At 38.0% G+C, this 144,179-nt stretch overlaps 4 protein-coding genes, 1 non-coding gene and 1 pseudogene across 5 annotated transcripts; 2 read left to right on the top strand and 4 right to left on the bottom strand.

Moving 5' to 3' along the window:
* Window positions 1-12,134: 12,134 nt before the first annotated feature.
* On the bottom strand, window positions 12,135-13,985 carry LOC126614303 (2-oxoglutarate-dependent dioxygenase 19-like). The gene is made up of 2 exons (XM_050281889.1): window positions 13,625-13,985; window positions 12,135-13,330 (listed from the first exon to the last, which is right to left on the bottom strand). The coding sequence occupies exons 1-2, from the start codon at window positions 13,871-13,873 to the stop codon at window positions 12,518-12,520; spliced, it is 1,062 nt and encodes a 353-aa protein (XP_050137846.1). The 5' UTR covers window positions 13,874-13,985; the 3' UTR covers window positions 12,135-12,517.
* Window positions 13,986-51,352: 37,367 nt separating this feature from the next.
* LOC126616578 (2-oxoglutarate-dependent dioxygenase 19-like) lies at window positions 51,353-53,087 on the bottom strand. Its single transcript, XM_050284649.1, has 2 exons — window positions 52,724-53,087; window positions 51,353-52,429 (listed from the first exon to the last, which is right to left on the bottom strand). Exons 1-2 carry the CDS (start codon window positions 52,970-52,972, stop codon window positions 51,617-51,619), a joined length of 1,062 nt encoding a protein of 353 aa, XP_050140606.1. The 5' UTR covers window positions 52,973-53,087; the 3' UTR covers window positions 51,353-51,616.
* Window positions 53,088-65,082: 11,995 nt separating this feature from the next.
* LOC126614771 (2-oxoglutarate-dependent dioxygenase 19-like) lies at window positions 65,083-66,394 on the bottom strand. Its single transcript, XM_050282430.1, has one exon. The coding sequence runs from the start codon at window positions 65,871-65,873 to the stop codon at window positions 65,310-65,312; it is 564 nt and encodes a 187-aa protein (XP_050138387.1). The 5' UTR covers window positions 65,874-66,394; the 3' UTR covers window positions 65,083-65,309.
* A 4,630-nt stretch (window positions 66,395-71,024) lies between these two features.
* Window positions 71,025-127,364, top strand: LOC126617009 (2-oxoglutarate-dependent dioxygenase 19-like; annotated as a pseudogene).
* Window positions 127,365-131,744: 4,380 nt separating this feature from the next.
* Window positions 131,745-132,399, top strand: LOC126615783 (54S ribosomal protein L37, mitochondrial-like). The gene has a single exon (XM_050283680.1). The coding sequence runs from the start codon at window positions 131,806-131,808 to the stop codon at window positions 132,205-132,207; it is 402 nt and encodes a 133-aa protein (XP_050139637.1). The 5' UTR covers window positions 131,745-131,805; the 3' UTR covers window positions 132,208-132,399.
* A 2,088-nt stretch (window positions 132,400-134,487) lies between these two features.
* Window positions 134,488-134,602, bottom strand: LOC126617537 (U6atac minor spliceosomal RNA). The gene has a single exon (XR_007621410.1). It is a non-coding gene; the product is annotated as a U6atac minor spliceosomal RNA (small nuclear RNA).
* Window positions 134,603-144,179: the final 9,577 nt, after the last annotated feature.

Raw genomic sequence — 144,179 nt, 5'->3', positions numbered from 1 at the left:
CTTTAGGGTCCAATTTATCTTAGTGACGAGGTTGTACATGAACAAAACAAATGCAACCAAAGACTTTAAGGTGTGAAAGGTCAAATTTTCTTCCTTTCATGACGTCTATGGGAGATTTAAAATCCAAGACTCAGCTAGGTAGTCTATTGATGATGTAGGCAGCTACCATGATTTATTGGGACCAAAATCTCTTTGGTACATTCATTTGTAGCATTAATGCTCTAGTTTTTTCAAGTAGGTCACGATTTTTCCTTTAAGCTATACCATTTTGTTGAGGTGTGCCAACACAACTTGCTTGATACATGATGCCATGATTGCTCAAATATTGTGTCATGATATGGACATGTATTCGGTGCCATTGTCAGACCTTAAGGTTTGAATTTGAGAGGAGAAATGGTTATTAACAAGATTATAAAAATCCTTACACACTTCCATTACTCCATTCTTAGACTTTAAAAGGTACAATCATGTGGCTCTAGAGAAATCAACAACAAAGATTACAAAATACTTATAACCATTAAAAGATTCACCAATTGGTCCCTATACATCTGAATGAACAAGTTCAAAAATCTTGCTAGCCCTAGATAAAGACAAGTTAAGAGGTAATCTAGTGGCCTTAGACAAGTAGCAAGTTTCACATGAAATTAAATCCTTCCTTAAGTTTGGGAACAAAGTTAGACAAAATAGGTTGAAAAGGATGAGCTAAACGTTCATGCCACAATTGGTTATCTTGGATTGAGTTGGACTTGCCTTGAAACCCTCTGGGGTTGCTCTTTGATATGTTATAGAGGCCATCTAGATAAAACCCTTCACCAATTGTCTTCTTGGTGAAGCAATCTTGAAAAACGACATTGTGAGGAGAGAAGATGGCTATACAATTCAAGGTATTAGTGATTTTTCCCACATATAGGAGTTAGAATAGAAAGGAATGAACATATAAAGCCACTGACTCAATTTTATCTGACATTAAGTTGATTTTTCCCTTTCTTAAAACCTTGGCACCCTTACCATTTGCAACTAAAACTTGATAAGGTTTTGATAATTTTTCAAACTTATGAAACTTAGAAACATGGTTGGTTATATGATCTGTGCCACCCGATCAACAACCCAAAAATCATGCAACATATTTACATTAAGAGCAGTTTTTAAAGCATTCATGATACCTTGCATGTCTTGATGGGGTATGTGTTTAGTGTCTGCTAGAAAACCAGCAAACTTGCCTAGCAAAGCTGTGGAGTTTCCATCTTCAATACTGACTATTTGGTCACTTCCAGCCCCTCATTTCTTGCTTTGAAGATACGATGCAAACTCATTTATGAGTGCAACTGGATTTGCGGTGAAATTCTTGAATGTATCAGACCCATTGAAGGTGGAGACTGATGCATGGTTGGCTCTGTGTGCAACATGGTTCAACCTCTATGAAACCTTATTGTCCTTCATGAAATCAAGCTTTAATTTTGGATGCAAAATCCAGCATCTCTCCTTAACATGCCCAATATAGTTGCAGTGTTGGCACTTCAAGTTTGGATGCTTCCCTTTGTACTTCCTCTCATTGGTTAGATAGGCCCTTGCTTAAGATACATTGGCCTTTGTACCAAAGGTTATGACCTTCCTCCTTACTTCTTCACTTTGGATTGTTGCACATATATTGGTGAAGGAAGGAAGTTCAGTGTTCATGAGGATATGGCTTCGTAGGTCTTCGTATTCTGAGTCGAGACTAGACAAGAGTTGGAATATCTTGTCTTATTCAACCTTCTTTAGTAGCACATACACATCAGTTGTATAATGGTGATATACTTCCATCTCATTCCACATGCTCTTCATGCTACCTAGAAGTTGTACAAAGGGTTTTCCTTTTTGTTGTAGGTTGGAGATGTTCTTTTTTAATTGGAAAACATGTGCAACGTTGTTCTGACTGCCATACATTTCCTTGACAGTCTCCCATAGCTAGAGTGATGACTCAGAGTAACTGAATATTTTAGCTAGTTTACGTTCCATGGAATTTAGGAGCCACGAGATAACCAGCTGATCCTTACTAAGCCATGCTTCATAGGTTGGTGAGGAAGCATTAGGAACTTCGATGCTTCCATTTATGAACCCTAACTTTGACCTTCCACCACGAGCAAGAGATACTGCTCTCGACCAAGCCAAGTAATTAAACTCATTCAACAAGATTGAGCTTAATCTTTGATTGGGTTGACATCCACCTCAGACATATTCAATGAGGAAAGAACTTGTGAACTTTCAACCTCAGACCCAAAAGGATTATCTTTAGCCATTTTGAAGGTTGAAGAATGATCAAATAGTAGTAAAGCAGAAGTAGGTTGTTTTCCCTGCTCCGAGACCATATTGATTTTCAAAGAGTTTGTATTGTATTTCATTCATCTATGCATTACAATTGTACAAAAATATATAAGGAGACTAACCCTTCTTGATTTACGCCACAACAGATGGCTTAGGGAAGATAAAAAAACAGCTCCTTGAATTAAGGAGTTGACAACCAAGATGAGACTCCTATACAAAGTATTACTAATCACAAGAAAAGTGTAGCCAGCTATTAACCACTTAGGGAACAACAATACCCAGAAGAAACTTACTTGAGTAGTTGACCAACCCTCATTGCCCAATTTTACAGTGAAGTCTTAATATTCATGGGATCCTAATAAACCACTAGTCTTCCAATACTTATGATGATTTTAAGAAGCTTGGAATTGCATTGAAATGGCTATTACACACACTACATTGAAAGGATATTCGTAAGGTTTTTGCTAACACTTGGAATATGATTGATTCACTTACTTTGTACTTGTGAAAGATCTTAGTTATTATATACTCTTGATTGAGATTCTTTGAGGGTTATGTAGGGCGAAGCTTAGGTTTTCCATGCTATTAGTTTTTCATGTCTTTCTTTCTTTTTCTCGAGGACTAGCTAAATGTAAATTTTGGGGTATTTGATGAGCGCAAATTGTACTACTTATTTTATCCCAAAAGTTATATTTTCTTGTGAGCAAGTAACAACCCTTTAAAGATGAAGACCACGTCTGAAAACAACAAGAACCCAATCAACAAGCCCTCATTCCCTGGAAGATTTGGGAAGCCTTGATGAAGATCAATGCCTCTGTTGGTAAGCTACAGAAAACTCAAATGTAAGCTCTAGCGTGGCCCAAGACAATAAAAAACACTTGTTAAAGCTTGCGCTAAACCTCGATTATCAGATGGTTCAAACGTTCTAGGATTTTAAGGGGATCCAAAACGAATGAGACCAATCGATCAAATGATTAGTTATTGGCTCTACTGAGTGACTTCTGATTGACATGTGCTGGATAACACTATAGGTTCATCTGGTTCCGGAAGTCTAACTGACAAAACTAGTAATGGTCTGAAAAGTCGGCCTAGGCTGGAGTGTAGAAACATTATGGTGATCCAAGTCGATTTTCAACCTTGGTCGAGGACTTTGCCTAGGCACATAGGCCACCGCTGGAGAAGGATTGTCGTCAACTATCACCCATTGTCACCCATTTGTTTTAGGCACATAAGCGTTTACCATATTTACTGTTGTCGTGGAAAATGGGTCGGTGTCGACTAACATTTGTGCCTTCTCTGGAAATTTGAATTTGCCGCTATATATCCAGTCCTGGATAGCATCCCGAATATCATGCATTTTGTTGGTTGCATGTTTGTTGGAATCGTGGAATTTCTTGACCACATCATCCTAGGTTTGCACCAAGTTCGACGATAGGTTAATATACCACAAAATATGATCAAAGTCAATGCACAATTGAATAGTCTCAATTGAATAGGACCACCCAAGTCTGGGCAGTGGTGGAGAAGAACAGCAACCATGGCGGAGGAGCCTCCTTGTTCCAACGAAGAAGACGATGCAGAGCAACCTTTTGTCTCTGTTTGTAATCAATCTCCAATGAGGTTGCTCCACCTAGCGCACTCATTAATAAGAAATTCATGAAATAGGACGTGGCTTCGATGCTGAGAAAAGAAAGATAATATCAGGAGGTGTGGTGCCTTCAGATGTAAGACCTTTTAACTTCTTTTGCAATTGGTGGCCAATGAGGTTGCCCCACCTGGCCCATAAATTAAAATAATAAACCAAATTTCTAATATAAGTATAACTTTTTTAGAGTGATACTATGCGTACCTCTTTGTTTTATCTTTTTACTCATCATATATTTACACTCACCATTAAAAATATAAAAATAACATTCTACTATGATAGAGCACCAACACTCACCATCTTTTATAGAATAGTCAAATTCTTTCAATTAAATTCACTTTACCAAAATCAAGTCATTAAAAAAATTTAAAAAAACCTTCACGTGATACCCTGATATTGTGTAAAAGAATAAAGTTTGGGGGTAAAAGTCTAAAGGTGTGTGTGAAATTAAAGACTTTTGGACACCCCGGACACCTATGTTTTATATTGTCTTGTAAAATCTCTATAAAAGAGATGTCTATGTATGTTTGTAATCAATTTCATTCCAGCAATAAGAAAAGAAAGTGTTTTTGTTATCCAAAGAAACTTGCTACTAATAGTAAGGAGAAACTTGCAGCAAGCTTCTAGAAAAATAGTCTGAAAGTTTTTCTTACTATTAGCAGCAAGTTTCTTCTGGATACAAAAACATTTTCTTTTCTTATTGAAGGAATCTGATCGATTACGAACGTACGTAAGAGGTTCTTAAAAATAAAAATAAAAAAAAAAACCTTTTTCGTGCATATTTTTTGTTGTTGTTTGTAGCTACTTCTCAATTCAATAATGAGATTTAATCTTAATTTCCTTCTTACTTTTGAGAAATCTAAGCATAACAATAGTTCTTTTCATTATCTCTGTAATGCAAAGAACAACTACTCATGAGCATAATAATAGTTCTTTTCATTATCTCTGTAATGTAAAGAACAACTACTCTACACGAGAAATGAAAATTTAGTATTTCTAGCTTGTTTAGCACAAAGATTATGAATGAAAAGTTGTAGTTTGCTATTTATTTGTTCAATGATATTTTCGTCTTTTTATTTTTTGAAGGTTTTATATTGGGACCACCCTAAGTTAAAATTTTGGATCCGTCACTGGTTGGGTCTCCTGTTTCTTCATTCCTAGCAATGCCACTAAAAGGTAACGACCCATAAGGAGAATCCTGGCCGACCCTATTTCGACTCGTATGGCCTCAAGTTGTTGTGTCTGGAGTGTCCTATCATTTCAAGGGACACTTTCTTTCTCGGTTGTGCAACACTCGCCACCTGTTTTTCGACAATGTTGTTCATCCTAGACTGGTGAAATTTGGTGAAATAAAGCAGTCAACAAACGATTCGTTTCTTCATGACACCTCTGTATCCATTCATGGTACTGATTCATTTTGTCCTGCGTGAGCTTGCGTTGGCCAAAATCACTCTCTAAAGTGTAGTGTAAATGTATAGTGGGTTCGACGAGTCTATGTCGAAGAAAAGTTATGAAGGGCATGTATACTGCTTCATCGCCTTCTTCATCTTCCTTTTCGATCATGCCCTCCTGAGGTTCAAAATCAGCAGGTCTTTTTTGTCCGTTCTATAAACATCACCAATAACTTTTGGTTGTAGTGTCTGGTGTGACGGCAAATAGAATGATCATGTGCCAATTCTCACCAATAAGCACAATTGCTTGGTTTGCAGACGTCTGATTTATAGATGACTGATTTGCATATGATTTCACCATAGCTGTTTTCTTCTTGACAGAGCAAGTTTCGATGGTCATGAACTTCATAGTTATCCTAGCACTGATTCCATCCGTCATGCCAAATTATTGACCATAAAATTTCAATGCCTACGTGGTGCGCATGTCTAAGTAATTACGAGCTAACTACGTCCTTCTTGTGAATGCAGGTGTGCCAATTCACAACCGAGCTTGATCAGGAAAGTAGAATAGATGTGGTCGTGGTGTCGAATGCGCTGCTAACTTCTGTACTCGAGCGATTACAGTCGAGGAAGAAATACATCTCGGCTTTGGGTTGTAGAACCTAAAGACAAGGTTACTAGATCAATGCAAAGTTCAATAATTCGTACGGTTTTCACTATGCCAAAAAAGGGGTAACTTGGTAACACCTCACTTCACCGAGAAGCTAATGAGATTACCCCCTTGGGCAAATTTTTGTCTGCCAAGACTTGGATAGATAACCAACCAACCAAAAGCAGAGTAGTTTACTTGTTCGAATTGAAGATGCTCTTAAGTTGCTTTGTTCTACGGGTATAGTGCGGTTCACTTATCCGAACTGATGGTGTCACGGATTTGTCAACACGGTGCTTTTCACTTATTTGAAGTAAAGATGTGTTGATGGGAGGATTATGATAGTTAGCATTTTTCTCAAAGGGTGTGAGAAGGGTTCTATGGTATAGTGCGGTTCACTTATCCGAACTGATGGTGTCACGGATTTGTCAACACTGTGCTTTTCACTTATTTGAAGTAAAGATGTGTTGATGGGAGGATTATGATAGTTAGCATTTTTCTCAAAAGGTGTGAGAAGGGTTTTGCATAGAACGGTGGTTTTGATGTAGATCATTTGAGTCGTTAGTAGAGTTGAAGGGGCTTTCTATGTTGCATAGCCTCCTCTATTTATAGGCAACACTTCCATAATAAACAAGCCTGCCAAAGCAGAGTCCTAATGAGACTGTGTTCATCGCCATGCAGTCTTGGCCTCTTTGATTCTCACCAGGACTCTAAACCTAATCCCATTATGAGATTCATTTATCTTTATATTATCACAGTCATTATGATCCCTAGGATAATTCATATTTATCCAAGGATCAGAGTCTTGGCCTCTTTGATTCTCACCAAGACTCTAAACCTAATCCCATTATGAGATTCATTTATCTTTATATGATCACATAGTCATTATGATCCTTGGGATAATTCATATTTATCCAAGGATCATTCTGATCCTTGGCAAGTGTAGGACTAGATTGTCCATCCTAATACTTTATCCTTTCACAGTCCTACTCTCATGAGGACTAGGTCGAACAGATCATTTTCTTGGGATAAAAGGAATAACTCATTCTAAAGTATTTATCCTTTCAAACATATAGGTCTCTAATCTCTATATATGTATGCACACAAATAGTTATTTGGCATATAGTGATAGACTTATAGACAGGTTTATATGCATGTCTGCAGACAAATATATAATTTTAGTATCATACTCGTCATAGGATTTTAGTATCATACTACTTAATTCTCGTGGACTCGTCATTTTAATATATTTTTTCTCTGGATAGGGATGAGATTGTTGGCCACCCCGCACCAAATTAATTAGTGATTCTTAAAGTTTAATTCGCACCAAATTTAATTTGCAAATTTGGTTTAAAACATTTTGTCTCTCTATCATTACTCTTAATTTACTCTTGCATAATTTTTATAAAGTGGGCTGGACATTAAACAAAAGGTAACTAGAAGGTACTTTTATATATATATATATATATATACATTTTTTTTTCCTTCACGCCTTCGACATGCACGTTGATTTTAATGCAACGGATTATGACCATGCGAAAGTTGATGACATACGTTCCAGTTTCTCAGTGTTTTAAAAGTGACTAACCGTGGCTTACTGCCAATTGTCCTCTTTTTAAAAAAAAAAAATATTATTGTGTGGTGGAATATTAATTTTTTCAACAGGTATCAAAATGCATACAAAGGATCAAGGGTGGTTTTGTTTTAAGGAAAACTAATGAAAATGGCTTGAAAACTTTGAGTTTTAATGATAAGGACAAAATAAAGGGTAAAGTGAATAGTACCAGGATTGACTTTTTAGTGTAAAAATGTGGTTTTTCGTTAAAGTGAATAGTACCAGGTGCTTTTCGTTAAAGTTCCCTTTGTTTTATGTATTACTCCAATGTGCATCGTTTATGCATGAAGATTGAATAAAGGATGTGAAGAAGAATATATAAATTGAATTTGAAATTATGAGGAGATCTGGGAAGATCAAGCTTTGGAAATACAGTTTTACCAATATCAACATTCAAATCAATCAGTCGGCTGTGGGTATGCATCTCTACTGGGTTGGTCTAGCGGAAAGCAAGTAAAGATTTAGAACTTGGTCTAGTGGAAAGGGAGTAAAGATCTGAAACTCTCAATTTGAGTTCGAACTCCTATAAATTCATTTCTATTTTGACATATCATTTGACCTAAGAGTTAAAAGTACGCTATCATGCTCTTCATGTAGTACTGAGACTGCATGAAGATAAAAATTACTCTTTCATTAATGTGTGGTGGAAAACCTCCAATTTTTCCTAAAAAAAAGTGTAACATTTTCTTTTATTAAGATGCATATCTAATCATTCACAAAATTAAAAAATTAAAATTAAAAAAAAAAAACCTAATTAGGTGACCAATGCAAGTAACTAATTAATGATGACCTTTTTATCTATGTTCAATTCCATATTAATTCAAGCTAAGTTGGTCAATAACCTTAGAATCAGCAATGCAGTTCAACAAACACAGTGGCCAGTTGAAATTTTTGTTGAAAGCCTGAACTTATTTGGGAAACTTGGAAATATAGCCATTTTAGAGATTACCTATTGAAATATAACCTACATTTTCATTTATTATATAATTAACCAAAATTGAAGATAAAAAGACTTATTGCCCTTAGTTTAAAACCTTCCCTACATCTAGAATCGTGGTGTTTCTTTTCTAAATCTTCATCCCCATTGTTTTGTTTTTCTTGAACAAAATTTCCTCCACAAACCGCACCAAACTAGTCTTGAATAAAATATAAACAGTCCAAACAAGACAAATATAGATAAAGTCGAAAATGTAATCTCATCAGTTGTCTGCATTAAACACGTTTGCAGCAACTTGTCCTTTGAGGCCACCAGTCCCCCTAGCAGCAATGAAACCAACCTTCTTCCTAGGAGAAGCGTTATGCCATACTCTTGTAGCCTATCATATATGTGGTGATTACCTCCTCCGTGAGGATGCTAGACTGGCTCGTCCATGATCAATTTTTTCAAAAAATGGGTGGTCTGCTGGGAGCCATTTCGGAAAGCTGAGCATGCGATGCTATCAACGCATCCTACAATCTTCACCTTCTCCGCCTTGAATCTCTTGACATAAGTGCGGAGTGACTCATTTGGGTCCTTCTTCATGTTAAAGAGGTGGTCAAACTTCTTCTTGTTCGAGCGGTAAGACGAATATTCCTTAATGAAAACTAAGGAAAGTTCGTTGAAGTTCCAGATTGAACGTGGCGGCAGGGTGTGGAACAAGTCTTACGCCTCGCCCTGGAGCGTCGTGGAAAAGATCTTGCACATAAGAGCGTCATTGTTAGCATAGAGGGTCATGGCACTTCAATAGTGCATCAAGTGTCTATCTAGATCTTCATCTCCTTTGAACAAGGTAAAATGTGGCAGGCTGAACTTCCACGATGGCTCCGTCTACTCGATCTAATCAACAAAGGGTGACCTTCTTAGGTTTGCCACGTCTCTTCGAAGGGCATCGTCAGTAGTGACAATGCGCTGGAAGCCACGTAGCTGTTCTGCTACAAGCCTTTCTACTTACTTCTGGATTTGTGCCTAATAAGGTAGTGGAGCCTCCAGCTGCCCCTGGTGTTGACCTGCTGGTCTATGTTGCTCTTCGGCATGTCCTGCTCGTCTGTGTAGCAATTGCGGTGCACGTGGTTCATCTTGTGCTTCTCCCCGTCGTTCTTGGCGGGGGCTGCCAATGGAACTTGAGGTGGACTGCTCTCGTGCTCTTCTCTGGGCGTCATGCAACTGCCTACTCTGTTGCCTTGTTGGAGGATCTCCTTGTGAGCCTAGGTTCGTGTGGACACTTCGCCTAGAATGTCCTGAGTGCTCGTCGGAGTACGAACCCAACCTTAAATGCATATTGACTCGTGAGCCGAGTTGGGAATGAACACTTCTTTATGCATTTAGGCAGGAGAAGACATTTCCCCAAGGGCCCAAACGAAAGTGCACACTACCTGAACGCACGGTTCATGGCGGGCTGAGCAACTCTTTGCTGGGATGTTGCTGGAATGAGTCACGTTCTTCTGCCCTTGTCCTACTTCAGGACACCTCGTCTGGGGCGCGCTGGGTCTCGATGCGCTTGAGGAGTTAGTTCACCAAGATGGTTTACTGCGCGAGGGCGTTCATCAAATTGGCAACATGCTAGGGTAGGTGGTGCTCGCCATTTAGATTAGGAGAGTTTAGATGATGGGCGTCTCCATGTGTGGTGGAAGTATAGTGGACTGCATGTACAAAGTTTGAGCCCAAAGTGTCTTGCAGAAAAGTAGGGTGTAGGTAATCCTAAATCGATCACGGGACCTGTGATCGGAATCTGGATCACTAGAATTTTTGGGATTATTTTAGGCTTCACAATATATATGGATTTTCATTATAGATTTCAATGGATTTGTGTAGATTTTGATTATGGATTTCATAAGATTTCTAAGCATCATCAAACCAATACAAACATGACCAAATCAACATAAATTGAATTTCTTGGAGATATTTCATAAATAAGTTAATTATCATCATATCCAACAGAAGCCCCATGGTCTTTATATCAAAAAACCCAAAAACCCTCTTGCGCTTTTTATCAAACACTTGGAGGACCCAATTCACCACAACTAAACAAACCCCGCTGCTCTTTTTTCAAATATCCACCACCCACCAACCCAATTCACCTCTTCATCCAATTCCCAGAACCCAAGTCATAAAAATCAAATCTATGGACGACAAGAGTGCCGTGAGATTCTGTTACGATCCGCTAGGGTTTTGGAAAGGAGTGAAAGAGGAAAGAAGGGAGTGATAAAATGTGAATAAGCTGGATTGAAAATCCTAAGGGTTGAGGTGGTATTCTTTTTTCTCTTGGTTATGTATATTTGTGCTTACAAATACAACAAAATCCACAACTTAAAGAAATACTACCAAATCCTTGATTTTTTTTTAATACATCTAGATTTATAATCACTTTAAAAATCCCTATCAAAATCTAAATTGACTACCCATAGAGTTGGATGTATTTTTAAAATCCTCTCAAATCCTAATTTGACTATACTATGATTTTAAAATCTTTTAAAATCTTGATTGAGTACACTCTAATTTTAAAGTCTATTAAAATCTTGTGAAATCTTATCAATTCCTAATTTGACTACACCCCCCTCCCTTAGAATCAGCAATGCAGTTCAACGAACACAGTGGTCAGTTGAAATTTTTGTTGAAAGCCTAAACTTATTTGGGAAACTTGGAAATATAGCCATTTTAGAGATCACCTATTGAAATATAACCTACATTTTTCATTTAATATAAAACTAACCAAAATTGAAATTAAAAAGACTTATTGCCCTTTGTTTAAGGGAACTTTAACGAAAAGCACCCGGTACTGTTCACTTTAACGAAAAACCACATTTTTACACTAAAAAGTCAATCATGGTACTATTCACTTATTTTGTCCTTATCATTAAAACTCAAAGTTTTCAAGCCATTTTCATTAGTTTTTCTTTTGTTTAAAAAGGGGAAAAACTGGTAGTAAACCATGATTATCCACCCCTTTTGGGGGGTCGGGAAGACTCACAGAGACATTTCAGCCTCCCCTTGACCACACGTTTGGCTTCCACACTAGCAGCGGGTTTCGAATCCGAGGCCTCTAGTTTTTAGTTTTAAAGAAGCCTCATAATCCGCCATTTACCACTGGGTTTCGAACCCACGATTCCAAAAGTCCTCGCAAGTCTTGAGAGCGCCACAGACACCACCCATATTTTATGCAAGTCAAAATATCAACCATATTTTATGCAAAAATGCTATTCTCATCATCTAGTTGTATCATCACTTTTACCACCTCTCTAATAGAGATAAGACTCACATGAGTTAGCAGACCCACCTCTATTAGAGATATGATACAGGTGATGATACAACAAGATGGTAAGTGTAGCATTACCCGTATGATCTTTCTTCCATGACATGATGGCTTTTGACTTAAAATATAGCCATAAATCAACGTGTATGTTGTCCAGTCCACCTTTTATGAAAATTATGTATGGCTATATTTTACGCTCTCAAGACTTGCAAGGACTTCTGGAATCGTGGGATTCCTGCGGGTACACGAGGAGGGCAGGAAATTAAGCAAGAAAGCATAGTCAAAACTTATCAGCCCACCAACATCGGAATGTTTTTTGTTTTATTTTTACTCAAAAACCAACATGGGAATATATATGAGACTATTTAAACTAACAAAACAAATTTGGCAAGCACGTGGTTACGTCCTTCAACACTATAAAACAAAGCAAAACTGGCAAGCAAATGGTTTCAATCGAAGCCAGCTGCCAGTCTGCGATGTTTAATATTATTGAACTACAAGGCTGTTTGGTGCTAACAACACATCAAGCCAACACCGATATGACATGATCATTGAAACAAAAGAAGAGAAATTTAGACTAAAACAGTTCGAAGAAAAAGAAATCAAAAGGAAGCTGCAGCTCTTTCAATATGGTTGAGATCGTTTGAAGTCTGACCAAGCCACGGGACTCTGTATAAAGCTCAGTTACGCTAGTATGTGATCGAAGGTGGATTTCATGTAGTTCTTGCCGCTCTGTTGAAGCTGGATATATTCCTTATAATTCATTCCAACATATTTCGGAGCTTGGCCTTCTTTTTCCAATAACTCCGGTGCCGGTGCGATAAGTGTATCAATTGATGGTCCATGTGGTATGGCAATAGATATCCTCGTAGCTTTGTTGTTCACAGTTGCCCGATGCATCACACTCTTGTATTTTCCATTAGTAAGAATTTGCATTTGGTCAGCGAGGTTGACAAAGAAACCGTTGGCAGCGCCACTGACGGTGAGCCACTTGCCGTTATGTTCAACTTGGAGGCCATTCATCTCATTCTGGATGAGGAGGGTGACAAGGCCATGATCAGTGTGATGTGGTATACCAATTGCATGTTCTGGCTGAGGGCAAGGCGGATAGTAGTTGGCGGCGAGCATTTGTAGGCCGCGATCCATGTTCATCGCATCATGAATGTAATTGGGCTCCAGTCCCAAACTTTCGGAGATTGCGCATGTTATCTCCAATGCTACTTCTCTTGTTCTCTTGCTGAACTCCATTGAAACCTCACTGAAGCAAGCCGGTTTGTAGAGGGAGTAGAACTCGGGATGTACTCTCACCTTGAAGAAGTCCCTCCAGAGAAGGACTTTGTCTAATGCAAGATTGTAGCTGGTTCCGTACTTGAACATCTCCAGCACATCATTTCCGGATTTGAACTCCTCCTTCTCTTCGTCTGGGAGGCTGAAAAATCCATGGCACGCATCAATCATCCCCTTCATTAGACTCTCTGGGACTCCATGGTTAATTGCCTGTAATGAATACATCGTGACCAAGATTAATTAGCTTGCTTTTTTTTCAAGTAATGCTACACTTACTACATTTTTCATACCACATTTGTCCCACCTCTCTAATAAAGACGCAAGTGGGTCTCATCTCTATTAGAGAGACGATACAAATGATTTATCGAAAATGTGACAAAAGTATCATTTTTGTTGTTTTCTTTATCAAATTGCTACAAGTAACTCTAAAACACTAGCAACCGTCACTCAAATATTTCTCCTAAAAAATAACTGAAGTAGTTAGTACTTAGTTAAACTACTTACAATGAAGAAGCCCCATTCTTTGCAAATTTTGACGAGGTCATGGATTATTTTGGACCGTTGATCAGGAGATCCCGAGGTGAGAAGAGACATATCAACTATGGGGATTGCAAATTCGGGATCGTTTGGATCTGCTTCATCATTGGGGTTTATGTTGAAGGCATAAGCAGAAGGAACAGAGCAGAGAGCGGGTGATTCCGCAAGCGATTTGATGCTCTTTACATCCATGGTTTGAGTAGCAACTGGAGCCATATCTTCAAATTTCAAAGACTGAGAGAATATTATGTATATCAGAAGAGGCGAGTAAAAAGAATTATAAGTAAGTCGATCGAGATGAAACTTTTGTGATGATAAATGAAGGAAATGGTTCCATTTTATAGAGCTAGCTAGACACTGAGAAGCTGGGACGTATGTCATCAACTTTCTCGTGTTCATAATCCGTATTATAAATCAACGTGTTCGTTGTCCAGCCCACCTTTTACGAAAGTTATGTATGGTTATATAAGTAAGGAATGAGGATTTTCTCCGGATTCTGTTTGTGAGGATCTTCATATTTTATCTGTTTATCGTACATTTGTTTAAGCCCAAAATAATAGTTTGGGCCGAGTATAGAATCATTCTCGGCCCGGAAGGCCTTGCGACAAGGGTGCTATGGATCGTTCAGTACGTGGGCCTCCAAACCTAGGTTGGCTAGGTCATGACGTAAGACAAGTCGAGTCCTGGTGCAATAAGGAATCTCGGCAGGATTAATAACCCGAAAGCGAATCCGGTTCAATAAGGGACTAGGTTCACAGTCATAATGAAAGCAGGATTGGTCGAGTCAGTGTTTGATCAGGAGAAGAAGTCCTAGTCCGAATAGGGTTTTAACTCGACCTTGGGGGATCCGTTGCTATAAATAGAAGAGGCTGTGCATCATTCAAAGGGCTCCAATTCAATACACAATTGCCCTGCGCAATTCTCTCAACAACTTTGAGATTTTTATTTTCTCTTTTCGTTGACACATTTTTTGTTGGCATCAACAGCACTGTGAAAACAACCGGTGATATCTTAAGTCGGCATAGATAGCTCTGTCATCGTAGAATCAGCCGGTCTCGCAGTATCTTCCATTGGCATCAACAGCACTACGGCGAGGACGATTGGTTATCTATCCAAGTCTCGGTCGAGAAGGATTTCCGGATCCTTATTGATTGAGGTCATCTTCTTAGCCTTCTCAGCGAAGTGAGGTGTTACAGTTTATCGAGCTCGGCGCATTGCACGCCGAGTTATTTTATGATTGGATACTCCCAAATGGGATTTAGAGTTCAGCATTCAGACGGCCGAACCACGTTCACTATTAAGACTTATATTCGCTTTGAGTATTTGTGCCCTTATACTTTGGTGTTGATTCGGCGAGAGTTTACTCTGACGAATAACATCACTGTGACCGAATCCGACGACGGCGATTCGTGAACTTCGTAAGAATAGTAACCTTGTCTTCAGGTTCGAGAGCCCAAGAGGCCGAGACACGTTCCTTTCTCGGCCGCAGTAGCAAGACGCAGAAGTCAGCCGCGCGCCCAACTCAACATCAACAAATTTACTCCTCGGCCGAGCTCGACCGATGAGTTGGCACGCCCCGCATTCACCAAAGGACGTAGTTAGCTTATAGATTACTCGGCCTGCGCGCCACGTAGGCTTGGTAGTTTTTAGGGTCAACATTTTGGCACGCCCAGTGGGACCTAGTGCTAAACTACGAAGTTCATGCCAATTGAAACATGATCGGTAAAAAAGAAAACAGCTATGGGAAAGTCGACAACCGATTTACCAACTCAGAACATAGGACACAATGTGCCACAAGCGCAGAATCCCATCAGCGCCGTAACACCTGAGTCTACGAGCGCAACTCGTCGAGAAAGGGAAGTTAATCTCGGCGGTCAGTTTTGCAATCTCGAAATCCCTAACAGGAACACCTACGTCCTCAATGAAGGGATAATAGAGGATTGTGATGATGATAGTGGCGAAGGATCTGATCCACCAACAAGGTCGGTTTCTTCAGAAACGGCTTGACGAGCAATCTCGGACGGTTGAACAGACGCTTAGTCGAGGAATCGATAAACTTCGTGACGTGTTACGCAATACCAATGAAGCACAAACCAAATTACTCAAAATACTGGTTAGTAAGGTCAGCGACGGTAGAACTTTCGATCTTGCCCAGCATTTGCCACTGAGGAACAATCTATTACCAAGTGCACCGGCCGAGCCAATCCCTGCTCGGCTCAAACCAATTAACTTGGAAAGAGGAGGAGGATCGAATAGTAGGTCAGATGGATCCGACCAGAGAGTGGAAGCAACACCCGTCGATATGACCGAGGTCCAACGGATGATCGATTCGGCCATGAAGAAAAGGCCGAAGTTCCCTAAGTTTATACACCCATATCCAGCTTATGTGGAACAGTTCGAATACCCTAAAGGTTTTAAAATCCCGGATTTTAGCCTTTTTGCCGAAGAATCATCCTTATCATCGTTAGAACATGTAGCTCGTTTCACCGTGCAATGCAGAGACATCAATAGTGACTTTCACAAGCTACGACTTTTCAATTTTTCGCTGACCGGTTCAGCGTTCGCTTGGTATATTAACCTCCCACCGAATTCCGTCCAGAGTTGGGAAGAGTTGGTCGAGAAATTTCATGAGCAGTTTTATCGGCCGGGAATGGAAATGTTAGTATCCTCGCTAGCAAGGATGGCTCAGGCATCTAACGAATCACCAATGGATTATCTTACCAGATTTAAATCAGCCAGGAATTGGTGCCGAGTACCTCTCCCCGAAGTCGAATTCGTCAGGCTTGCTCTGAACGGTCTTGACGTCGAATACAAAAAGAAATTCTTGGGGGCAAACTTTCGGGATATGTACGAATTAGCCCAACATGTCGAGCAATATGATTATTTGCTCCGCAAATAAAAGATTTCAAAAAATCCATCTCGGGGGACGATTTACAAGAATCCTACTGTCAATTATGCATCAACCGAGGATGAATGCGTTAGTGTGGATGCAGCTGAGATAGTGATAGATAAGCCATACGTTTGCAAGGCACTGACTCAAGTTGACTCTAAGGAAGTCAAAATCTGCTCGGCCACTGAAGGAACATTGAAACCGTCAAAAGTTTATACTTTTGATATTACAAAAGCCGATGCAATTTTTGATCAACTGTTATCAGCGAGGATCATCAAACTTCAGCCTGGGCACAACATTCCCAAGGCCGAAGAGCTTAAAGGAAAGATATATTGCAAATACCACAATTCAAGCAAACATACGACAAACAATTGCGTCGTGTTTCGAGACAACGTCCAAAGCTGGATTGATAATGGCAAACTGAAATTTCCAGAGAAGAAGATGAGCGTTGATACTGACTCGTTCCCCACGGCAACAGTAAATATGGTCGATGCGTGCCTACCTAAGGACAAAGGGAAAGGGAAGGCCAAAGTTGTTGCGACGCAACGCTTTCGAAATCAAAATTCTCGACCACGTTTCATGGCCGATTTTCGTTCAAACGAACCACCTACAGCTTTAACGGGACCCGCTATTGTCAAGCCTATGATGGATTACAGCACCAATGAAGACAGTGGGACTGCGATTTTATGCAGTAAATGTAGAGCAAAGGTCAACAGTGAGCCAGAGGAAAAGCCCTCTTCGCTTATAACGGAACGACCTACGGCCGCAACCCAGCAAAAGGTAGTCAACGTAGGCCAACATCAAGGGGTTTTTTATAGGCTCGATCCTAAAGTAAGGATGGAAGAGACACCCTCAGTCAGGCGGCGCCTTGATTTTGATGCTTCATTTTATGACGAGGACTACTATATACGTAACTCTAGCAGCTCGGAATCATTTCGGAGCCAAAAAACTTTCAAACCTCCCGAACCTAGAGATCAACGTTGGTATACATATCACTCTTCGAAAGGCGTCTACACCGCACTGTCCAAATCTCAGAAACACCGGCACCAAAGGATAGATTGCATGGCCCGCCAATGGGCAACCCAAGAAACTTCGGTCCCTAAATGGCGGGCGAAGGACACAATTGTCACTGACGATGAACGACCACCTCCAGCTATTATGACAGAGTTGGTTCAAAGGAAACGGCTGGTCAATCGAGATATCGAAACCACGTTCGAAGAGGCTGATAAATGGATCAAACTGCTTCTTCGGCTTGGGGAGATGAAGGCACGCCTCGAGCATTTCAGGCAAGAAGCTGAAAGCAAATTAGCCTCGCCGGCCATCCAAGAGCCTTTGATCAAAATTCGACGGAATTTGCATCCACCATTCCTCAGGGAGGCCTTGGAATATATGCGAGAGTTTCATAAGAAACATTCGGCCAACGATCTGTATGGTTTGCCGAAAGCATGTCAAGACACAATTGATCTGGTCCAAACTTGCCCTAATGCCGAGCGAATCATTCAGAAGACCTCAGACCCAGGATTGAAAACGAGGTTCCAGCACATACGAGAAGCTCGTGTTCTTGGATTTGAAGTCGACCCATATACTGATATCGATGCCGCTAACCTTCCTTTCTCAATAAAGGACCTTCAGTATTTACGATATCACTTCGAAGTATTTTCGGCTGTGTCTTTTTTTGGCCTTACGACTGATGAAATAGCACGTGTTGCACGATTGGATGCCTATCTCGACACCAGAGACGCCCGGATGCATTACCAGGAGCAAGTTCAGGTCCTGGCCCGAAGCACACTTTCAATCTCAACCTCACCTGAGGCAATTACGCAGAACCAACAGGCTGCCGAAGAGACGCCGCAGGATCAAACCATTGAAGAAGGAACAGAAGAGTCTCTTCGTCCAACTCTGACGGCAGCGGAGGTCGCAGTCGCCGACCAAACAAGAGATGCAGTGAGCAAAGAAGATCCTAACCTGATGGGCCCGTTAGTTCTGGATAACATGGAAATCAGTTTGGTTCATGTTTTGCCCACTGATTTTCAGTCAAGCACAGCTCAACCGAGTTTCCTTGATGGTGACGTAATTGCTGAGGAAGCCGGTCACATTGATTTTGTAACTATTGCTGATGACGACTCTACAATAAAAGATGACAATATCAAAGCATCTTTGGTCGAATTGTTTCCTCGCTCATCATCGGCCAAACTTCATCATTTAAAGCCATTGTATGTCACGGATCATATCGAAGGGTATCTAGTCTCCAAAGTTTTTGTCGACTGCGGAGCAACGGTCAATATCATGCCTGTAAACATCATGAAGGCGTTACGTCGCTCCAATGACGAACTCATTCTCTCTGGGATCACAATGAGCAGTTTCGTCGGAGACAAATCCCAAACCAAAGGGGTGCTTCCTTTAGCGGTAAATATTGTCGGCCGTAATCACATGACTGCCTTTTTTATCGTTGACTCCAAAACCGAGTATAATGCTCTGCTCGATCGAGACTGGATTCATCAAACTAGCTGTATTCCTTCATCATTATATCAAATGCTAGTTTTCTGGGACGGCAAATCGGTCATCGTTCACCTGGTCGATAGTCAACCCTTCGAAACTCACATGATCCAAGCACGGTATTACGATGACCACGTCGGCTATATCACCCTACAGGGTTTCAATGACGAAGGACGACCGACTCGAATTTCTGTTCAAAAAGCCATCGAGGTTGGTGCCGAAACTATCCATAAGGATTCGGCGAGACTCGGTTTAGCTAATTTCATCCCCGAAGCTGATGTTTGACACCAATCGGGAAAAACGTAGGGCCGCGGTTTCATCTACTATGGAACGACTGTTGGCCCATTGGTATACTATATCTAAACAACCAAATTCGGGCATTAACCTCGTCGAGTTCCTTGCCGAAGGAGATAATGGTCCTGTCTTATCTCTTGACAAAATTCAAGCCGCCCCGGCCGAGCTAGAAGATAATCGGCCCCAAGTCAAAGATCCCTTGGAAGAAGTTAATGTTGGGATGGCCGATGACCCATGACCTTTATTTATTAGTGCTTTACTTCCCCAACCTCTGAAGAACGAACTTCGTGCCGTGCTTGAGGAGTTTAAAGATTGTTTTGCTTGGAGCTATCATGAAATGCCTGGTTTAGATCGTACTCTCATCGAGCATGAGTTGCGTATTAAACCTGGATGTAAACCTTTCCATCAACCACCTCGATGCTTCTCGACCGAAGTTCAACTCGGTATCAAAGATGAACTAGTTCGCCTTTTGAAAGCCAGGTTCATTCGGACAGCTCGATATGTGGAATGGTTGGCCAATATCGTTCATGTTGTAAAGAAAAATGGTGCATTGCGCATTTGCATCGATTTCAGAAATCTGAATCTGGCAACTCCTAAAGACGAGTATACAATGCCGATTTCGGATCTGTTAATCGATGTCGCGGTAAATCATGCGATCTTGTCCTTTATGGATGGACACGCCGGGTACAACCAAATTTTCATTGCCGAACCTGATGTGCACAAAACTGCTTTTCGCTGCCCGGGGGCACTCGGCACTTATGAATGGGTTGTCATGCCATTCGGCCTCAAAAACGCCGGCGCCACATACCAACGGGCAATGAACACTATATTTCATGATTTAATTGGAACCATCGTCGAAGACTATATTGACGATGTTGTAATTAAGTCCAAACAACAGCGAACTCATTTGGATGATCTCCGACAGGCTTTCCTTCGTATGCGTCAACACAATCTCAAGATGAATCTTGCCAAATGTGCATTCGGTGTGTCGGCCGGTAATTTTCTCGGTTTCTTCGTGCATCACCGTGGAATTGAAGTGGACGAGAATAAAGCACATGCAATTATCAGTGCTCCACCCCCGACGACGAAGAAACAATTGCAGTCCTTACTCGGCAAGATAAATTTTCTCCACCGATTTATAGCTAACTCGGCAGGTAAAATGAAAGCGTTCTCGACGCTTTTGAAACTTAAGGACTCAGATAAGTTTGCGTGGACCGACGAGCATCAGGCAGTGTTTACACAAATCAAAGTCTCCCTCATGACACCACATGTCCTTGTTCCACCCCGGCGCGGTAAACCTCTCAAACTATATATCTCGGTGGTTAAAGAGTCCATCGGCTGCCTCCTCACCCAAGATAACGATGCCGGGCGAGAGCAGGCTATTTTTTACCTCAGTCGAAATCTTAATCAACCAGAAATCAATTATTACGCCGTTGAGAAGCTTTGTCTCGCCGTGTTCTTCGCTGCCTCCAAGCTTCGGCATTACATGCTTCCGTCGGTCACACAAGTCATTGCCCAGACCGACGTTATCCGATACATGCTTACCCGGCCAATCGTAAAAGGCAGAATTGGGAAGTGGACTATGGCATTGTCCGAGTTTAACTTGCAATACGTGCCCCAGAAAGCTGTCAAAGGCCAGGCATTGGCCGACTTCCTTACTCAACACCCTTCCCCCTACGGTTTTGGGGACCCCGATGTCGAAATCGGCATGGTTGAAACACGCGACAACTACTGGACGATGTATTTTGACGGTTCAAGTACTTCATCCTCGGCCGGCGTTGGCATTGTCATTCAATCTCTTAACCACGATCGTTGGTATTTTTCGTTTAAGTTGGATTTCGACTGCACCAATAATCAGGCTGAATACAAAGCCCTTATCATCGGCCTTGGCCTCCTTCATGACTTGCGGGCCACCCGTGCCCTCGTCCTCGGTGACTCTGAACTTGTGATTAACTAACTTAATGGGTCTTTCCGCTGCATGAGTTGTACCCTGGCACCCTACCACATGGTTGCCAGCTATTTGGCCAAATCTTTCGACGGTATTACTTTCGAGCATATTTCCCGGATCCATAATACCGACGTGGACGAGTTGGCTCAAATCGCCTCCAGTGCACAACTCCTGGGGGGCAAGCTAGGTCGAGAAATACCGGTGTTACGACAGCTGTACCCAGCCTTGGTTAACCAGCAAATCCTTCGACGCGACAACGTGATACGCACCAGAGTCATGTCCTTACCTTCGTTGCTAGATCGACAAGACTCTATAGAGGTTTATGCTGTCGAGGCAATACCAGATGATTGGAGAAAGCCCATTATGCAGTACCTTGACAATCCCAATGGCAAACATAGTCGCAAGACACGAGTTCACGCCACGAACTATGTCATGTATCAAAACGAGTTATACCGAAAAGGCGAGGACGGACTGCTACTGCTATGCCTCAGCCCCCAAGAGGGTACTCAGGCGATCACAGAAGTCCATGAAGGGGTTTGCGTAACTCATCAATCCGGACGGAAAATGCGATGGCTACTTCGACGACATAGCTATTTTTGGCCAAGAATACTAAAGTTTTGTATCGAGTTTACACGAGGATGCATACAGTGTCAGATACACGGGCCTATACAAAGGGTCCCAACCGAATCGTTGCATTCGTTCATTAAACCATGGCCGTTTAGAGGTTGGGCCATGGACGTGATCGGCAAAATCACGCCATCGTCCGGGGCTGCCAAGCACGCATGGATAATAGTAGCAACTGATTACTTTACTAAGTGGGTCGAAGCGAAATCATATGCTGAGCTAACATTTAAAGAAGTTTGCGACTTTGTGGAGGAACACATTGTGACCAGATTCGGCGTACCAGAAACAATCATAACCGACAATGGCATAATTTTTACAGCCGAAAGGTTTAGAGAGTATACGGTAACTTTGAAAATTTGGCTTGAACAGTCTACACCATATTACCCATAAGCAAACGGGCAGGCCGATGCAAGTAATAAAGTGTTGATCGGCATTCTCGAGAAAATAATAAAGGAAAGGCCTGGTATGTGGCATTTAAAGTTGAATGAGGCTTTGTGGGCGTATCGAACATCACCCCGATCGGTGACAGGGACGACCCCGTATGCACTAACCTACGGACACGATGCAATGTTACCAGTCGAGTTAAGCATAAATTCGTTGCGGTTAATTGAACAAAGTAGTTTGTTTAGCGCCGAATATAATCAGTCCATGAGACAAGAGTTAGAAGATTTGGAAGAAGCGCGACTTGATGCTTATAACTTGCTGGTGGCATAAAAACGAATTGCCGAGCGAGCCTATAATCAAAAGGTACGATAGAAAACATTCGGCGAGGGAGAATTGGTTTGGCAAACGGTGTTGCCCGTAGGACTAAAAGACCCTAAGTTCGGTAAGTGGTCGCCAAATTGGGAAGGGCCGTTTGTTGTACATAAGGTATACGGTAAAGGAGCATATCATCTTAGAGATCGGACCGGTCTAGTTCATAAATTACCAATCAATGGGTAGTTTCTGAAGAAGTACTATCCGGTCACTTGGGAAATGCGGGAGTAAAACATTCATTTCATTAAAGTCGATAAAGTACAAAGTGAGCTGGTCGACCGGTTTACATAAAAGTCAAAATAAATTCAAGGCGAAGAAGGTAGAAGAGTGCCAAGCAGAGCCTTCAGCTCTAACCACCGCACCTCGCCCATGATGACCTCGGCCTGCCGGTTCTTCTTCTCCAGCTTCAACTGCTCGACCCGTTTTGTGTTCGCCGCATACTCGGTCAAGCAAGCTTTACCGCCCGACTCAAAGTCCTTAGCAAGCTCGGAGGCAATGGCCGACCTGCGTTTCACCAATTCGGCCATTTGACGGTCGAGGTCGGCCAAGGCCTCTCATTTTGCCTTTACAACATTGATTTTTGGACGGAGAGTATCTTGGACGGCCGTGGCAGCTTGTAGGTCTTGTTCGGCCTTCAAAGCGTTCTGGAAGGTATTAAAGGTCTCCCGAACCCGTTCCAAGGCAGACGACGCCTGAACGATAGCCTTGCCGCTCAGGTGACCATCGGCTCCGAGGTCATTTAGACATGCACCGAGCAAATCAAGATCGTTGCGCTCGAGTACTTACGACGTCGAAAGCGACAAGACCTCTTGCAACCGAGTTAGAACAGTTGAATCAGCAGCGTCAGTCGCGACGGCCGAAGGACCAGCCCCTCCAGTTGTGCTGGACAGGAGGGCTTTGAATTCGACTTCCCATGAAGCCTGCACACAAAAATAAAGTTGAGCTCAAAGAAATCCTAAAAAGATCGCAAGAAGGTTTTGTTTCTTTTAACCTGTCGAGAGGAGACTTCAGCCATGTCTTCAGGATGGTTGCTCGAACCTAAAGAGCTTAATGGCCGAGCCCAGTGTCTTAGGCTGCTTCTCAGTTCACGCGGCCGATGGAGGTTATCTACATTCGATAGCCACTGAGGCGGCCAAGAAATATAGATAACACCCTTCGGCGCATAGAATTTTCGATGAAAAGAGTGTGCAGGCACCTGACTTTTAGTATTTTCCTGGTTTAGAGTTTTTACGGCAGAAAACTAACCAAGACAAGGCGGAATGAGGTACTTACAAAGGCCGAAGTAACCTCCTGCGGAGGAATATTGAGATCCTGGTCTTGCAGATGAACGGGCGTCTCCGCCGACGCTTCTGGCTCCCCGACAGGTCATTTACCGCGGTCAGCCATAGACGGGCCGACTCGGACAGCAGCTTCGGGCACGGAGTGGAAGTCCTGGTCTTGCAGGTGAATGGGTGTTTTCACCGTCGCTGTTGGCTCTCCGGCCGGTGGTTTGCTATGGTCGGCCGTCGTAAGGCCGACTTGGACAGCCGCCTCGGACACGGGAGGAGGTTGATGATGGGAACCAGGGCGACTCACCAGAGGCACTTCGTCGCTCCCCTCATTCTCCTCCAGAATGACGACCGAGGGTTTTGCAGAAGAAGTTTTCTCGGTCGGGGAGACTACATTTTCTAAGACAGGTACAGCCTCGACCAAGGGAACAACAACTGGTTTCCCAACCTTAGAAACAGGCCGCGCTTGGACTGCTTCCTCGGCCGGAATTAGCTGATTCTCGACCAAGGCTTAGGCAACGGGGGGAGAAGGGGAAACATTGGGAGTCGTCGCTCCCATGGTTTGACTGGAGATAATGTGAATCTCCCATTCTCCTTTCCTCGCCAGCCTTTTGACCAGTTTGGCGGGCCGAGGAGGTTCGACGGTCGGTTCAGCTTCTCGACGAGGCCGTTTACTCAGCAAAGTCTGCGCGGCAACCTTTGTCTTTTTAGAGACGACTGATTTTTTCTTGGCCACAGCTGCAACGACTGCCTCTACCTTTTTCAACGGTTGACTACCTGAGAACGTAAAAGTAAATCAGCAAAACCGATCAATAGTTCAAAATTGAAAGGAAAAAAGGGAGAAATAAACAGTTACCTTGGGCTTGGGAGACAGAAGCCTTCTTAGGTCGATGACCGAAAAGCTTGTCCAAAACGGTTTCGACCGGAACACCAAAGAACTCCTGGGTATACTTTTCCCACCACTCGCCAAAAGTATCGGTGCTAAGTGTTTCTGGGATGGCCGGTCGGAGGCGGAAACTTTGGCATTACTCTTGAAACTCCCTCTTGGTGATATTGCATTCCTTCTCCGAGGAACCAGGCTCGCATCCACGGCTTAGGACGGTTCGTGAGGAGAGAAGGGGGACCAGGCAGCCTTGGAGGTAGCCAAGCTGTCGAGCCAGGAAGTTAGGATGGTACACTTCCCAGCCTGCTCGTTTCCCATCACAGCCGAGAGGAAGGTCGCGAGTGAGCACAAATGACCCCCAGGACTGACGAAGGCCGGCATCTTCGTCCGCTCCCCACATTGATGTAGGTAGCTTGATTGAGGAAGGATATTCTCGACGACGACATATCAAGAACTCGTCGTTGGAAAGGTCATCAAGGGCGAAAAAGTATCTAAATACCTCTTCGACTTGGTGAGGGGTGTTGGTCGGGAGGTCAGCTGAGGCCCAAGCGCTTCCGTTGGCAAGAAATCGTCGATTGCCGGCCGAAGGAAGGCGAAGTAAACTTACAGCCAGAGTTGAAAGACCCAGAGGGGACCATTCTAGTATGGGTCGATCTTGTGAAAGGTCGTCTCAGCCAGACAGCGGAAGAGATGGGCAAGAATGTTGGAGCTAAGTGACAGGGCGTGACCACTAGCCAGGGCTTCAGCCACCGGCATGTTCTCGACCAAGCATTTGTTAGATTTAGTACAACAAATGTACTTGTTGTACCAATAGAAGAGGAAAGCCTCATGTTCCCCTTCTTGCAGAGCCTCTTCTCCTCGGCCGGCAAAATGGAGATAGAGGGTGTTGTAGTTGAAGAAGTTCTTGTGGAGTTTTTAAACCTCTTCTTTTGAGGGGGTTTGACCCTCACTGCTCAACGTCTCAAAGGCCCGTCTGTCGAAAAGCGTCTTCAGGTCAAGGTTCAACGGGTACCCAGAAAGGGGCAGCATCGATGGGGATTCCAGATGTTGAAGTTCCCAAAATGGCGGTGATATCAAGAATGGTGGGGCCAACGGGACCAAGAAGGAGGACCATGGTGTTGGTGGCCGAACACCAGAAGCATAGGACGGCTAGGAGAAGCTCCTTGTCGAGAACGACATCCATAGACGAGAGGAGAATGGCGTCGTAAATACCAAGGGCTTTCCATTGCTCGCCGAAGAGCTTTTCCATTCATACAACCCAGGCTGCCCAGGTTGTAGTGGTCGAAGGCCAAGAGCCTTGAAGCCTTGCCGTATCCCATCTCGACCATTCAAACCCTTGGAGCAAGGGTGATAGGCAATGCTCCTGGAAAAGTCCAGTAATGGTTGATGGTACTGCCGCTTTAAAAAGAGGACCCAAGATTTGGTGAGAAGCGCTTATGTCACTTTCAAACCGTATGGTCTTGATTGAGCTTCGATCAAGAATTTTCTGACACTGATCACATTCCCTGGAAAGCTTAGAGATGAAGGAGGCCATTGTAGGAGGGTTAAAAAGTACGATGTGAAAAGGGGTTTTTCTGGGTTGGGAGACTTGAAGATGAAGACCTGGGAAAAAAGAAATGCACTAGAGAGCAATGGCAAGAAATTCAGAAAATTTGAACGCGTAAAAGTACAAATGAGAGGATTTCAGTATTTATAGGACGATGGAGGGAAGGGCAATCGTTCGAAATTCGAAATGAAGGGTAGAATCGATCGAGAAATTCGCTAATCATTATGAACATTCAGAAAATCCAGTTGAGAAGACCGAGGGTTTTGTGTTTCGGGGGACGCACGATTGCGTGTAGCGGCGAGATTTATGGTGAAAAACGGTTTGGCGTCTGCACGATGCTGAATGGTTCGCAAATCGAGGCGGCATGGTGGTATTCAGCAACAAGACCATGATGATATGACGGTTCAGGGAGCTGCACGCTCCAAACGTCATTATTAGGGATTAGCCTTATAGAAAAATGCCACGTAAAATGGTGGTTAGCAGAATCAAGATCGTGTAATCGTGTTCAATAAATGCACCTCGGAATGAGAGCATTTGAGTTTTGAGTTTTAATTTCTCTTCTTCAAGGCCAGAGCTCGACCAGAGGGTTCAGGCCGAAGGCCTTAGAAGTGAGGGGGCAATGTTTAGGCCCAAAATAATAGTTTGGGCCGAGTATAGAATCATTCTCGGCCTGGAAGGCCTTGCGACAAGGGTGCTATGGATCGTTCAGTACGTGGGCCTCCAAACCTAGGTCGGCTAAGTTATGATGTAAGACAAGTTGAGTCCTGGTGCAATAAGGAGTCTCGGCAGGATTAATAACCCGAAAGCGAATCCGGTTCAATAAGGGACTAGGTTCACAGTCATAATGAAAGTAGGATTGGTCGAGTCAGTGTTTGATCAGGAGAAGAAGTCCTAGTCCGAATAGGGTTTTAACTCGACCTTGGGGGATCCGTTGCTATAAATAGAAGAGGCTGTGCAACATTCAAAAGGCTCCAATTCAATACACAACTGCCCTGCGCAAATTCTCTCAACAACTTTGAGATTTTTATTTTCTCTTTTCGCTGACACATCTTCCGTTGGCATCAACAGCACTGTGAAAGCAACCGGTGATATCTTAAGTCGGCATAGATAGCTCTGTCATCGTAGAATCAGCCGGTCTCGCAGTATCTTCCGTTGGCATCAACAGCACTGCGGCGAGGACGGTTGGTTATCTATCCAAGTCTCGGTCGAGAAGGATTTCCGGATCCTTATTGATTGAGGTCATCTTCTTAGCCTTCTCGGTGAAGTGAGGTGTTACAGTTTATCGAGCTCGGCGCATTGCACGCCGAGTTATTTTATGATTGGATACTCCCAAGTGGGATTTAGAGTTCAGCATTCAGACGGCCGAACCACGTTCACTATTAAGACTTATATTCGCTTTGAGTATTTGTGCGCTTATACTTTGGTGTCGATTCGGCGAGAGTTTACTCTGACGAATAACATCACTGTGACCGAATCCGACGACGGCGATTCGTGAACTTCGTAAGAATAGTAACCTTGTCTTCAGGTTCGAGAGCCCAAGAGGCCGAGACGCGTTCCTTTCTCGACCGCAGTCGCAAGACGCAGAAGTCAGCCGCCCGCCCAACGCAACATCAACAAATTTACTCCTCGGCCGAGCTCGGCCGACGAGTTGGCACGCCCCGCATTCACCAAAGGACGTAGTTAGCTTATAGATTACTCGGCCTGCGCGCCACGTAGGCTTGGTAGTTTTTAGGATCAACAACATCATACGACCAATTTTTGTTAGACATTATTTGTGTTTAATTTTAAATAAAATAATTTATGACGGTATGTTGATAAATTATCGGATAAGATTTGATTCTTAGGATCATGACAAAAATGATGCACATGGGGTCCAAATCCAGAAGTAAGCTTTAGGAATCACTAATTAATTTGGTGTCAGTGGCCAACCTTCTCATACGTATCGAGATAAAAAATAAATAAAAATAACATTGAAATGACCAGTCTACAAGAATAAAGTAGTATTTTTGTTTTGTTTTTTTTTTTTTTTTTTTTGAGAAATTAGCTATCTAATTATTCTACAATATATTTAAGTACTAAACTAATCAATTTCTAATGAAGTTTCTGAGATGAAATGATGAGTCTATAAGAGTTATATAATAGGTTTATAAGAGTATCCAATCAATTTGATAATCAAAGATCAGTTCTTCCTTTTCAACAATGTTTTTTTTTTAATTTTAAAAATGAGGAAAACTGATGGTAAGTCACGGTTATCCATCTCTTTTGAGAGTCAAGAAAACTCACATAGGCATTTCAACATCTTTTTGGCCATAAGTCTGGCTTCCACACCAACAGCGGATTTCGAACCTGAAACCTCCAATTTTTAGTTTTAAAAAAGTCTCGTAATCCTTCATTTACTACTGAATTTTGAACCCACAATTCCAGAAGTTCTCGCAAATATTGAGAGTGCCATCCGCACCACCCATATTTTTTGCAAGTCAAAATATCAACCATATTTTATGCAAAAATGCTATTCTCATCATCTACTTGTATTATCACTTGTATCATCTCTCTAATAGAGATGAGACTCACATGCGTTGGCAAATCCACCTCTATTAGAGATATGATATAAGTGATAGTACATCATAATAGTAAGTGTAGCATTACCGTATGGTCTTTCTTCCATCACATGATGGCTATATTTTGCGCTCTCCAGCGAGGACTTCTGGAATCGTGGGATTCCTGCGGGTACACGAGGATGGCAGGAAATTAAGCAAGAAAGCATAGTCAAAACTTATCAGCCCACCAACATTGGAATGTTTTTTGTTTTATTTTTACTCGAAAACCAACATTGGAATATATGAGACTATTTAAACTAACAAAGCGAATTTGAAAAGCACATGGTTACGTCCTTCAACACCATAAAACAAAGCAAAACTGGCAAGCAAACCGTTACGTCCTTCAACGCTACAAATATAAGGTAGCGCTATCCACACATACATTCATATTTTTTATACATTTTTCTTAATTTTTGACCGTTGAATTGAATAAGTTAAAAAAAATTAATGACAAAAAATTAGTAAGGATGTGTAAAAAGTGAAAAATAATGTATGAATATAGCACTTCCTAAATATAATAACAGACAAAAATTCATCCCACTTACCAAATCCGAGCTACTTTGGGAGTGTTTTTTTTTTTTTTTTTTTTTTTTTTTTTTTTTTTAAGTAGTGCTATTCACCCACACATTTTATCTCTCACAAACCCTTGCTAATTTTTTGCGATTGACCTTCTTCAATTCATTTAATCCGACAGTAAGAAATTAAGAGGGATGTGTAAGAAATAGAAATATGTGCTTGGATAGCACTCTCCAAAAAATATCTTTCTAGAAATTTGTACCCAAAAAATAATTGTTTCCAAAAATTATAAGAGAAATGCTAAAGAGACTCCAAAAAGTGGGACTCTCTATAGACTCTCTGTCATCTCCAGTGTTCTAAAAATCATGGTCCGAAATGTCGATAATATCGGCGATATATCGCCGATATTATCGGTTTTTAAGAGAACCGATTTTTTTTTCAATATCCAAATGGTTTTCGGGATAATATCGCGATATTATCGAAATTATCGACAATATCGGACCATGACCGCTCGGAGAAGAACGCCGGAGCTGTAGAAGCTCCGGCCGACTGTAAAACAGGACCCTAGACTCCGATCTAGGTATGAAAATGAAAAAGAAGACGAGATGAACGTTTTTATATATGAAGTTTGCCGTGAAACCATCAGAGGTGTTCGGAAAATGAGTCGACACGCACGGCCTCGCCGGAGTTCGCCGAGTTGCAGAGATGAGAATGAGAGGGAGAAAGACGATGCTGATGATGATGGGTATGCGTGTGTGTATGTGGGTCTTGGACCCTCGGCGCAGAGAGAAAGGAGAGAGACGACGGCGGCGGCGACGAGGGAGAAGCAGAAGCCGATCTGCCGATGTGGGTCTCTGTGCGTGTGTGTGGGAGTGGGAGAAGGATCGAGAGACCTTGGGTCTCTGTGCGTGTGTGTGTGTGGGGGGGGAGAATGATCGAGAGACGTACGTGCGTGGGACTTGGGAGATCTATGTTTGTTGTTGTGGCCCGTGGGAGAACAGAGAAGGGGGAGAAGGGACTCAGAGAAGAGAAGAGAGAAGGTTCGAGAGTCTGAGAGACCGTATGCGTGTGAGAGGTGAGTGTGCGTGGGTTGTGTGCGTGTGTGGTGTCATGTCGGTGTGTGTGTGTGTGGTGTCGTGTGAGGTGACTGTGGACCTGTGTACAGACATATAAATATAATACATTCGTAACCTGTAAGGCTGTAACACCAATAATATTCTTACTTTTTGGGTCATCTCATCTGAGATGCCTGACTGATTTCACAATATGTCCATAACTTTTTGCAGTTTCAGACCATGGACATCAAATAATACTGCTTTTATAATGAAACCGTGTCCGTGTGCCACTGTGAGTCCGTGATATTCTTTCACATGCAGAACAGTGTGCCATTGTCTATTAATTTATATTCTTTCACCTTATCAGAGGTGGAGTATCACTATCAGAGGCATTCAGCATTTTCGTTTCTTCTTCTTCCCTTACCATTTTCAAAGCCATTCCAGATCCATTCCAAAGCTTGAACACAAACGGTTCCATATTTAAGGTAAGTTTACAAACTTAAATTTATATTATTGTAATTTATACAACAGCAAATAAATTTGTGTGGTCTCGTATGTTAATTTTTTTAAGTAATTAATACTTGCAAGTTAATTTTTGTAAGTAATTAAGTAATGTTAACAATTACATGTTAATTTTTTTAAGTAATTAAGTAATGTTGTATAATTATTCCCTAGGATAATTTTAATATGTTTAATGTTATTTATTATTTTATTTCCCTTACCATTTTCAAAACCATTTCAGATCCATTCCAAAGCTTGAACACAAACGGTTCCATATTTAAGGTAAGTTTACAAACTTAAATTTATATTATTGTAATTTATACAACAACAAATAAATTTGTGTGGACTCGTATGTTAATTTTTTTAAGTAATTAATACTTGCATGTTAATTTTTGTAAGTAATTAAGTAATGTTAACAATTACATGTTAATTTTTTTAGGTAATTAAGTAATGTTGTATAATTATTCCCTAGGATAATTTTAATATGTTTAATGTTATTTATTATTTTATTAATATGAGGTTTTATTATCAAATTGGATTATTATTCATTAATATTAGGTTTTATTATCAAATTGGATTATTCTTCATTAAATTGGATTATTCATTAAATTGGATTATTATCAAATTGGATTATTATTCATCACCATGTTTTATATTAGGATTATTTTTTTATCAAATTGGATTATTATTCATTAATATTAGGGTTTTTTTAATTATCAAATTGGATTATTATTCATTAAAATTGGGTTTTATTATCAAATTGGATTATTCTTCATTAAATTGGATTATTCATTAAATTGGATTATTATCAAATTGGATTATTATTCATCACCATGTTTTATATTAGGATTATTTTTTTATCAAATTGGATTATTATTCATTAATATTAGGTTTTTTTTAATTATCAAATTGGATTATTATTCATTAAAATTGGGTTTTATTATCAAATTGGATTATTCTTCATTAAATTGGATTATTCATTAAATTGGATTATTATCAAATTGGATTATTATTCATCACCATGTTTTATATTAGGTTTTTTTTTAATTATCAAATTGGATTATTATTCATTAAAATTGGGTTTTATTATCAAATTGGATTATTCTTCATTAAATTGGATTATTCATTAAATTGGATTATTATCAAATTGGATTATTCATTAAATTGGATTATTATCAAATTGGATTATTATTCATTAATATTAGGTTTTATTATTCCATATTATTTGTATAATTACTTAAATTTTTACAATCATTTTCTTTACTTCGTATTTAATTCTTCTGTAGAATAACTTTATTATTTAGGTTCTCTTATTTTATCAAAAAATAATTGTCTAATTTTCATGAAAAATAAATATAGGTACGTTTAAGATGTCCAGTGGAGTTACTAAACGTGATCCAGCTTGGGAACATGGAGACCCAATAGACGGAAACAAACATGGCACAATTTGCAAATATTGTGGTCGGGTAATGAAGAGTAGCGGAGTGACACGACTTAAGTACCATCTTAGTGGATTAGATCCAGCAAAAAATGTCCAATGATGCGATAATGTCCACCCAGAAGTGAAGGCATTCATCAGCACATTATTAAAAAATAAAAAACTGCAGAAGGAAAAGATAACACATGGAATGGAAAATATTCGAGCTGGGCTACGAGGAGAAGTCATTGGCCAAGCGGTTGACAGTGATGATGATGACGATGAGGACGAATGTGATGATGACATGGGACCTGAAGAACGACGCAGTTTGAAACAAGCATTACGTGCCTCCAAACAGTCAGCATGGGAAAGAGAACACCTTCATAAAATTCCTAATAGAGCACAAGGTTCCGGGACAAGTGGTGGTGCACAAATGAGACGGGGAGGCAGTCTTAGAGAATCACAACCAACACCACCAATAGCCCCAAGTTTATATAAGTCATCCAAAGCACGTCAAAAGAGTGTTTGGAGTTATTTCACTGGAGGTAATGTGAAGGAGGGAATGGGGCGTCTAATTAGCAAGTTCTTTATCTATGAAAATGTCCCTGCTGAGAAAGCATCATCACATCATTTCAAAAATATGGTAGTGGGATGTCAACAGGCTGGTGTTGGAGTACAACCTCCCACTCCCTATGAGATAAGAAACAAATATTTGGATATGGAGTATAAAGACATTGGCGAGTATGTTAACAAGTTGAGGTCAAAGTGGGAAACTAATGGTTACACAATCATGTGTGACGGATGGACCGGCCCGACCAGATTGTCTATCATAAACTTCATGGTATACTCCAAGGGAAAGACAATTTTTTTTAAGTCTGTTGATGCTTCAGACCATATAAAGAACTACAAGTATATTTACAAATTATTGAGGGATGTAATCATGGAGGTGGGATAGCATAATGTTGTCCAAGTCGTGACCGACAACGGTTCTGCATTTGTCAAAGCTGAAAAAAAGTTAATGAAGCATCATTATGTGTTTTGGACATCATGTGCAGCACATTGTATTGATCTCATGTTTGAGGCAATGGCGAAGAGAGAGAATGTTGCTACTGTGGTCAAAAGAGCTAGAACGATCACAAATTATATTTACAATCACGGTTGGTTGTTGGCAAAGATTCGTGAATTTTGCAAAGGAGAAATTATTCGTCGAGCTACCACTCGATTCGCCACCAACTATATTGCATTAGACAGCCTACTTAAGAAGAAAGCAGGGTTGAAGCAACTATTCACTAGTGACGATTGGGCCAACCACAATTTCAGCCGCTCAAATGCAGGTCGTATGGTGGAAAGTATAGTGCTTGATCATGCTTTTTGGACTCAATCAGAACATGTGTGCCAAGTGTTTGAACCTCTTTACAAGGTTTTACGGATTGTTGACACAGAAGTATATCCTACTATGGAGGCAATATATGAGTTGATGCGTGTAGTGAAGGATGAATTGGAAAGAAAACATGGTGCAAGGTGGGTCATAAAGATAATGGAAGACCAATGGTATAAAACATTATACCACGATTTGCATGCAACAGGTATAAATTATGTCATAATTTGCAATTCATTTCTTTAGTTGCATAAGTATTATTTCTCTTATTAGAGTATGTGTTTCTTTGAACAACATATTATTTGAATCCTCGATACCAATACAGACCCGGTGTTGGAGATGATGGTACCCTTATACGTGCTGTACATAATGTATACTCTAAATTAGACCATGCATCACCAGTAGTTGGCCAATTTGGAAATGAGGTACACAATTACTTAAATTATAATAATTACTTTGTTGGATTAAACTAACACAATTTATTGAATTCAGCTAACATGGTTTAAAGATGCAAGAAGAACTTTTGGAGAACCAACATCAATTGTTGCTCGAACAATAATGTCTCCTAGTGAGTGTAAACATATTTCACTATAAGTTTATAATAGAATTTGTTGGAGTTATTAGGCTTATCAACATTGTTTTTCATTGTAGCTGAATGGTGGATCATGTATGGGACCGATGCACCAACTGTGAGAAAGTTAGCAATCAAAGTATTATCACAAACAGCTTCCTCATCTGCGTGTGAAAGAAATTGGAGCACATTTGCACTCATACACACAAAGCAAAGAAATAGGTTGGCTCATAGTAGGTTGGAAAAATTAGTGTATTGCTACTACAACATGAAGCTTCAAATTCGAGATAAGGAAGCAGAAATAGATCATGTCGACCGTGGTGACCCACTAGATGTGTTTGATATTGTTGGTGAAGATGATGATACAGACGGTAACCAACTTTATCAATGGATTAGACCTCTTCATTTAGATGATGATGAAGGCAACCCAGCTTCCAGAGTTGCTGAAGAAGCACGTAATGAAGGGATAAATGTAGAAAGAGTATTAGAGGAGGAGGTGGGATCTAGCAGCGCTGACTCTTTGGAAGAACTTTTGCGCCCAAGACCAAGAAACACTGGAATTCCACCTTCTTCCAATCCTACACAACCACAACATCGTGCTGATACTAATGATAGCTCTAGTACAAGATCAGGAGACTCACCTACCACTGGAGGTGGGAATGATGAAGGATACAGTGGAGCTGAAGGTAGTGGAGCTGGAGGTAGTGGTGGTGGATATGGAAACTATTATGGACCACCACCTCCCGGATATATGACCCCCTTCACTGGTGAGGCAAACTTCACGCATGCAACACAGGATGATGACCATGGCAGTAGACGGGCAGGACCAGGAATTGGTGCCATAGGGAAGGACTATACTCGTAGAGAAAGAGGCAAGGGGATTTTGTCAAGTCAAGAAGATGACTCGTTATCTAGAACTTCGGACTCTGTTGGAGTGGGAAGTAGTAACTATGGTTATACTCATAACCAACCATTTCCCTATCCTTCATATCCCATTCCTGTTGGGATGGAATCGAGCGACTCATGGAAACAATTCCAGACTCAATCTTCAAATGATTTTGCTTATGGACAATCTCAACCAATCTCGGATCCATATGGGTGGCATGTTAACAATTACATGCAAAACTATTTTGGGGATTTATCATTTGATAACTACTCTTCACAATACACTCACTCTACACATAGAGATGATGAAGATAGTGAAAATTTTGAACCTCATAGGAACTCTATGTGGTACTAAAGTGTAAAATATTGTACTAATTCATTATATATAAATGATTATGGTGTGTTTAGACTTCTTTCATTAATTACTACATATTTTCTACACTCACAATGTTTGTCAGCTCGCTATATAATCAACTTGATAATGTTAAATCCATCATGCAATGCATTTCCTTCCAATTTTTTGTGATAAACTAATAGATAATTGACTAAATAAACATCCTGCAAAGTTTCAATAAAAATTTCCAAGTTTTTCTTACAATTTCCGTGGTTTCCATGTAATTTTTATCGATATCGATATTTTCCCGATATTTCCATCGATATTTCGGTGTTTTCGGACTACCGATATTTCCGATATTACCGATATTTAATACCTTGCTAAAAATCGACCTAAGCACTCGACGGAGACCGACTGCCGCCAATTCACCAAAATCTTTCAACAAGCCGGCTAGACTATTAGGCGGCGCCTAGACGGCCCCCTAAGAGGGCTAGGCGGCCTCAGCGACCCCCGGGCGGTTCTGTAACTCAAGAAAAAATATCGTTGCAAAGGTAGTCATCATGTTGCTGCTCCTTTTCCCTTCTCTACATGCGTAGAAGAGGAGTCGGCCTAAAACATTTGACAAGAGAGGAAGAGACAAAGGGAGAGACGGAGCTCTGTAAAATCTGCAATTGCAGAGAAGAAGAAGTGCGACAGCGCAGAGTTTATGTTGGCTAGGGCTAGAGTTAGAGATTTTAAAGTTGGCTGGTATTTCTTTTAAAATTAGGGAATAAATTTTTATTTATTTATTTAATGTGAAAACAAGCTCAATCCTTTTTAATGAAAAGTAAGGCCCAACAATGATTAAAACATATTAGGCTAAGAAAAAATGTTACAAAACCAAAAGAAATATTCCTCAACTTATGCACATAAGTCATATTTTAGTATTATTATTATTATTATTATTATTATTATTATTATTATTATTATTATTATTATTATTATACATATATGTAATCAATTTACTTAAAATAATCTATATGTTATTTTATTTTGTAATCTATGTATCTCAGTACAATTATGTATTTTTTTTAAGTATAAATAGTCACTTATTTATACGATTTTACGTAAATCCTCCTAGGCCCCCTCTAGCGCTAGGCTCTAGGCCGCCGCCCGACTAGCGCCTAGCATCTTTTAGAACCTTGGCCACCTCATATTTTTGGTACAATGTTTAATAATGTTGGCACAAGAAGAAACGTTAAACTGTTAGGTGGCAGTGAGTCCATGAAAAGACTCACTTTGAAAGAATCTCTTTAGCATTTTTCAATTTAAGAAATGTTAAGGAGGCTCTGTCAAAAGGTGGAGTCTCTAGGGACTCTTTGTTACCGCATGTTTTCGGCACAATGTTTTATAATGTTGGCACAAGAACAAATGTTAAATTATGAGATGGGAGTGAGTCCATGGATAGTCTCACTTTGAGAGAGTCCCATTAACATTTCTCAAATTAAAATTAAAATTAAAATATGGAATCTACAAAGTATTTTATTCATCATTTACAAAAAGGGAATTTAATGAAAACTCCTTTCAATTTTATTTTTAATTAAAAGGGAATTTTTGGTGGAAAATGTCCATAATGGATCAAGCATTTTTTTATTTACTCTTATGCCATTATTTTATTTATTATTGTGGGTCCCATAGTGATGTTTATATTTTTGCCTGATGCTAGACTTATTGTACGTAACTTTGCACAGTGCTATTGTGACATATTCCCCACTTATTGCATTATTATTTTGCTCTTTCAACTTTTGCTTATCTACTTTCAACTCTTCTAGGCTTCCATCATGTTGTCTTTGTTGTGTAGTTCTTCTTCTATTATATTGTTTTAGTATCGTTTGTCTCCTTTTTCTAGCTCTGCTTCTTTTTCATTATCTTCTTTTATCTTGTAATAGATATCTAATCATTCACAAAATTTAAAAAAAAAAAAAAAAAAGAACCTAATTAGGTGACGAATGCAAGTAATTAATTAATCATGACCACTTTTTTTTATCTATAAGTTGCTCGTTTTGTATAGTCAATTCAATAAGCTTAGAATCAGCAATGCAGTTCAACAAACAGTGGCCAGTTGAAATTTTTGTTGAAAGCCTGAACTTATTTCCCACATGTATCTTGACACGTGGGGTATTGCTCTCAAGACTTTCAAGAACTTCTAGAATAGCTAGCTAAATAGATTAACAAATCAACTCATTAAGTCTTAATAGGAAACAATTAAGATACATTTAGTTTGATTTCACCGTAATAAGGTATTATGCCGTCATCTCCATTACTAATCTCACCATCATATTATGATTAGGGAACTGTTATTAACATTCCAAAAATCTCATTATACACTCCTCACAAGTGTATTTTTCTTTCTTATTATAGAAAATTTGAAATGTGAAATGAAATTTTTGAAGTGCTAATAACAATCCTTTAGATTAAATCAAACGGTCTAAATATTTTTCTGTTAACAACCTAATGGTTCTCTAGGTGTCTCTCATTTGTTTATAGATCTATTGCATATTTTTGCCGTGGGATGCTTGAACAAGAGTAATGTTACACTTATCACTTATTTGTATCATTTATTTAATAAAGATATGGCTTGCCAGCGTATATAGATCATACCTTTATTAGAAAGATGACACAAATAAATAAGAGTAACATTTTTGGACAACCAATGACAAAAGGAAATGAACGCAACCTTTTTGTCGTTTAGGGAAGATACTTCTACAATATTAAGATGTTTTGTTGTACATATATATATTTGGAAAATAAGACGGTTTATATGTGCAACTTAATCTAAGGGGTGGGCTTGGAAAACCGAAAAGAAAAAAACGAAAAGACCGAACACTAAACTGAAACTAAAGAAGACCAAACCAATTAAAAATCAAATTGAAACTAGAAAACCAAACCGAATCAAACTAAAATTTATTGGTTCAGTTTCAATTTTGATGGTACAAAAATTGAACTGAATTGAACTAAATAATATATAAATTCTCAGAAAAAAAATATAAATTAATATTTTTTTATTTATTTATATGGAGCGTTCATTTTTTAAACTCAATATCAATCATTAGCTGCCACTCAGTACTATGATCTGGTGATATTCATCTTCACTTGAAAGTGAGAGGTCTTAGGAGCGAATCTCGTAGATGACGAATTCGATACTAAATTAGGCTGCTCATTGTGTGGTTTTGCCGAACTACCCCTCCCCTTAGTGTAAAAATATCGAAGTACTCAAAAAAGAAAATCAATCATTAGCTTAATTTCAACGCAAAACTATGTCAATCCAACTTAAAAGTCAAATATATTGAAAACCTCGTCCCCTAAAACCAAGCCTATTTTCCCTCTTATTTCTCTTTTTTTTTAAGCTTTAATTAAAAGAGTTTGGGCTAAGTTTATTTTAATAAAAAAAAATCATCCTATAACTTTATTTAATGTAAAGGGCTTGAGATTTAATAAAAAGGGTAAAGTACAATATACTCTCTCAGGTTTGAGGTCTATTACAACCTCATACAACATCTTTAAAACATTTCACTTTCATACCTCACATCACTATTCTAAAAAACGCCATAGGCGGCCTCCTAGGCACTAGGCGCCTTGGAACCGAGGAGATTTTGTGCAAAACGGCTGGAAAAATCAAGGTGGCTCTAGGCGGCCCTAAGCGGGCTAGGCGGGCCTAGGCAGCTGGGTGGCTTTTTTTTTTCTTTTTTTTTTTGAAATTTGTTTAAAGTCTAAGTTCTAATTATACCTTGAAATTTTGTTAATTTTATAGAATAGGTGTGTTGTGTACCAACTTAAATTCCGGGATGCTAAAGATAAGTATCTTACATTACTAAATTTCCTTATTTTCCACCTATTTTCCATTTTATGTTATTTTAAATTGTGAACTTGTTGTACATGTGTCATCCTACAATACTCCTCACTATGGTTATATGGCATATATGCTTAATGTGTTTTTAAATTTTGGACTTGTTGGATACTCTTTTTGCATTTTATCATTCTTTTATTATCTTATCCATGGATTTCATACAAGTATAATTTTTTGTAAGTGTCAATATATACTTATTTACAAGATATACAAGAAATTTACCTAAATCCGCCTAGGCGGCCTAGGCGCTAGACGCTAGCCCACCACCCGACTAGCGCCTAGTGTTTTTTAGAACCTTGCCTCACATACTATTTTGTTTCACAATAATACCTCCGTTACATTTTCCATCTATTGGTCTGTTAAATGTTGACGTAACTGCCACATTTGTGCTGATGTAGTTGCCACGTGGCAAAAAAAATTTATACATTAAAAATATTATAATATTAAATCTATTTAAAAAAATAAAATAAAATAATTAGAAAAACCTGAACCCATATCCCCTTCCTTCCCTCTCACATCTCTGCAACTCCCATTTACAAAATCCATTGTTCAGCTTGCGGTTCATCCCCATTGAAGCACTTCCATACCTAATTCTACCCACCAACCAACCCATTTACAAAATCCCCACTCCGAAACCCTAATAACCTAACCCCCAAACTCGTAGAGAGTCCTGCCCAGGCTGTCGAAAAAGTCAAAGTCGACGGAGAAGCTCTGAAGGTGGGCAGCAATGGCGGTGAAACCGGAGGAAGCGATGGACTTGGGGATCGAGGAGAAGGGGTTGGGTGGTTGGCCCTCCGAGGAGTCGTCGGACTCAAGGTAGGAGGTTGGGGGAGGCAAGGCAGGAGAGGTCAATGTTGGAAAAGTCGAAGAGGAAGAGGTCGTCGAAGTTAGGATGGACGGACGGGAAGGAAGAGATGGGTATGGGGGTGGGGGTAGGATGGGGGGTTGCGGGGAAGGATTTCTGGCAGAGAGGGGGAGGAAAGGAGAGAGAGAGAAAGAAAAAGGTTGAGGTGGGACCCAAGCTGAGGGGTGCTCAGGTAGAGGGGATGGAAGGGTGGAAAAGATGGATGGAAGGGTGGAGGAGATGGATGGACGGGAAGGAAGAGATGGGTAAGGGGGTGAGGGTGGGATGTGAGGTTGTGGGAAAGGATTTCTGGGAGAGAGAGGGAGGGAGGGAGAGATCAAGAGGTCAAGGTAGGACCCACGCTGAGGGGTGCTCGGGTGGAGGGGATGGATGGAGAGGTGGAGGGGTTGGACGGACGAGAAGGAAGAGATGGGTAAAGGGGTGAGGGTGGGATGTGGGGTTGCGAGGAAGGATTTCTGGGTTTGGGTTTTTCTGATTTTTTTTTTAATAGGGTTAATATTATAATATTTTTAATGTATAAAAAAAAAATTTGCCACGTGGCAACAATGTCAGCATTTAACAGACAAATGGATGGAAAATCTAACGGATGTATTATTTTGAAATAAAATAGTACGTGAGGCATGTAAGTGAAATATTTTAAAGATGTTGTATGGGGTTGTAATAGACCTCAAACCTGAGAGGGTATTATGTAATTTACCCTAATAAAAATGACATAATACAATATAATAAGGAAAAAAAATTTTAATTCTCATAACTAGAATACAGGCGCATGTGGAAAAGCAAAACTTTATTTTCCAGCCTTGCCCCTAACAGAAGCTCATCCCATCAGTTAACCCACTATCTCATTAAACACAAACGTGATGAGGCTTCTAGTGCTCCACCATCCCAACAAAACTTTGCCTCTGTTTAAAGGAAACTCTTCTTTTCTTTGCATGGGCCCTAACCAAGGTTATGACAAAATTTATTGCGTAAATTACACTTTACCACCTCATGTTTGAGGTCTATTACAACCTCATACAATATCTTCAAAACATTTCACTTTTATACCTAAAGTACTATTTTATTTCAACATAATACATTAGTTACATTTTCCATCCATTGATCCGTTAAAAGCTGACGTGGATGCTACATTTGTGCCACTTGGCTGCCAAATTTGTGCATGGCAAAAAAAATAATTTTTTAATCCAAAAAAAACAAAAAAACAAAACCTGAATCCCCAAAACCCCAGCCCCACCGCCCTAACCCCCCTACCCATCTTCTCCCTCCCGAGCCTCCTAACTTCATTTCTTTCTTTCTTCATCACCACCACCCATCTCATACAACCACCATGTCAATCCTATCCTCCCACCGGAGCAACCACCTCTATCTCTTTCATCCTCACAACCAAACATTCATCGCCGACGACTTCAATAATAGGGCCTAGTGTGACTGGTCGAATGACTCGAACTCGGTGAGAAGACCATCACCAGATTCGAAGTTTTTGGGTTGTTCGGCGCATATGGGTCGTTGACTGGTTGTCGAGGTCCAGATCTAGGGATCGCTTGGGGTGAGGTGGGGTGGGGGGGGTTGCGAGGGAGGTTGGTGTGGGGTGAGATGGGGGGGTTTGGGTTGTGGGGAAGGGGAAGGGGTCGGGAAAGATGATAAGTAACGGATAGAAGGGAAGGGTGGGTAGTGTTGCAAATGAGAGAAGGGAGAAAGGGGGTGGGGGTAAAGAGGAGAAAAGGCTCGATGAAGGTGGGGGTGGGGTGGGGCTTGCGGGGGAGGTAAAGGTAGGGTGGGGTGGGTTTTTGGATGGGATGGGAGGTGAAGAGAGTGAAGGAGAGGGAGGTGGTCTGGGGGAACGGGTTTCTGGGTTTTCAGATTTTTTTTTTATTAAAAAAAAAAATTTGACACGTGGCATAAATGTGGCAATCACGTCAGCTCTTAACGGATCAATTGATGGAAAATGGAACAGATGTATTATATTGAAATAAAATAGTACTTGAGGTATGAAAGTGAAATGTTTTGAAGATATTGTATGAGGTTGCAATAGACCTCAAACCTGAGGTGGTAAGGTGTAATTTACCCAAATTTATTTATGTATTTTATATTCATATATGGGGATTCCATATTTAATTTATTATGTATACGTGTGAACATGAATGTCAACATATACTCTCTATGTCCATTCATGGCAGACACAAGGTTGTGCAGAATCCCAAAAAGGGCCATGAATACAAAAAAAACAAAAAAACAAAAACATATTTATCAAAATATTCTATGTTTTCTGAAACAAAAATAGCAACCATAATTTTGCATGAGAGAGAGGAGAGAGGAGAGAGGAGAGAGGACTGAAAACTTCAAGCAATTCTCCCTGATATTATTCATGAAGTTGAATTTCATGTTGATATATATAGCCAAATCGAAAGTAATTCATCTATAGATTCTACTATTAAATAGCAACATAAAAGACTACCATTTTGTAGAGAACGACGGGCAAACGATATTCAAGAATCAAGATTGGGTTATTTTGTCAAAACTCTCTTTATTTTGTTCATTTTCAAAAATAGTGCTGGTTAGTTTGTAGTAGTTTTTGAAATAGTGTGTGTCATTTTGCTGTTGTCTCAGAAATAATGTTTATTTTTTCCTACCAGAAATAGTATGCGTTATTTTTATTCAGTTTAAAAAATAGTGTGGGATATTTTGTTGTAGTTCCATAAATGGTATGAATTATTTTCGTTCAGTTTCAAAAATAGTGTGAGCTATTTTGTTGTATTTTTAGAAATTGTGTGGATTATTTTGGTTCATTTTCTGAAATAGCTGAGTTATGTTGCTGTATTTCTAGAAATAGTTTTGATTATTTTGATTCTATTTCATAAATAGTGTAAGTTATTTTACTGTAGTTTCAGAAACAATGTTTATTTCGTGTTGTTCCAGAAATAATGTGGAGTATTTTGGTTCTGTTTTAGAAATAGTGTGGATTATTTTGGTTTTGTTTCAGAAATAGTGTGGGTTATTTTGTTGTTGTTCCAAAACTAGTGTGTATTTTTTTCCTTTTCAAAAATAGTGTGAGTTATTTTAGTTCAGCTTCAGAAATAGTATTTGTTATTTTGTTGTAATTCTAAAATAGTGTGAATTATAAAGTCTTTAGATTCTCTCCGATGAGAGTTTTCTCAACAATTTCAAATTAGTCACAATTATTTATTTATTTAGTTTTAAAAATATATACATTTGAATAGCATTTTTGACAAATATATTCGGTCATATCATGACTATAATTAGGCCTGACAAATAGGTCGTGTCTGTCGTGTTCGTATCGTTTTCGTGTAACACCTATTATCTTAACGGGTCATGTCGTGTCACACGCGTTATCTTAACGGATCCTTAATAGGTCGGGTCACTTTACCCAACGGGTAAAGTGACCCGACCCGTTATGACCCATTATGACCTGTTAAGAAAAATATTTTTTTTTCTTAAATTTGCACATACCACACATTGCCACATCCATACACTACTAGTCTATTACAAAATATTAAATGTGCAAGGATATGCAAAATAATAGAGTTTTTGTTTTCAAGGTTGTGAAGCCTTTCTCAAAAGTTTAAACCTTGCCAATGGAACTCAAAGCTTGCATGTTATTCCTTTTACAAAATCCTCAATTTTCATCAATCATCATGACATAAGATTTTGTGGTATCTACTAGTGTAAATATTTTAAATTGAAGATCAAATTCATTCATTGTATTCATATAAGGTCAATGAGTGTAGCTGTAAAAAATCATCAAAATCGGAGTTAAAATAACCGTTAAATTGTGATTTTTAGTTGATAACCGTCGAAAATTTTTGTCCCGTTACTTGATCTCTGAATGTTTTTTTTTTTTTCGATTTTTGGCGTATGCGATCTTGAAGCATATACAAACAAGTTTGACGGTTGGATCGTTGAAATTAGTTTTGTAGAATGTGTATCCCATCAAAATGATAGATTCAGTAACACTTAGAGTTTATTTATATTTTCATTAAGTATAACATAAGATTTTGTGGTATCCATTAGTGTAAATATTTTAAGTTGAAGATCGAATTCATTCATTGTATTCATATAGGGTCAAGTAGTGTAAATGTAAAAATTCATCAAAATCGGAGTTAAAATAACCGTTAAATCATGATTTTTAGTTGATAACCGTCGAAAAGTTTTATCACGTTACTTGATCTCTGAATGTTTGTTTTTTGCAATTTTTGGCGTATGCGATCTCGACATATATACAATCATGTTTGACGGTTTGATCGTTGAAACTAGTTTCGTAGAATGTGTATCCCATCAAAACAATAGATTCACTAATAATTAAAAGTTTATTCATACTTTTGTTAAGTATAACATAAAATTTTGTGGTATCCACTAGTGTGAATATTTTAAATTGAAGATCGAGTTCATTCATTGTATTCATATAGGGTCAAGGAGTGTAGCTATAAAAAAATCATCAAAATCGGAGTTAAAATAACCGTTAAATCGTGATTTTTCGTTGATAACCGTCGAAAAGTTTTGTCCCATTACTTGATCTCTGAATGTTTGTTTTCTGCAATTTTTGGTGTATGCGATCTCGAAGTATATACAAACATGTTTGATGGTTGAATCGTTGAAACTAGTTTTGTAGAATATGTATCCCATCAAAACAATACATTCACTAACACTTTAAGAGTTTATTCATACTTTCATTAAGTATAACATAAGATTTTGTGGTATCCACTAGTGTAAATATTTTAAATTGAAGATCGAGTTCATTCATTGTATTCGTATAGGGTCAAGGAGTGTAGCTGTAAACAATCATCAAAATCGGAATTAAAATAATCGTTAAATCATGATTTTTAGTTGATAACCGTCGAAAAGTTTTATCCTGTTACTTGATCTCTAAATGTTTATTTTTTACAATTTTTAGCGTATGTGATCTTGAAGCATACACAAACAAGTTTGACGGTTGGATCGTTGAAATTAGTTTCGTAGAATGCGTGTCCCATCAAAACGATAGATTCACTAACACTTAGAATTTATTTATACTTTCATTAAATATAACATAAGATTTTGTGGTATCCACATCCACTAGTGCCAATATTTTAAATTAAAGATCGAATTTATTCATTATATTCATATAGGGTCAAGTAGTGTAGCCGTAAAAAATCATCAAAATCAGAGTTAAAATAACCATTAAATCGTGATTTTTAGTTGATAACCGTCGAAAAGTTTTATCCTGTTGCTTGATCTCTGAATGTTTGTTTTTTGCAATTTTTGGCATATGCGATCTCGAAGTATATACAATCATGTTTGACGGTTAGATCATTGAAACTAGTTTCGTAGAATGCGTATCCCATCAAAACAATAGATTCACTAACACTTAAGAGTTTATTCATACTTTCATTAAGTATAATATAAGATTTTGTGGTATCCACTAGTGTGAATATTTTGAATTGAAGATCGAGTTCATTCATTGTATTCATATAGGGTCAATGAGTGTAGCTGTAAAAAAATCATCAAAATCGGAGTTAAAATAACCGTTAAATCGTGATTTTTCGTTGATAACCGTCGAAAAGTTTTGTTCCATTACTTGATATCTGAATGTTTGTTTTTTGCTGATGCGATCTCAAAGCATATACAAACAAGGTTGACGGTTGGATCGTTCAAATTAGTTTCGTAGAATTCGTATCTCATCAAGTTTAATGGTATATATATATATATATATATATATATATATCTATATATTCATTAAGTAGACTTAAATTTATTTATTTTGTACGTATAACACTTAAGAAATTGAATGGTATGTATATTTAAGCCGATCTAATGGTCACCAATTTTTAATATTTAATTTAATATATATATAATTATTATATTTATTAGGGGTATAAAATTGTTAAATTAATATATATATATATATAATTATTATAGTATTTTTTTAGGGTTATAAAATTATAAAATTAATATTTTACTTATCGTGTATCATGTTATCCACGTGTATACCCGAACCAACCTGTTATCTTAAAATGTGCTTATTGGGTTACCCGATAAGACTCGATTTGTTATTATGTTGATTCAAATGCCTATTAATTTCGTGTCTTATCGTGTCAAATTATCGGATCGTGTCAGAAATTACTAGGACTAACTATAATGATTGAGAGAGACATGTGTGAGTAATGTGGGTCAGAAAATCAACTCTTGTCCTTTTTTATTATTAATGGAGGAATGTAGCAGAGGTAAGAGGAGGGAGGGGCTTTTATTGATTGCAGCCCAGGAAGCAGCCGGGATGCTCGGGGAAAAAAAATAAAAATAAAAAATAAAAGAAAGAGGGAGGACGGCATATGTTCATTTGCTGTTAGACAATCTCCAACCCTGAGCTAAAAGTCAAATTACCTTCCAAATTACCCCCCCAAACACTCTCCAACCCATGCTAAAATTTTAGGCTAAATGTCAAATGCTATTTCTGGGCCAAATACCCCCCAGCTTTCCCCCCGGGCTAAATGCGAAATGTTTATCGGAATTTAAATTTTTTTAGATTAAAATGTTCATAAAATTAATTTACAATAATCTACATATTTATTTTTTTAATAAAAATTGATTTAAGAAAAAAATTTAGGCTAATTTCATTCTTTAATAATTCCGTGCTAAAATTTTAGGGTAGAAGGGTTGGAGCAGAAAAGATGTTTATGGGTTAAAAGCTAAATTTTCCGGGCTAAAAAATTTGGCTTTTAGCCCAAGGGTTGGAGATGGTCTTAGGGGTAAAATAGAAAACATATTACTTGAGTCATTTTAATTAGACTGATTTAATGTTGAGCGTTGTCCTAACTATTAAATAAAATTATTAAAATTTTTTTAATTAACATTCAAAATTTTAAAATCTTTTTCATTAAATTTTTTTTTCCTGCCGTCTCATCCTTCTCTCCCATATTCTCTCTTTCTCCTTTTTGGTATTCCCTGGCGCCTTCCTTATCTCCCACATTATTTCTCTTTGCCTCTTCCTTCTCTCCCGCCTTCCTTCTCTCCCAGCTTCTTTCTCCTTGCCTCTTCCTTCTTTCCCCTCTTCTTTCTATTTCTTTATCTTTATCTGTAACTCCGTCTCTTAAATGCAAAGGATTTATCCATCTGTTTGATATATTTCTTGTTGATTATGTCTTCCTCGATGTCTGGGGCCCAGGCCAGCGTAGGCCCAGTGCAAGTAGGGCGATCGCTCAGGGCCCAAAAAAATAAGGGGCACCAAAATTATTAGGGTGATATATTTATATATGTTTTTAGAAGAGTATAAATCTATAAAATTTGGTTCAAAAACACATAAATTTAACTAGAAATGGTGGTTTGTCATTTGAAAATAATGAGGAGGTCTTGGGTTCAAAACACTATGTGTGCTTATTTACCTTTCATTTTTTACAAATTTGTTTTTATAAGAGTATAAATTTATAAAATTTGGTTAAAGGATCAAAAAGTTTAATTAGAAACAATGATTTTTGTTGTTTAAAATTAACAAGAGGTCCTAAGTTCGAAATGCTATGTGCCATGTTTATTTTTTTCAATTTTTTCAATTTTTGTTTTGGTTGTTAATATGTTTTTAGTTACTATCTAGTAGCTATGTGGATTGTTATTTTTAAATTTTTGTTTTAATTCAAGTCTAATCTTCAACAAAGAATAATACGTAAACCAAATTTGCAAATTATATGACGTGTCGTCAAAATGTTTAATTTAGTGCCCATTCATTAATAATACATATCAATTAAAGATTCGAAAACATCATTATTTTTAGTCTCATATTGACAAGGTTAGTAAATAAGAAAAAAAAAATCTCACGATTTATTCAAAAACACATTCAAAGTTCAGATGAAAAACAAAACTCATTATCTATCTACTTGTAAGCCCGAAGTTTTTTTGTTTCCCTCTCTCAATACAAAATAAATTAGTCTTTCTGTGTTTCTAAATTATTGAGTTTGAAGTGTTTTTCTAAGTATAATTTTTTCGATGTCTTATGTGTGAAAATAAATAATTTTCTTACATGAAGTTATGACACTTTTTTTTTACGTTGCCCCAAGCATCAAAAACCTCTGGACCGGCCCTGTCTAGGGCTGCTTATGGTGATTGTGAATTCCAAAAGTTGCACTTGATTTGATATTTCTTTCTCTTTCTTCTGTCTTATTTTAATGGGTTATATATTAAAACTGATGTGCTGCTATTCTGCTCATGAACCTTGTTTTCTTTTTCACTCGATGACAGACCACTTGATTTGAATCCGTTATCTTTCTTTTTCACTCGAAACTGGCTGCTAGTCTAAGATTGTTTGATATGATTGAACTACGTACAAAGCTGTTTGGCGTTAATAACACATCAAGCCAACACCGAATATGACATGATCACTGAAACAAAAGAAGAGAAATTTGGACAAAAAACAGTTCGAAGAAAAAGAAGCCAAAAGGAAGCTGCAGCTCTTTCAATGTGGTTGAGATCGCTTGAACTGTGACCAAGCCATTGGACTGTGTATAAAGCTTAGTGACGCTAGTATGTGATCAAAGGTGGATTTCATTTAGTTCTTGCAGCTTTGTTGAAGCTGGACATACTCCTTATAGTTCATTCCAATGTATTTTGAAGCTTGGCCTTCTTTTTCTAGCAACTCTGGCGCCGGTACAATAATTTTATCAACAAATCGTCCATGTGGTATGGCTTAGGAGTGAATAACCGTAGCTTGTCACTAGTTGTCCTATTTTTTAAGAAAATAAAAATTATTGTGTGGTGGAATATTAATTTTTTCAACAGGTATCAAAATGCATATAAAGGATCAAAGGTGGTTTAGTTTTGTATAATACTCCAATGTGCATCGTTCATGCATGAAGATTGAATAAAGGATGTGAAGAAGAATATATAAATTGAATTTGAAATTTTGAGGAGATCTGGGAAGATCAAGCTTTGGAAATACAGTTTTACCAATATCAACCTTCAAATCAATCAGCCGGCTGTGGGTATGCATCTCTACTGGGTTGGTCTAGTGGAAAGTGAGTCAATATTTGGAACTTGGTCTAGTGGAAAGCGAGTAAAGATCTGAAACTCTTAATTTGAGTTCGAACTCCTATAAATTCATTTCTATTTTGGCATATCAATTGATCTAGGAGCTAAAAGTACGCTATCACGCTCTTCATGTAGTACTGAGATTGCATGAGGATAAAAATTACTCTTATATTAATGTGTGGTGGAAAACCTCATATTTTTCCTATACAAAGTGTAACATTTTCTTTTATTAAGATGCATACCTAATCATTCGCAAAACTAAAAAATAATAATAATAATAATTAAAAAAAAAACCTAATTAGGTGACCAATGCAAGTAACTAATTGATGATGACCTTTTTATCTATGTTCAATTCCATATTAATTCAAGCTAAGTTGGTCAATAACCTTAGAATCAGCAATGCAGTTCAACAAACACAACGGTCAAATCAACTCATTGGACATTAACGGAAACAATTAATACTCATTTAGTTTGATTTCACCATAATAAGATATTACACCATCATCTCCCCTATCAATCTTACCACCCTATTATGATAAAATCAAACCAAAAGAGTCCAAATGTTTATTTGTTAACAATCTAATAAGTTGATTTGTCACCCGATAGTTTGGGTCCCTCTCATATGGTTATGGATTTATTGCATATTTTCTTTGCCGTGGGATGCTTGGAAAGCAAAGGAAGTGTAGTCAAACCGAACAGCCCACCAATTTTTTTTCCTTTTTTATTTTATTTTTTCTAAAAATGAGATAACTAGTGGCAAACCACAGTTATCCATCACTTCCGAGCCCAGAGAGGCTATAGGGAATTTCACCCTGCCCGTGACCATAGTCAAACAGATTCACCAACTCGAAACAACGAACCTGGAACCTCCCACTTTTTTTTTATTAGGAAGCCATAGTTTGTGCCCTTACCATTGACCACTTGCTGTGGTTCACCAACATTTGAATTACGAGACAATCACTGACATAAGGAAATGAAAGCAATCGGGCAAGCACATTGTCACTTTTAATTGTACGCTCTTTTCTTTTAACTAGATTTTATTCTATGATTTTAAGTCCTCGACTTATATAATAATATACAAGGCAAGCACATGGTTAATTTTACAACAATTAATGTAAAACTAATGGAATTGATCATCTAATTAACAAAATGTACGTACGACATATCTAACCTCTAACGGAACTTGGTTACGGAGAAGCTGTACCAGAATCCGGTGATGGCCAAAAGCTAGTATCGATAAGTTTAATCGGAAAACTATACAGTCCCGTTAAACTCTTTTCTCGTTTAGTGAAAGATAACTTAGGAAAGTGTATAAATTCCACTCTACATTATTAAGATGTTTTGTTGTACGTGTATATATATTTGGAATATCTGTGTAACTTAATCTATATCTTAGGAGTGGGCTTGGAAAACCGAAAACCGAAAATAATTATTGAACACTGTACTGAAACTGGAAAGACCAAATCAATTGAAAACCAAATCGAAATTAGAAAACCAAACCAAAAACTATTGGTTCAATTTCGATTTTGATGGTTCTGAATTGAACCAAATATATAAATTAATATTTTATTTGTTTATTTGTTTATTTATTTATTTATATTAGGTATGAGAACTTTAATGAAAAGCTCCTGTTACTGTTTATTTTAACAAAAAATCAAATTTTACACTAAAAAATCAATTCTTGTACTATTTATTTTATCATTTATTTTGTCCTTATCGTTAAAACTCAAAGTTTTCAAACCATTTTCATTAGTTTTCCTTATTTTTTATGCTCAATTTCAAATCAATCATTGGCTTAAAACACCAAATATATTGAAAGGCCCATCCCCTGAAAACCGAAGCCTATTTTCAATCGAAACTGGCTGCTAGTCTGCGATGTTTGATATAAATGTTAAGGAAAACTATCGAAAAATCTATAAAAACTTTTGTTTGAACCAAAAATGACAAATAAAGGTGTAGTAAATAATACTAGGAAAACGTAAAAATGTGATTTTTTATTAAAAATAAACAGTATCAGAAGTATTTCGCTAAAACTCCTTAAATATTATTGAACTACAAGGCTGTTTGGTGCTAATAACACATCAAGCCAACTCCTATATGACATGATCATTGAAACAAAAGAAGAGAAATTTAGACTAAAAACAGTTCGAAGAAAAAGAAATCAAAAGGCAGCTGCAGATCTTTCAATATGGTTGAGATCGTTTGAAGTGTGACCAAGCCATGGGACTCTGTATAAAGCTCAGTTACGCTAGTATGTGATCAAAGGTGGATTTCATGTAGTTCTTGCCGCTCTGTTGAAGCTGGATATACTCCTTATAATTCATTCCAATGTATTTCGGAGCTTGGCCTTCTTTTTCCAGTAACTCCGGTGCCGGTGCGATAAGTGTATCAACAGATGGTCCATGTGGTATGGCAATAGATATCCTCGTCGCTTTGCTGTTCACAGTTGCCCGATGCATCACACTTTTGTATTTGCCATTAGTAAGAATTTGCATTTGGTCAGCGAGGTTGACAAAGAAACCGTTGGCAGGGCCATTGACGGTGAGCCACTTGCCATTATGTTCAACTTGGAGGCCATTCATCTCATTCTGGATGAGGAGGGTGACAAGGCCATGATCAGTGTGATGTGGTATACCAATTGCATGTTCTGGCTGAGGGCAAGGCGGATAGTAGTTGGCGGCGAGCATTTGTAGGCCGCGATCCATGTTCATCGCATCATGGATGTAATTGGGCTCCAGTCCCAAACTTTCGGAGATTGCGCGTGTTATCTCCAATGCTACTTCTCTTGTTCTCTTGCTGAACTCCATTGAAACCTCACTGAAGCAAGCCGGTTTGTAGAGGGAGTAGAACTCGGGATGTACTCTCACCTTGAAGAAGTCCCTCCAGAGAAGAAATTTGTCTAATGCAAGATTGTAGCTGGTTCCGTACTTGAACATCTCCAGCACATCATTTCCGGATTTGAACTCCTCCTTCTCTTCGTCTGGGAGGCTGAAAAATCCATGGCACGCGTCAATCATCCCCTTCATTAGACTCTCTGGGACTCCATGGTTAATTGCCTGCAATGAATAGATCGTGATCATGATTAATTAGCTTGCTTTTTTTTTTCGAGTAACGCTACACTTATTACATTTTTCATATCATATTTATCTCACCTCTCTAATAGAAACGTATGTGGGACTCATATTTATTAGAGAGGATACAAATGTTTTATTGAAAATGTGACAAAAGTATCATTTTTGTTGTTTTCTTTATCAAATTGCTACAAGTAACTCTAAAACACTAGCAACCGTCACTTAAATATTTCTCCTGAAAAATAACTGAAGTAGTTAGTACATAGTTAAACTACTTACAATGAAAAAGCCCCATTCTTGGCAAATTTTGACGAGGTTGTGGATTATTTTGGACCGTTGATCAGGAGATCCCGAGGTGAGAAGAGACATATCAACTATGGGGATTGCAAATTCGGGATCGTTTGGATCTGCTTCATCGTTGGGGTTTATGTTGAAGGCATAAGAAGAAGGAACAGAGCTGAGAGCGGGTGATTCCGCAAGCGATTTGATGCTCTTTGCATCCATGGTTTGAGTAGCAACTGAAGCCATATCTTCAAATTTCAAGGACTCAGAGAATATTATGTATACCAGAAGAGGATGAGTAAAAAGAATTATAAGTGTCGATAGAGATGAAACTTTTGTGATGATAAATGAAGGAAATAGTTCCTTTTATAGAGCTAGCTAGAAACTGAGAAGCTGGGACGTATGTCATCAACTTTCTCGTGCTCATAATCCTTATTATAAATCAACGTGCATGTTGTCAAGCCCACCTTTTATGAATGTTATCAATGGCTATATTTTGTGGTGAGAAGTAAGGGATGAGGATTTTCTCCGGATTCTGTTTGTGAGGATCCTCACATTTTATTTGTTTATTGTACATCATGTGATCAGTTTTTATCAGACATTATTTGTGTTTAATTTTAAATAAAAAAATTCAAAAAAAATTCTAACTGCGTAATAAACAATTATCCAATAATATTTAATTCTTAAAACCATCACAAAAAGTATGCATATGGGGTCCAAATCCAGAAGTAAGCGTTAGGAATCACTAATTAATTTGGTGTCGGTGGCCAACTATCTCATACTCATCGAGATGAAAAAATAACATTGAAATGACCAGTCCACAAGAATTAAGCAGTATTTTTGTTTTTTTTTTAATGAGAAATTAACTATCTAATTAAGGAATTGTTATTAACACTTCAAAAATCTCATTTGGCATTCTAAACTTTCTATAATTAGAAAGAAAAATATATTTATGAGGAATGTAAAATAAGATTTTTGAAGTGCTAATAACAATTCTCATCTAATTATTCTACAATATATTTAAGTACTAAACTAATCAATTTCAAAATGAAGTTTCTGAGATGAAATGATGAGTCTATAAGAGTTATACAATAGGTCAATAAAAGTATCCAATCAGTTTGATAATCAAGGACCAGTTCTTCTTTTTCAACAATGTTTTTTTATTTAAAAAAACGAAGTTTTAACGAAAAACCCGCGGTACTGTTTATTTTAATAAAAAATCATATTTTTACACTAAAAAGTTAAACCTGGTACTATTCACTTTACCCTTAATTTTGTCCTTATCGTTAAAACTCAAAGTTTTCAAGCTATTTTCATTAGTTTTTCTTTAAAAAAAGGGGAAAAGCGATGGCAAACCACGATTATCCATCATTTTCGGGGGTTGGGAAGACTCACAAAGGTATTTCAATCTTCCTTTGGCCACAAATATGGCTTCCACACCAGCAACGGGTTTTAAACCCAAGACCTCCAGTTTTTAGTTTTAAAGAAACCTCGTAATCCGTCATTTACCACTAGGTTTCGAACCCACGATTACAGAAGTCCTCACAAGTCTTGTAAGCGCCACCGACACCACCCATATTTTATGCAGTCAAAATATCAACCATGTTTTATGCAAAAATGCTATTCTTATCATCTAATTATATCATCACTTGTACTATCTCTCTAATAAAGATGAGACTCACATGCGTTGACAGACCCATCTCTATTAGATATATGATACAAGTGATGGTACAACATAATGGTAAGTGTAGCATTACCAGTATGGTCTTTCCTCCATGACATGATAGCTTTTAATTTTAAAATATGTTGTCCAATCCACCTTTTTTGAAAATTATGTAGGATAGAGATCCCAGCCGGATCTCCCCCCATCAAGTTCTAAGGATTTGGCAATCCGGATCCTTAAAATTTGATTCAACGATTATAATTATTATCATTTTTATAAGGATCTCCTTATTTGTAGCCGTTAGATCAAATTTCAAGGGTCCAGATTTCCGGATCCTTAAGATTTGATGGGGGTGAAATCTGGCTGAGATCTCTATGTATGGCTATATTTTGCGCTCTCAAGACTTGCAAAGACTTCTGGAATCGTGGGATTCCTGCTTGTACACGACGAGGGCCGGAAATTAAGCAAGAAAGCATGGTCAAAACTTATCAGCCCACCAACATTGGAATGTTTTTTGTTTTATTTTTACTCGAAAACCAACATGGGAATATATATGAGACTATTTAAACTAACAAAGCAAATTTGGCAAGCACATGGTTACGTCCTTCAACACTATAAAACAAAGCAAATCAGGCAAGCAAATGTTTTCAATCGAAACCAGCTGCTAGTCTGCGATGTTTAATATTATTGAACTACAAGACTGTTTGGTGCTAATAACACATCAAGCCAACACCGATATGACATGATCATTGAAACAAAAGAAGAGAAATTTAGACTAAAAACAGTTCGAAGAAAAAGAAATAAAAAGGAAGCTGCAGCTCTTTCAATATGGTTGAGATCGTTTGAAGTGTGACCAAGCCATGGGACTCTGTATAAATAGGTGAGTGGATAGCACTCTCCAAAAAATATATTTCTAGAAATTTGTACCCAAAAAATAATTCTTGAAATTATAAGAGAAGTGGTAAAGAGACTCCAAAAAATAGGACTCTCTATAGATACTCTGCCATCTTTAGTATTCTAAAAATTGACCTAAGCGCTCGACGGCGGCCGTGAATTCACCAAAATTGTTTAACAAGTCGGCTAGACTATTAGGCGGCGCCAAGACGGCCTCCTGGGATGGCTAGGTGGCCTCGGCGACCCCCGGGCGGTTCCGTAACTCAAGAAAAATATATCACTGCAAAGGTAGTCATCATGTTGCTGCGCCTTTTCCCTCCTCTACGTGCGTAGAAGAGGAGTGGGCATAAAACATTTGACAAGAGAGGAAGAGAGAGAGGGAAAGAGGGAGCTCTGTAAAATCTGCAATTGCATAGAAGAAGAAGTGCGATAGTGCAGAGTTTATGTTGGCTAGGGTTAGAGTTAGAGATTTTAAAGTTGGCTGATAGTTCTTTTAAAATTAGGGAATAAATTTGTATTTATTTATTTAATGTGAAAACAAGGCTCAATCCTTTTTTAATGAAAAGTAAGGCCCAACAATGATTAAAACATATTAGGCTAAGAAAAAGGAAAGGGATCCTGGATTCCTTCCTCCTAATTCACCAAGTTTGGGAATTTGGGCCATTGAAATTTGATCTAATGGCTAAAATTATTGTAACTTTTAAAGTGGGCCATTGTTTAGCCGTTGGATTAAATTTTAATAGCTCGGATCTCTGGACTTGGTGGATTTGGAGGAAGTGATCCGGAGAGGATCCCTTTCCATGAAAAAATGTTACAAAACCAAAAAAAATATTCCTCAACTTTTGCATATAAGTCATATTTTATTATTATTACTATATATATACATATATGTAATAAATTTATATAAAACAATCTATATGTTATTTTATTTTGTAATCTATGTATTTCAGTACAATTATATATATTTTTAAGTATAAATTGGCATTTGTTTATATGATTTTACGTAAATCCTCCTAGGCCCCGTCAAGTGGTAGTCTCTAGGCCGCCGCCCGACTAGCGTCTAGCGTCTTTTAGAACCTTGGTCACCTCATGTTTTTGGTACGATGTTTAATAATGTTGGCACGAGAAGAAACGTTAAATTGTGAGGTGGCAGTGAGTCCATGAAAAGTCTCACTTTGAGAGAGTCTCTTTAGCATTTCTCAATTTGATAAATGCTAAAGAGGCTCTCTCAAAAGGTGGAGTCTCTAGGGACTCTTTACCACCTTATATTTTTGACACAATATTTTATAATGTTGACACGATAATAAATGTTAAATTTTGAGGTGGTAGTGAGTCCATGGATAGTTTGACTCTGAAAGAGTCCCATTAGCATTTCTCAAATTAAAAATAAAATTAAAATGGAATCTACAAAGTATTTTATTCAACGTTTACAAAAAGGGGATTTAATGAAGGGAACTTTAACGAAAAGCTCCCGGTACTGTTCACTTTAACAAAAAACCACATTTTTACACTAAAAAGTCAATTCTGGTACTATTCACTTTACCCTTTATTTTGTCCTTATCATTAAAACTCAGTTTTCAAGTCATTTTCGTTAGTTTTCCTTTTAATGAAAGCTCTTTTCAGTTTTATTTTTAATTAAAAGGGAATTTTTGGTGGAAGATGTCCATAATGGATCAAACATTTTTTTATTTACTCTTATATCATTATTCCATTTATTATGGTTGGTCCCACATTGATGTTTATATTTTTGTCTGATGCTTGACTTATTGTACGTAACTTTGCACAGTGCTATTGTGACATATTCCCCACTTGTTGCATTATTACTTTGCTCTTTCAACTTTTGCTTATCTGCTTTCAACTCTTCTAGGCTTCCATCATGTTGTCTTTGTTGTGTAGTTCTTCTTCTGTTAACTTGTTCCAGTATTGATCATCTCCTTCTTCTAGCTCTGCTTCTTTTTCATAATCTTCTTTTATCTTGTAATAGATATCTAATCATTCACAAAATTAAAAAAAAAAACCTAATTAAGTGACGAATGCAAGTAAATAATTAATCATGACCCTTTATTTTATTTTATTTTTATCTATGATCAGTTCCATATTAATTGAAGCTAAGTTGCTCGTTTTGTATGGTCAATAATAGGCCTGGCAAACGGGTCATGTCTGTCATGTTCGTGTCGTTTTTGTGTAACACCTATTCTCTTAACGGGTCGTGTTGTGTCACACCCGTTATCTTAACGGGTCGTGTCGTGTCACACCCTTTATCTTAATGGGTCCTAGTAAAGTGACCCAATCTGTTATGACCTGTTAAGAAAAATATATATTTTTTTCCTTAAATTTGCACATACCACACATTGCCACATAAATATTACTTCAAAACATTAAACACATTTGTCGTTTAAGTATTACATTTACACTCGAAAATAAGAGCCTAATAAACAAACATTCATATTCTACTAGTCTATTACAAAATATTAAATGTGCAAGGATATGAAAAATGAAAGAGTTTTTGTTTTCAAGGTTGTGAAGCCTTTCTCAAAAGTTTAAACCTTGTCAATGGAACTCAAAGCTTGCATGTTATTCCTTTTACAAAATCCTCAATTTTCATCAATCATAATTACGTAAGATTTTGTGGTATCCAATAGTGTAAATTGACACACCCCGACCCGGAATATCCACTAGGACTCCGAATCAAGCTGCGCTAGCCGACACCTGGAAGGTGACGAAGCCATAAAGTGTGAAGATGTGGAAAAATATGAATAAATTTAAACCTAAGAGTGCCTAAATACTAGAGTGCGCTGGTGAGCAGGAAGGAACCCACTTTACACGTGACGTTAGAGCATAAGTAAGTAGAGTAGAGTGGATTAAGAATCGTACCCTCGAAAGAATCTCCAATACTAAGAATCGCCACGAATCTTCGACGATAAAAAAGCTCAACTAATAAAACTTGGAGGGTGAAAACAAAACAAGGGTGAGTTGCCCTAGAAATGAAATTTTAATAGAAACCATCTACATCATTATAACCCCTCGCTGCAACACCTGTATAGTTTCCAGAAAATCATACCACGTATCAATGTGAAATCAAAAGTATATCAACAGTAAATCATAAATATACCACAACACAGCATCTCATCAGCAATATCAATAATCATACGATTAATAACTCATACTAGCACGCAAGTCGAAGTCAATACGGTGACCTGTACGACTGCACCCATATCTCATCAATCAATGCTAACTCATAAGTCGGAGTCACCTATAGTGACCTATACTACCTATCCATATCTCAACACATATGCTAGCTCATAAGTCGGGAGTCACCTCTAGTGACCTGTACTACTTATCCATATCTCATCACATATGCTAGCTCATAAGTCGGGAGTCACCTCTAGTGACATGTACGACTTATCCATATCTCGTCACATATGCTAGCTCATAAGTCGGGAGTCACCTCTAATGACCTGTACGACTTATCCATATCTCATAAGTATACCTGCACAAGAGTCGGAACCACCTAAGGTGGTCTGTACGATAAGATTGGGTATAAATAAATACGCTCAAGTGCTACGATCACATGAAAACTGTGCGAATAATCGCGGGTCACCTACGAGTCAGAACCACCTATAGTGGTCTGTACGACAGGCAAGTGCACCTACCTTGGATCCAAGGTGAGCGTAAGGTGTGGGATGTGAACATCACGTGAAGGTGCCCTAGCCACGGGCAGGAGCACTAACACCGGGGTGTAGGTTTATGAGCTCTAAATGCATCTCATGTGACATATACAACTCATAGGCAACTTGTACGACAATGTCGGAATTGCCTAAAACATAATGTGATCATGCCATAACTCAATCATTTCAACTAATACCATAACTCACTTGAACTTACATGTGGGTTCCGTGTTCATCTTTGCACTTCAAAGCATTCATAATAATTTTGTGCAGGTAGTATACACATGGATATGCCATAATGCAATCTAAAACTCAACCATATCATAGTATTTTTCCAATATATATACATATATATAATGTGGCGTAAAATGCACAATCTATAACGCCCTACTCCCGAATTATTTATTTTTGGAAATAATTATCGGGGATAAGTCCAACTAAACATTAGTTTAATTAACTATCATTACTTACGTTTCCTTATTTCAGTTTCTTGATTCCTTCCACATTGATTTATGACCAACATCCAATCACTAAAAACATAAGGTTAAACCTCATATTTTCACCACTTTCCTTCACATTGCTCAATTCCCAAACAAGGTTTTTGTTTCAAATATTCTATGGCTGCATCTAACGTCTAGTTAGACTGCTTATGTACCCCAAATATGGATCAAGCCATTCGTAATTCACAATAGTATTTCAAAGCATTCACATTAATCATAAGCAATAATCGATTTATAAACATTTATCGAATTGTCAATTAGATATATAATACACGATAGAATGGAAAAGACCCACACACCTGAGGTCCATGCCACGACTCCCTAGCACAGACGTTGAGACATCACGAACCATCGTCGCCTGCCATAAAGTCCAAAAGTGGACGGAAGATGGTCAATTTTGTCACGAAGCCAGCGGGTGCCTAAAGCTTCCTGGTGTCGATTTGTCGTCTACGGTGATCCAACGGGGTCAAGGTTAGTTAGGTTTTGCTCCTGGGATGATGGGCTACAAAAACCAAGTGGTGGCATCGACCATTGCTTTGCCAATTCGCCAGAAAATTGAAAAGGGTGGCCAGAGCATTGTTCATTTTCGTTGACTTTCGTGGCCTCAAACCGCCACATACCGTGGTTAATCAAGGTGGTTCTTGGGTGGGTTTTGTAGAGGGGAATGAGAGCTTCAAGATGGCGGTGGTGGCGTCGAAAAATTCCATCGTAGTTGGCCTTGGAAGTTGGGTGGTCGCGGTGGTCAATGAGTGTTGCTGTAAAAAATCATCAAAATCAGAGTTAAAATAACTATTAAATCGTGATTTTTCGTTGATAACCGTCGAAAAGTTTTGTCTCGTTACTTGATCTTTGAATGTTTTTTTTTTAATTTTTGGCGTATACAATCTCGAAGCATATACAAACATGTTTGACGATTGGATCGTTGAAACTAGTTTCGTAGAATGCGTATCCCATCAAAACAATATATTCACTAACACTTAGACTTTATTTATACTTTCATTAAGTATAACATAAGATTTTGTGGTATCCACTAGTGTAAATATTTTAAATTGAAGATCGAATTTATTCATTGTATTCATATAGGGTCAAGGAGTGTAACTGTAAAAAAATCATCAAAATCGGAGTTAAATAACCGTTAAATCATGATTTTTCGTTGATAACCATTGAAAAGTTTTGTCTTGTACTTGATCTCTGAATGTTTGTTTTTTTACAATTTTTGGCGTATGCGATCTCGAAGTATATACAAATATGTTTGATGGTCAGATCGTTGAAACTACATCAAAACAATAGATTCACTAACACTTAAGAGTTTATTCATACTTTCATTAAGTATAACATAAGATTTTGTGGTATCCACTAGTGTAAATATTTTAAATTGAAGATCGAGTTCACTCATTGTATTCATATAGGGTCAAGGAGTGTAGTTGTAAAAAATCATTTAAATCGGAGTTAAAATAACCGTTAAATCGTGATTTTTCGTTGATAACCGTCGAAAAGTTTTGTCTCGTTATTTGATCTGTGAATGTTTGTTTTTTAAAATTTTTGGTGTATACAATCTCGAAGCTTATACAGACATGTTTGATGGTTGAATCGTTGAAACTAGTTTCGTAGAATGCGTATCCCATCAAAATAATAGATTCACTAACACTTAAGAGTTTATTCATACTTTCATTAAGTATAACATAAGATTTTGTGGTATCCACTAGTGTAAATATTTTAAATTGAAGATCGAGTTCATTCATTGTTTTCATATAGAGTCAAGGAGTGTAGTTGTAAAAAATCATCAAAATCGGAGTTAAAATAACCATTAAATCTTGATTTTTCGTTGATAACCGTAAAAAAGTTTTGTCCCATTACTTGATTTCTAAATGTTTGTTTTTTACAATTTTTGGTATATGCGATCTCAAAGTATATACAAATATGTTTGACGGTTGGATCGTTGAAACTAGTTTCGTAGAATGGGTATCCCATCAAAACAATAGATTCACTAACACTTAAGAATTTATTCATACTTCCATTAAGTATAACAAAAGATTTTGTGGTATCCACGTGTGTAAATATTTTAAATTGAAGACCGAGTTCATTCATGGTATTCATATAGGATCAAGGAGTGTAGCTGTAAAAAATCATCAAAATCGGAGTTAAAATAATCGTTAAATTGTGATTTTTCGTTGATAATCGTTGAAAAGTTTTGTCCTGTTACTTGAAGCATATACAAACAAGTTTGATGGTTAGATTATTGAAATTAGTTTCGTAGGATGCGTATTCTATCAAAATGATATATTCACTAATACTTAAGAGTTTATTCATACTTTCATTAAATATAATATAAGATTTTGTGGTATCCATTAGGTGTAAATATTTTAAATTGAAGATCGAGTTCATTTATTGTTTTCATATAGGGTCAAGGAGTGTAGTTGTAAAAAATCATCAAAATCAGAGTTAAAATAACCGTTAAATCGTGATTTTTCGTTGATAACCATCGAAAAGTTTTGTCCCGTTACTTTATCTCTAAATATTTGTTTTTTTTCAATTTTTGGCGTATGCGATCTCAAGTATATACAAACATGTTTGACAGTTGGATCGTTGAAACTAGTTTTGTAGAATGCGTATCCTATCAAAACAATAGATTCACTAAAACTTAAGAGTTTATTTGTACTCTCATTAAGTATAATATAAGATTTTGTGGTATCCACTAGTGTAAATATTTTAAATTGAAGATCGAGTTCATTCATTGTATTCATATAGGGTCAAGGAGTGTAGTTATAAAAAATCATCAAAATCGGAGTTAAAATAACCATTAAATCGTGATTTTTCATTAACAACCGTCGAAAGGTTTTGTCTTGTTATTTGATCTTTGAAAGCTTTTTTTTTCGCTGATGCGATCTCAAAGCATATACAAACAAGTTTGATGGTTGGATCGTTGAAATTAGTTTCGTAGAATTCGTATCCTATCAAGTTCATTGCTATATATATTTATTAAGTAAATTTAAATTTATTTATTTTGTACATATAACACTTAAGAAATTGAATGGTATTGATATTTAAGCCAATCCAATGGTCACCAATTTTTAATATTTAATTTAATATATATATATATATATATATATATTATAGTTTTTAGGGGTATAAAATTGTTAAATTAATATATATAAGTATTTTTTTAGGGTTATAAAATTATTAACTCAATATTTTGCTTATCGTGTTTTGTGTTACCCACGTGTATACCCGAACCCATCCGTTATCTTAACAGGTGTTTATTAGGTTATCCGATAACGACCCGATTCGTTATCGTGTCGATTCGAACACCTGTTAATTTCATGTCGTGTCGCATCGGATTATCAAATCGTATCAGGAATTATCAGGCCTAGTCAATAACCTTAGAATCAGCAATGCAGTTCAACAAACACAGTGGCCAGTTGGAAATTTTTGTTGAAAGCCTGAACTTATTTCCCACATGTATCTTGACACGTGGGGTGTTGCTCTCAAGACTTTTAAGAACTTCTAGAATAGCTAGCTAAATAGTTTGACAAATCAACTCATTGAGTGTTAATAGGAAACAATTGAGATTCATTTAATTTGATTTCACCGTAATAAGGTATTATGCCATCATCCCCACTACTAATCTAACCACCATATTATGATTAGAGAACTGTTATTAGCACTCCAAAAATCTCATTTTACATTCCTCATTAGTGTATTTTTCTTTCTAATTATAGAAAGTTTGACGTGCAAAATGAAATTTTTGAAGTGCTAATTACAATTCCCTATGATTAAATCAAATTAACAGTCTAAATATTTTTTCGTTGACAACCTAATGGTTTTCAAGGTCTCTCTCATGTGTTTCTAGATCTATTGATTTTTTGTTGTGGAATGCTTGAACAAGAGTAATGTTATACTTATCACCTATTTGTAACATCTATTTAATAAAAATAAGGCCCACCGTCATATATGGGTCATATCTCTATTAGAAAAATGACACAAATAATGGTATAAATAAATGATAAGAGTACCATTTTTGGACAACCAATGACAAAAGGAAATGAACACAACTTTTTGTCGTTTAGGGAAAGATTACTCTACGTTATTAAGATGTTTTGTTGTACATATATATATTTGAAAAATAAGTCTGTTTATGTGTAACTTAATCTATATCATCTAAGGGGTGGGCTTGGAAAACCGGAAAAAAAAAAAGGAACTTTAACGAAAAGCACCCGGTACTGTTCACTTTAACGAAAAACCACATTTGTACACTAAAAAGTCAATCCTGGTACTATTCACTTTACCTTTTATTTTGTCCCTATCATTAAAACTCAAAGTTTTCAAGCCCTTTTCATTAGTTTTCCTAAAAAAAAAAGACCGAACACTAAACTGAAACTAAAAAAGAAAAATCAATTAAAAACCAAATTGAAACTAGAAAACCAAACCGAACCAAACTAAAAGTTACTGGTTGAGTTTCAATTTTGGTGATACAAAAACTGAACTGAATCGAACTAAATAATATATAAATTCTCAAAAAAAAATAATATATATATATAAATTAATATTTAATTTATTTATTTATGTGGAGCGTTCATTTTTCAAACTCAATATCAATCATTAGCTGCCACTTAGTACTACGGTCTAGTAATATTCCTCTTAAATGGCGAATTCAATAACAAATTAAGTTGCCTATTATGCAGTTTTGCTGAAATCTCTATTTTTTAATGTAAAAATATCAATATACAAAAAAAAAATCAATCATTAGCTTAATTTCAACGGAAAACTATGTGTATCCAACATAAAACTCCAAATATATTGAAAACCTCGTCCCCCAAAACCAAGCCTGTTTTGCCTCTTATTTCTCTTTTTTTTTCTCCTGCCGTCTCATCCTTCCCTCCCATATTCTTTATCTTTCTTTTTTTCTTCCCTGCCGGCTTCCTTCTCTCCCACCTGTAAACTAAAAAGGATTACGATATCTTGGACGCAAGATATTTGAATTTGTGTTTCCTAGTTGGTTTGGGATTTGGTTTTAGTATAGAATTTGGTTTTCTATATTCTAAGGACTTTATGTAAACCTAGGACATCTATTAGTATAAATAGATGGACGTGAGATAGAGTTTTGTATATGAGAGTTTTTGAAAGGCATAAGTTTGTATACTTGATAATACTTTGTGTTTGTGAGTACTCTCGTATTTGTTGGTAATCAATAAAGCTTCTGTTGTTAGAGAAGTATTCCTATATTGGAGGAAATATAAAATCGTTATGTTTTGTTTATTGTTTGATTGGTTTTTGGTTTAGTTTACAACACCACCTTCTTTTTCTTTGCCTCTTCCTTCTCTCCCCTCTTCTTTCTATTTCTTTTATCTTTCTCGGTAACTCCGTCTCTTAAATGCAAGGGATTTATCCATCTGTTTGATATATTTCTTGTTGATTATGTCTTCCTCGGTGTCTGGGGCTGCTTATGGTGATTGTGGATTCCAAAAGTTGCACTTGATTGATATTTCTTTCTCTCTCTTCTGTCTTATTTTAATGGGTTATATATTAAAACTGATGTGCTGCTATTCTGCTCATGAACCTTGTTTTCTTTTTCACTTGATGACGGACCACTTGATTTGAATCCGTTATCTTTCTTTTTCACTCGAAACTGGCTTCTAGTCTAAGATTGTTTGATATTATTGAACTACGTAGAAAGCTGTTTGGCGCTAATAACACATCAAGCCAACACGGAATATGACATGATCACTGAAACAAAAGAAGAGAAATTTTGACTAAAAATAGTTCGAAGAAAAAGAAGCCAAAAGGAAGCTGCAGCTCTTTCAATGCGGTTGAGATCGCTTGAACTGTGACCAAGCCATGGGACTGTATATAAAACTTAGTTACGCTAGTATGTGATCAAAGGTGGATTTCATATAGTTCTTGCCGCTTTGTTGACGCTGGATATACTCCTTATAGTTCATTCCAATGTATTTCGGAGCTTGGCCTTCTTTTTCCAGCAACTCCGGCGCCGGTACATTAATTGTATCAACAGATCGTCCATGTGGTATGGCAATAGATATCCTCGAAGCTTTGTTGTTGAAAGTTGCCCGATGCACCACACTCTTGTATTTGCCATTAGTAAGAATTTGCATTTGGTCAGCGAGGTTGACAAAGAATCCGTTGGCAGGGCCATTGACGGTGAGCCACTTGCCGTTGTGTTCAACTTGGAGGCCATTCATCTCATTCTGGATGACGAGAGTGACAAGGCCATGATCAGTGTGATGTGGTATACCAATTGCATGTTCTGGCTGAGAGCAACGCGGATAGTAGTTGGCGGCGAGCTTTTGTAGGCCGCGATCCATGTTCATCGCATCATGTCTGTAGTTGGGCTCCAATCCCAAACTTTCGGAGATTGCACGTGTTATCTCCGATGCTACTTCTCTTGTTCTCTTGCTGAACTCCATTGAAACCTCACTGAAGCAAGCCGGTTTGTAGGGGAGAGTAGAACTTGGGATGTAGTACTGGTTTGGTACTGCGGTGATTTTATAAAAAGTGGGTATAAAAAAAGCTGAGCTTAAAAAGGTGTTTGGTAAACACTTAAAAACAGCTTATTTTCACATTTTTGGATGAAAAAAAAGCTAAAAAGGTGAAACAGCAAAAATAAGTTTATTCTCACAGCACAGCAAAAACAGTTTCTTTTCAAAGCATAACAATACCAAACCAGCCCATACTCTCCCCTTGAAGAAATCCCTCGGAGAAGGACTTTGTCTAATGCAAGATTGTAGTTGGTTCCATACTTGAACATTTCCAACACATTATTTCCGGATTTGAACTCCAACTTCTCTTCGTCTAGCTGAAAAATCCATGGCATGCGTGGTCATCGCCTTCATTAGACTCTATGGGATTCCATGGTTAATTGCCTGCAATGAATGCATCGTGATCATGATTAATTAGCTTGACTTTTTTCTAGTGATGCTATACTTACCATATTTTTCATACTGCATTTGTCCCACCTCTCTAATAGAGGCACATGTGAGTCCAACCTCGATTAGAGAGACATGATACAATGTGGTATAGAAAATGTGACAAGAGTATCATTGTTGTTTTTTTCGTTATCAAATTGCTACAAGCAACTCTAAAATACCTGCAACCGTTACTTAAATATTTCTCGTAAAAAATAACTGAAATAGTTAATAGTTAGTAAAACTACTTACAATGAAGAAGCCCCATTCTTAGCAAATTTTGACCAAGTCGTGAATTATTTTGGACCGCTGATCAGGAGATGAGGTGAGAAGAGACATATCAACTATGGGGATTAGGGGTGGGTTCAAAAAACCGAAAACCAAACAGAACCGAAATCGAAAAAGCCGAACAGAACGAAAAAACTGAACCGAACCGAATTCTTTTGATTCGGTTTCAATTTTAGTGGTCTAGAAATCGAACCGAACAGAATTAATTAAATTAATATTTTTTATTTCATTTAATTAATTATCTGCTTTGGATATATATATATATATATATATATGTGTGTGTGTGTGTGTGTGTGTGTGTGTTTGTGTATGTTGGAATTTGTAATGGATAATTATTATATTAATAAAATAACTAAAGTTGGTTGACAAAAGTTGTATAGCACATGGTGCTTGCTTTCTAAGCACATAAATCTCGGACTAAGGGTGGGTTCAAAAAACTGAAAACCAAACAGAACCGAAATCGAAAAAGCTGAACAGAACGAAAAAATTCAACAGAACCAAATTCTTTTGGTTTGGTTTCGGTTTCAATGGTCTAGAAACCGAACCGAACCGAATTAATTAAATTAATATTTTTTAATTTAATTTAATTAATTATTTGTTTTGGATATATATATATATATATATATATATATATATATATATATATACAGGCCCTTTAACAAGAGGGATCCCCATTTTTCAAAAAAAATGGGGACACCCTCTTGACCATTAGATTTGGCTTTAATGAAATTATGTGGTTGAGATTAAATCACAAGCCACAAAATCTCAACCACAAAATTTCAGTAAAGCCAAATCTAACGGTCAAGAGGGTGTCCCCATTTTTTTTTGAAAAATGGGGATCCCTCTTGTTAAAGGATTCTTATATATATATGTGTGTGTGTGTGTGTGTGTGTGTGTGTTTGTGTGTGTTGGAATTTGTAATGGATAATTATTATATTATTAAAATAACTAAAGTTGGCTGACAAAAGTTGTATAGAACATGGGTGCTTGCTTTCTAAGCACATAAATCTTTCTCTCTCTCTCTCTCTCTCTCTCTTATTCTCTGAATCTCTATTGCCTTAGATTAGTACCCATTTTTTAGATCTAACAAATAGCCATCTCGAGCTCAGAGCCAAATAGCTTTCTTCCACATTTCCATCAATCCTCTCTATCAAAACAACCCATGCCTCAATTTCTCTTCTCTTTGCACAAATCTCATCGCTGCAATCAAAATCACAAAGTCTCCAAGGGTGCATAAGTCTGCAAACAAAATTGCAAACCTCATCGGAAGATTAGTCCCAAAAACAAACCCCTAAAGTAAAAATCTCTCCTAGAAATATCAAAGAACTAACACATGCATGCGTTTTCTCTGTGAGAGCTCTCAGATCCACAACAAGAAAGACGCACCGACACCCAATAATGTCAGATCCATGGCTAATCGTCCCAGTTTGTAATCATTCGATGAAGAAGAACCTTTCTTTTGTTTTTGCATCTTCAGTGCTCAATCGTTGCGATGTTGTTGCAGATTTGCTCCAGATTTAAAAAATAAAAAATAATCATGGCAAAAGCCGAACTGAAAAAAACCAAAATTGAAAAAAACTGAAACAAAATTGGTCCGGTTTCGATTTTGGCAAAAAAAATGAACCGTTTCAAACCGAACTCAGCCTTAATGGGGATTGCAAATTCGGATCTTTTTGTTTTTTTTGAGAATTGGAAATATTTCATTGCCAGGCTACAGCCAGGAGAACAAAGAAAGCCACTTAGGGCAAGCAACAAGGAAACATAATTGGAAATAAGGGAAGTAGGAAAGGCATTGAAACAGACAATGCCAACCCCTTACAACCACCAAAGAACTAACTAGGGGCGGCAAATGAGACCGTTCTTGTTTAGAATTCTCACGAACGAAGATATGGGCCGATCGATCCAGACCAAGTTGCAGTGCGACACTACATAATTTGTCGCTTCATTTGCCAATCTTGGGACCTAAGACCAAACAAATGCATGGAAGGACTCCCCCAACTGCTGAATCTTGCACAGAGAAGGGAAAACCTCCCAGCAAATGTTCTCGATACACCCGTTCAACCACGAGATTACATCCTTCGAATCCAATTCCACAACCACCTTTGTGAACTTGTGTTGTTGGGCTAGAAGGCACCCTTCCAACACGCCGAAAGCTTCCACCGCTGCACAACTTCTCACCCTGATTGCCCTTCTCCGAACAACCAGACATTTAGAATTAGAATCCTGCACCACCACTCCAATATACCCTAGATTACCATTAGCCTTCCAACTTGCATCCACGTTTATCTTTACAGTGTCACCAGGTGGAGGGGACCACGTATTATCAGGAGCATGATCAGTAATAAACCCACGATTTCCACCAGGTATTATTTGGATGGTTTAGATATGCTTCATCATTGGGGTTTATGTTGAACGTATAAGCAGAGTGGGTGATTTTGCAGGCAATTTGAGCTAAGAGCAGGTGATTCCGCGAGCGATTTGATGCTCGTTACATTTATGGTTTGAGCAACAACTGGAGCTATATCTTCAAATTTCAAAGACAGAGAGAATATAATGTATATCAGAAGAGGATAAGTAAGAAGAATTATATGTAAGTCGATCGAGAGGAAATTTTGTGATGCTAAATGAAGGAAATGGTTCCTTTTTATAGAGCTAGCTAGACACTCAATAGCGAAGCCAAGAATTATTAATGGGTGGACTAAGCTAAAATTATTACTACGAAATCAAATGATTAATTTGTTTTTTGTTACTTACATAAAGTTGTATATTAAGAGCAAGTCTACCCCTAAAAAAATGCGCCAACACTCAACTCATTTAATCCACTCAGTGAACAGTGATAGACCCAATGAACATTAATTGGCTAAAAGCATCTCCACCCCTATAAAATGTGCTGGTACAAATGATCTACACCCCTACAAAATGCGCTGGCACCTAGCCATTTAAAATATTATTAGTTTTTTTATAAAATAATAAATTAAAAAATGTAGTTTTAATTTCGGATAGGATTTTTAACAAATTTTTTCACGCCACGTGTCATGATCCAAAAATACTATTTTGTTGGTAGATGTCCGATAAGATTTTCAACCAATCTTGTCACGCCATGTGTCATTGTCCAGAACATCATCCTTTCTTTTTTTTTTGTCCATATAAACCCTACATCCATTTTCATTCACACACCAAACTCAATCCTTCTTTTTAGCTCCAAATCATTCGTCATCATTTTTAAATCTTAAGTTCTTACAATGTCTTCGTCAAGGAGATTGTATGAGCAACAGAAAAAAGTGTTGGCACAACAAAAAAGATTGTTCAATCTCGAGGAAGGTGGAGGCTTTCGCAATGGAAGAGGATGAGGATGATGAACATAGAAGGCTTCAAGCCTCACATTCCCGTCGTGTCATAGATGCTGAGGGTCAGATAGCCAAACTCAAATGTGCTGCAAACTTTGATAGAAAAAGAGAAAGACGAGGTAAAGATCTTTTGGAAGATTATTGTATTCCCAACAGTGTATTCCCTGATCATACTTTTAGACATCGTTTTAGAATGCAATGAAGTTTGTTCAACAAAATCATGAGTGCTATTTGCAACCATGATCCATACTTTGTGCAAAAAGATGATGATTTTCATGTTCTAGGTCATCTTCCTGAGCAAAAAATTACACCTGCCTTGCAAATGCTTGCATATGGAGCATTTGCAGATCAAGTGGATGAGATTGGGAGGATGGGAAAAACAACTATTCTGGAGTCCCTAATGCAGTTTTGCTCTGCAATTGAAGCCCTTTACACAAATGAGTACCTCCAGAAACCCATGCCAAGGGACATGCGAAGGCTTCTGTGGAAGGGTGAGATGCAAGGCTTCCTTGGCATGATTGGAAGCATCGACTGCATGCACTGGACTTGGAAAAACTATCCAAGTGGGTGACAAGGAGCTTATGACGACATAAAAGGAGCCAAAATTATCATTTTGGAAGTAATGGCTTCATTTGATACATGGATTTGGCATGCTTTTTTTGGTGTTCTAGGAGCTCAGAATTACCTAAATATCTTTGCCTAATCTCCAGTGTTTAACGAACTATTGCAAGGAAAAGCGCCGAGATGCACATATTGGGTTAATGGCCATAAATACGATGAAGCATACTACCTTACAGACGACATTTACCTAAGGTGGACATCGTTTGTCAAAACAGTGCCACATCCACAAAGTGAAAAAGAAAAACACTTCGCAAAATGTCAAGAGGGGTGTATAAAGGATGTGGAGCATTGTTTGGGTATCCTGCAAGCTCGTTGGGTGATTGTCAGGACTGCTGCTAGAATGTTTGATGTCGAGGCTTTTTGATCCATCATGATGACATGTATTATACTCCACAACATGACTGTGGAAGATGAGTATGATTATGATACTGTTGATGAATACGAGCCGGACATGATGAACAACTCAAGAACACGTATCTTCTATGCTCATGACCAGACCGAAGATCCCGTGCAACACGAGCCGTTGGAACAGGATGGACGTTACAATCAATTGATCGTTGAGCGGTACACTTCAGTGCAAGAGCCATACTGGCACATAAGCTGCCAGAGTGACTTGATTGAGCACCAGTGGGATTGCAACAAGGTGAAGATAATTAAAATGAGCTTGTGGTTGAAGAACAAAGTGTGTTTTTTTAAGTCTATGTAATTTTATTTAGTGTGTTTTTTTTTAAAGTTTATTTGGTGAGGTTATGTAATTTTATTTGGTGTTTTATTTTAAGTTTATTTGGTGAGTTTATGTAATCTTATTTGATGTGTTTAAATAAAGTACAAAAAACTAAATTTGAAATTACATAAAGTATTAAAAATAAATAAGAAATTACACAAAGTACTAATAATAAATAAGAAATTACATAAGGTACTACCAATAAATAAGAAATTACATAAAGTACTAAAAATAAATAAGAAATTATACAAAGTACTAAAAATAAATATGAAATTACACAAAGAACTAAAAATAAAATTGAAATTACACAAAGTACTAAAAATAAATAAGAAATTACATAAAGTACTACAAATAAATAAGAAATTAAATAAAGCACTAAAAATAAATAAGGAATTATACAAAGTCTGAGGAGCTAGGAAGGAAAAAACATGATATGGGATACTCTTGCTTTAAACCTTGATGATATGAGATACTCTTGCTCTAGTGTGGCTTGTTTGCAGAGGTATTATCAGGGGGAAAAGAAGTTGAGTATTTCGAGAGACTCTGCTGAGAGTGCCCTCTCGGATGTGAAGAAAAGTTGAGCATTTTTTTTGTTTGCAGGTGTGCCTAGCTGTGAAGGATGAAGGTCGACATATATAGGAATTATCCTAACAGAGAGTAGTAACGATGTTTCTTTACCCTTCTCGGTTATAGCAATGTAGTGGGAGTTGTAAGATTCACGTGTTTTAACTTTGTCAAAGCACTTTGGAATAGTGGTCTGTGGTATCTGGAAAGCGGATGTTGCGTGTGAAGATTGCAGACAAGCTTTATCCAAAGAAATCTGGCTTTCGAAGTCTTGAGAGAGGTGCCTCTTCACTTTTCGAACAAGCAATCATGTCGGGGATTTGGCTCTTGAGATTCGGAGAACGGCGCCTCTTCAATTTTTGAGAAAGCAATCCTGTTAGGAGTCTGGCTTTCAAGATTCAGAGAGTGGTGCTTCTTCGATTTTTAAGAAAGCAATCCTGTTGGGAGTTTGGCTCTCGAGATTTGGAGAGCGATGCTTCTTCGATTTTTGAATAAGTAATCCTGTTGGGAGTATGACTCTTGAGATTCGGAGAGCGATGCCTCTTCGATTTTTTAGAAAGCAATCATGTTGGGAGTCTGCTCTCGAGATTCGAATAGCGGTGCTTCTTCGATTTTTAAGAAAGCAATCCTATTGGGAGTCTGACTCTCGAGATTCGAATAGCGGTGCCTTTTTTATTTTTGAGAAAGTAGTCCTGGTGAGAGTCTGGCTCTCGAGATTCGGAGAGCGGTGCCTCTTCGATTTTTGAGTAAGTAATCATGTTGGAAGTATGGTTCTCGAAATTTGGAGAGCGATGCCTCTTCGATTTTTGAGCAAGCAATCATGTTGGGAGTGTTTTCTCGATGTGAGTAAAGCTTTGGCATTTTTGCCAACCTGCCTTGCCACAGAGCATATAGTTTGACACATATAGGGACTTTTCAGTTATCAAGCAGTGGTGTTGTTCTTTTACCCTTATGGGTAATGGTAGGGTAGCTGGACCTTCAAAATTTATGTGTCTAAACTTTGTCAGAGATCTTTGGCAAAGTTATCTATGGTACCTGAGGAGCTGATGTTGCGTGTGGAGATTGTCGACATATTTTACTTAGGAAAATCCGCTTCTCGAAATCCCGAGAGTGGTGCCTCTTCGATTTTTGAACAAACGGTCTTGCTACCCTTTCTTTTATAGGGGCACCAATTGTGTGCAAGAAGTACATTCAGATAATTATTGCTTGTAGGAATTTTCCCTCTTATTTTTGTACTTCAGAGATTTATTAGACCTCATTTCTCCTTCATCATTTCTGAAAATGTCTGGCCCATTCGACTGTCTTTTTTACTTGAACTTTGGTGAAGATGCAGCTATGTCTCCTTAAGACAACATACGGCGCCCATCCTTCTTATCCCTTACTGGTCCTCTTACTGTTGGGGACTCTGTGATGAAGAATGATATGACTGCTGCGGTGGTGGCCAGGAACCTTCTCAATCCCAAAGATAATAGATTACTTTCCAAACGGTATGATGAGTTGGTTGTTAAGGATTCTTTGGCTCTCAGTGTTCAGTGTGCAGGTTCTGTGTCTAATATGGCCCAACCTCTATTTGCTTGAACCCGTCAAGTTGAGTCATTGGCAGCTAAAGTAATAAGTCACAAATAGGAGATCAAAGGGCTCAAGCATGAGAATAAACAATTGCACATGCTCGCACATGATTATGCTACAAACATGATGAAGAAGCTTGACCAGCTGCAGGAATCTGATGGTTAGATTTTACTTGATCATCAGAGGTTTGTGGGTTTGTTCCAAAGGTATTTATTGAAGCTCTAAATGATCAACCTTCGGTGCCTCCTCCTTCTGGGGTTCTACCTAGTACTGAGGCTTTGAATGATCACCCTCAAGTGCCTCCTCTTCTTGGGGTTCTGCCGACTACTGAGACTTTTCCTGAGCAACCTTTGTGAAGACTTCCTCTTGTTTGTTTATTTTGATTCATGTATATGTATATATTTGTAACTTATCGGAGATATCAATAAATAAGTTTTGCTTCATTTCAACGTATTTTGTTAAATACACCAAGGCCTCCTTCACTAAGTTCTTTGATTTTTTTTTTCTTTTGTTGAAGCTTGTATGTTGAAGCTTTGTGAGTGAAGCATGTAGGTTGAGGTAATGCTCCCTTAATTTCCCGAGTAAGGAAAACTTCTTGGTTGGAGACTTGAAAATCTAAGTCATTGAGTGGTTGTGAGACTTCCGAGTATCAAGGTGCAGTAACATATGGTAGGAGTCCCCCAAGCATATGGTAAGAGTTGACGAATGAGGTGTCTTGCTGGTAGCCAAGTTTCCAAAGTAACAAAACTTCACCATTTTCCTTTCTAAGTGGTAGTCCAAAACTCCTCCTTCATATATATTTGTTATGAAAGTTGTTAGGCCCAAAGATGAGGAGGCCTAGGCAATTTTTTTTTTTTTGAATTTTTGAATTTTTGAATTTTTGAATTTTTGAATTTTTGAATTTCTAAATATATATATATATATATATATATATATATATATATATATATATATATTTAAGCTTTATAGGTGAAGCTTTGTAGGTGAAGCTTTGAGGTTAAAGCTTTATTGGGTACCATGAATTGATTTTGCTTCACACTATCTTGATCAAGAGTGTGTGAAGCTTTTGTAGGTGAAGCTTTTGTGTTGAAGCTTTGTAGGTGAAGCTTTTGTAGGTGAAGCTTTTGTTGGTGAAGCTTTTGGGTTGAAGCTTTGTAGGTGAAGCTTTTGTTTTGAAGCTTTGTAGATGAAGCTTTGGTGTTGAAGCTTTGTAAGTGAAGCTTTTGAGTTAAAGCTTTTGTAGGTGAAGCTTTGGAGTTGAAGCTTTGTAGGTGAAGCTTTTGAGTTGAAGCTTTTGAGTTAAAGCTTTTGTAGGTGAAGCTTTGGAGTTGAAGCTTTGTAGGTGTAGGTGAAGCTTTGGAGTTGAAGCTTTTGTAGGTGAAGCTTTAGAGTTGAAGCTTTGTAGGTGAAGCTTTTGTATGGAAGCTTTGTAGGTGAAGCTTTTGTGTTGAAGCTTTGTAGGTGAAGCTTTGGAGTCGAAGCTTTTGTAGGTGAAGCTTTGGAGTTGAAGCTTTCTAGGTGAAGCTTTTGTGTTGAAGCTTTTTAGGTGAAGCTTTGGTGTTGAAGCTTTGTAGGTGAAGCTTTGGTGTTGAAACTTTTGTTGGCACCATAAATTGGTTTTACTTCACACTGTCTTGATCAAGAGTGTATGAAGCTTTTGAGAATTGTAGTTGCCCTCTATTGATGAAGCTTTTGTTGGCATCATAAATTGGTTTTGCTTCACACTGTTTTGATCAAGAGTGTGTGAAGCTTTTGAGAATTGTGGTTGAACTCCTTTGATGAAGCTTTTTTTGGCACCATAAATTGGTTTTGCTTCATACTGTCTTGATCAAGAGTGTGTAAAGCTTTTGAGAATTGTAGTTGCCCTCCATTAATGAAGCTCTTGTTGGCACCATAAATTTGTTTTGCTTCACACTGTCTTGAACAAGAGTGTGTGAAGCTTTTGATAATTGTGATTACCTTCCATTGATGAAGCTCTTGTTGGCACCATAAATTGGTTTTGTTTCACACTATCTTGATTAAGAGTATGTGAAGCTTTTGAGAATTGTGGTTGAACTTCTTTGATGAAGCTCTTATTAGCACCATAAATTGGTTTTGCTTCACACTATCTTGATCAAGAGAGTGTGAAGCTTTTGAGAATTGTAGTTGTCCTCCATTGATGAAGCTCTTTTGAGAATTGTAGTTGTCCTCCTTTGATGAAGCTTTTGATTTCCACCATAAATTAGTTTTGCTTCACACTGTCTTGATCAAGAGTGTGTGAAGCTTTTGAGAATTGTAGTTGTCCTCCATTGATGAAGCTTTTAATTTTCACCATAAATTAGTTTTGCTTCACATTGTCTTGATCAAGAGTGTGTGAAGCTTTTGAGAATTGTGATTGCCTTCCATTGATGAAGCTCTTGTTGGCACCATAAATTGGTTTTGCTTCACACTGTCTTGATCAAGAGTGTGTGAAGCTTTTGAGAATTGTGGTTGGACTCCTTTGATGAAGCTCTTATTGGCACCATAAATTGCTTTTGCTTCACACTGTCTTGATCAAGAATGTGTGAAGCTTTTGAGAATTGTAGTTGTCTTCCATTGATTAAGCTTTTCATTTCCACCATAAATTGGTTTTGCTTCACACTATCTTGATTAAGAGTGTGTAAAGCTTTTGAGAATTGTAGTGTTTGCATTGTTACAGAGGAGCAATGTCTGAAACAGATGCAAGAGGGCTGAATAGCTTGATCTTCGTATATCATGCACTGAAGTTGTTGTTGGCTTGCAATAAGACTTTGTTGGTGACTATAACTTTTTTTGGGCATAAGTTCTCCCCTAGTTGAGTTGTAAAGCTTGAGGGTTTTTGATTATTTATGAATGCTAGGAGTTCACATGTACATGTTGTACCACTCATCTTCTAGTTGATGGAATGAATGGTGAGTTTCTTTCATCACCTGGTTAGTGGTACGAATATGAGTTCCTTCATCACATTTCATCACCTGGTTGGTGGCATGAAGATCAATTCCTTCTTCACCTAGTTGGTGATAAGAGTGGCAAGTTGCCAAATAATATTATAGTACGGGTTTTACATTTCATCACTTGGTTGGTGGCACGAAGGTAAGTTCCTTCATCACCTAGTTGGTGAGAATAAGGGCAAGGTGCCGAGGCACATTGTAGCAAGTGTCGAATGACATAAAGTATGTTCAACCCTTTCGAAGCACAGTTGGCTTATGTATGAATGTGTTAGAATGTATGATTGAACGAATATACTGTGAAGCTGTTTGTTTATTTGTATAGTCTTGTTGACATATACTTAGACTTTGTTTTATGTTGGAACCATTCATGTTGAAGCTTTGAACCCGAGTGTTTCATTGCTAGGAATGTAAGAGGATTAGGACTGAGTTGTCTAAATCACCTCTTTATTGAATTCATGCCAAACGGTCTTCGTTACATAGGATGCCGAACGGCTGAAGCTTAACACTTGTATAATGTGAGTTTACTTGTAATAGTACTTCAAGTGATCAGCGTTCTATAGATGGCTAAGGGTTTTGCCTTTAGAGCTTCTAAGCTTGTAGGAGCCAGAGCGATTGATGCTAACAACTTCAAACGGTCTATCCTAGTTTGGACTAAGTGTTCCTTCACTCGGGACTCTATCGCAGAGTAATATTTTCTTCAATACCTAGTCTCCCACTTTGAAAGAACGAGGTTTGACCCTTGAGTCATAGTAGTTGGAGATGCGCTGCTTGTAGGCGACTTTCCTCAAGTGAACCTGAATGTCTTTTAAAGTTACCGGTTCCTTCATGTCGAAGATTGTTTGGATCTTCTCGAGATTAGCTTTAATGCCTCATTGGCTAATTATGAAGCCCAAGAATTTGTCAGAGCCTACGCCGAAGGCACATTTGTTGGAGTTTAACCTCATTCGATACCTCTTCAGAATGTTGAAAGTTTCAGATAGGTTGGTGATGTGTTGGTTAACATGTTTGCTCTTGACTAGCGTATCATCAATGTAAACTTCCATGCTCTTCCCAATCTGTTCAGCGAATATTGAATTGACTAGTCTCTGATAAGTCGCCCCTGCATTCTTTAGGTCGAAGGGCATGACTTTATAGCATTATAGTCCCCTGTCAGTAGTGAAGGCTGTGTGTTCTTGGTCCGGAGGGTTGATAAGGATTTGGTTGTATCCTGAGTAAGCATCCATGAAGCTCAGGAGTTCACACCCTGCTGTAGAGTCTATAAGTCTGTTAATGAGAGGAAGAGGAAAGTTATCATTCGGACATCCTTTGTTTAGGTCGGTGTAGTCGACACACATTCTCCACAAGACCTTTTGGAACAGGAGACTTTCTTTGTTCTGATTTTTCTTAACAATAACCACATTTACTACCCATGTTAGGTAATGGACTTCGAAGATGAAGTCTATGCCTTTGAGTTTTTCATCTTCTGCCTTCATTTCCTCGTACCGTTCAGCATCATAAGATCTTTGCTTCTGTCTCACTGGCTTGGTCTTGGGGTCAATATTTAAACGATGACAGATGATATCAGGAGAGATGCCTGGCATGTCCTCGTATGACCAGGCAAATACCTCAGTGTTCTCTTGTAAAAAAGAAATCAATGCCAACCGAATGGGTGGTGACAAGGTGGTGCCAATCTTCACCATGCGATTCGGATAATCTTTTAAGCTAAAGACCTTTTCCAACTTTTCAGTGGGTTGTGCTTGCTGGGTGAAAGAGTCGTCTCCAGGATCGTCAAGTTGACTGTTGCCACCGTGAAGATCCAAGTTGGCTTCGTTTAGGCTGGTCTTTATGACTTGGTCATGTATAGAAAAGGTTTCCTTGGGCACAGACAGGTGATGTTGCTTGACTGAAGTGTTGTAACATGACCGTACACTAAGTTGAGATCTTCTGATGTAACCATTGCCATAGGATGTTGGAAATTTCATCAACACCATATGTGTGGATACCATAGCCTTGAGATCATTGATGCATGTGCGTCCAAAGATGATCATTGTATGCCTGTGCATCAACAACTTATGGAATATATCACATTCACCTGGCGTTGGTTACAGTTACCTCTTTGAGGGTGAAGGAGGAATTGATCAATTTTTTCTTCACGTGCCAAAGCTTCAATATGATCACAAAGGGTGATACACTTCTTGCCGTCATGGCCGTTATGCTCGTGGTAGCAGCAAAACGTGCCCGTGTTTTTCGTGGGCTTGTAATCTGAGGGCCTCAGTTTTGGCTTCGGTATCAGATGTGCTATGCTGTGGTAAATGGCCATGCATGTGGTGTTCAAATGTGTGTATGCCTCATACTTCGGGGTAGGGCTTGTCTTAACACATGCTTGACCCACTGTGTTGACTGTCTGGGGTCGGGGATAATTGTGGCGATACCCTTGGTTATCGCGGTAGTGTCCCTTAATCTTTTTACTAAAATGAGACTGGTGAGGATGAAAATCTTTCCTTTTGCCCTGAGATTGATATGTCTGTTGACTTGGCAAAGTATTAAGTAAGGCAGGGGGAGGCACTGCTGCCGTTTGGAAGGTTGATGTCTTCTCATTTGGGTGGGTCTGGCTTCCACTCCCCACTTGCTAATAAGGGGTGGCCGTGGGGGGTTTTCCTTGATATGTCATTGCCTCGGTGAAGGCATGGTTGTAAGCATATGCCATTACCTCAGAGTAAGTCTTCCAAGTGTTGGCATTGATCATGTACTTGAAGAAACAATCACATAGGCCTACCATGAAGGCCTTGAGGGCGGTCTTGTCATCTGCCTCAGCACAGCGAGAATACTCATGGCTGAAGCGACCGACATACTCTCGTAGTGACTCGTCCAGCTTCTGGCGAATAGTGTACAAGTCATCTGCAGAATGCAAACGATCGATCTGGAAGATGTGTTGAGAGACAAATAGTTTCCTCAGTTCCTCAAATGAGTCTACTGTCTTAGGTGGAAGACGGCAATACTAGTTTAGAGCTTTGCTAGAGAGGATGGAGGGGAAGAGAAGACATCGTTCTTCGTCGGTGTGCATCTGGTATGCCATGGTGGACTCAAAGAGGTTAAGGTGTTTAATCGGGTCCTCCTTTCCAGTATAGAGTTGCAAGCCAAGCTTCTGCTTTGTCTTTGCTTGGATGGGGTGTCGAGGATCCTCTTTGTAAGAGGGCCAGGCCTAGGTTGGTTCCAATAAGGTATCTCAGCTTGTCATTCAGCCTTCAACTTGTTTACTTCCTTAAGGAGCTGTAGGACAAGAGGATCCTGAGTGGAGTCATGTACCACCGAAGCTTTCTTTCGTAAATTTCCATCTCCTCTTGGAAGTAGGAAGGTTTGATCAAGAGCATGGATTTTTCCCTGGACTCGCCGTACTGACTTTCAAGGTATGTCTGTTTGAACATCTCTGAGTCCCCTATACCTTCTTGTTTCTCTAGGACTTGTTGCCCCTTCCCCAAATTAGTAGCCGGCTTGGGACATGGGAGGGGACTGAGTCTTTTAAAGACCTTTGGGTCATTGATCTTTGAGCTTACATGGATGAGATTGTCTCGACGTTGCTTTATGAAGTCTCGACAGTCATGAAAGACTGCTTTCGATCATTCCACTCCTTCTATAAGGAGATGCCTTCCTCCACTCCTCTTGTTTCAGGTCGAAACAGCTGGGTTAAGAGAAGTATCATGTTGGTCGCCATTTTGATGAGTAACTCGCTCTTCAACAAGAATACCCATGTCGATGGCAAATGACCTTCTGTGTTGGGGGGCACCCAGTTGATGGTTGACTTCCACATGGGTGATGAGCTCGTGTGTTTTAGTATATCTAGCCTTGTGGAGCATCTCGAATACCTTCTCATACTACTCTTGGATGATCTCATTCTCCATCGCTATCTTGTTGTTCTGAGCCTCCAACTCATCGACTTTAGCCTGAAGAACAAACTTCTTTTGTTCTTTCTTTCGTTGCTTCGCACCAAGTGCGAGGAGGGTGTCATTCTGTGTGTTGTGGCTTCCTTTGCTCCCCATGTTGGAGAGGGATACCTGGTCAAAAGAGAGTGTACGAATGGTGGAAACCAGCTTGACAAAGCTAAAGAAAGTGGGATTAAGTGTCGTTCCCATATATGGCGCCAAATGTTAATGCACAATATCAGTGAGGACTTTGGTACAATAGAAAGTGTTAAGTTTGTGACCTTCACTAGATTGCTCCGGTCACTAGTATGGATGTAAATGGATAGAGACAGGGAAGCAAACATAAGATGTATGTGGTTCACCCAGATTGGCTACGTCTACAGAGTAGATGAGTTCTTATTAATTGTGAAGGGTTTACACAAGTACATAGGTTCAAGCTCTCATTTTGTGAGTACTAGTGAATGATTTAGTACACATTACATTAGGAAATATTGTGGGAGAATGATCTCCTTTCATAGAAGAGAGTGTCTAGTTTTGTTTTGACATTGACAACTGTCGTGTTATGATTGGCTTCTGATGTTGACACGTGTCGCGCTATGATTGGCTTCTGATGTCAACACGTGTCGCACTGTGATTGGCCTCCTGGTTGAAGGGAAACTCTTCTAGGTCCTTGACAGAATAACATTGACCGGTGCTCGCTAGTTTCGGGATTGGTCAAGTATGGTACAAACAAATTCTAAACCTCTTCATTAGACAAACAGTTGGACCTAACACTATTGAACAATAATAACACAATTATATATGATAAATTGTACCTAACAAAATTTGAGTACGAATTTTTAAAAATGAATTGTTATTAGTACTCCATAAATCTTATTTCACACTTCAAACTTTCTATAATTAGAAAGAAAAATACACTTGTGGATAATGTATAATGAGATGTTTGAAGTTCTAATAACAGTTTCATTTTTAAAATTCAAACAATAATCAAATAAACAAGATCAGGAATTAAGAATATAGTGGTAAAATAAGAAAATCAGTAGACTTTCACGTGTGCTGACTTCAGAGGCTACTGTGCCTTTGAAACAACCGAAAGACATGCTAGGAAACGTGTAAGTAGTTGTTGAAATGAATAAAACAATAAAATAATGAAAACTAATAATTACTAACTCTGAGAAAATCTAAAACCGTATGGTTTTGAATAGAATAAAATATTAAAATATTAAAAGTTGATTATTATCTCTAGAATCTAGGAATCGCATGGCTTTTGATTTGATTAAAATAATGTTAATAATTATATTTTATTCTTTAACAGACTTATGTGTGTACGTGATTTATAACAATTAAAAATTAAAAAAATAACCCAAACAATTAGTATTTTTAAGTTTAAAGAACTAAAACTCTCTCTATGCTAGAGCCCACCTTAACCTTGTTCGTAGCTCCACCATTGCACTTATTTCGGGCTGAAGAGGTTATAAGGAATTTTATCCTACTCATGGTCACAATCAAGAAGAATCACTAGTTCGAAGTATCAAACACGGGATCTCCTACAATTTTTTTTTTATTTGAAAGCCTCAATCCGTACCTTTACCACTTGCCACTTATTGTAGTTTGACCACACAATAATTGACGATATATTAAATAATCTCACTCCTTATAAGCAGACTCAAATTCTCTTTTTTATCCAATGAATATATATACTGTCAACATGTGTTATTGATTTTTTCTTCAAAAACAAAAGAACAAAAAACACTAATATTAAGTTTGATCGTCGTTTATAGGTGCATGTAATCCACATGTGTTTTGTTATTAATTGAGTCATGTATTTTTATTCTTTTATTTTTTTTGTTTGAGAAAGTTTAATGGTACGAAGAAAATTTTATTGATAGCGAAAAAATAAGTTACACTTAGTCATGGAGGACATAAACTTTACTCCTAAAAAAACAGAGACAACAAAAAAGAATACACAAAAAAGAATGAAGGACATAAACCTTGCCCTTCTAGAAACAAAAACAAGAATGATACAAAAGAAAAAAGGGGGGACATCAAACCTAAATCTTCTAAAACCAAACCTGAAGGTTTGAACCTGCAAAACAAGTCGAACAACACCATAAAGTAAGAAAAAAAAAGTGAGACAAACCTGAATTCCAAGATGCACATTAATTTGAGAAGTGGTAGCCAGGCAAGCCAACATAGTCTAAAAACAAAGCAGCATGAGCCCGCGACGGGGGAGAATCATGCAATGTTAAAGATGGAGAAGACAATCCCATGTTAGCTAAATTGTCTGCAACAAGATTTCCTTCGCGATATATGTGGGATGCGTAGAAAGTCATTTTTCAAATGCGATCCAAACAAATAGACCATTGTGTACGAAGTGGCCAATAAGGGTCAAAATCAGACGATTAAAGAGCAGAAACAGCACTATAAATATCAATTTTTAACCAGAGACAATGTCAACCCTGATGATATGCAAACTCTACACCAATAATAATTGCTAATAATTATGCAAAAAAAATAAAATAAAAAGGAGTTGCAATGACCAATCCATTGACAGAAACCTCCAAGAAAATGACCATGGGAATTCCTGAAAACTCCTCCACAAGCAGTAGAATCGGGATTTCCTTTAGACAAATCATTTGTATTAAGCTTTATCCAAGGAAACTAAGGAGGAGACCAAAGGACATGAAAAAGAGTAGGTGCCTCGTGAGGGATAGGTTAGATCACCAAGGAAGAAATGATCTGATTGTCAAACCTTGAGAGTAACCAGGAATAAACTTCCCACCATGAATAATCACAGAATTAATAGACATGCAAAGATGATGAAAATAGATTGGACGATCCTAAAAAATACACGTATTTTGAGCTTGAAATAGTAGAAAGACTCGCAAAAATCAATAGATTGTGTAACTGTTTGGAAAAGGGCTTATGCACATAGACGTCTTAAAAATCAGCCACATAATCTGAAAGAGGCAAAGAGGTACCAAATTGGCATGCTACCACCTCTAAAGTTGCCTAGATATTTGACAACCAAAGAATAGATGAGTTGTAGATCCTTTACAATTACGACATAAATAACAAATGGATGCCAAAGAAAATACCACGTTGTTGTAGTGCGCCCTTGGTAAGAAGTTTATCATGAAAAAGCCTCCAAGCCAAAATAGATAGTCGTGGCGGAATAAAATGTCGCCAAATAACATTAACCGAAGTACAATCACTATTTTTCCTTCGAATAAGGTGATAAGCAAAAGAAAAAGAAAACTTCCCAATAGGTGAGGGCTCCTTGATGTGAGAAATAAGTTAACACACAAATTAAACCCTCTTTTTATCAATTGTAGCAAAGTATGTAAGTAGGGATCGTTATAGACCGGGGATTAGGAGGGATTGCTAAACACTTGAAAACTGACTTAGAAATGTAAAAACAAAGTTTAAAACACTAGATTAGACTCAAAGAATGCAAAACTCACGTTTAAAATACTAAAACAAACCAAAAATTCAAAACAGCAACCAAAAGACTCAAAACTGCCTTAAAAACACTTTCTGGGCAGTTTTGAACACAAAGCACCAAATTAGACGAATTTGGGTTTTAACTTGTACCAAAACACTTAAAAACATAAACCAACACACTTTCTAACTAATCTAGGACTTCAAAATAAATGGGGAATTGATTTGGACGAAAATGAACAAAATGGACAGATTGCAAGGAAAACAAATTGTAATAGAAACAGATTGTAACACAAATTTATGAATATTCAATGGATGATGGAATGGCTAAGGGGTTCTTCTCCACACATGAAATATATGCAACCTAAATCAATTTTCAGTTATCAATTTAATAAGTTATGAATCTCGACACTCCAAGTTAATTAGGTCCGCTTAAATTAACCCTCAGATTTCCCTAGAATCATTGAATTGGATGAATATGCATCGCAAACAAATTATTCCCAACAAGTTCTTTATATGAACATCATGATAAAGACACAAGTTAGAATCATTACGTTCTTTGGAAATCATAAGCATCGACAAGGCATTCGTAACTATGAAAAGCATGATACTCTTGCCAGGAATCTACTTAACACGATCGTGACTAGCGACCTTCACTACTTACGAATATAAATTCATAACGATTAGGTGAAACAAACTTATATCCTAGCATCAAATTCAAGCATGCAAATTAAGCGTGCACTCTCAACCAACATACAAGAATAAGTTCTAAATCAAACGGTTAAGCAAATTGTATTCACGACTTATACAACGATAATTGAAAGTAATCAACTTATTTCACATATATAATCATGGTTTTGAATCCACGCTTAGCCAAAACAAAATTAGCCAATCATACTTAAAGCAAAACAAAGATTACATGAATTAGACATTAAAATCCAAAGAAAGAAAACACCTAGAATGCTCCAACTTGGCAGCAAGTGCATCCAAGATTCCTCCTTTCCCTTGCTTGTGGCAGATTGGTTTGTGGACATGTTTTGGGTAGTTCTATGGTGTAGAATGGATGGGGAGTGGTATGGAAAGGTTTATGGTAAGTGTGGAGGAGTGTTTGGTGGTGGAAGGGTGGTGGAGAACTTCGGCAAAGAGGGTGGAAGAAGATGGAGTGGCTGTGATATTTTCTGGGCACTAGAATGGTGTTTTTGGGGTGTTTTGCTGCCTAGGGTGAGTATGGACGAATTTCTGTGATGAATGGTGAATATGAGAGTGTGAACCCTTTGCCAAGGGTTGTAAACATGAATATATAGGCCCAAAAAAACCCTAGAGACTCAGATTAGGCAGTGGGGAAATGCACATCAAGGAGGGTGAATTTGTGGTGTGCAATGGTCCAAGGATGAAAATGGAGCAATGATGCAAAGTATGGAGGGTAAAATGGAGTGGTATTTCAGCTAGGGAGCATGAATGATTGTGTTCATTGCATGGAAATGAAAAGGGGAGGTGAAATGTTTCAGAAATTAGTTAAAGGTGCAGCAACATATGTTGCACAAGGCATTGGATCCCAAATGTGGATGATGGAGCATCAATTGGTGCATGAAATGGTTGTGAAATCTGATGGGTGAAGGGAACAAGAGGTATGCAGCAATTGAGTGTGATAATTGAGTGTATTGAGGCATGAAATCAGAAATATTTTAGGGGACAAGGATGATTAAGCATGCATGGGAATCCAAAGGGAATGCAATGTGGATTGCACAGCAAGGATGTGTGTCCTTTTGTGGCTGAATTGATGGTCCTTTGTACACTAATTCTTCACATTCTTAGCCTCTTTAAGTCTTCAATTTCGTCCAAACCTTGGTTCCAAATATGTGACATGCATTCCAAGCTCCATTTTGCTCCAAAATGCTCCAAAATGCATCTTCTTGCCTACTTTGTCCTTAAAATCTGAAAACACACGAAAATGACTTTAAACACTAAAATAACTAAAGAAACACGACATAAATGCATAAGAACAAGCCAACTAAGTCGCATAAATATGCTCCTATCAAATTCCCCCACACTTAGCTTTTGCTAGTCCTCGAGCAAAACAAAATAACTAAACAAAACCAAACCAACAAAATGAACAAAATCCAACCTAAGCCTTCCAATGTTTGCCTCAGGGATTTCCAATGCACATGTCATGTTAAAAATTGTCATCCCCACAGATTTTAGTTGTCTTCACACTTAAGCACATACTTAATCATAGTCACCACTTACTAGTTCACAATTAATCAATTAAAACAATGTTTTTGATGTAGTAACATGCCTTAGAGAATTTACTCAAGTCCTTACAAAGTATCCACTCAATTTTCACTCAGATTTTCTAACTACACATATTATACTAGTCATATGTGAGACGATTGATGTAAACATGAAAACGAACGCTCACATATATGTATTACAAAGAAAGCGATTTCTGGAGCATGTTTAGATATGATCTCATGAATGGAATGCTACTACTTAGATGCGAGAACCAATGACACCATATGCTCATATCAATTTCAAACTCCACATATTGAAACGCATGACACTCAAGATGAAGTTAAGGGTTGTAACGGGGCTTGGGGTGATGGCTAACAGATGAAGGATAAGGATAACAATCGTTCTTAAAGCAATAGCAAGCAAAGTAATGAAATTGAAACTTAGAATTCACTTAGATTGAAGAAATCAGCTTTTAGACACGAAGGGAAAATTCAAGCAATATTTAGGGCCGAATTTTATGTTTTGGACCATTTCTTCAACAAGCAGCACTTTAAAACTTTTTTTTTTTCACATATTTTTCAACTCCTTTTTTTTTTTTTTTTTTTCTCAACTCTTCTTTTCTTTTCAACAAGCATAATAACTCACACTTCCCCCACACTTGTTTAATGCCATATATTAATCAAAAGAATTCAATTTGAATCATGCTTTACTATGCTTCAAGAACAAGGGTATGGATGATCCTAAACTAGGCTAGGTGAGGATAATGTGGTTAACAAAGAATGTAGGCTATCAAGGCTCAATGAGGTTAACTTAAACATATAACAATATGGAATACATGGCAGGTTGGCTTTGGTGGTGGTAACTACACAACTTCATCTTGAATATGTGTTATGCAAATCAATAGCATGCTTTGAATGAAATGGGCATGAGTTCTAGCATTTGGAACTAAGTGATGAAACGCCTTCTAAGTAATAACCAAGCAAAGAATAATGAGATCATGCAACGACTTTAGAAAAACAATAATGCACAGATTTTAACTCTCCAAATAAACATTTAGGCTCAAGTCTCACAAGGTTGTAGCGTTAGTTTGAGTTCTTTCCTTCAAGCATGTTACAAAAACTAATTTTTTTCTTTTATGATTACATGTGATTTCATAAGATATAACCACAACCACGCATAAATAAAGAGTAAATCAAACTTTCATCCATGTTTATAACTCTCTTTAACAGTCATGCAATTACAAACCGAATCCTCATCATTGTGTTGGAAGGTACCCTAAGACACAAATAAGCACACAAAAACAACTCTTTTTGGGATTTTCAAAACAATTTTTCAAATTTTTATGAATTTTCGGATTTTTATGTCAAAACACACTGAAACACTCCAAAACAGCATAAAAATACTTAAAACAACAAGGAACAACACTAGAAGTAATGGGTGATAAATTTCTACGAATTTCATGCAAAACAATGGTTACCCCCCCACACTTAAATCAAACATTGTCCTCAATGTTTCAAGCATCTACTCACACAAAAACAAGCAAATAAACAAACAACGACTAACATAACAAATATAGCAAAGTAAACAAAAAAAAAATTAGACAGAGTAGAGGTTAAGAACGCAAATCTGGTTTTTGAGATAGATGATCTTGGTGACTTTCCACAGCTTTGATCTTGAACTGGTTTGGAATTCTGGGCAAGGAATATGAGAGTTCCCTGAATTGATGGTGCAGTCGGCATTCTTCTCTTTTTGTTCCCTCTGCACGGCGGGCAGGCACGAGGTAGAGGTGTTGGTCTGTTTCTTTCTTCAATCTTTCCAAGTGCCCACCTCTTGCTTTCTTTCTCCTTGTCCCTAACTGATGATGAATTGGCAAATTGTCTCCACATGCTTCGAGGTATCATTTTCACTTCCCTTATTTGTTCCCCAGGCAGATGAAGAGACGAAGAGGAAACATAAGATGTTGAAGATGAGTACTCGAGAGCAAAACTAGGTAAGCAATCAGGAAGGGGTTCCAGACCGGAAGAGTGATACCAAGGGCTGGCTGATTGCTCTCTTTCTCCTTGTCCTAAAACAAAGACAAGGAGAAGGACAAGGAGAAAGCATGATATGAGATACTCTTGCTTTCAACCTTCATGATATGAAATATTTTTGCTTTGAATGGGTTCTTCACAGGAGTATCCCAAGGAATGAGGAATACAGAGTGACTCGAGAGGGTTTGTTGGAAAGCTATTTCAGAAAGGATGAAAGGTTAAGTGAGGCTGAAAGTTGGGTGAGGCTGCTTCACTTTGAAGTTCAACATTTATAGAATTTTTCTAATGGCTGGGAATGCATTGTTCCATTACTCGTGTCGGCAAGTCTGGGATAATTTAACAGCAGTCTTCACGTGCATTCCGCTTCTCCAGAAATTTTCGACAGATTACGCGTGATTTACGCAACGCGGATGTGCAACTTGACAGATGCTGACATGTCTCGATAAAGCAGAGGCCTCTTTAATATCCGGAATTTGTGCTTCGAGTTCTAAGCTTCGTTGAGGGCAGAGATTGCATGTGACAAGTGCTGACTAGGCTGAGAGAGACAGATGGTTGGAATCGGCGCTTCGATAGACTGCCCGTGATTTTCGCAAAGCTGAGTTTGCGTGTGACGGGTGCTGACGAAGCTGAGAAAGCTGACACTCTTCGATATCTGGAATCGGTGGTTTGTGAGCAGGCCCAACTTTTGAGAACTCTGGCGCCTCTTCGATTTTTGAATGGCTTCTTCGATTTCTGAGCTCACCTCTTCGATCTCTGAAATCCCATCGCGTGCTGTTTTTTATAGAGGTATGCAGGACGTTCAAAGCACACTTGAATTTCTGCCTGTAAAAACTCCCGTTTTGCACTTCTACGATCTTGACTTGTCCGATCTCCTCTTTCTTTAACACCTCTGAAAAATGTCTGGCCCTTTCGACCGTCGTTTTGACTTGAACCTTGGTGAAGGAGCAGCCCCTCCTTCTCCAGACAACATATGGCGCCCATCCTTCATATCCCCTACTGGTCCTCTTACCGTTGGGGATTCGGTGATGAAAAATGACATGACCGCTGCGGTGGTGGCCCGGAACCTTGTCACCCCCAGAGATAACAGACTGCTCGTTAGACGGTCTGATGAATTGGCGGTTAAGGAGTCTCTGGCTCTTAGCGTGCAGTGTGCGGGTTCTGTGTCCAACATGGCCCAACGCCTATTTGCTCGAACCCGTCACGTTGAATCGTTGGCGGCTGAAATACAGAGTCTCAAAGAGGAGATTAAAGGACTCAAGCATGAAAATAAACAATTGCACAAGCTTGCACACAAATATGCCACAAACATGAAGAGGAAAATTGACCAGCTGCAGGAAACTGATGGTCAGATTTTACTTGATCACCGGAGGTTTGTGGGTTTGTTCCAACAGCATCTGCCTTCGTCTTCTGGGGCGGCACCGCGTAGTGAAGCTCCAACTGATCAACCTCCGATACCTCCTCTTTCCGTGGCCCCACCGATTGCTGAGATTCCGCCGACTACTGAGACTCCGCCGACTACTGCGACCTCTCCCAAGCAGCCTTTGTGAAGGCTCCCTCTTGTATTATGCTATGTTTCTTTATTTCCCATTTTGCTGTTCATTTCCACGAAGTTTAATGTTAAAATCCTTTGCATATTTGTTAATGTTTCAAAATAGAAAATCATAACCAAAAATAATTAAACAAGTAATAAAATTGACAATCAAGCAGAATAAATGGGTTGCCTCCCTTAAAGCGCTTGCTTTAACGTCTTCCAGCCGGACGATGAACACCTTGATCAACCTTCATGGGAACCCACGGCATAGTGGGTTGTCTCCTCCACATCTTGTTCTACAAAGCTCTCGTACATTGCATCCTTGAACGGAAATGGATAGTGATGTTTGTTGATGGGTGCGTTGTGTTGCCTAAGGTTCACGTTCCTGTGCCCACCGTCGGGGATCTGCTTGGGTATCTGCACCAAAGAAGGGAACCACCTATCAACTTTAATGGGAATTGGATTTGGATTAGGTGGCTTACCTATGTGATGTGATGAAGTGGCAGCAATGTGAACATTCTTCCCCATCGTGCTTTCGGCCAATTTGAGCACTGTGAGGGCAGTGGCCGTATGGTCCTTGTACTCCACTCCAATTCCCTCATCTTGCATGGTTGTTGATGCATCCTTTGTGCTTGGTGCTGAACGGTCCAGTCCTATCTTTTCAATTTTATCAATGGCACAACAAGAATGAACAACATTAGGAGTCTCAATGGATTCAGAAATTTTAAAACTAATCATGTCACCACCAAATGCCATAGTGACTAATCCTTTGGCCACATCAATCTTCGTTTGAGCCGTTTTCATGAATGGCCTTCCAAGGAGGATGGGCAATGAAGGGGCATGGTCCGATTCATCCATTTCGAGGACATAGAAATTCGCCGGGAAGATTAAATGATCAACCTGCACTAAAACGTCTTCCAAAACTCCATTTGGATAAGCGTTAGATCTATCGGCCAATTGTATGATTACACCATCATTTTTCAATGCTCCTAAGTTCATAGATGCATAAATGGAATATGGCATAACATTTATAGAAGCACTTAAATCAAGCATGGCAGATTTGAAACGGGTATTACCAATGACACACGGAATTGTAAAACTCCCCGGATCTTTGCATTTGGGGGGTAGTTTATGTTGCAAGATGGCGGAGACATTCTCACTTACATGTACCACCTCTTTCTCCCGGACACGTTTCTTTGTTGTACAAAGCTTCTTTAAACACTTGGCATACTTCGGGATTTGCTTTATGGCATCAAGGAGGGGAATGTTGACATGCACCTTTCTAAATGTCTCTAGAACATCTTTTTCCTCCTCTTCGTTATTTGATTGCAAAAATCTGCTAGGAAAAGGGACATTCAAAGGAAAAACATTAGTCGGAATTGAATTTAACACATTCTTACCCTTATTGGACAGATTTGAAGGTTTAGGGGCCATGGACACTTGCGGCATAGGTGTGTCCATCTTTGCCGTGGGTGGGCTTGATTCCTCCTCTTCCATTTGCAACATTTCATCCTCTTTGGGACCTGTTTTTGATGAAGAACCTACCCCAACCTCCTTACCACTTCTTAGGGTGATTGCTTTGGCTGATTCAAACCCTCCCTTTGGATTTGGAATGGTAGAACTAGGGAGCCTTCCTTGGTCTCTAATCTGCCCAACAACCTCGGCAATCTGTCTCATTTGTTTCTCTAGTTGGTCCACCCTTTTGTTTTGATTTTCCTGCCCATTAGTCAAAGTGGTTAGTAATTTAACAAGTGTATCATTATCCAAAGCACTACTTGAAGTATTTGGGGCAGATTGTGGTTGGAATTGAGGGGGTGCGTATGGTTTGGTGTAGAAGCCCGGGGGTTGTTGCCTAAAGCCTCCTTGTGGTTGGGCTTGTTGTGGCTCTCTCCATTTGAAGTTTGGATGGTCTCTCCACCCCGGATTATACGTGTTGGAGTATGGATCATGTCTTGGCTGATTTTGGCTTTGAAACCCAATGACATTAGCACTCTCCCATCCACCATTCTCGATGAGTTGATGACACTTTTCGGAAACATGTCATTGGATAGAACATACGCCACACACCATGAGTCCTTGAATCTTCATTCCCTCGGCCATCTGTGAAACAATAGTAGTAAGATTAGCTAACTGAGATTGAATATTGGATGCGGAACTTACCTCATGAACTTGTTGCCGTGGGGGTCCTCTTTGGCCTACACCCTCGTATTGTTGAGCGTTCAACGCTCAATTAGCAATCAAGATTTTTGCAGCCACGGGTGTTTTGTCCACCAATGCTCCACCCGCCGAAGCATCGAGCATTTGACGTTCTAGTGGTAGGAGCCCTTCGTAGAAGTATTGCAAAAACAACTCTTCCTTCATCTGATGCTGTGGACAAGAAGCAACAAGTGATTTAAATCGTTCATAATATGTAGGAAAAGACTCACCTTCATCTTGTTGAATTCCACTTATTTTTTTACGAAGAAGAATGATGCGAGAAGTTGGGAAAAACTTCTCCAGAAACGCCCTCTTCATACTCTCCCAAGATGTAACTGTACCGGGAGCCAACTCGTATAACCAATCCTTGGCTTTGTCCATTAAAGAGAATGGAAAAGCCTTCATCTTTAAAATACTTCCGTCAACGGTAACCGGAGTCATACTTGAGCACACCACTTCAAATTCTTTCAAATGTTTGTTCGGATCCTCCATGGACAGCCCATGGAACTTTGGAATGTGGTGGAGCAAACTTGACTTTAACTCGAACTCTTTGGTTTTACCTTGAGCAGCCGTGGGATATTGGATACACAATGGTGCGGCATTATCCAAACCCGAGGCGGCAAGCTCCTTGAGAGTACGGTTGTCCATGGCTATGCCTTGCGCTTCTCCACCCACTTGTGTCGTGGGATCCTCCTTCTGCTGTTGGTTCCTCCTTCTTCTCAAAGTTCTCTCGAAGTCGTCGTCAAAGTCCAAAATATGCTCACGAACAGGTCGAGAACTTCGAGTCATGCACTAGTACCTAAGAACAAGGAAAACAAAACAAACCAGCAACTTAAACAGAAACTTAAACAAAATACAATAATTCGAAAGAAAAAAATCCAAGAGATTAGCAAAGTTGCTAATCCTCGGCAACGGCGCCAAAATTTGATGTGAGAAATAAGTTAACACACAAATTAAACCCTCTTTTTATCAATTGTAGCAAAGTATGTAAATAGGGATCGTTATAGACCGGAGATTAGGAGGGATTGCTAAACACTTGAAAACTGACTTAGAAATGTAAAAACAAAGTTTAAAACACTAGATTAGACTCAAAGAATGCAAAACTCACGTTTAAAATACTAAAACAAACCAAAAATTCAAAACAGCAACCAAAAGACTCAAAACTGCCTTAAAAACACTTTCTGGGCAGTTTTGAACACAAAGCACCAAATTAGACGAATTTGGGTTTTAACTTGTACCAAAACACTTAAAAACATAAACCAACACACTTTCTAACTAATCTAGGACTTCAAAATAAATGGGGAGTTGATTTGGACGAAAATGAACAAAATGGACAGATTGCAAGGAAAACAAATTGTAATAGAAACAGATTGTAACACAAATTTATGAATATTCAATGGATGATGGAATGGCTAAGGGGTTCTTCTCCACACATGAAATATATGCAACCTAAATCAATTTTCAGTTATCAATTTAATAAGTTATGAATCTCGACACTCCAAGTTAATTAGGTCCGCTTAAATTAACCCTCAGATTTCCCTAGAATCATTGAATTGGATGAATATGCATCGCAAACAAATTATTCCCAACAAGTTCTTTATATGAACAGCATGATAAAGACACAAGTTAGAATCATTACGTTCTTTGGAAATCATAAGCATCGACAAGGCATTCGTAACTATGAAAAGCATGATACTCTTGCCAGGAATCTACTTAACACGATCGTGACTAGCGACCTTCACTACTTACGAATATAAATTCATAACGATTAGGTGAAACAAACTTATATCCTAGCATCAAATTCAAGCATGCAAATTAAGCGTGCACTCTCAACCAACATACAAGAATAAGTTCTAAATCAAACGGTTAAGCAAATTGTATTCACGACTTATACAACGATAACTGAAAGTAATCAACTTATTTCACATATATAATCATGGTTTTGAATCCACCCTTAGCCAAAACAAAATTAGCCAATCATACTTAAAGCAAAACAAAGATTACATGAATTAGACATTAAAATCCAAAGAAAGAAAACACCTAGAATGCTCCAACTTGGCAGCAAGTGCATCCAAGATTCCTCCTTTCCCTTGCTTGTGGCAGATTGGTTTGTGGACAAGTTTTGGGTAGTTCTATGGTGTAGAATGGATGGGGAGTGGTATGGAAAGGTTTATGGTGAGTGTGGAGGAGTGTTTGGTGGTGGAAGAGTGGTGGAGAACTTCGGCAAAGAGGGTGGAAGAAGATGGAGTGGCTGTGATATTTTCTGGGCACTAGAATGGTGTTTTTGGGGTGTTTTGCTGCCTAGGGTGAGTATGGACGAATTTCTGTGATGAATGGTGAATATGAGAGTGTGAACCCTTTGCCAAGGGTTGTAAACATGAATATATAGGCCCAAAAAAACCCTAGAGACTCAGATTAGGCAGTGGGGAAATGCACAGCAAAGAGGGTGAATTTGTGGTGTGCAATGGTCCAAGGATGAAAATGGAGCAATGATGCAAAGTATGAAGGGTAAAATGGAGTGGTATTTCAGCTAGGGAGCATGAATGATTGTGTTCATTGCATGGAAATGAAAAGGGGAGGTGAAATGTTTCAGAAATTAGTTAAAGGTGCAGCAACATGTGTTGTACAAGGCATTGGATCCCAAATGTGGATGACGGAGCATCAATTGGTGCATGGAATGGTTGTGAAATCTGATGGGTGAAGGGAACAAGAGGTATGCAACAATTGAGTGTGATAATTGAGTGTATTGAGGCATGAAATCAGAAATATTTTAGGGGACAAGGATGATTAAGCATGCATGGGAATCCAAAGGGAATGCAATGTGGATTGCACAGCAAGGATGTGTGTCCTTTTGTGGCTGAATTGATGATCCTTTGTACACTAATTCTTCACATTCTTAGCCTCTTTAAGTCTTCAATTTCGTCCAAACCTTGGTTCCAAATATGTGACATGCATTCCAAGCTCCATTTTGCTCCAAAATGCATCTTCTTGCCTACTTTGTCCTTAAAATATGAAAACACACGAAAATGACTTTAAACACTAAAATAACTAAAGAGACACGACATAAATGCATAAGAACAAGCCAACTAAGTCGCATAAATATGCTCCTATCACTCCTAAACCAATTTGTCATCCTCGACACACACATATATATATATATATATATATATATATATTTACATATTTCACAATCCTACAATGATTATTAATAATTTCGTACTCAAATAAAAAACATTATTCATGAGATTTGGAGTGTTTTAAAAATCTAAACGATCATGTAACCATCATCTAAGCGTAGAGGATACAATCACGAGCATATATGCTTTCACATTTTTCAAACTTTTACATTAATGATTATGAATTTTATTTATTTTGAACTCCCTTAAAAATATTATTCATGAAGCTTTGTGTGGTTTTAAAACTTCAAACGACGATGTATGCATCCTTAAGGTATAAAGAATGCAATCACGACGACGTATGCATCCTTAGTTTCTTATCTCTAGCTCAATTTTGAGCTTACACAAGAAATCTGGTGACGATTAGTGCAAGAAACATCCCTAGAACTCAAACCCAATTTTTCCGGTGAGAACCCGACAGTTTTCGAGCTGTTTTTTTGCAAAATGTGGCCCCGACCAAGGAAACCAGTGGTACTATTCGAATCCTTGTTCCCTGATCTTCATTTTGGTATATTACATGACCAGGTTTAGTAAAGTATATGGTTGATCGGAGCCGAGGACTTCCGGCCTTCTTCTTCGCTTGGTTCGGTAGGTTCAACCCATAAGCCCAACGGGTCAACTCAACCTGAGAAAAAAAATCATAGCACAGATCTGCAACCTGGATCCGGATCTGAACCCGGGATCCAGCCCGACCCATTTCCAATGTGGATTAGGAATATTCCTTATGTTGACTTTTTTGAAAAATTTTTGGAAACCCTCCGAGGCTAATTTCGATGCCTCGAGTTTGACATCCATATAGTGAAATTCCAAAGTGTTAACATAGTTGACCATCGGGGCATCTCAGTTGACTTTTTAGGGCTGACCGTTAACTTTTTACGAAAATTGCTTGAGACCCTTTTTAGCGTATTTCGACGTGCTAGTTCTAAATCCACCGTCTGTTTCTCCAAATTCAAACGTTTTAATTGAGTTTTACTAATGGGTCCCAATATTATGCTTAGGTGCGATTACTAGCGGAGAATCCGACCTTCCTAACTCGAATGGATGTGACATCACAAGTACTTGTGAGTGGGTCTTTTCTTTTATATAGTATATATATATAATTGTTAGTTTCCATTTATACATTTCAGAAAGAGCTCTCTATAATACACCTAGATTAGCATGACATTTATAATATTGAGCGCATTGATAGAAATTATCAAGTTATGCTACGTTCTACGGGATGCACATATATGCGTATTAGTATGGATGGTTTTGTTGGAAGTATGCCCACAAAGCCACTCATTTGATGTAATAGTTTTTTGGAATACTTATTGTGTTAAACTTTTATAAGTTTAATGGAGGGCAAATCTTATTGTTAATCACTATTTATTGTATCATGTGTTTAAGCAATAAGGGAATCCAAGGAATGTATTTGTTCTAAGAGATATGTGATCTAATGAGTTAGATTATCGAGACCTTTCTCTTATGTTCATTCCTAAAACGTTCCTAGCCATAGGATTGCTAATTGGGCATTGACAATCCACTAAGGCTAGTATATGTTGTGTTGACTCAAGCGAGAGTATGACTAGTCTCAAGTCATTTGGTGTTGGACACTAAGACAAACACATAGGTGCTCGAAAGAGTAATCGAGTACACTGAACTGCGATCAAACGAGAGTTCGAACATACATGTCATGTATGAACTCTAAAGTTGCAATATGCAAAGTAGTCCTTTGACCTGAGGCATCATCGATGTCTAATGGTTAGGTCCTTGATCTTTGATCATGTCAACGGCATTCCTTTGGAGTGTCCACGGCATTGTTGGGGTCAAGCTATCTAGTCATGTAGGCATATGAATGTACAACAAGGGATCTCTAACCTTCCATGGTGGAGGGAGAATACTCTAAGTTATGATTCTAAAGTCTTTGGCCAAAGCAAATGAATATGACTAAGGAAAGTTGTTCCAAATCATATTCAAGGGAATCATATAGGAAAGTATCACATTGGATAGTAGACATGAAACAAACTATCATTCAAACAACGTGATTAAGAGTATTGTATTAGAGAAGGACCGTATTGCATTGTAGTTGTAACTGGATAGGTTCTCCAACCAATTCTACTTAACTTGGGTAATCATGATATGCTGCTAGGCGTCACTCATGGTTTGTGGAAGCCCTGAAGATTAGCAAACACTAATCTTAAGGGAGAATTGAAATGTGGTTTCAATTCACAATCGATCGTTAAGACTAACATCGCCCACTGCCTCGTTAATTGGAACCTAATGGATCGTACACCACATAAGGATGTTAGTGAAGAAATTATATGAAATGGATAAGCAATTAAATGGTTTAATTGAAGAATGGTCAAAGTTAATTAATTAGTTAATTAATTATACGAAAGGTTCGTATTGGGCTTTTAAGTTAGTTTGGGCTTCGGGGTCCAAAATTGTTTTGGTCCAATAGGCCCATTATGTTTAAGTTGTATGACAACTAAAACAAATATGGGTATTTAGCCCAATAACAAAAGGAGGCCGGCCATAGCAAGGGTATTGGGGATTTTTGCTTAATTGCAAGTTTGCCACTAACCTAAGAGATGAAGTATAAAGTCATCTTTATAGCTTTGTTTCTAATTAAGGGTTTTCTAATAGAAATTGGGTGAAACATTTTCTCTCATTCTTCTACATAGAGGCCGGCCACTTAGAGGATTTTTACTAGCATCTAAAATCTCTCTAAGTCATCTATATCATCTTCACAATATACAACCTTGGTGAAGAGACTTAGAGACATCAAGCTTTTGGTGTTTTGGAGAACAAATCCTTTTTCCTCAAATCATCAAAGGAGCACTAAAGGGAGGAAAACACAAGAAGGATTCAAGGAGCTTGGAGGTGACTTGAAGGCCCTCCACTTGGGTGAATCCCTTGTGTAAACAATGATGAGCTTCAAGGGTAAAGAATCACTAAATTCTTCTTTCTCTTTAATGTTGTTAAAGAGTTTATTTTGGTTCACAATATACTAGGCTTTGAAAGTCATGGGTTTTATTGAATTGTTTTTGGATGCATGCCTATATTAATGAGTTAATAGTATGCATATGTATTCAAATGTTCATACTTGTTCTTAGCTAGGACAAAATTTTTCCTTCAAGTGGTATCAGAGCCTAGGCCTAGTTTATGGTGAATCCTTTTGGGTTTTGTGACTTTCATATTTTGTGATTTAAATGTTGTAAATGTTACAAGCTTTGTTCTTGCTTTTGAATTTATAAATTTTGCTAGAAAATTTAGCATCTCAAATGTTGTAGATGTATTTCATTTAAGCATGAATATTGGAACTAAAATTTGGTGCCATGTGTTTTGGGAAATTCGGCCAAATCCAAAGGGTGATTTTTTTGGTTCATGTTTGTCTTGTTAAAATGGTTTTAAAGTGACTTTTGGAACCCCTAAGTACCCTAGGATGTTAGCCCTCTTTTGAGTGTTGAAAAAATGAGTTTTGGTAAGTGAAAACATTCATGGAGCTATTATGAGTTTTCATGAGTGTTCTTCAATGTTCTTGAAGTTCTTGCCAAGAACATAAAGTTTTGAAGTTTTTGATTCAAAAGTTTTATGTTTTTCATAAAGTTTTGGTTTAAATTTTGATGATTGAGGTTATTGGTGAGATGTGATGGAATGGTTTTAATATTTGTCATAATTAGTCATAGACTTTATTTTTCAAACAAATCATCACTTTCACCCTTTTCCTCACCCACCAAAAACAACTTTCAAAATTTTTTAGATTTTTTTTTCAAAACATCATTAAATGGCCGGCCACCCCAAGTGTGGATGTTTTTGGGGCCTTTTGTGCAATTACATAAAAGTTTTAGATACTTTTGTGTATTTGCATTTTGGCCCAAAAGTTTAGGTTTTTACAAAGTGACCCCAAAAGAATGAGAACAAAATTGTTTTGTCTCTTTAATGAGAATTGGATTTTCATTTCATTTAGTTCCATTTAAATCAATTCTATGGATCCAAAAACCAATTGTTTAAAATTGTTTTATTAGTTAATGTGATTGATTAAGAAAAGGGTGATTATGAACCATAGGCCTCAATAATTGAGCTATGTGATTGGCCGATATACATTATGAATGTTTGGGTTTTAGTAGTATAGATTTGAATGTAATTTGATTAATTCAAGTTGTTGTAAATGGACATAAGTCCATCATTTGATTTGTGTTGTAAAAGGGCATAAGCCCTTCTTATTATTTCATGTATTCCTTTTGTTTATATGTATGCAAAATGGAATAGTTGGGTCCAAAGCCCAATAGGAAATAACGGTTTAATTGGATTAAACACGTAACTAAAATCAACAACTACCTACCTTAGACCCAAGGTCCAACACAAGGCTCGTGTTGGATCAAATTGAACGGTTCATAATCATCCTAAGACCTAATATGACTATATAGTCCATATGAGGATGCAATGCATTCGTTAGTAGTTCCATATAGTCTCACTTATTTCTTCGAAATAGTGGGAGTATTATATGCTACTAATTCATATTAACTTGGACCAATAGTTTTGATAGGCCCAAGTTCTTTTAATATGATTAAAATGTTTTGATGTAGCCCAAAACTACTCCCTCAAAATGAAGATTTAAGTTGATAAGCAAGAGATGTTTAGAATATCTCTTCGTAGGCCTTCCACCGTGGTGGGCTCCAAGCGTTTGTGACTCATACACCGGCTTCACCCTATCATGGGGGAGTACAAAGTATGTGCTTACATCCAGGAGGAGTCCATAAACATATGATGAGGTTAGTGTAGGCAACGAGGGTAGCCAAACATCGTATCATTGTGAGGCTATTCTTGAACCCCTTCACAAACTAAGCATGGTGGGAATAACTTAAACTAAGTGCAATGGTGCCAACATCGTATCATCGTGAGGCAACATTCTCTAGAGGCCAAACGGCTGGGTAATTACAAAAGTTGTAAATGAATAATGCGTTATTCTCTCATCATTATTTTTGCTAGCCAAACATCGTATCATCGTGAGGTGGGCTTGGTAATGGTGAGTCTCCCATAACCCGCTAAGAGTTCAATATAACTCTCGAATTCTAATGAGGGATGTGGAATTTGCCAAAAATAGTGGGTGGTACTATTTGATTCAAAGACCCAATCAAATAGTTTTAAACAAACAATCTAATACGATTTCTGTTATGTTATGTAGTGATCGACATGCCTAAAATTATACCCACCATTATACTTGACAAAAGTGGCCTTAAGGGCCAACGTTTCCTTGCTTGGTATCGCCATATTGAGAATGTCTCAAAGGTGAAAGACATATTGTATGTGCTTAAGCAATCCCCTCCTCATGTACCTCTTACGAAACTAGCTTCAAAGGAGGAGTGTCAAAATTATGTTAGACACTATGAGGATGACTTACAAGCCAAATGCTTAATCCTTACTTCACTTAGTGAGGAGCTTATGAAGCTACATAAGCACATGGACACTTCTTGTGCCATGGTTGAGAGTTTGCATAAGATGCATGACATTGAGACTAGTAATGTACGATTCTCAAATGTTTGTAGTCTAATGAATGCCAAGATGGCAAAGGGGGCATCGGTTCATAAACATGGACAAAAGATGGAAAAGATATTTAAAGATCTTAAAAGTTTAGGAATTTCCATCGATGGGAAAATGGCCCAAGACTTTTTCCTTGCATCTCTCTCGGATGATTTCACTAAGTTTATTGTAAACTATAAAGTGAATAGATTCGATCATTCTTTGAAAGAGATGATTGACATGTGCTGTAGATTTGAAAAAGGTTTCAAAATGGACAGTGGGAGTGAGAATGCAAACATAAGGAAAATGTTGCATAAGAAGAAGGCAAAGAAATCCAAAGGAACATGCTTTCATTGTGGAAATGATGAACGTTGGAAGAAGAAATACAGGATGCGCATTGCGAGCCTTATGACACGAACTTTTGAAGAGACTATTTCTGTCATAGAGAGTGCTTTTACAGTGAGCTCCAATTCCTGGATATTTGATTCAGGCGCTAGTCAACATATCTGTAATACGATGCAAGGACTAGTAGGAAGCAAGTCACTGAGCAATGGGGAGATGATTGTGCGAGTTGGGAACGGCACTAAAATCTCAGCAAAAGCAATAGGCACCTACATGCTTAACCTACCCTCTGGGGAAGTCCTGGAACTTAAAAATTGTTTATATTTTCCTTCATGTATAAAGAATTTGATTTCCATCTCTAAGCTTTTACGAGATGGGCACTCAGTATTGTTTGACAAAATGAGTTGCACTTTATACTTGAACGGTCGTATTATCTCTCATGGTAATATGATAGAGGGACTTTTTCACCTAGAGACGAATAGTGGGTTGCACTGTATTGAAAGCGGGAATACCTCAAAACCCAAAAGGGCTAGAGAAGATGTTAACCAAGAAAAGACGTGGCATCTTAAACTTGGACATGTGAACCTTGATAAGATTCGCAAGATGTCGAAAGACGGATATATCCACCCATTGGGTAATGACCAGATGGGTACTTGTGAATGTTGCTTGAAAGGGAAAATGACCAAATCTCCATTTACTGGAAAAGGAGAGCGTACCACTGAAATTCTAGGGTTAATCCACACTGACGTATGTGGACCTATGTCTACTACGTCGAGAGGAGGCTTCTCCTACTATATCACATTCACCGACGATCACTCTCGGTTTGGCTATGTGTATCTTATGAAGTACAAGTCAGAATCCTTTGAAAAGTTCAAAGAATTCAAGAATGAAGTTGAGAAGCAAACTGGGAAACAGATAAAGATTCTAAGATCGGATCGAGGGGGTGAATATCTGAGTAATGAGTTCCTAGATTATCTCAAAGAGTGTGGAATAATATCACAGTGGACTCCTCCAGGAACTCCACAACTTAATGGAGTTTCTGAAAGGAGAAATCGAACCTTGATGAACATGGTTCGTTCTATGATGAGTTTCGCTGATCTACCAGTAACATTCTGGGGATACGCTCTATATACAGCAGATTACTTGCTTAATAGAGTACCTTCCAAGTCAGTTCGACAAACGCCCTATGAGATATGGCATGGAAGAAAGCCAAGTCTTAAACATGTTAAGATTTGGGGTTGTGAAGCATATGTCAAGAAGCTTGAAGCTACTAAGCTTGAAGCGAGATCAGTAAGATGTTATTTTGTGGGATATCCTAAAGAAACTATGGGATATGAGTTCTACCATCCTGACGACCAGAAAGTCTTTGTCGCCAGAACTGCTAAGTTTCTAGAGGACGAATTTGTTCTCAAAGGAACTATAAGCAAACAGATGGAAATTAATGAGATTAATAATGAACCACAAACGAGCACTCGACATATTGACAATCCTGTTCCTGAACCCCTAGCTCCACGTAGATCTGAACGGGTTAGTGAGCCACCTAAGAGGTATGGCTTAGACAATGACTTTGATGAATTGTACCTTCTAGGTGACAATGAAACAAAGGAGGACCCTAGAGACTACACTGAAGCAATGTCCGACATTGATTCAAAGAGATGGCAAGAGGCCATGAAATCCGAGATGGATTCCATGTATCAAAATCAGGTCTGGACTCTTGTAGACCCTCCTGAAGGTATTGTACCTGTTGGGAACAAATGGGTCTTCAAGAGGAAGATAGGCGTTGATGGGAACGTGGAGACTTATAAGGCTAGATTAGTAGCCAAGGGTTACAGGCAAAGAGAAGGGATTGACTATGAAGAAACCTTCTCTCCTGTAGCCATGATTAAGTCTATTCGGATTTTGCTTGCTATAGTTGCGTACCATGATTATGAAATCTGGCAAATGGACGTGAAGACGGCCTTTCTGAATGGCTACCTAGAGGAAGAGCTCTATATGACTCAACCTGAAGGTTTCGTGTCCAAGTCTGAAAAGACTAAGGTATGCAAGCTTCAAAGGTCCATTTATGGACTTAAGCAAGCCTCCAGGAGCTGGAACATTCGTTTCGACACTGAGATCAAAACGTTTGGTTTTACTCAAAACGAAGACGACAATTGTGTTTATCAAAAGGTCGTTGGGGATGCAGTTGTATTCCTAGTGTTATATGTAGATGACATATTACTATTCGGGAATGACACTGCAGTACTTTCTTCTGTAAAAGTGTGGTTGTCCAAAACCTTCCACATGAAAGATTTGGGAGATGCATCTTATGTACTTGGGATAAAGCTCTATCGTGATAGATCCAGAAAATTAATTGGATTATCCCAATCTATGTACATTGATAAGGTGCTAAGTAGGTTCGAAATGGAACAATCTAAGAAAGGTTTTCTTCCTGTAAGACATGGAATTCATCTTTCTAAGACCATGGAACCTAAGACTCCTGAAGAGATAGGGCATATGAGTAGGATTCCTTATGCTTCCGCCATAGGAAGTCTCATGTATGCCATGATATGCACAAGGCCTGATATCGCATATGTTGTGAGCATTACTAGTCGATATCAATCTAACCCAGGATCAGAACACTGGACAGCTGTCAAGACGGTCCTTAAGTACTTAAGAAGAACTAAGGACATGTTCCTCGTATATGGAGGAGCATCAGAGTTGCAAGTGGAAGGCTATACAGACGCAGATTTCCAATCTGACGTCGATGATAGAAGTTCCAACTCCGGATATGTATTCACTCTGAATGGTGGGGCTGTCAGTTGGAAAAGCAAGAAGCAAAGTGTAATTGCTGATTCCACGACAGAGGCTGAATATGTCGCTGCAGCTGAAGCCGGCAAAGAAGCGTTCTGGATGAAGAAGTTCATTACTGAACTTGGAGTGGTTCCAACCATTACATCACCAGTAACTTTGTACTGTGATAATAGTGGGGCGATAGCTCAAGCCAAGGAACCCAGGGCACATCAAAAGAACAAGCATATTGACAGACGCTTTAATATCATTAGAAGATATGCTGCCGAGGGGAAATTAAACATCCTCAAAGTTGCTTCAGCCGATAACGTAGCAGATCCACTGACAAAGCCAATGTCTCAGATCCAGCTTGACCGTCATATGGAAAAGATGGGTATTAGATACATGGGAAGGTGGCTTTGAGTGCAAGTGGGAGATTGTTGGAAGTATGCCCACAAAGCCACTCATTTGATGTAATAGTTTTTTGGAATACTTATTGTGTTAAACTTTTATAAGTTTAATGGAGGGCAAATCTTATTGTTAATCACTATTTATTGTATCATGTGTTTAAGCAATAAGGGAATCCAAGGAATGTATTTGTTCTAAGAGATATGTGATCTAATGAGTTAGATTATCGAGACCTTTCTCTTATGTTCATTCCTAAAACGTTCCTAGCCATAGGATTGCTAATTGGGCATTGACAATCCACTAAGGCTAGTATATGTTGTGTTGACTCAAGCGAGAGTATGACTAGTCTCAAGTCATTTGGTGTTGGACACTAAGACAAACACATAGGTGCTCGAAAGAGTAATCGAGTACACTGAACTGCGATCAAACGAGAGTTCGAACATACATGTCATGTATGAACTCTAAAGTTGCAATATGCAAAGTAGTCCTTTGACCTGAGGCATCATCGATGTCTAATGGTTAGGTCCTTGATCTTTGATCATGTCAACGGCATTCCTTTGGAGTGTCCACGGCATTGTTGGGGTCAAGCTATCTAGTCATGTAGGCATATGAATGTACAACAAGGGATCTCTAACCTTCCATGGTGGAGGGAGAATACTCTAAGTTATGATTCTAAAGTCTTTGGCCAAAGCAAATGAATATGACTAAGGAAAGTTGTTCCAAATCATATTCAAGGGAATCATATAGGAAAGTATCACATTGGATAGTAGACATGAAACAAACTATCATTCAAACAACGTGATTAAGAGTATTGTATTAGAGAAGGACCGTATTGCATTGTAGTTGTAACTGGATAGGTTCTCCAACCAATTCTACTTAACTTGGGTAATCATGATATGCTGCTAGGCGTCACTCATGGTTTGTGGAAGCCCTGAAGATTAGCAAACACTAATCTTAAGGGAGAATTGAAATGTGGTTTCAATTCACAATCGATCGTTAAGACTAACATCGCCCACTGCCTCGTTAATTGGAACCTAATGGATCGTACACCACATAAGGATGTTAGTGAAGAAATTATATGAAATGGATAAGCAATTAAATGGTTTAATTGAAGAATGGTCAAAGTTAATTAATTAGTTAATTAATTATACGAAAGGTTCGTATTGGGCTTTTAAGTTAGTTTGGGCTTCGGGGTCCAAAATTGTTTTGGTCCAATAGGCCCATTATGTTTAAGTTGTATGACAACTAAAACAAATATGGGTATTTAGCCCAATAACAAAAGGAGGCCGGCCATAGCAAGGGTATTGGGGATTTTTGCTTAATTGCAAGTTTGCCACTAACCTAAGAGATGAAGTATAAAGTCATCTTTATAGCTTTGTTTCTAATTAAGGGTTTTCTAATAGAAATTGGGTGAAACATTTTCTCTCATTCTTCTACATAGAGGCCGGCCACTTAGAGGATTTTTACTAGCATCTAAAATCTCTCTAAGTCATCTATATCATCTTCACAATATACAACCTTGGTGAAGAGACTTAGAGACATCAAGCTTTTGGTGTTTTGGAGAACAAATCCTTTTTCCTCAAATCATCAAAGGAGCACTAAAGGGAGGAAAACACAAGAAGGATTCAAGGAGCTTGGAGGTGACTTGAAGGCCCTCCACTTGGGTGAATCCCTTGTGTAAACAAGGATGAGCTTCAAGGGTAAAGAATCACTAAATTCTTCTTTCTCTTTAATGTTGTTAAAGAGTTTATTTTGGTTCACAATATACTAGGCTTTGAAAGTCATGGGTTTTATTGAATTGTTTTTGGATGCATGCCTATATTAATGAGTTAATAGTATGCATATGTATTCAAATGTTCATACTTGTTCTTAGCTAGGACAAAATTTTTCCTTCAGGTTTAATGGTATTTATGGTTATGAATAATATTTCATTGACTAGGGTTATTGAATTATCGAGTTATCGATTTACCATTGCATGATCATATTTGCGTTATATGCTCATCGTTTGCCACACCAGTGTTAGTACTCGCCCGAGCCAGGGTCAAGGCCAGTCTTCACGTGTATGTTCACATCACATCGTACGCTCACTTTGGATCCATTGTAGGTTCCAATCCTATCCTAAATTGTTATAGGCAATTAGGACTCGTATGTGATGCGTATAGCGCCAGTCTTTATGTGATTGTAGTACTAGAGCGTAAATCATTATTACATCCAATCTTATTCATATCAGAATACCTCTGCATGAACTCATGTGTCAACATGTGTCGTACTCGATGTGATTTATTTATTTCTATGAGATATTGTGATTACTAGAAGTTATATGCCTATTTACAAATTTTGACGTATTGAAGTCATGAGATATTGCAGGTTACGGTAAGTATTTCATACTATACGTAGTATGTGTATTTTGGAAACTATATTTGTTTTACGGCAATGAATTATAATGTTTTCAAAAAAGTTTTTATACAACTTTATTTTTAGGCCCACTCACCCTTGTTTGTCGCCCCTCCAGGTTTTAGTGCCAAGCTTTCATGTTGACGAGGATTCTTGGCAAATCTTGGTATTGGAGATTACCTTCAATGGTATAATTCTCATCCTACTTTACTGTACTTTACTTATGCTCTAACATCATGTGTGAAATGGGTTCATTTCTGCTCATAAGCGCACTTTTATATTTAGGCACTTTTTGGTTTAAATTTATTCACATTTTTCACATCACTACACTTATGGCTTCGCCACCCTCGTGGTGTCGGTCATCATAGCTCGATTCGAAGTCCAGATGGACATTCCGGGTTGGGGTGTGTCAGTTTGGTATCAGAGAATAAGTTTGGGCAGTATTACGTTCATCACACACGTGATGTAAGCATTCTTGGTTCTTGAGCCTAATTTTCGAATCTTGTCACCTCGTCGAGTACGAAAAATGTGTTAACTTTTTCTAAGTTTTAAGTTACTTAGACAACTTATTGACGTTCTAGAATAACATTTTGGAACCGCCTCTAGATTTAAAACAAAGAACCTCCTGCCAAGAAAAATCCCGATTTGGTATGAGTTGAAGGCCTCAAAGCAGGGCTAATATAACGACAGTTGTGCACCACCGGGGAATTATGCATCAATTCCACTACTATTATCTCGTCATCCTTACCAACCCTTTCGAGGTAGGAAACCAAGAATAGTTTTGATTCCTTGGTAGTATCCGTTAGCATACCATCTATCAGAATTCCTACGAAGTTTACTTTCGTCAAGATTCCAGAAATGTCTTAAGCGACAACCTGGTGCTAAAATGGTACCACTCGACAGAAGAACATCTGGGGATAATCACTTTTGGTCCCTGATAACACTAATCTTTTCAAAAGCACTAGTGATCATTCCAGATCTTCAGGTGGAAGATTGGTTTCCGTTTAAGTCCATTCTAAAGTAGGATATTAACAAATTCTTTTTTCCAGCCTTAAGACATTCCAACCAACACTAGTTCCCAGATTTCCTTTCGATATTGTACTCGTCATTTCGATGAGTTTAGGCTTGTGAGTATGAGTCGTTATACCTTCGGGTAGCAGAAATCCCAAAAGCAGTAATCAATTTCTCTTAGAATCAACGAAACCACCTCATAGGACTAGTTCCTTACCAATAATCCGAAAACCATCTACCCGAGAGGGCTATAACTTGTAATTAGCCTACGGTGGTGCTACTAATTGACGATATTGTCCAATATCCAGGAACTATTAACCAGTATTCAGACGGTATGATTTCTGATACCGGACACATGTACTAGTATCTGAGAGTGATACCTTTATGCCAGAACGTAGGTTCACAATTCTAGGGTAGCGAACAATATCAAAATATCTTAAATGTGTTAATTAGTGGCACGACTGATAGACTGATTAACAGTGACTATTTGAGCTGAAGAAATTAAAATTGTGGAAACCTAAGGGCAAGTCTTGTAGGAGAATAGTAAACTCGTAGTTGTTTTAACCACATTACCTATTTAGGTTTCCACAATTTTAATTTCTTCAGCTATAATTCTCAATGATATATATATATATATATATATATATATATATATATATCAAGGTTCTAAAAGACGCTAGGCACTAGTCGGGCGGTGGGTTGGGGCCTAGCGCCTAGGCGGATTTAAGTAAATCTATTGTATTTTGTGTAAATAAGTGTCTGTTTATATTTAAAATATATATAATTTCATCATAAACTAGAAAATAGATTGACATATATATTATGAAGTATTGGAACATAATAAAAATATGGGGAGCAAACATATAATGTGTGTTTATTTAAGTGTTAAATAAGTCTTTTATTGACATGTTTAAAAACTAGTGAAGTTTCTTAAATATATTTAAAGTTTTGATCTCTATATATAAAGCTTCCAAATAATTACATAATATATTATTTAATAGTGGAGTGGCTGTCTTTGTCTCGAGTTAGCCATTTTTTAGCCATTTTCCAGCCAAACCATGGGTAGTTAGCCATAAAAAAAAAAAAAAAAAGGTACCATTTTCTTCGTCTCGTCGAGAAGTATGATTTTCATTTTTGAATCACTTGATTTCGTTGTGTATTGAAGAAGTTATGAACGTTTAAAGTTTACCAGTTTTCGGCGAGCTTTCAAGTTTTCAAGTTTTCATTTGGACCAGTCAATTTTGAGGCTATTTTCTGGCCATCTTAGGCAACCATTGGGCTTTAAAATAGGTATAATCTTAATCTACACTTTCCTATCTTCATTTTGATATATTATGAGTCAAATTTGGTTAAGAAACGATTGAGTTACGAAGCTTTGAAAACTGCCTAAACTTCCGGCCAAGAGCTACAGGACACTTAACAGAGTTTTTAACGAAAGGACCAAAATGATGGATGGTGGACAATCTTAGGGATCACTTTTATCGATTTGGAATGTCAGGGACCAAAGTGATGAGTTATGCAAATATTAGGGACCATTTTGGTGATTTACCCTTGTTTTTATTATAATTTATAACTTGTGGAAATCAATCAGATAAGGGGAGTTGGTAGTGGAAGTCAATCAGATAAGGGGAGTTTGGTTTTGACGCCTTGGAAATTGGGAGGCTTTTACTTTGAGGTGTCCCGTTTCCTTTTCCTCCACTTCTCATTCGATTGCTCCGCCTAATTCTATATCGTCTTCTTAGCCTAATTCCCCATCTTCTTGCCTTGCAAAATTTCCCAAAACCTAGTGTAGCGCAACAAAGATCCTTAAAAATGTTGCCGACTCCAGCGAAGAAATCCAAATAATCTAGGTCAAATTTTTCATTTTTTTTCCAGCAATTGCACTATTATTCCTTCTACTGTCTCTTTCTCGCTCTCTCTTCCCTCACACTTTCTTGCTCTCTCTCACTTTTAGATTTTGTGTTATCGCCATTTTCTTCTACGTTGTGTAGTGAAACAGCGACGTGTAATTTTTTGATAGAACCGCCTAGTTCGCCGTCGAGACCGCCTAACCTTCCCAGTCGGCCGCCTTGACACGACCTAATGCCCTTGCCGATTTATTGAACGTTTTTTAAAAATCGCGATGGCGGTAGGACGCCCAGCGCCTAGGCGGCCGCCTTGACCGCATTTTAGAACACTAATATATATATGATTGATAGTTTCCATTTATGCATTTGAAAAAGAATTTCTTATGTACGCCTGGATTAGATTAAAGGATATAAGAATTAACGAAATGACAGAATTTATGAAATATGCTACATCCTATGGGATGCACAAGTGTTCTTATAATCTTTGATGCCATAATTATATCTACGGCTATGAATGTTAGTATGTTGATTAGAACTATCGAATCACTGTGACATGCTTATACTTATGTAGTTTGCTCATCATTGCAGCACATCGGTGTTAGTGCTCGCCTAGGGCCAGGGCCAGCCTTTCACATGTATGTTCATCTCTCCACTGCACGCTCGCCTTGGATCCAAGTAGGTGCCAGTCTTGTCGTACAGGATGCATTAGGCAACTCTGACTCGTAGGTGACCGCGAATAGCACCAATCTTCACGTGATTGTAGCACTAGAGCGTATATTATTATTACACCCAGTCATGTCATACAGGTTGCATTAGGCAACTCTAAATCATGTGCAAGCATAGATTGATGAGCATCAGTTTAGTCGTACAGGTCGCATTAGAAGGGCTCTGACTTGTGTGCTAACATAAAATGATGAGCACCCGATTTTACTTATATTACTGTTGAGATATTGTGTTGTAATGAATTCTTGAGATTTTGCAGGCTATGGTAAGTATTTTTATGCTATACGTAGTAAATATATTTTGAAAACCATACTTGTTTTACGATAGGGTTACAATGTTTTCAGAAAGGTTTTTATAAAACTTTATTTTAGGCCCACTCAACCTTATTTTTTGCCCTTCCAGGTTTTAGTAGCTGAGCCTTCGTATCAACGAGGACTCTTGGCAAATCTCAGTATAAATGGTTATCTTCGTGGGTATAATTCGCAATCCACTCTAATGTACTTTACTTATGCTTTGACGTCACGTGTGAAATGGGTTCATTCTAGCTTACCAACGCACTCCTATATTTAGGTACTTTTAGGTTTAAATTTATTCACATTTTCCACATCACTACACTTTATGGCTTCATCACCTTCCAGTTGTCGACCAGCACAGCTTGATTTAGAGTCCTAGTGGACATTCCGAGACGGGGTGTGTCACATTAATCAAACGAATTATGTGTATTTCCCAATGAGGGGCAAGATGATAATATTGCACCCTTGAAAATTTGTTACTTTCTTATCCGGACAACAATGAGTTGTCAGTATTGTAGGCTGCGGACCGTAGTATCAATAACTTATTCATTGGGTTCGTTAAGTAAGTGGACAACTAGGCCGGTCTACATTAGTATTTTTATTTATTTACTTATCTATTGTTTGGGTTTGACCCAAAGATACTACACACTTATCTTCGGAGTACGTGACACAACGAGTACGTAGGTGAAAAATATTCTATATTCAGTTTTAATTTCAATACAATTATTTTAACTTTACGTTATTATGTATATGTATTTTGACGTGATGTTATTATACATATATAAATATTTTTGACTTTATGTTTTTATAAAAAGTATTATATTATAGTATTATAGTATTATAGTATTATACTAAACGAGAAAGAAAGTATGAGGTTGGAGGCATGAAAGAGGAATCATTGCAATCCAATTGCGATGGAATGACATTCTCTTTTATGCAACTGCTCTAGCTTGATTTATTCTTTATAAATCTTCTTTCTATTTTGAGTATTTTCCATACAGCAACTTATTTCAAATATCAGGCATGAAATTTTTTTAAGGTGGGTAGATTGTGATAACCTGTCCCTAATTTTACGATTTTACTAATTTTAAAAGAGTGAAAGGACGAAAATGCACCTAGATTGTTGATTTTTGTTGACCGTCATTTCTGGACGTGTATGAGGTATTATGTTACTGTAACCTTGAAGTACTTGACAATATGAATGCGTAGGTGCACATGGAATCGAAATTGGAACTACGAAGCTGAAAAATACTTTTGTATAGAATTACTATTTTATATTTTATATATTTTTCATAATTATTATATTATTTTTATATTATTTTTATATTATTATTTTAATAATTTTGTGAGATATTTTATTACTTTAGCAATATTTCTGGTCGTGGGGCCCACACCTCAACTCTCCACTCCACCTATCTCATGCGCTCCTCTCAATTGTCGCCGCCTCGTCACACTCTTTCTCTAACTCTCCTCGTCTATCCCTCAGCTCTCTCGCTTGTCTCTCTATCTACACGTGCAAAGAAATTTGACCATCGGCCCTCGCCGTTTAGGCGAGCTTCACCGCCACCAACAACCATCACGATTAACCATGCACCTCCTATTTCCCCTTATTACGCTCTTTTTCTCTCTCCCTTTATGCTCGCTACACATGAACACTGGAGAAAGACCCAACGATTCCTCCCATCCTCGACTCGGTAAGGACTTGTACTCTTCCCTGTCCTTTTAGTTTCTAATCCTTAGCTCGATTTTGAGCTTACACAAGAAATCTGGTGATAATTAGTGCATGAAACATCCTTAGAACTCAAACCCAACGGCTTTCGAGCTGTTTTCCGTTGAAATCTGGCAACGGCCGAGGAAACCAATGGTACTATTCGAATCCTTGTTCCTTGATCTTCGTTTTAGTATATTACATTACTAAGTTTAGTAACGTGTATGGTTGATCAAAACCGAGGACTTCCTACCTTCTTCTTCGCTTAGTCTGGTGGGTTCAATCTACGAGCCTAGCAGGTCAACCAGACTCGAGAAAAATAAATAAATTAAAGCCCAGATCCGCGACCAGGATCCTGATCCGAACTCGGGATATGGCTTGATCCAATTCCAATGTGGATCAGGAATATTCTCTAGAATATTCCTTATGTTGACTTTTTCAGAAAATTTTCAGAAACCCTTCTAGGCTAATTTCGACACCCTGAATCCGTTTTTGACATCTATTTAGTGAAATTCCAAAGTTTTAACATAGTTGACCACCGAGGCGTTTCGATTAACCTTTTAAGGTTGACCGTTGACTTTTCGTTGACTTTTTACGAAAATTGCTTGGGACCCTTCCTAACGTATTTCGACGCACTGATACCGAATCCGTCATCTGTTTCTCTAAATTCAAATGTTTTAATTGAGTTTTACTAATGGGTCCCAATATTATGCTTAGGTGCGATTACTATCGAAGACTCTGGCCTTCCTAGCTCGAACGGATGTGACATCACAAGTACTTGTGAGTGGGTCTTTTCTTTTATATATTACATATATAATTGTTAGTTTCCATTTATACATTTCATAAAGAGGTTTCTACAAGACACCTAGATTAGCGCATTGATAGAAATTATGAAGTTATGCTACGTCTTACAGGATGCACAGATATACGTATTAGTATGGATGCTTTAATGGTATTTACGGTATTACGAATTGTATTTCATTGACTGGGGTTATTGAATTATCGAGTTATTGATTTACCATTGCATGATCATAATTGGGTTATCTGCTCATCGTTTGCGACACTGGTGTTAGTACTCGCTCGGGCCAGGGCCAGTTTTTCACTTGTATGTTCACATCACACCGTACGCTCACTTTGGATCCATTGTAGGTGCCGTTCATGTCCTAGATTGCTATAGGCAATTAGGACTTGTATGTGATGCGCATAGCGCCAGTCTTCATTTGATTGTAGTATTAGAATGTAAATCATTATTACACCTAGTCTTGTTCATGTCAGAATACCTTTGCATGAACTCGTGTGTCAGCATGTGTCGATGAGAACTCAATGTGATTAATTTATTTCTGCAAGATATTGTGATTACTAGAAGTTATATGCTTATTTTCGAATTTGTGACATATTGAAGTCTTGAGATATTACAGGCTACAATAACTATTTCTTACTATATGTAGTATGTATATTTTGGAAACTATACTTGTTTAACGGTAAGGGGTTATAATATTTTCAAAAAGGTTTTTATAAAACTTTATTTTTAGGCCCACTTACCCTTGTTTTTCGCCCCTCCAGGTTTTAGTGCCGAGCTTTCGTGTCGACGAGAATTCTTGGCAAATCTTGGTATTGGAGATTACCTTCGATGGTATAATTCTCATCCTACTTTATTGTAATTTACTTATGTTTTGTCATCACGTGTGAAATGGGTTCATTTCCGCTCACAAGCACACTCTTATGTTTAGGCACTTTTAGGTTTAAATTTATTCACATTTTCCTCATCACTACACTTATGACTTCATCACCTTCATGGTGTCAGCCAGCATAGCTCGATTTGGAGTCCAGGTGGACATTTCGGCTCGAGGTGTGTCAAATAACATCTGAAACCCGAGGAAGAACCTTAGGTGAAATGACCTAAGATAAAGAATGGCTCATAATAGGTTATCCAATCACTTGCCAAACCAAAAGGAAACTAACCTCCATCACCAATAATCCAACAACTATTATTATTCAAGATAAGCAAAGCACGCTTCAAACCATGCCACATAAAATACCGTAAATAGACATTTTGATTTTTGTAAAGGGAAAGAGGAAGACGTTGACGAACAAAAGAACCCCACAGAGCAAAGGATTGTAAAGCATCCCATCCAAAACTAAGCAAAGTCATCAAGTTCAAATAAGCTAAATCACAAAGACCAAGCCCACATTCATTTTTAGGTCCACACACCATACTCCAACTTTCGGGATGCTAAATTCCCTAGCCAAATAAAATTCCTTGAGCAAGCACAAATATACTTTAAAAGGCAAGATGACAATTGATAAACTGAGAAGCTATGGTGAAATAAGCTTTGATAAACAGACTGCACCAATTGAAAACATCTAGCCAGCGAGAAGTTTACCTTTCCAACCCGAGAGGCTAGCTTTAGCCTTGTTTACCAAAGCTTGAAAGTGATTTCTCCTTAGCTTACCACGAAAAATGAGTACCCTAAGATAAGTGACAAGAACAACACCTAAACAAAAGCCAAGATTTCTCGAGACATGTGCCTTACGATGGATAGAGAAAAAGCCGAGATAAAAAGTACTCTTAGATGCATTAACAAGTTGTTGTGATGCACAACCATACTTAACGAAGAAATTTCGAAAAGAACAAAGAGATCGAACATTCCCATGACAAAAAATGAAAAGAACATCAACATATAACATAGACCAGAATTCGTGTCATGTTTGTAACACCTATTAAAGTAAATGGATAATATGACCCAACCCGTTAATATTATGAGATAATATGACCCGACCCGTTAACTATTAAAGAAAAATATATTTTAAATCAATAAATAATGAAAATGAAAAACATAATTTGACCAAAAAAATTGAAAAACATAATACTAAGTTAGTTTATGCATACCACAATATCTCATAAATATTACTCCAAAACAACAACAACAACAACAATAAAGCCTTTTCCCACTAAGTGGGGTCGGCTATGTGAATCCTAGAACGCCATTGTGCTTGGTTTTGTGTCATGTCCTCCGTTAGATCCAAGTACTCTAAGTCTTTTCTTAGGGTCTCTTCCAAAGTTTTCCTAGGTCTTCCTCTACCCCTTCGGTCCTGAACCTCTGTCTCGTAGTCACATCTTCGAACTGGAGCGTCAGTAAGCCTTCTTGGCACATGTCCAACCCACTCATTCCTAATCTTATCCTATCTCGTGAGCCCACACCTCCAACGAAGTATCCTCATCTCCGCTACACCTATTTTGTGTACGTGTTGATGCTTCACCGCCCAACATTCTGTGCCATATAGCATTGCCGACCTTATTACCGTCCTATAAAATTTTCCCTTAAGCTTCAGTGGCATACGATGGTCATACAACACGCCGGATGCACTCTTCCACTTCATCCATCCCGCTTGTATTCCATATATTCTGTCTTTGATCGGCTTAAGCGAAGACCTTTAGATTCCAACGCTTCTCTCCAAAGGTTAAGGACTTGAATATGTCCTGTTAACTCATCCATTACCAATGCAAAAAGGTAAGGACTTAAGGATTGTTGATGCACAAAATCAGTGAGGACTATGGTACAATAGAAAGTATTAAGTTTATAACCTTCGCTAGATTGCTCCGGTCATTAGTGTGGATAAGTATATAAAAGGATAGAGACAGGAGAGCAAACACAAGATGTACGTGGTTCACCCAGATTGGCTACGTCTACGGAGTAGATGAGTTCTCAATAATTGTGAAGGGTTTACACCAGTACATAGGTTCAAGCTCTCATTTAGTGGGTACAAGTGAATGATTTAGTACAAATGGCATTAGGAAATATTTTGGGAGAATGATCTCTTTTTATAGAAGAGAGTTTCTAGCCTTGTTCTGACATTGACACGTGTCGTGTTGTGATTAGCTTCCGATGTTGACACTTGTCGTGCTATGATTGGATTCTGATGTCGACACGTGTCGCTCTGTGATTGGCCTCCTGGTTGGAGGGGAAGCTCCTCGATTGGGGACTTGCAAGATCTAAGCTATTGAGTAATCATGAAACTTCTAAGTACCGAAGTGTGGTATCGTCTTCACTTGCCTTATCTGTCTCATAGGTAGATGTGGCATCTTCTCTGGAAGTACTCTTACTCCGTCCAGGGGTGGTATCTTTAACTGGTGAAGATGCACAAGGTAATGTATCAATTTCACTTGAAGCTTACTTGTAGTTTCAGGTGTGGTCAAGCCCGATACAAACCATGTAGTAGGAGTCCTCTAAGTCGCCGAGTTAGGGGATCTGCTGAAAGAGGTGACAGACAAGGTAAGCAATCAGAGCTCCAAGCAATCAGTCCCAGATCAAAAGTTTGATTTCGAGTTCCAACTGATTGTTCTCATTTTCCTTATCTTGCAGGCAGCATGAAGGATAAAGAGAAGAAAAGGAAAAGAGATGATATGAGATACTTTTGCTTTTGAAAAAGTAACTTTCCACAGGCTTATTCTTGAACTGGGCTGGAGGGTTTTCTGGTTACCTCCAGAGTATAAGGTCGACTAAAGAATTTACGGGTCAAAACAAGTCCATCAAATCTAGAGTACGTTCAACCCTGTTGATATGGGATACTTTTACTGTTGACAAAGTAGTGGAAGTATCGGCACATGTTCTGTTACGCTTGTCTCCACATGCTTCCTTGTATCCTTCTCACTTGCCCTATCTGTTCCTCAGGCAGATGTGGTATCTTCTCTTGAAGCATAAGATGTTGAAGATGAGTACTCGAGAGCAATGCCAGGTAAGTAATCAGGTAAGGGGTTTCAGGCAGTCAGTTCCTGACTGGAAGCTTAATTCCAAGTGCTGACTGATTGCTCTCTTTCTCCTTGTATTGCAGGTAAGAACAAGGATAAAGGAAAAGACAGGGAAAAAGCATGATATGGGATACTCTTGCTTTTAACCCTGATGATATGAGATATTCTTGCTCTAGTGTAGCTTGTTTACAGAGGTATTATCGGGGGAAGCTGAGTATTTCAAGAGGCTTCATTGGGAGTGCCCTCTCAGATATGAGGAAGGGTTGAGCATTTTTGCAGGTCTGCTTGTCCGTTGAGGATGGAGGTCGACATATATAAGAGTCTCCCTAACAACAAGTAGTAGTGCTATTCCTTTACCCTTCTTGGTCATAACACTGTAGTGGGAGCTGCCAGCTTCACGTGTTTTAACTCTGTTAGAGCACTTTAAAAAAGTGGTCTGTGGTATCTGGAAAGCTGATGTTGCGTATGAAGATTACAAACAAGCTTTATCCAAAGAGATATGGCTCTCGAAGTTGAGAAAGCGATGCCTCTTCCGTTTTCGAACAAACGATCCTGTCGGGGATCTGGCTCTCGAGATTCAGAGAACGGTGCCTCTTCGATTTTTGAGAAAGCAATCCTGCTGGGAGTCTGGCTCTTGAAATTCGGAGAGCGATGTCTCTTCGATTTTTGAGAATGTAATCTTGTTGGGAGTCTGGCTCTCGAGATTCGGAGGGCGGTGCCTCTTCGAATTTGGAGCAAGCAATCTTGTTGGGAGTGTTTTCTCGAATGTGAGTAAAGGTTGGGTATTTTTGCTAGTCTACCTTGCCACAGAGCACAGAGGTTGACACACAAGGACTTTCCAATTATCCTGCAGTGGTGTTGTTCCTTTACCCTTGTGGGTAATAATATGGTAGCTAAACCTTCGAAATTTATGTGTCTAAACTTTGTTAATGCTGTTTCTTTGCTATTCTTTTACCCTTCTTGGGTCATCGCGATGTAGTGGGAGCTGCAAGCTTCACGTGTCTAAACTTTGTCAGAGATCTTTGGCTAAGTTATCTGTGGTACCCATGAGCTAATGTTGCGTGTGGAAAGTGGATGATTGAACAGTAAGATTCACGTGCTTTCTACTTCACTAGAAATCTTCGATAGATTATCTGTAATTTCCGGAAAGCTGAGTGTGCGTGTGACAGGTGCTGACAAGGCTGAGAAAGCAAGTGCCTCTTCGATTTCTGAGATCGGCCCTCATGGTCTCTCAGCAGCCCAACTTTTGAGAAAGCAAGCGCCTCTTCGATTTTTGAGATCGGCCCTCGTGGTCTTTGAGCAGCCCAGCTTTTAAGAAAGCAAACGTCTCTTCGATCTCTAAGATCGGCCCTCGTGATCGCTGAGCAGCCCAGCTTTTGAGAAAGCAAACGCCTCTTCGACTTCTGAGCAGACGCCCCTTCGATTTCTGAAGCTCCGTCGAATGCAGATTTTTATAGAGGCTGGCATTAAGTTCTAAAACACACTTGAATCTCCACCAGTAGAAGCTCCCTTCTTGCACTTCTAAGATCTTGATTTGTCCGACCTCTTCTCTCTTCAACACCTTTGATAATGTATGGCCCTTCCGACCGTCGTTTTGACTTGAACCTTGGTGAAGAGGCAACTGCGCCTTCTCCAGACAACATATGGCGCCCATCCTTCTTATCCCATATTGGTCCTCTTACCGTTGGGGATTCCGTGATGAAGAATGATATGACCGCTGCGGTGGTGGCCAGGAACATTCTCACTCCCAAAGATAACAGACTTCTTTCCAAATGGTCTGATGAGTTGGCTGTTAAGGATTCTCTGGCTCTCAGTGTTCAATGTGCAGATTCTGTGTCGAATATGGCCCAACGCCTATTTGCTCGAACCCGCCAAGTTGAATCATTGGCGGCTGAAGTGATGAGTCTCAAGCAGGAGATTAGAGGGCTCAAGCATGAGAATAAATAGTTGCACAGGCTCGCACATGACTATGCTACAAACATGAAGAGGAAGCTTGACCAGGTGAAGGAATCTGATGGTCAGATTTTACTTGATCATCAGAGGTTTGTGGGTTTGTTCCAAAGGCATTTATTGCCTTCGTCTTCTAGGGCTGTACCGCGTAATGAAGCTCCAAATGATCAGCCTCCGATGCCTCTTCCTTCTAGGGTTTTGTCCAGTACTGAGGCTCCGAGTGATCACCCTCCGGTGCCTTCTCTTTCTTAGGCTCTACCGACTGCTGAGACTTCTCCTAAGCAACCTTTGTGAATGCCCCCTCTTGTTTGTTTATTTTGACTCATGTATATGTATATATTTGTAACTTATCGGAGATATCAATAAATTAGCTTTGCTTTATTTCAACGTATTGTGTTAAATACACCAAAGCCTTCTTCACTAAGTTCTTTGAATTTTTCTTTTGTTGAAGTTTGTATGTTGAAGCTTTCAAAACATAAAAAAAAAATTAAAAAAAAAATCTTTCAAGTATTACATACCCCAAAATAAGAGCCTAATGAAAAACATTAGTACATTACTGCAAAATGCCAAATGTTCAAGGATATCCAAAGGTAATGATATTAAATCCTATGGCTATTGTTTAAGTAAGTTTTTTTAATATTTTTTAATTAACGTAGAAGCATGAAAAGTATTATATATATATATATATAAACGATCGTAATGAAAAGTTTTACAACTTTCATAAAGGGCTCAACTCCGAAATTCACCACTATAATCTCCTAAATTATAGATTTGGAGAGTTTTAAAAATCTAAACAACTATGTAACCATCGTCTAACCATAGAGGATGCAATCACGAGCATGTATATATGCTTTCACATTTTTCAAATTTGCACATTAACGATTATGAATTTTATTTATTTTGAATTCCCTTAAAATTACTATTCATGATCAACGATTACAAATTTTATTTATTTTGAACTCCATTAAAATTACTATTCATGAGGGTTTGTATGATTTTAAAAATTCAAACGATGTACCATCCTCAAAGTATAGAGGAAGCGATCACGAGCATTTGCATATTTTTTTCACATTTTTTGTACTTGTAAATTAATTATTATATATTTTTTAATGTGTTTGGCATTTTTAAATTACGTAATATTTTTATTAGAAACCAATTCAGGGTTATCCACTTTAGGTACAAGGGCAATATGCATATGGTTTATCAGCCTTAGACTTGATCCTATGTTGAATAAATCTGTAACCATGTTCGTAACAGATTGGCCAACAAGGCCCCAACAATTTTGATAAAACACAACATGTATACCATCAGGTCTAGGAGCTTTATGGGCCCCAATACTATAAAATTATCACTAAGATTATGGTTAATCGGATTAAACCTTTACTAACTCATTGCATTTCTAGGAATCAATGAGCCTTTGCTCCTGGAAGATCCATCCAGGATAATATTCTGATTACTCATGAAATCTTCTCATCATTTAAGGGCAAAAACGATAAGTATGGTGCTATGGCTATCAAATTAGATTTTGAAAAAGCTTATGATTTTATTAGCTAGGATTATATTAAATATGTTTTCATAAGATTCAAATTTAATACTCATTGAATTAACCTCATTATGGAATGTATTACGTCCACTGCCTTTTCTGTGTTAGTTAATGGTAAAGCTCACGACTATTTTCATCTATCGAGGGACATTAGACAGGGTGATCCCCTCTCTCCATGCATATTTATTTTATGTATGGAACCTCTAATAAGACACTTGGACAAAGTTGGTGGGCCTCCTAGGAACAATGTTGGTCTGTTAACTGCTCCTAGAGGGTTTAGTGTTACAAATCTGATGTTTGCGGATGACTGCCTAATCTTTGATAAACCTACTAATACTGTAGCTAGGAATATTGCAAAAGTTCTTAATGACTTTTCCTATACTTCTAGACAAAAAATAAACTTCCATAAATCATTGCTTTACTTCTCCAATAACACTCTAAATCATACTAGGAATGATATTGTTAATATTCTTCAAATCCAGTATAAAACCACTATTGGCAGATACTTAGAGATCCATAATATAATTTTTTTGGAAAGGCCATTGATGAGTAGATTTTATATTATATATTTTACCCTAATCTTAGTGTATTTTGGTTAATATATTGGAAGAATTTTGATTCTTTGAATTGTATTTTCAATATAGGACTTTCGACTTCCTCTGGAGCAAAACAGGACCAAATGGACGAATTTTGGAGTAATTCTAGTTGGAGGACGTTCGTGAGTCACTTAGCTTGATCGTATCAAAATTTGGGATTTTTCCACCAAGCGGTTATTTTCTGACGATGAAATAAAGAAGCAGTGTGCAGTGCTGGAAAATGACGTTTTTGGGCTTAAATTGCGTTTTTGGAGCCCAAGATGACCTCGGATGGGTTCGTGGCCTTCTGGAAAAGTGTTCAGAATATTCCAAACATCAAATCCAGCTATATTGGGCCAGTTTTGGAGCAGCTTTTGGGCCAAAACGTGGCTGTTCAGATTTTAGACGAATTTTACTATTTTTATTTAGGGTTTTTATTAATTTTAGTTTTGCTAGGGTTTGTGTGGTGGCTTAGCAAATATATTGCTTGGCCGTTTACAGTTTTGGAGGACGCTTTATTTTATGCAATATTGGAGACAGAGAGAATTGTTAGGGTTTTGAAGATTTTCTACTTGAAGGTGTTTTCAATCCTTTTCTTAATAGATATTTCTATGATTTCAATTATGAATATGCGGAACTAATTTCTTTTGCTAGGGCGAAGCCTTGAGCCTTAGCATGAATATGTGATTTTTATTTAATTGCTTATGATTGATTGCATGCGTACTTTGAATTGTTAATCACCGGGATAAAAACTATCTAATTGTTTTAATGCCTGATTACCATTGGGATTTTTAGAAAAGTAATTTGATGCAATTTTGGTCGGAAGGTTCCCTGAAATTGACGCTGGCTTCTTGTGATTAATAATTGTAATTTCTCTTAGGATGAATATCACGTCTTAAGGATTGCATGGTTTTTCAAAAGATTTTCATAAAGCATAATGAGTCTTTCATGTTTAGATTTGATCCGAACGTCCGGACGGGTTGCATGTTAGATATACGTTCTATGTTGGAGGTTCCAAGTAGAATATGAATTAGGAAAATCTAACCTTCAAAGTGGCATGTGTAGATTATAAGTAATTGGTAAAAATTCGTAGGATTGCTAGGTGATGGTGGAACCCTAGTGCTTTCTTAATTTGATTTCTCTCAAAACTGTTTTCTTCTCTCAAATCCTAATATTGCAGATTGTCTTATCATTAATAGTTAAATTCGTTTTTAATTTAAGTAGGTTATAAAATCAATCATCTAAATTTCTACTTTACAATCATTAATTGGAATCTGATTTATTTCGAATTATTTAATAATCCCTGTGGAGAATGACCTTGCGAGATCCGTTTATACTACAATAACCTTGTGATTCTTGCAAGTAAAATAGGAGATTTAAACCGTTCACATGAGTAGTAAAAATTCTTATCAGCCATGTTAATGCTAAAGAGCTTATTATTAAGATTCAGAACAAATTATCCAGTTGGAAGGCTAATATTCTATCTAAGGCAGGGAGGCTTACTCTCATTAAAGCAAACCTTTATGGTGTTCCAAATTATACTATGACTTGCTTTAAATGCCCTAAAAAGATTACTAAGGCTATTGATAGAGAGAGCAGGAAATTTTTGTTGGAAAGACTCCAAACTAAACCCTGTTGCGTGGGACAAAATTTGTTGCTCTAAAGAGAATGAAGGGTTAGGCATTAGGAAGAGTGCTCACTTTAACAATGCATGTTTGGCTAAATTTGGGTGGAAAGTCCTAACCGAAGATCAAAATTGGTGGGTCCAAATTGTTAAAAATAAGTATTTGGAAAATGAAGATTTTTTTAATAATAAAATTAGACAAAATTATTCCTGTGCGTGGAAAGGTATCCTAAAGGCTAGGGAAGTTGTTAGGATGGGGTTGAGATGGGTAGCTAGAAATGGAGAAAATATTTTTCTGGACCCATAATTGGGTTTTTCCTTTCCTTTTTACCAATCTCTTATCTAGCTCCCAACTTACTAATGTTGATCATGACCTGAAAGTGAGCCAAGTTATTTCTAATGGTCAATGGATTACACAATTGCTATGTTCTATGGTTGATGTTGATGTTGTTAACTAAATTTGTAGTATTCCTTTGCCTTTAGCCTCTCAAGACGATTCATGTTGTTGGGGACCAAATGCTAATGGTAAATTCTCTGTCAAGTCTGCAACTTGGATACAAAACTCTATTAATAACAATGTTAATTCTAGCAAGCTTATGAAAAGGATGTGGAACCTTAACTTGCCTCACAAAGTAAAAATCTTTAGTTGGCTTCTCATTTTGGGGAAACTCCAAAACCAAAGACCATTTGGCAAGATATATTAATAATATGCCTACTATTTGTCCCCTTTGTAATTCAGATAATGAGAGTATTAGCCAACTTTTTGTGTTACTGTGATTTTGCCAGGCAGGTGTGGAACAACCCCACTATATCTATCTCTTTAAAGATAAACCAAACCCTTAATTTCAATGATTGGCTAAGCTCCCAGGATAGCAAAATCATTGACGATTTGAGTGAGTTGAATATGGTGCTCCTTATTTGTTGGCAAATTTGGAAGGAAATGAACCTTGTCGTATTTCAAAAAAGAAAAAATTGAATTACACTAGAATCGTGAATTCAGCGTTAAGTATGGGTAGAGATTATCATGCAGCTAATCTACTGATGCATAATGGGCCTTCTAGTGACCAGAAGGTGAAACCCGGCTCCATTTGGTGGTCTCCCCCAGAAACTGGTTTTGTCAAGCTCAGCTTTAATGGCTCAGTGATTAACCAGCACGCTGCTTCTGGTTTAGTGATTAGAAATGAGAATGGCTCCCCTATCATTGTTGGGGCGCGTAGTGTTGGATAGAATACCATTAATGTGGCAGAATGTTTGGCGCTTCGTGATGGTCTATGGATGGCAAACTCGAGGGGTTTTAAGTGCATCATTGTTGAATGCGACTCTAAGGTGGTTATTAAGGCTATTCGTGGTGCCTATCATGCTCCCTGGAGACTGAGGACCATTCTTGCTGATATTCGATGGCTGGCGGACTTCTTTAAGGATATTTGTTGGAAGCTTGTCTTCATAGAAGCCAATTTTCTAGCGAATGATATAACAAGTGTGGTTTCTCAGTTAATGGCATCCATGTTTGATATAAAACTATTCCTTGGCTGCTCATCCAGCCTACCTTTTTTATTGTACTCAAACGGATTGCCCTAAGGGCTTTTCTCTTTAATATAGTTCTTTCCTTTTCCAGCAAAAAAAAAAAAAAAAGCAATATTTTTATTTTTAATGTGTTTTATAATTTTTTTTAATCTTACTCTTTGCCTATAGTATACTATAAAAATAAATAAATAAAATAAAACTTATATTTTTAAAATTTATATAAATAATAATACAATAATACATATTTAAGATACAATATTTACATATACACTAAGACTATTGTACCAATTCAAATTTTTTTTGGAATCACACTATGACTATTGTATTTTATAGTTAGTTTTTTTAATAGTTAAAAAAAATAAAATCATCAAAATAACTTTTTTCGTAACAAGTTATCCACGTTTCACCCTCGTGTAAACCTGTTAAAATCATCAAAAGCAAAGATAAACCTCTACTAGACAAAAAAGAAGTGGAGAAAGAGGGTCACCTTGACATACCCCCTGGGAGCAAGAGAAAAACTCATGCAGTGTGCCATTTACCAAAATTGAAAAGTGAGCTGACTGTAATAAAACACGCACCCATTCCACAAAGATAATAGAAAAACCAAAACTAGAAAGCGGAGACGAAATTCCAGTTCGAAGTATTAAAAGCTTTAGCGATGTCAACTTTTATGCCTACGTTACCACTAAAAGCCTTGTTGTCCATAAAATTGAACCCTTCTGAAACCAGCCCAATGCAATTAGAAATACGTCTACCTTTAAAAATGATGTTTGTTGAGGAGAAATAATGCGAGTGGCAATTGGGCCGAATCGACCAGCAAGAATCTTGGGGATAATTTTGAACAGAAGGTTAGCAAGAGTAATGGGCCAACCCTGAGCAATAGTGGCAACTCCTTCTACTTTAGGGATAAGCACCACAAAGTTGCAATCGGCATTGGGATAAAGTCATCCACGCTTAAAAAAAATTCTGTACAAAAGCAATAACATCTAAACCAATAATATCTCACTGATAAAAGGAACCAAGAAAGCCATCAGGTCTCAAAGCACTCGAGGGATCCATAGGATAAACATCACTTCTAATTTCATCTGCTGAAGGTAAACAAGAAAGAGAAAGATTTTCCTCTTCACTAACCATAAGTGGTATTACATCAATTCTAGTTGGTGTGAACGAAGAATTAAATAAAGGCCGATAAAAGTTTACCACATGATCAACACTAGCAGTATGAGAAAAGAGTACAGTATCACCATTCAAAAGAGTTACAATCCTGGAAGAAGAATGCCGACCTCGAGCATAAGCATGGAAAAGGCGGTATTAATATCACCTAAGTGAGCCATTTAACCCGAGCACAATTAAGTTATGTATAATTTTGGTAAGGTTAGCTGGAAAGAGACATATAATTTTAGGAATAATGCTACACTTAATATTTTTATACCACCTCTCTAATAGAGGTAGGACCCACCAACACATTTGAGTCTCATCTTTATTAGAGAGGTGGTACAAATGTTGTATGGAAAGTGTGGTACGAGTACTATTTTTGTAATTTTAGTGGTAATTTCCAAAACAAAAACACTACTCTTAACACATTGTTCATACTACATTTCTACCATCTATTTAATACATGTAGGACCGAAGATTAGCTAGAAAGTAAGCAAACACATTCTATTTTCCGATATATATTTGTTCTTTTTTTATGTACAATTTAACGATAATGTTAGTAGGTTAAATTGTTAGTTGTTAATGGAAGGGGGATTAGTGAGAATCAAACTTGCACTAACAACGCATAGACATCATTGCTTTCCGTCACTGCGATAAAACACCATCTGCCAAATATTTGTTTACGACCTCCAAAATAAAAGAACTTTATATAGGAAGTATTTTAAAACCACTTGAAAATTGAGATACTTGCGTACCAGCTTCTCAGTTCTTATTGCTATCTCTATAAATGGAAGGTATGGAACCATTTCTTTCATCCTCCTATTTCCACTCGTTGTATATATTCTTATTACTTAATCTCAGATTATAATACTCTCCCAGTCTTTGAAAATTTGCAAAGAATGGGGCTTCTTCATAGTAAGTGGTTAAACTAACTAATTAATTAATCATGATCACGATGCTTAATGAAGGCTATGATTGACGCGTGCCATGAATTTTTCAGCCTCCCAGATGAAGAGATCAGGAGTTCAAATCCGGAAATAATGTGCTGGAGATGTTCAAGTACGGAACCAACTATAATCTTGCATTGGACAAATTCCTTCTCGGACTTCTTCAAGGTGAGAGTCCATTCTTGAAGAAAGTTGAGATTTTATCGTAAAACTAATTGGTAATATATGGAGTAGTCCAACCTTTTATAAGTCTATGCAAGGTCCCTCCTTCCATTAATGCGGGGACTCATTCTCAATACGTTCTCTCACACATGGCGAATTTTTTAGCCTAACACATGGACAACATAACGGGGTGACATGGAGCACATGTGGCAATTTGGCTTCACACGTGGGACAACTTATACCATGAAGAAATTGGGGTTCCACCATAAAACTAATTGGCAATATAGAGCGTAGCACAACCTCTTATAAGCCCATGCAAGGTCCCTCCTCTCATCAATGTGGGACTCATTCTCAACAGGCTCCCTTGCGTGTGGCAAAGGTCCCTCCTCTCATGAATCGATGTGGGATTCATTCTCAACACGCTCCTTCACGTGTGGTGAATTTTTGAGCCTAATTCGTGGACAACATAACGGTGTGACGTGGAGCACATATGACCGTTTGGCTTCACACGCGGGACAACTTGCTCTGGTACCATGAAAAAATTAGGGTTTCACCATAAAACCAATTGACAATATAGGAAGTAGCCGAACCTCTTATAAATCCATGTAAGGTCTCTCCTTCCATCAATGTGGAACTCATTCTCCACGTCCCTCACGTGGCATTAGAGAACAAGAGAACAAGAGAAGTGGCATTAGAGGTAACACGCACAATCTCCGAAAGCTTGGGATTGGAGCCCAACTACAGATGAACATGGATCGCGGCATACAAATGGTCGCCGCCAACCACCATCCGCCTTGCCCTCAGCTAGAAAGCAATTGGTATACCGCATCACACGATCATGGCCTATTCACCCTCCTTATCCAGAATAAGATGAATGGCCTCCAAGTTGAACACAACGGAAAGTGGCTCACGGTCAATGGCCCTGCCAATGGTTTCTTTGTCAACCTCGCTGACCAAATGCAAATACAAGAGTGTGATGCATCGGGCAATTGTGAACAACAAAGCTACGCGGATATCTATTGCCATACCACTTGGACCATCTGTTGATACAATTATCGCACTGGCACCGGAGTTGTTGGAAAAAGAAGGCCAAGCTCCGAAATACATTGGAATGAATTATAAGGAGTATATAAAGCTTCAGCGCAAAGGGGGAAGAACTACATGAAATCCACCTTTGATCACATACTACAAGGCCGTCTCTAAGATTTCGGGGCCTGTGCGAAATTTATAAAATGGCCCCTTTTTAAGATATATATTTTTTTAAAGTATGACAATATACTGGTACTAGAAAATAATAACTTAAATCAAAACAACATTTAGGACTCACTGATTGTAAGTTTACAAGTGTCATTAAATAAGTAAAAAGAGTTATAAACATAATCTTCACTAAATAATAAAAAACAATTCAATCTTAAGCAACCAAATAAAGAAAAAAAAACTTCAAAAACTCTAACGTTAGAGTTTCACTTGAATATATAGCATTATTATATAATTAATAAAATTGAAAAGAAAATCATTTTTTAAGGTGTTGTTATTAACACTCCTAATATCTCATTGTGCATTCCAAATTGTTATATTTAGAAAGAAAAAAAAAATTTACACTTATAAAAATGCACTATAATATTTTAAAGTGCTAATAAAAACATTTTTTTAATATATAACATTATTACATATAAATATAAGATACCAAAAAATTTTGGAGGCCCTTCAAATTTAGGAGCCTTATGCGATTGCACATTTCGCTCCCCCTCAGCGCCGCTAGCCTAACCAAGCTTTGCGCACACTGAAAGAACTGCAGCTTCCTTTTGGTTTCTTTTTCCGTGAACTTTTTTCGTCACAATTTCTCTTCTTTTTTCCCACAACCATGTTGTATTATGTGTGATGCTCTATTAAGGCCAAATCTCTTGTAGTTCAAATGGGCATGTTTGAAGTTTGAACACACAATTTACTACTGAATATTCCTCAAGTATATGTTAAACACAACCTTCTTAAGTAAAGCTTTTTTCACCCAAAGTATCAATTAAATTTAAACTTTTTTATGCTTCTTAATTTCAACATCTGATGAAAATAGTTTCAATTAGCTAGATTGGTTTGGTGGGTGGGATGACTTTCCTTGTAGTTCAATTATGTCATCTTTATTCAGGGTAAATACGGGATATCGACTTCTAGTCCAATTGGTTAATGTTGAAGAGCAAAGTCTTATATCCGAGATTTACCAAAACGATATACAATTTATATCGCCACTAATTAATATCATTGAGACTTTTTGTGATAAAACTTTACACCCAACATCTAAAATAATTGTAGAAATAAAACCTTTTGAGGTAGAACCATCACCAGGCCTTCTGCCACAAATGTAACTTTAAGTAAGGGAGCCATACAAGAACTAAGTCAGGTTTAGGAGTTGAACTACAAGAATTAGAAGGCTACATTATTTTTTGCCACGGGTGCAAAAGGGGCCCATATCAGGAGGAGATTTATGTGAAATGAATTTACTGTCATGCGACATCTCTATCTAATAATGAATTGACATATGTAAGTTGCTCTCTCATATCAGTAACAGATGGAGCTATATAAAATTCTATTTAGAAAATCCGTTAACTGCCTACATAGTGCGAAAAGAGGTTGATTTGATTGAGTTAGGGGAGATTTTCGGACGGATCACATTGGAAAAACGTTTCCAATTATCGGTCTAAAATTTCGGAATCAAGTTGGACTATAATTTTTAAATTTGCAATTTTTAAAATATTCGGAATTTTCTAAATCAGAGTAATCTTGAAAGTATCGGAAGTTCATATAATTTATATTGTTTTTAATGTTCTCAAACTTTTTCATACATGCAATTTATTGGTCATTCTTAATATTTGGTATATGCTTAAGTATAAATTCAATTAATTTCTTGGTGTACTATTAAGCTCATTCTTTTTAATAAATAAGTGTATGTTTAATATAAATACAATGAACCAAAGGCATCCAAAATAACAATAAAATAAAATTGATTATGAAATGCATAATTTGAGTAAATAATTATAAAAATTTGAATTTTTTTTCGGAATTATCGGGCTCCCTAATGCATTCCAACTTCAATTCCATTTTTTCGGAAAATATTCAGATTTGGATTCATAAGTTTTATTTTCGGAACACCATTCCAACTTGCACCCCTAGATTGAGTTCTAAAAGTATGCCTCACACTTGGCCAAGAAGACAATTAACAAAAGACATAAAGAATTTGAGCTACTGTGACTTCAATTGTTAACCATTATAACCTTAGGGAGTAAATTTCTATTAGCATAATGTGCAATTGTATTTCTTTGCATTTGTAATTGAAAAGTCTCAAATTTAATTGGTATGAGTAGCGAGATTTCTTAATGAATAAATCAAGCGAGATTTCTTGACACCATGGGCGGAGCCACCCACAAGGCTAAGGTGGGTTGTAGCTCAGGGAGGTTTTTTGTAAGTATAGTGCTACCTAAGCACTTATTTTTATTTCTTACACATCCCTCTCAGTTTTCAATCTTCGGATTAAATGAATTGACGAAGATCAATGACAAAAAATGAATAAGGGTGTGTGAATAACACTATCCTTTTTTTTTTTTTTAACTCATGCTTTAATGGCTTATGTTAATGCATGTAGCATATATAGCCCACTCAGTTCCAATACAGGTTACTATTTCATGTATATTTAGTGGAGGATAGGTAATAATATTTTTATGCTAAAAATAATAAATTAGTTCTATCCTCCCTCCCCTACTATCCTATTCGTTAAAGAAAAAGATCATTTACCCTATGCAATTTAGCCTCCGCATTTCTTACTAAAGAAAAGAAAAAGAATTTTCTTTTAGTTCACAATTAAATCTCTATCTCCACAATTCCTTACTTTTCGTTACGATTATCCAATAAATGTAACCTTTGATAAGTTCTTAATCGCTTTATTTACTTATTCTTGATTTATTTAGTAGGTTAATTATTTATATGGTCCTTGAAGTAGTTGGTTAGGGTTATGATTTCAAGAATTGTTTATATTTTATTGTTGTTCTTTTATATTGATTATTATATAATTTTATATAAGAAAAAATAAACATATAATTTTATAGTACTAATTTCAGCTAGCCTACCCAAGAAATTTTTTTTAGCTCCGTTGTTGATTGATACGTCTGCCTTGCTAATTCGGTTGGCGAGTTCTGATTATAACATGCTCATTGTGCAACGTATTCCTAATCTCCATCCCAATACTATTGTATAAAATTAAAAATAAAAACTTAGGTTGTAAATTAAAGAAGATGAAAACGTTGGTTCACCAAATGAAAATGACCCCAAACCTTTGTTCATAAGTGATTTTGTTAGAATTGCTTACATTAGAAACACGTTAAATATTTATTTATTTTTTAAAACTAAGTGCTTTAGTGCTTCATGAAGAAGTACCTAATATATTCTTGGGAACTTTAACGAAAAGCACCCGATACTGTTTACTTTAACGAAAAACTACATTTTTACACTAAAAAGTCAATCCTGGTACTATTCACTTTACCCTTTATTTTGTCCTTATCATTAAAACTCAAAGTTTCAAGCCCTTTTCATTAGTTTTCCTTATATTCTTCTCTAGAAAGCTCGTGAAATTTCCTATGAATATTTTAAAATTTTTCTATCGAACACAGTGAAGAGCGCTGTCAACAACCGATTTCAAGCCTTCCAAAACAATCTCATACATATCCTTATCCGAGTCATTAGTTTGGGCTTACACACCACCATTTATTTGGGCCCAATTCCAAATACATGCCGTGGAATAAACAGGCCCTGAAAACCCTAATCACTTTTCTCCTCCTCCTCTCCTTCTTCTCGCTCTGCACGCAGACTGAAAACTCGAGGAAAGATTTCTCGGAAAAACGAGAGGTCGCTCCATCCAAATCCAATCCCTCATCAACTTCCCTCTCAAGAATTTACCCATCTTCTCTCTCTCTCTCTCTCTCTCTCTCTCTCTCTCTCTCTCGGTAAGCGATCTCAGTTGATTTTCAATTTCGATTGTAATTTTTCCTCTGTTTTTCTTTCAATTTGTGAATATATATGCATTGCTGATATTGCTTGATAACGTGATAGCCAAAACCGTAAAAATCTATGCCTAAATTAATCTCGAAAACTTGCTTTTTCTTGCCTCCTTATTTTTGATTGGGAAAGAATGCAAATCCTAGGCTACTCATTCGATATTATAAATTTAAAATGGAAACAAATGATACCCATGATATTGATTAAGTCTTTAATTTGATTTTTTTTGTTTCCTTCCTCTTCAAATTTGGATTATTTTGAATAAAATTTTTAATTGACGGATCTATGCTGTATACTTAATATTCTTGTTTGTGGTATTGAGAAATTTAAACCCGAATGCGACTTTAAAATTATTCTATGCTTCGTTTTGAGAGGAAAGTTTACGGCTTAGGGCACGCTTTATGATCTGATCTTTGGATTTGATCACTACCCAAATGTCTGGTTTCCACGAAGCAGTAGGAATTGATTTTGATTTTTCAATGTGGTTTTAGGAGGAAACAAGAATGATTTTTCAATGTGTCTTTTTGAAACTCATTTGAAGATCACAATCTAATTTTGGCACTCCTTTCTCTGTCGTTTAATCTGATCTTGTAGTGATAAAGTTATGGCGATGAGTCATGTCAAAACATTTAGAAGCGTTATCAATACCAAGGAAGTCGTTGGGATACTGTCGCAAAGAACATTTTCTGCTGGGGCTGGCAAAGCAAAGAAGGACAAAAAGGGTGGTTCTCAAACTGATGCACCGAAAGCGTCGACTCTGGCCAAAGAAGTCAAGGCTACTACTGTGGTCGGAGGCAATATCCTAAAGGATGGAACGGATCCTAAGATCTTGCCAGATTCTGAGTACCCTGATTGGTTGTGGGGTCTACTTGACAAGCGCCCTGCATTGAGTGAATTAAGCCGGAAGAAGATTGAAACTCTCCCCTATGAAGATCTCAAGCGTTTTGTTAAGCTGGATAACCGAAGAAGTATCAAGGAGAATAACTCTCTTAAGGCCAAGAACTAGTTTCTATTTGTCCTTTTGATTTGCGAACAAATGAACGGAATCATCAGTATTGGCTTCACCAGTAAGGCTGTTTCTTGGTCCCTGTATGAATCTATGGCAGGTTAGATGTACTTCTCTGTGGAAATGCTCTTTTGTATGTTTTGAGGATCTGTCTCACAATTAAATTATATTCTTGCCTGTTTTCTGAACAAATTGGAAATTTAGTGTTGGGAAACTTTGCTAACTAATAGATTAAGCTATTAAATCTTGGACGAATTTGATCGGCAACAAACTATGTCAACTGTAGGGAGTTTTGGTGCTGTCATAACAAAGAACAAGGGACTTTAAACCCACCTCAATCCAGTGGGCTGCACAATTTTAAACCCAGACTTTTCTCCAACCTCACAATCTACGTTTTATTTTATCTCAGTAATGCACCAGATAAATTCATCCATGATAGCACTCTCCATGTTTTTGGTTTTTTGGCATTTGAAGATATCATTGGAACTTAGAAACGTATATATCATTGCAAACGGTAGGATGTTGCAATTTTCAATGCCTTCTAACCAATTACCAGCCTGGGGTGGAACTTACCTACACTCCCACTACGCCACCATGGTATATCCCAGACCAATAACGTAATGACATTTGAAAACCATGGTATATCCCATATTCCAGACCAATAACGTAATGACATTTGAAAATGTTAAAATACAATCGTACAATTCGTTGGAGATAGAATAGTTGTGATCTGAGGAGAGAGACTTGCATGTAACAGTTGTAAGCCTATACCGCCATCGTGACTTACCAAGTTGTATTAGTGACTAGGACACCATAGTTGCAGTGACATACCTGTTACACTTATCATTTCAAGTCATTAAGAACAAAAATAAATAAATGAGATTAAAGTAAACAACTCTGATTAACTTCCAAGCGATATATTACTTTAAATTTAAACTAATTTAAAGAGCGAGGAGTGAGATTTCAAACTACGTTGAATAGGGAGAGTGCATACACTCTTTAAGTCAATGTGGGCTTTTGGCAGGAGTGATGATCTTTCAAGAGTAACTGTAACAAAAACATGGTGGTCACCATGTAAACCAACGGACAATATTCCGCTTGAGTGGTCGATCTTGAAAATCATCTTACAGGGATGCCCTAATTAGAGCTACAGAAAATCATCATTTATGGTTGATTTGGTAACCAAGAGAACGATACTCGAAAAATAGAAGCTAATTTTTAAATGAATCAAAGAACTTGAATTATTTAGGAAATTAAAAAAAAATTGGGTTACAGATTCAACACAAGGGTATTGGACGTTGGACCATAATCCAATGGTTAATAGGTCTACACATTTAATTTAATGATTGCTTGAAATATAAATAAGATTAGGATTTAGTGAATAGATATAGCTTGTACCCCAAGTAAAGTTAATATATTCTGGATTTCCTTGGGGTATAAGGGCTCCTAATTCTATCCTATTTGGAATGAGATTTGGTGTATTAGTTATCCTTGGACTGCAGGGATTCCTAATGACATTATTATGGGAAGATTCATTAGGGTTAAGTCCATATAAGTACAAGGCTAAGGTCCCTGCTTACTACACACATAAACTCATATGAATGCCCCATTAGTTCGAGTATAAAGGAGTGTTGAGTGTGTAGAAGACTTTGGTCAACTAACATATTATTCTGTAGGATTCCAATATGATTTCAACTGAAGGAGAAGTCCATGTTGAGTCTATTCTGCACGGTTCTGTCAAAGATGGTTCATCTTTCCTACATGCCATGTTAACTTCGAGTACTTTACCAATTGAACATAATTTATGGATTCTTTGAGGTTAGTGTTTTTAGTTGTTTATGAAATATATAAAGTCTAGCAGTTGGTATCAGAGTCAGGGGACGAGCTTGTACTGCCACGTGATTGGATGGGTCCCCTTTGGCCCTGCACGATGGGTGAGTCCCAACATGGCTCCACGTAGGCCAAAGATGCCACATGATTGGGTGGGACCCCGTTTGGCCCCACGTGATGGGTGAGGCCCGACTTGGCTCCACGTAGTTGTCGATGTGTGGATCTCCACGTGTGACCCACAAAATGGGGTCTCACATGCGGGGGCGTGTTGGAATTCCTTTGTCCCACATCGGCTAGAGGGAAGGAGAAAAAGCAATTTAAATAGGATTACCCCACTTTAACTAACACCGATGTCTTTTGTGATAAAACCTCATACCTGACGGATTGGGCAAGTGGTAAAATGGGGACAATATCGGTGTTGTTAGAGTGGACCCTTGGCCTGTTGACCTGAAAAATTTTACGAAAGGTGGGTAGCCTTAACTGGATGTGTAACAAAAAGCTCGAAAGCTACTCCCTCCCGTCCATGTCAGGGGAGATTTCAACTATCTCTCATTTCAACAAACATAGCAAAGTAATTGGAGAGGAGATGTTAATACACAAAGACTTCCACCCACAAACATAGCAAAGTAATTGGATATGTTAATACACAAAGACTTCCATCCATTCTTCTTTGCCGATGTGGGAATGGCATAAAGTGCATATTGAACCTTGGCTTGGAGTTTTCTACAAGTGCAATTTACCTTGGCTTATGTGCCATCCATACAATTGATTTTTGGAATTTTGGTATTGTTCTCGATATTTTACATGACTCAAGTTTTCAAAAAGAATGAGTCATAATTAGTTGGGCAAATGTCTAGATAATACAGGTTTCTTCTATTGGATTCTCAATAATGAAAACGAGAAACCTGATACAACGTAATAGCATAGCTTGATCAATTATCCCAGGCGTAAGCATGGCTTTATCATCAACACCCAAATAATGCCATCTACCAATAGTAGCCTAGATTTCAAACAAACCACTAGTTAAAACCAAAGAAAATTATACCAAAAACTAACTATTCTGAAGCGTCAAGAGCTTTAACCTAGCTTGGAATGTTCTCAGTTGTGGTGTCGCAACTTGTGACTCGCCAAGATAAAAGGGGTGTTAGGGCTGGAATTTCATTAGGAATGGTCCCTGGCTCGAGCACACAACTCCCCAAGGAGTTGGCACTTTAGTTGTTGTCAGGCTGCAAGAAGAAGATAGAGTTAGTTCTGAAATGTGCTTTTGTCGGGCCTTAGGTGTAGGCCGTGAGGCTCGCAATCAAAACTAAGTGCTAAGGCGTGCCACTACCATCTCTATATGGCAGATGTAGAATGAGTATATTTAAGCCGATTACTTGCGTCCTAAGTTACTCTAACTTCTCATTATCAAAGGATTGTCGTCGATGGGTTAAGTCCACATTAAGTTCTTTTTTATGCCTTGAGATCAAGGACTTTTGTTTATCTTATATGCTTCAAAGGGTGGAGGTCTAGATCTAATCAAAACATTAGTTTCTTTTACTTTCACGATAGTAAAAGTACTAAGTGAACCAGATCTAAGAGTTAATGGAACTTTGGATCATTAATAGACCGAAAATGACTTGCATATCTACTGAGGAATACATTAAAATACCAAATCTATTAATGGAAAGGCAAAAACAAAGAGAGTCGTGCAAGGTTAAAACGTCTTGCGGTCTCTTCCCTTGGCAGTTTACAAAAGGATTGAGTACTAAAGGGGATGACTGGAAAGGAGTTTACACATGAGAGATAAATACTACAACGTTTAGGGAAAAGTGAGTAGAGCTTTTACATAGACAAATGATGTCTTTCTAAGGAGGTCTAAGGCTAAAAAGGTGCAGAGTCGTAACAAAGCACGACTTTCTAGGTATTTGCTTGGCTGAGAGACAAGTTGTATGTTTGTTTGTTTGTTTGGTTAAATGTCCTTGTCTTTAGGCCATTTTCCTCCTTTTATAGACTAATTAGCCCAGCTATGCCATTTCTGTTCTTACCTGAAACCAACTTAAAGGTAATGAGTTACCACCTTTTTTACTTGTTTGTCATTCAAAAAGTACTTTTAGGCCAAGAGTTGGTGATCTTCCATTGGTTGTCACTTCTTGTAAGCAACTGGCATTTGCATTAATGAGGAGCTGCCATAATATCTTGAAATGGATGAACTAGGTTTGAATCTAGGCTTCGGGCAAAACCTTTTTTATTGACCTTTCTTGGGCTTTCCTTCCTGAAAGCACAAGGTTTAAATATTAACACAAATAGTGCCCCCTTCAATTGTTGTTAAGCCTACAGATTGAGGCATAAATAATGATTGAACAGCCGATTCTTTGGTAACCACCTTCGCACGCCTTTACTCGAAACTTGTGCCGTTTTAATGCAGCCGCTTCGCTTTAGACTCTTGCGCTAACCCACGAATCCAATCTCCAAGCGACTCTTCACTATAAATTCCCCCCTTGGCCACTTGGTGACCTTTAAAAAATCTTTCCTAGATTTGGTATCACTTAGAGTTTTGGATTCAGCCTTCTTGTGAGATTAGTGAAGGGATTTCCACCATGCGCAACTTGCTTTATAGCCCTCATCGTCTTCGAACAGGCCTACTCACTAAGTTTTTCTTTGATGAGGGATGAGTGCTCTCCTTGGGACCTGCATGGATATCCCAGGCTTCAACAGTTGTAAAAAGCAACATGCTGAAGGCAAATCTTAGCCTCTGCATTCTTGGTCAGTTTATCATCATAGGTGTATGCTTTGGGATCAACATCACAATTTCATCATCAGTCCGGGCATTCTTCTCATCAAGAGTCAAAGTATCCATCAGCTTCGCATTGATTCGAATGACGGGTTCAACCATGAGATTGGCAATGGGTCTCGGCCTTAGTCTCTGCCCCAATTTTTCCATTCCGCATAGAGACTTTTAGGGTACCTAACTAACTCCATGGATTCCTCAAGCATAGATGTAGAGAGATTTTATTTGCTTTAGAGGAGTTGAGTAGAATCTTTATGTCATCATACCATCCAAGGATAGTTGCTTCAGAGGAGTTGAGTAGAATCTTCATGTAACTTCACCAATTAATGAAATGAAAATATTCCTCTTTACTTTATTTCATTTTGCTCTTTCAATTTTTAACTCAACCGTGATGAAGATGCTAATTATATTTAGATCCCTCAAATCAATTAAACCTCTTCAATGTAACAATCCTTAATATCTCATAGAGTTGGACGGTAATTCTTCAGAAATTTAGCATTAACCGGATGTTTCTGTGGATCTCCTTCTAAATCGGCCAAATAATATCCTTCTATATCCAATGCTTGATGAATAATGAAAGGGTCTTCCCAAGTCGGGCTCCATTTCCCAAAACCCCTTAATTGGGCTCCCAAGGGCAAGATTGCCTTCCATACTAAGTCTCCCTCCTCGAAAGTCTTTGTTTTCACCCTTTTGTTGCAAGCTCGAGCAACAGCTCTCATTCCTTCTTAAATTGTATTTAGAGCTTGGATCCGGGCTACATCAAAGTCTACCACTTCCTGACACATAGCCTTAATGTATTCTTCACTATGTAGCCCGAACTGGTTCTGAATTCTGACCGAACTCACATTAATTTCTATGGGAATTATGGCATCTTGCCTGAAGGTTAGAGCATAAAGAGTAGTTCCAATTGTTGCTCTCTTGGAAGTTCTATAGGCCCACTAAGTGTCTCTTAACTTTTTATGCCATTTCTCTGGATCTTCGGCTATCATTCTTTTAATAATGTTTACCAAGATCTTATTGCTGGCCTTCACCTGACCATTCGACTGGAGTTAGTAAGGACTTGATTGAATCATCTTTATCTTGAATCTTTCAGCGAATTCTTCTACTTTCTTTGAAATGAAAGATGGTCCTCGGTTTGTGACAATTGTCTCGGGCACTCTAAATCTGTGTAAGATTTTAGTTTCCATGAACTTTTTAGTAGTAGCTGAAGTTATAATTTTCATCGCTGAAGATTCTACCCATTTGGTGAAGTAATCCGCTGCCACAATTATGAATGTATGCCCTTTGCTAGAGGCTGGGTGAATTTGCTCGATGAAGTCCATGGTCCACCCTCTGAAAGGCCAAGGCTTGACCACAGGGTTTAAAGGCATAGAGGGCACATGTTGGAGAGGTTCATGCCTTTGGCATTCTTCACACCTTCGGGCATAAGCTTTGCAATCTTTCTCCATCTTAGGCCAGAAATAACCATACCTCCTAAGTAGCCACCTCATCTTGGTCCCAGCTTAATAAGGTCCAGAGATTCCCTCATGTACTTCAGCCATGATTCTCATCAATTCTTCTTGGCCTAAGCATTTTAGTAACAATCCATCTGGGGTCTTACTTAGCAGATTCTTTTCCCACCATACATATTTAGTTGCTTGTTGCCTAATCTTCTTACTCATGGGAAAAGAAAGATCTTCCAAGTATTGAATAATGAGGGATCTCCAATCTTCTATCTTGGGTTCTTCGGCCATCACATCCAAGTTGAATCCTCTATCAAAGATAGAAGGGAGATTCCTCATTTTTACTTCTACTTCCTTCTCACATCTCGAATCAGGGCTCCCGAAGACAATTGGGCCATCTTATTGGCCATTGCATTTGACTCCCTAGGGATGCGGCTGATTGATATTTCAGTGCCCCAATAGCCTAACAACTGAGTGGCTGCCAGGTAATAACCGGCCATGATGATGTGTCTCCATTTATACTTCCCACTTAACTGATTAATCACCAATTCTGAGTTGCCAAACACCTCTACTTTGGTACCCCCAATTCCATTACAATCTCCAAGCCAATTATCAGTGCTTCATATTCTGCTCGATTGTTGGTAGTCTCTTAATAATCTAAGAGGAATGAATAACAATGATAAGAGCCTTTGGGATCGATGGTGACAGTTCTAGCTCCAGCAGCATTCTGAGTATAAGATCCATCAAAATTTAGTTTCCAGGGAGTTATCCAAAGGCCAATTACTCTCTCTATCTCCTGCTGGATCCACTATTCCTTGTCCATTAAGGCCCTTTTAGGCGGGACCCATATGCTGACTATCTCTGGAGTTACTAGGATGTTGACAATCTCATTTTGAAGCTCTTGATGTTCAGCCAAGAAGTCTGCAATTGATTGCCCCTTGATCGCTATTTGAGGTACATACTGGAAGCTGTATTCTAAAAGTGCTAGGATCCACTTTCCGATCCTCCCAGTTAGCATTGGTTTTGACAACATATACTTGATTATGTCGGTCTTGGCAATGATGTGGATGTGGCAAGGCAACATGTAATGCCTTAGCTTGAAGTACAAAGCTAAACATAACTTTTCCACCAGAGTATATCTTGTTTCTACCTCAGTCAAGATTTTACTGAGGTAGTACACGACTTGTTCCTTCCCATCTTCATTGTTTTGGTCTAGCAAGCTCCCAATTGATCTCTCTGAGGCAGAAACTCTCTGAGGTGGCATTATTACTGACGGAGAAGCTAAGTAAGCTTTTATGCTGTCGAAAGCCTTTTGGTGTGGTAGGCCCCACTCAAATTCTTCTTTGTATTTTAGTCTTAGCAGAGGAGTTAACAGCTAAATCTTGCCCGCTAAATTAGCAATGAATCTCCTCAAGAAGTTGATTTTCGCCAGTAGCCTTTGAAGTTGAAGTTTATTGGTAAGATGAGGTGATTCCATGATTGCCCGAGCTTTGTTCTTAACAACCTCTACACCCCTTTGATGCACAAAGAATCCCAAAATGTTGCCCAATCTTACCCCAAAAACACACTTCTTTGGATTCATTTTTAGCTTGTGGATCCTCATTCTTGTTAAGGCTCGTCTGAGATCTATTAAATGTTGTTCTTTAGTCTTGGATTTCACCACGATATCATCAATATATACTTCCATACTATGGCCAATTAAGTCATGAAAAATGGCATTCATTGCTCTTTGATAAGTTGCACCTGCATTTTTTAGCCCAAATGGCATTACTAAATATTCATATGCCCCAACATGACCTAGGCATCTAAAAGTTGTTTTATGTATATCTTCTTTAACCATTTTGATCTTATTGTATCCAACATTTCCATCCATAAAATATAGAACTCTGTGTTTGCCAACTGCATCTATGGATAAGTCAGCCATGGGCATGGGGTATTCATCTTTAGGCGTGGTTCCATTGATGTTTCTATAGTCAACACAACATCTAACCGCTTTAGGTATAACTTTTAATATAAGTACAATGTTGGCCAACCACTCAACATATTTGGCAGGCCTAATAAATCTGGCATTTACCAGTTTCTCAATCTCTTCTTTGACCTTTTCCTTGATCTATTTTGACATCCTTCGTGGTGCTTGCTTGACAGGTTTAAACCCCTCATTAATAGGCATTCTGTGTTCTACTAAGGTTGGATCTAAACCCGGTATTTCAATGTAATGCCAGGTAAAACAATCCTTAAATTCATGCAGAAAGTCGACAATCCTTGCCCTATCCTTGGCTTCCAACAAACCGCTAATTTGTATAGGTCTTGGATCTCCTTTAGTCCCCAAATCAATGGTCTCCAAGGGGTCTTGTACTTCTGAGGCTGATTTGTCAGGCTATGCACACAAAAACTCAACTAGTTATGGATTTTCGGGCAAATCCTCTGGCCCATCCAAGTCATATATACACTCAGCCATTTGGATGGCTGCTTCTAACTCCTTCCCAAAAAAACTCCTCCTTATTCTTTTGGCTACTTGAGGCCTATATGCTCTAACCCTTTTCTTCTTCAGTCGAACTTCCCCTTTCTTGTTTTTTCTCCCTCTTATACACCAACAATCTTTTTATTAAAGACTTGATTGCAACCACTTGGTCCTTCTTTTTTTGTTCTGACATTAATGGTGTTGGGGAGTTAGGATGATATGGGGTCGGTCCCATTCTTCCCTTGTAAAAGCTATTTATTGCTCTAGAAGCTTTTGGGCCATCACCTTAGTTGGGCGGCCATTCTTATCAACTCCTGGACATTGAATGATCCCAACACTAGGATTGTAAAAGTTGGCTTCCGCGACATTAGTTGTAGGGATGAATGGCTGTGATTCGGCCTCTACCATCTCCCAGAACCCTGACCTTGATTCCTCTTCTTCATGGTAGACATCCACTTGTTGATGTAAGGTAGATGGTACAAAGAGACTCTGGTGAGTCCAATCTCTGCCCAATAAAGCCCTATAAGTGGCAGTATTGTCCACAACAAAAAAGACCACCATGATTTGTTTTGAACCCAAGTCTATTTCTAATGGTAGTATTCCATGTGTTCTGGTGATAGCCCCCAAGAAATTAGACATTATAAGATCAATAGAGATAAGATCTTCTTCACTCCTACACATTCTTTTCATTTGTTTGTATGGCAACACATTGACTACGGCCCCTCCATCAATCAAGACCCTCTTGAAGGGTACTCCTTCCAGGTGCGCAGTTACATATATGGGTTTGAGATGGTTGGCCAGGGTTAAATTCGGGCGAACAAAGACTATTTTGTCCAAGTATATCTTCTCAGGCTTTTTCATTGATTGCTCGGTCAATCATGCATGGCTGGATTCTCCTTGTCCTACTTTCTCAACATTAACATATGCCATCATTGGTTTCGTCGCCAAGTAATCACCTTCCATCATGGGAGGTTGATCACATTCGGCGCAAAACATGGTTGATAAAATATATATCATGTTCATGTGGAAGTTGCCGGGTCTAGGTAAATCTTTCTTCTTGCCCCCGATGTGGTTTATAAACTCATCTAACCAAGCTTATGCCTCATCGGGTAACATTAGCTCAGACAACCTTTCTTCTTGGGCTGTGCCAAAGTTTGGCAGTTGTTCTGGAATTTCGCATATAGTATCTATCAATAATGGTGTGGACAACTCTTTCTTGGGTGAAATGGTTCCAAAGCAGATTGGTTCTAGGCTCCATATTGGGGTAGGCATCATCATTATGTCCTCTTGAGCTTTCCTCAAGATTCTGTATTTCCCGGGATGGGGATTTGGCGGTATATGATCTCCTACTTCTTCATTTTTGTTGTTTGCCTTCTTTACCTCCTTCTTACTCCTCCGACGAGGTTAATTTCTTCCTTCATCAGGTGCCACATCTATCTTTACATTTTAGAGGTCTCTTAAGTGGTAGGGAATTTCAATGAGTTTATGTGGGCCTTATGTTGCCTTTGGACCCTCCTGATCATAGAGGCTACCATTTCTTTGACGGGTCTTCCATCCCTTTCGACCACATACCATCTCTACCCGAGTTGGGCAAGATTCTTTTTAGTGACCAGCTTTACTATTCTTTCCTTCATTCTAACATCACCCCCGTCATAACTTTCTTAGGGTGGCCTTACATCTATCTATCTTGGTATATTGGCCTCCTTGTCCTCTCCTTCCTCTGAAGCTTCATAGTTTTTGAATACTTCTAACAAGTTTTTAGGCTGAGAGTCTCCTCCCAACCTTTGGAAGACGTTTCTAGAGGTTTCATTATCAGCTGCCTGCATGATACTTCTGCAGGATTCTTGCTCTTCTCTATCTCTTCTTTTGATTAATTTCTGATCAAGGATGGCCCCTACCGCTGGTACTTCTAGCTCGCACTCACATTGACATTTATTGCACAAAACCACCCATTTGATTATTACTGCTCTAGGCTTTTTGGGCAACTTGATAGCTACTTCAATTGGCCTATCAACTTGTAGCCTTTCAACTTTTACCTCTCAGGTAGCTTTTTCTTTTCCCTTCTCTTTCCATGTCAGGTTGATCATGTTTATTAGGGCTTGCAGAAATGAGTTTGCATTTACCGTCACATTAGCCTGTGGTTCTTTCAATAACCACTTTATTTTTTACCCGCATTGCCCCTTGTTATTCAATAAAGATAACACATCGTCAGGCAACTCTGGCTCCTTAATTGTCTTCAATATTGGCCGACTACTTTCGAATTCTTCCTTGTTCTTTTCTGTACCCCTTTTTTCCTCCAGTAAAGGAAATAAAGAAATAGTTGGTTCTTCCACCGGGCTAGTTCCCTTCATGATTCCTTTAGCACGATTATTTTCTAGGCTCGAGTACTCCAAATCCAACCTCCTTTATGGATATCCTGTTAAGGAACAGAGCCTGCTTACCTCCTCTTTTATTTGTAGAGAATTCTTCTCCATACTCCTTATCACAGCCATCATACTGGCCTGTAAATCTTCATTTGTGACCTTTTCTCCTGATTTCTCAGAAAGGGTCGGGCTTTCAGTCAAGATGGATTCTTGCAAGTCTTCGAGGAGATTTGCCATACTAGATCTTGGTGGTTTTTGTTTTTTTCCACCTAAAGGTTTATTCTTTCCTTCATCTTCTTGGCATACAATATCTTTTAATCCTATCAGGCATGCCAAAACTATGTTCGCGCTGGAATTTCACTAGGAAGGGCCCTTGGCTCGAGCACACAGCTCTCCGAGAAGTTGGCACTTTGGTTGGTTGTCAGGCTCTCACTTGCTTGTTGGGCTGCAAGAAGATGATAGAGTTAGTTTTGAAATGTGCCTTTGTCAGGCCTTAGGTGTAGGTCGTGAGGTTTGCAATCAAAACTAACTAAGTGCTGAGGTGTGCCACTGCCATATCTATATGGCTGGTGCAGAATGAGTGTATTTAAGCCAATTACTTGCGCCCCAAGTTACTTTAACGTCTCATTATCAAAGGATTGTTGTGGATGGGTTATGTCCACATTAAGTTCTTTTTTATGCCTTGAGATCAAGGACTTTTGTTTATCTTGTATGCTTCAAAAGGTGGAGGTCCAAATATAATCAAAACATCAGTTTCTTTTACTTTCACGATAGTAAAAGTACTAAGTGAACCAAATCTGAGAGTTAATGGAACTTTAGATCATTAAGAGACCAAAAATGACTTGCACATCTACTGAGGAATACATTATAATATCAAATCTATTAATGGAAAGGCAAAAGCAAAGAGAGTCGGGTAAGATTTCACCTTGTCGGGCAAGGTTAAAACGTCTTGCGATCTATTCCCTTGGCAGTTTACAAAAGGATTGAGTACTAAAGGGGATGACTGGAAAGGAGTTTGCACATGAGAGATCGATACTACAACATTTAGGGAAAAGGTAGCAGAGCTTTTACATAAACAAAAGATGTCTTTTTAAGAAAGTCTAAGG

Source organism: Malus sylvestris, chromosome 3 (genome assembly GCF_916048215.2).
Source record: "Malus sylvestris chromosome 3, drMalSylv7.2, whole genome shotgun sequence".
Lineage (NCBI taxonomy): Eukaryota > Viridiplantae > Streptophyta > Magnoliopsida > Rosales > Rosaceae > Malus > Malus sylvestris.
This window is presented reverse-complemented; position numbering and strand designations above follow the sequence as displayed.

Coding starts and splice junctions, on each gene's coding strand:
- LOC126616578 (XM_050284649.1), bottom strand. CDS start 52,972: ATGGCTTCAGTTGCTACTCAAACCATGGATGCAAAGAGCATCAAATCG. Junction 52,430..52,723: donor AAGAATGGGGCTTTTTCATT/GTAAGTAGTTTA, acceptor TATTCATTGCAG/GCAATTAACCATGGAGTCCC.
- LOC126614771 (XM_050282430.1), bottom strand. CDS start 65,873: ATGGAGTTCAGCAAGAGAACAAGAGAAGTAGCATCGGAGATAACACGT.
- LOC126614303 (XM_050281889.1), bottom strand. CDS start 13,873: ATGGCTCCAGTTGCTACTCAAACCATGGATGTAAAGAGCATCAAATCG. Junction 13,331..13,624: donor AAGAATGGGGCTTCTTCATT/GTAAGTAGTTTA, acceptor TATTCATTACAG/GCAATTAACCATGGAGTCCC.
- LOC126615783 (XM_050283680.1), top strand. CDS start 131,806: ATGGCGATGAGTCATGTCAAAACATTTAGAAGCGTTATCAATACCAAG.